Source organism: Nicotiana tabacum, chromosome 13 (assembly GCF_000715075.1).
Source record: "Nicotiana tabacum cultivar K326 chromosome 13, ASM71507v2, whole genome shotgun sequence".
NCBI classification, from domain to species: domain Eukaryota; kingdom Viridiplantae; phylum Streptophyta; class Magnoliopsida; order Solanales; family Solanaceae; genus Nicotiana; species Nicotiana tabacum.
This window is the reverse complement of record NC_134092.1, coordinates 90,931,321-91,075,499: the sequence shown is the minus strand read 5'-3', so window position 1 is coordinate 91,075,499 and position 144,179 is coordinate 90,931,321. Positions and strand designations below refer to the sequence as shown.

Here is a 144,179-nt window from a genome sequence, read left to right as displayed (position 1 = left end):
TTCTTGCAATTGTTTACCATGCTTTAATTGGGTTAATTATTGAAACTAGTGTTTAATCGAAAGAGGAATGTTAGCTTCAAGTGTAATCTTATAATCGGGTGAATTCATAAGAATCAAACGTATTATAGAGTGAATTAACTCAGAAATTGGATCTCGAGTAAGTTATCGTGCACCTATCTAGTCAATTACCCTTGTTTTTCTTATAAATATTTCTTCGTGCTCACTTACTCTTTTTAGTGATCAATTGTTGTTTGCTTGAACTTAAATAGTTAATTGTAGTAACAGATATCCAATCAAGTGTTAATTTTTCTGAATAGTAATCAACTGAAGATTATTCAAACACTGTTTAATTCTAATCCCTGTGGACACGATAATTAATCTATATTATCTTTGATTAGCGATCACAATTTAAGTGTGTGTTTTGCGCTCGTCAGTCGTTTCAATACCAATAAGCCATTTCATAGCCTCCTCATGTATCTATAGTAATTCCAACTGATACATCGACGTTGATTAGATCTTCTGTGAACCCGAAGTTGTTTCTCCTATTTTTCTAACATTGCACCGTAGACCCGATGACAAAATAGAAATTCTCCAAGTACCATTCACACTCAACTCAGTCCCTCACTACCCAACAAACCTAAAAATACTTAGGCATTGCACTTTAATCCCTGAACCCACTAGAACCATTGTTAAGATCACCCACTCTGACCTAGTCCCAAATATGTAACCAAACTCTAGTACTCCGCTATCACATGAACACTTTCAAAGAAGCAACCGGATGAATTCTTTTCTTTGCACATCACATCCACAGGAAGCATAAATTCCGAATCATCCCCAACACTTGCACATGAGTAGATAAGGCAAAATGTAGCCCACATTCCTTAAGTTCTTTGCCCGAATTACCCCTGATATTTTCTTTTCTTAGTCATAACTAATTCACCAATGCACCGATAACCAGAAACTGCATAGGCACACAACCACATGACCCAATCATAGACAGTGGGCTCCCCCACTAAGCTTTACGCTACAACTACGTATATCCAGACCCCACAATGACTTATTCTTCCTAGTTACCATGATCCCACACCGTTGCTCAGCAAAATTTCTCATAAGTTCCTGTTGGACTAATCATAACACATCCCGAATTATCAGCCACAATCACACACTCGACCTCCTAACAGTCGTACTATCTTCTTCAAGTGATCCAAGCTCATATCATAGTACATGCATCCCATGTTGGGCAGAAAGTAGAACTCTTCGTAGGAACCTCATCAAAACCACGCAACCGCTAACCTGCTCACAGGAGATAGCCCACCTGTGTAACCTCATATCGACCTCCTCCAACGTCATTGCTATTGTTACATCCATCATGAAATCAACTAACCTCCATGGGTCCATACTAATCTGCCGGCTGTAAGAATCCCTTTATTCATTAACATCACCCAAATGTCCAACAACGTGTTTGAAACACGAAGCCGTATTTCATCCAAGACAATGATCGAATACTTCACTTTTTCCTACATTCCAATCAAGCCCTTCTCATCACATCCAAAATTCCTAAGCATAGAAAAAAAGTCAGAGATCATCTCTCTCGAACCATCAACACTGGAAATGCTGATTCGATATTGAAGTCACAACACACAACCATCTCTGATAACTTCCTCTTAGGTTCAATCTCAAACACTGTGCCCAGAGGCAAACAAATGAAGACCAACATGCCGATGAGCCTCAATGCATTCAATCAAGGATGGCAACAGCATAATATTAACAAGAATTCCACCAAATTCAAAAATATCAAATCTCGACTGTAGGCAACACCAAAACTGGGTTGAAATGACAGGACACCCCTCAACAAGGCGAAGATAATAGCCCACTCAAATACGCAGGGAGAAACATCCTGCACCACATCTACAGTACCATTACAACTCCTCGATGCCCAATTGATAACAAGCGCTCAACACCGTATAAGAATGAGTAGGAAGGAAATAAAGGCATAAGCTTCAATGGAATCAAATCGCACGATGAGGAATCAAGAAGGGAAGTGCTCCTAACAGCCCTATAGCCTCTCAAAGATAAGTACAGATGTCTCTGTACCGATCTCTAAGACTCTACTAGACTTGATTATGACTCGTGAGACCTAAGTGAACCTAGTGCTCTGATACCAAGTTGTCACGGCCCAAAACCCACTACAGATCGTGATGGTGCCCAACATCACCGTTAGGCAAGCCAACGGTGAACTACCAAATTAATTATTCATTTTATTATTATTTCAAAATCATGAATCTTATTAGACGGAGAGATCAATGCATTAAATATCGTAGATATGTACAATTTAATTAAAATATAAAGTAAAAGTGCGTCAATGTAAAGCAAACCATAAAAAAATTCTAGAACACTCTCAAAACCCGATGTCACAAGTGCATGAGCATCTACTAGGAAGTACAATAACAATACAAATCTGTCTCAAAATGTAAGACAGACAGGATAACATAATTGAATATGAAGGAGACTCTATGTGTTACGGATCGTAACAAGGGATGCAGCTCACCGTAAAGTCCTCGTAATCGCTGCGCCCTTGTACCCAAAAGACCACCAGTAATATATATACTTGCACAATAAGTGCACATGTGTAGCATGAGTACGTAAATCAACGCGTACCCAGTAAGTATCTAGCCTAATCCTGGAGAAGTAGTGACAAAGGGTCAATATTGATACTTACTAGTGGTCCAGTAAATAAAATATAATGAAGTAAACAAGTATGAAACATGGTAAGTAAACAAGGAGCACAAATATAGGCAAATAATACGGTCTACAACTGAACAATGAACACAAATTCTTCAATTATCGGGTACCTCCTCAAATGGAATAAGTAACGGACAATACCAAATCAACGGTCACATCTCAAGTAAAGAAACACATGTGTGCGCAGACTCCTTATCAAGTATTACGCACGATTCTACCGAGGCGAGCGACCCGATCCCATAAGAGTATTTCATAGAACTGCCGAGGCAAACGGCCAGATCCCATAAGAGTATGATGCATAATCCCACTGAGAAGAACGGTCCGATCCCGTAAGAATATGATACATGATACTACCGAGGGGAACGGCCCGATCCCATAAGAGTGTGTTACAATATCCTACCGAGACGAACGACCCGATCCCATAAGAGTGTGTTACAATATCCTGCTGAGGTGAACGACCCGATCCCATAAGAGTGTTGCTGAGGCGTTCAGCCAAATCCCATTAGAATATGAAGCATTTACGGGTCCTTGACCCCACTCACGAATATATATATGAGTTATGGAATTCAAGAGAAACTTTCCGATGAATACTTATAGGGCGGGAGAAAATCCGTAAGAGAAGTACAATTCTACGGCTTATCAAGTAGCTCGTCAAAAATCAAGAATAGCGGGTCCATTTCTCCACGCGAGTGTAGTCTCGGTCATAATAGGAATTAAAGTAATTTAAGAGGCAAGAATAACTCAAATAGTGCAATTAAAGCATGACGTGAATCTAAATCAACCCGGACATAATCAGGAACTCTAGCGTACGCACGGACACTCGTCACCTCGTATGTGCGTAACTCCCACAACATGTAGCATGTAATAAATATGACACCTACGGGGTAATTTCTCCCTCACATGGTTAGACAAGAGACTTACCCCGCTCCGAAGTTTCATAACCGGTTCCAACGCCTCTCTAACACCTCAAACCGATGCACATCGATCCAAAACTAGTCAAACAATGTGCAAACTAATAAAAATATACTCTAATACTAATAATTAATCAATTTATAACAATTCCCAACTCTGCTCGAAAAGTTAGCAAAGTCAACCCCAGGCCCACGTGCCCTGTTTCCAAAATAATTTAAAGATAAGCATTACATATAGTGCCACGAACCCAAATATATAATTTATTCCTAATTCCATGCCCAATTACGTGGTCAAAACTCAAAATTTTTAATTCTAGGGCTCCTACCAAGAATCTCATATTTTCACTTAAATTCTTGAATTTACAAGCCTAAATTCTTATATTTAGCTCATAATGTGTAGAAATCACTTACTCCATAATAGATGATAAAAATGGTTCTCCAAAATCGCTCTAAAGTTGTTTCCCATGGAAGAAATGAATTAAAAATGAGCCAAACCACTGATTTTAAAACAACACTGCCCAGTTCGACCTTCTTCGCGAACGTGGCAAGTCCCTCGCATTCGCGAAGCACTACCAGCCCCAGCTCCCAAACTGTTCTTCGCGAACGCGAGTCAAATCTCGCGAACGCAATGCTTTACCAGGCGAATCTTCGCGAATGCGGTGCACCTTCCGTGAACATGAAGGCTAAAATCTCCATGACCCAGTTCTCCTTCGTGAATGCGTGCCCCCAGTCGCGAACGCAAAGCACAAAAATCCCTCTTCGCGAATGCGATAGCACCTATGCGTTCGCGATGAACAACACCAGAACTAGCATGAGCAGCAGCAAAATATGGAGAAATGATCATCCGAAACCACCCCGGAACTTACCCGAGATCCCCCGGACCCTGTCCAATCTCGCTAACAAGTCCCAATACCTCAACTAAACTTATCCAAAGGCTCGAAATGCGACAAATAGCATCAAAATCATGAATCGGCGATCAAAATTTTTCTTTCAACTTTCAAACATTAAAACTTCGACGAACGCGTCTGAATCATACTTAAACATCCTGGAATGATGTCAAACTTTACGCACAAGTCACAAATCACGATACGAACCTATTCCAAGGCTCGGAACCTCTAACGGACATCGATAACACCAAAGTCCACTTCAAAATCAAACTTAAGAAATTCTTAAACTTTCAAAATGCCAACTTTCCATAATAAGAGCTGAAATGCTCCGGGACCACCCGATACTCAACCCGAACAATATGCCCAAGTCTGGAATCATCGTACGAACCTATTAGACCCTTCAAATCCCGATTCCGTATCGTTTACTCAAAAGTCAAACCTTGGTCAACTCTTCCAACTTAAAGCTTCCGAATTGAGAATTTTCCATCTGTATCAACTCCGAACCTCCCGAAATTCTTATTGGTTCATGCAATAGAAATGTTGCAGAAGAAGATTTTATTCCGAAAAAAAAAAAAAAAAAAGAGGAATGTTGTTTTTAGCTGGAGAGAGGGGTCCCGATATACCAGGTATAAGTATGGAAGATCACTTAAACTTCTGATACCATATTAGAGCTAAGCTTGCAATGATAGTTTGAATGCATTTTTCCGCACTTTATTGCTCTGGTAAAGGTGTATGTATATATACAACAAGGTCCATGAGTCTAAACTTCATGATAAGATTTTGTTAAGATAGTATAAAGCTGATTCTTATATATCCCTATATAACTATACATGCTTTAATAACTCACCTTCCCCCAATTTCTACAACATTTTATTTTTTTTATTTTTCAAGTTTTAAGTTAGTCGTTCTGATCAGAGGCGGAGCCAGAATTTGAATATTATGGGTTTAGAGTTCTAATCTTTTTAAGTTACTAGGTTCTAAATTAATAATTAGTACATATTCAATAAATTTCATAAGATAAATAGATGGTTTGGACCAAAGCTAATGGATTCGTCCGAACCCGTAGCTCATGGGCTAGCTCAGCTATATTGATACAACGTTTGAATATAGGAATTACATACCTATTATTACTAACAAGCATGGGAACATATTGTTGAGGTTTTGTTTTTAAGATGAAATATTCTTAAAATGAGGGTGAATGGGAAATGGAGGGAAAATGAAATTTTGAGTAAAATTTTAAGTTTCCCCCTCTTGACAATGAGACATTGTCCCATATTGGAAGAGGAAGACATTTTTGGTGGGTATATATATAATTGCTCTTTTTGTAACTCTTAAAGAGTTAAGAAGAAAGCAAGCCTCGCGCCGTCGTCGTCGCTCGCTCGGCTCGGCTTCGGATTCGGATTCGGATTTACTCAAATGATCGATTGATTGATTAATTTTTTGGACCAAATTTATTTGTTAATAGTAAATATTAACGTAAGATTATCCGCATTTGTAATGGATATTTTCCAATCCGGACATAAAACCGTTAGGCAATTACTCTCTAGAGGAATTATCACGATTGACTATGTAAAGTCAAGTGATAATGTGTCGGATCCACTTACAAAAGGCCTAACTAGAGAGGTAGTTGAGAAATCATCAAGGGGAATGGGGCTATGGCCGAGAACAAGTCATTGTGGCGGTAACTCTACCTAGAAGACTGGAGATCCCAAGATCTAGGTTCAAGGAGATCAAACAAAGTCATTAATGACGGTTCAACATTGTCAAATAAAATTTTAATCCCTTCTCGTGATGAGACAAAGTTCAGTACCAAGGATAAAGCATTAAGGCTTTTTAATGATTTCTAAATTTCATACGGGGTATATCAAATAGTGTATCTACAGGATGACACGTTTAGGAATCACCTATGTAAGTGTAAAGTGTTAGCCGCTTCAAGGAAAACTTTGTAAGGCCAGTTCTCTACGCACTTATGAAACCAGGCGGTGTTCATGGCTGAAATGAATACAACAATGAGAACCAAAGACGGTTAAGGGTTGATTGTGTGACTTATGGTATACACCAAAGATCGACGGTTCAAAGATATCAAATTTACCGATTGACCGAGTATATCCGACATAAGTTTACTACGGAAAGTTCAAAGGGAAACCTACTTATCCAGATGCGATTAATCCTTACTTGTAAATCACACAGTTTTTCCATGCATACTTCCGTGATATAGCCATTCCCCATTCATGTGGGGGATTGTTGAGGTTTTGTTTTTAAGATGAAATATTCTTAAAATGAGGGTGAATGGGAAATAGAGGGAAAATAAAATTTTGAGTAAAATTTTAAGTTTCCCCCTCTTGACAATGAGACGTTATCCCATATTGGAAGTGGAAGACATTTTTGGTGGGTATATATATAATTGCTCTTCTTGTAGCTCTTAAAGAGTTAAGAAGAAAGCAAGCCTCGCGTCGTCATCGTCGTCGCTCGCTCGGCTCGGCTTCGGCTACGGCTTCGGCTTCGGCTTCGGCTTTGGATTTGGATTTGGATTTGGATTTGGATTTGGATATGGTCAAATGATCGATTGATTGATTAATTTTTTGGACCAAATTTATTTGTTAATAGTAAATATTAACGTAAGATTATCCGCATTTGTAACGGATATTTTCCAATCCGTGTATTGACCATTTGGCAGCCACCTAATGCTCTTCCCACCATGAATGTGCTTGCTCCACAAACATGAAGTGCTTGCTCCACAAACAAGCTAATGCTTGCTCCACCATGGAGGGTGGACGTTTGGTCTTCTTCAACACTGGCTGCTATATATATGTGCAGCAGATGTTGAAGAAAGACACTCAACACACAACACTCAACACACAACACACAATTCGCTCAACAAATTGGCTATACATTGCACTCCTTCCTCTCAGCATTTCCATACGATTTTCTGAGTTTCTACTCCTTCGTCCTGCATTGTTTTTAACTTCAAACAAAGCAACTGTAAGTGTGATTTGCTACCGAACTTTGTGTTCGCTGAAACACTGGGGTTTGAAGTACCGCTACACCAGTGTGTTATTCGTTCTATCCTGGGAGAAAATAATCCATTACCTTGGGTACTAGGAGGGGATTAAATTCCTTAAGGAAACACTGTGAATTCAGTGGGCTCGAATTTATTACTGTTTCATAACGTTAACTTATATTTTGCAGAATTATTATTTACAAATACAGCAATATTGGCGGGGATAACAATTTGACGGGAATAACAATCTTAAGGAATTTCTGTATTGGTGGGGGTGTTTGGCAAAAGTGCAAGTTCCTAAACCCAAAAGGGTAAAGATAGGACCGAAAACCGTTGATTGTGTTTTCATAGGATATGCGACAAATAGTAAAGCATATCGATTTCTGGTTCATAAATCAGAAAATCCCGAAATTCATAATAATACGGTTATAGAATCAGATAATGCTGAGTTCTTTGAAAATATATATCCGTATAAAAAGGAATGTGAGTCGTTTGGTGAAGGATCTAAACGACCTCGGGAAGAAACAAAAGAAAGTACATGTAACTAGGAGGATCCAAGACGCAGTAAACGTCAAAGAACGTCTACTTCATTTGGACCGGATTTTTTGACTTTCTTATTGGAGAATGAGCCTCAAACATTTAAAGAAGCTATGACTTCTTCGGAATCATTGTTTTGGAAAGAGGCAGTCAATAGTGAAATAGAATCCATATTGAACAACCATACATGGGAATTGGTTGATCTTCCTCCTACAAATAAACCTTTGGGTTCTAAATGGATTTTTAAAAGAAAAATCAAAGATGATGGCACTATTGATAAATTCAAGGCAAGGCTCGTAGTCTAAGGGTATAGACAACGAGAAGGTCTAGACTACTTTGATACATACTCTCCAGTTACAAGAATTACGTCCATACGGATGTTAGTAGCATTAGCTGCAGTGTATGGTCTTGAAATTCATCAAATGGATGTTAAGACGGCCTTCTAAAATGGAGAGTTGGAGGAAGAAATTTACATGGAACAACCTGAAGGGTTTGTGGTTCCAGGTATAGAAAAGAAGGTATGTAGACTTGTTAAGTCTCTTTACGGACTAAAACAAGCACCCAAACACTGGCATGCGAAATTTGACCAAACAATGTTGTCAAATGGTTTTAAAATAAATGAATGTGATAAATGTGTGTACATTAAAAATGTTCCAAATCACATAGTCATTGTTTGCCTATATGTGGATGATATGCTGATAATGAGTAATGACATTACCAACATAAATGCTACTAAGCGTATGCTCAATAGCAAGTTTGATATGAAAGACTTGGGAGTTGCTGATTTAATTCTGGGAATTAAGATCCATAAGACTCCTCAAGGTCTGGCATTGTCACAATCTCATTATATTAAGACAGTACTTGAAAAATTCAATCACTTGGGCTTTAAAGTTGCAAAGACTCCAATTGACGTGAATCTTGCATTAGCAAAGAATAAAGGCCAAAGCATATCACAATTGGATTATGCTCGTGTGTTGGGTTGCTTAATGTATATCATGAATTGTACACGACCAGATATAGCTTGTGCTATAAGTAAACTGAGTCGATATACGAGCAATCCAGGCCAATCTCATTGGATGGCAATGAAACGAGTTTTGGGATATTTAGAACATACCCAGAACTTTGAATTGCACTACAGTAATTTCCCTGCAGTGATTGAGGGATACTGTGATGCAAATTGGATCACCGGTTCAACTGATTCTAAGTCCACAAGTGGATATATATTCACTATTGGTGGAGGAGCGGTATCTTGGAAGTCATCCAAACAAACATGTATTGCCCGCTCTACAATGGAGGCTGAATTCATAGCCTTAGATAAAGCCGGTGAAGAAGCTGAATGGCTCCGGAATTTCTTGGAAGACATTCCATTTTGGCCCAAACCGTTGGCACCAATATGCATACATTGTGATAGTCAAGCGGCAATTGGAAGGGCTGGGAGCGTTATGTATAACGGTAAATCTCGTCGTATACGACGAAGACATAAAACCGTTAGGCAATTACTCTCTAGAGGAATTATCACGATTGACTATGTAAAGTCAAGTGATAATGTGTCGGATCCACTTACAAAAGGCCTAACTAGAGAGGTAGTTGAGAAATCATCAAGGGGAATGGGGCTATGGCCGAGAACAAGTCATTGTGGCGGTAACTCTACCTAGAAGACTGGAGATCCCAAGATCTAGGTTCAAGGAGATCAAACAAAGTCATTAATGACGGTTCAACATTGTCAAATAAAATTTTAGTCTGTTCTCGTGATGAGACAATGTTCAGTACCAAGGATAAAGCAATAAGGCTTTTTAATGATTTCTAAATTTGATACGGGGTATATCAAATAGTGTATCTACAGGATGACACGTTTAGGTATCACCTATGTAAGTGTAAAGTGTTAGCCGCTTCAAGGAGAACTTTGTAAGGCCAGTTCTCTACGCACTTATGAAACCAGACGGTGTTCATGGCTGAAACGAACACAACAATGAGAACCAAAGACGGTTAAGGGTTGATTGTGTGACTTATGGTTGTCTAGGTATACACCAAAGATCGACGGTTCAAAGATATCAAATCTACCGATTGATCGAGTATATCCGATTTAAGTTTACTATGGAAAGTTCAAAGGGAAACCTACTTATCCAGATGCGATTAATCCTTACTTGTAAATCACACAGTTTTTCCATGCATACTTCTGTGATATAGCCATTCCCCATTCATGTGGGGGATTGTTGAGGTTTTGTTTTTAAGATGAAATATTCTTAAAATGAGGGTGAATGGGAAATGGAGGGAAAATGAAATTTTGAGTAAAATTTTAAGTTTCCCCCTCTTGACAATGAGACATTGTCCCATATTGGAAGAGGAAGACATTTTTGGTGGGTATATATATAATTGCTCTTCTTGTAGCTCTTAAAAAGTTAAGAAGAAAGCAAGCCTCGCGCCGTCGTCATCATCGCTCGCTCGGCTCGGCTTCGGCTACGGCTACGGCTTCGGCTTCGGCTTCGGCTTTGGATTTGGATTTGGATTTGGATTTGGTCAAATGATCGATTGATTGATTAATTTTTTGGACCAAATTTATTTGTTAATAGTAAATATTAACGTAAGATTATCCGCATTTGTAACGGATATTTTCCAATCCGTGTATTGACCATTTGGCAGCCGCCTAATGCTCTTCCCACCATGAATGTGCTTGCTCCACAAACATGAAGTGCTTGCTCCACAAACAAGCTAATGCTTGCTCCACCATGGAGGGTGGACGTTTGGTCTTCTTCAACACTGGCTGCTATATATATGTGCAGCAGATGTTGAAGAAACACACTCAACACACAACACTCAACACATAACACACAATTCGCTCAACAAATTGGCTATACATTGCACTCCTTCCTCTCAGCATTTCCATACGATTTTCTGAGTTTCTACTCCTTCGTCCTGCATTGTTTTTAACTTCAAACAAAGCAACTGTAAGTGTGATTTGCTACCGAACTTTGTGTTCGCTGAAACACTGGGGTTTGAAGTACCGCTACACCAGTGTGTTATTCGTTCTATCCTGGGAGGAAATAATCCATTACCTTGGGTACTAGGAGGGGATTAAATTCCTTAAGGAAACACTGTGAATTCAGTGGGCTCGAATTTATTACTGTTTCATAACGTTAACTTATATTTTGCAGAATTATTATTTACAAATACAGCAATATTGGCGGGGATAACAATTTGACGGGAATAACAATCTTAAGGAATTTCTGTATTGGTGGGGGTGTTTGGCAAAAGTGCAAGTTCCTAAACCCAAAAGGGTAAAGATAGGACCGAAAACCGTTGATTGTGTTTTCATAGGATATGCGACAAATAGTAAAGCATATCGATTTTTGGTTCATAAATCAGAAAATCCCGACATTTATAATAATACAGTTATAGAATCAGATAATGCTGAGTTCTTTGAAAATATATATCCGTATAAAAAGGAATGTGAGTCGTTTGGTGAAGGATCTAAACGACCTCGGGAAGAAACAAAAGAAAGTACATGTAATCAGGAGAATCCAAGACGTAGTAAACGTCAAAGAACGTCTACTTCATTTGGACCAGATTTTGTGACTTTCTTATTGGAGAATGAGCCTCAAACATTTAAAGAAGCTATGACTTCTTTGGAATCATTGTTTTGGAAAGAGGCAGTCAATAGTGAAATAGAATCCATATTGAACAACCATACATGGGAATTGGTTGATCTTCCTCCTGGAAATAAACCTTTGAGTTCTAAATGGATTTTTAAAAGAAAAATCAAAGATGATGGCACTATTGATAAATTCAAGGCAAGGATCGTAGTCAAAGGGTATAGACAACGAGAAGGTCTAGACTACTTTGATACATACTCTCCAGTTACAAGAATTACGTCCATACGGATGTTAGTAGCATTAGCTGCAGTGTATGGTCTTGAAATTCATCAAATGGATGTTAAGACGGCCTTCTTAAATGGAGAGTTGGAGGAAGAAATTTACATGGAACAACCTAAAGGGTTTGTGGTTCCAGGTAAAGAAAAGAAGGTATGTAGACTTGTTAAGTCTCTTTACGGACTAAAACAAGCACCCAAACAATGGCATGCGAAATTTGACCAAACAATGTTGTCAAATGGTTTTAAAATAAATGAATGTGATAAATGTGTGTACATTAAAAATGTTCCAAATCACATAGTCATTGTTTGTCTATATGTGGATGATATGCTGATAATGAGTAATGACATTGCCAATATAAATGCTACTAAGCGTATGATCAATAGCAAGTTTGATATGAAAGACTTGGGAGTTGCTGATTTAATTCTGGGAATTAAGATCCATAAGACTCCTCAAGGTCTGGCATTGTCACAATCTCATTATATTAAGACAGTACTTGAAAAATTCAATCACTTGGGCATTAAAGTTGCAAAGACTCCAATTGACGTGAATCTTGCATTAGAAAAGAATAAAGGCCAAAGCATATCACAATTGGATTATGCTCGTGTGTTGGGATGCTTAATGTATATCATGAATTGTACACGACCAGATATAGCTTGTGCTACAAGTAAACTGAGCCGATATACGAGCAATCCAGGCCAATCTCATTGGATGGCAATGAAACGAGTTTTGGGATATTTAGAACATACCCAGAACTTTGAATTGCACTACAGTAATTTCCCTGCGGTGATTGAGGGATACTGTGATGCAAATTGGATCACCGGTTCAACTGATTCTAAGTCCACAAGTAGATATGTATTCACTATTGGTGGAGGAGCGGTATCTTGGAAGTCATCTAAACAAACATGTATTGCCCGCTCTACAATGGAGGCTGAATTCATAGCCTTAGATAAAGCCGGTGAAGAAGCTGAATGGCTCCGGAATTTCTTGGAAGACATTCCATTTTGGCCCAAACCGTTGGCACCAATATGCATACATTGTGATAGTCAAGCGGCAATTGGAAGGGCTGGGAGCATTATGTATAACGGTAAAACTCGTCATATACGACGAAGACATAAAACCGTTAGGCAATTACTCTCTAGAGGAATTATCACGATTGACTATGTAAAGTCAAGTGATAATGTGTCGGATCCACTTACAAAAGGCCTAACTAGAGAGGTAGTTGAAAAATCATCAAGGGGAATGGGGCTATGGCCGAGAACAAGTCATTGTGGTGGTAACTCTACCTAGAAGACTGGAGATCCCAAGATCTAGGTTCAAGGAGATCAAACAAAGTCATTAATGACGGTTCAACATTGTCAAATAAAAGTTTAGTCCGTTCTCGTGATGAGACAATGTTCAGTACCAAGGATAAAACATTAAGGCTTTTTAATGATTTCTAAATTTGATACGGGGTATATCAAATAGTGTATCTACAGGATGACACGTTTAGGAATCACCTATGTAAGTGTAAAGTGTTAGCCGCTTCAAGGAGAACTTTGTAAGGCCAGTTCTCTACGCACTTATGAAACCAGGCGGTGTTCATGGCTGAAACGAACACAACAATGAGAACCAAAGACGGTTAAGGGTTGATTGTGTGACTTATGGTTGTCTAGGTATACACCAAAGATCGACGGTTCAAAGATATCAAATCTACCGATTGACCGAGTATATTCGACATAAGTTTACTACGGAAAGTTCAAAGGGAAACCTACTTATCCAAATGCGATTAATCCTTACTTGTAAATCACACAGTTTTTCCATGCATACTTCCGTGATATAGCCGTTCCCCATTCATGTGGGGGATTGTTGAGGTTTTGTTTTTAAGATGAAATATTCTTAAAATGAGGGTGAATGGGAAATGGAGGGAAAATGAAATTTTGAGTAAAATTTTAAGTTTCCCCCTCTTGACAATGAGACATTGTCCCATATTGGAAGAGGAAGACATTTTTGGTGGGTATATATATAATTGCTCTTCTTGTAGCTCTTAAAAAGTTAAGAAGAAAGCAAGCCTCGCGCCGTCGTCATCATCGCTCGCTCGGCTCGGCTTCGGCTACGGCTACGGCTTCGGCTTCGGCTTCGGCTTTGGATTTGGATTTGGATTTGGATTTGGTCAAATGATCGATTGATTGATTAATTTTTTGGACCAAATTTATTTGTTAATAGTAAATATTAACGTAAGATTATCCGCATTTGTAACGGATATTTTCCAATCCGTGTATTGACCATTTGGCAGCCGCCTAATGCTCTTCCCACCATGAATGTGCTTGCTCCACAAACATGAAGTGCTTGCTCCACAAACAAGCTAATGCTTGCTCCACCATGGAGGGTGGACGTTTGGTCTTCTTCAACACTGGCTGCTATATATATGTGCAGCAGATGTTGAAGAAAGACACTCAACACACAACACTCAACACACAACACACAATTCGCTCAACAAATTGGCTATACATTGCACTCCTTCCTCTCAGCATTTCCATATGATTTTCTGAGTTTCTACTCCTTCGTCCTGCATTGTTTTTAACTTCAAACAAAGCAACTGTAAGTGTGATTTGCTACCGAACTTTGTGTTCGCTGAAACACTGGGGTTTGAAGTACCGCTACACCAGTGTGTTATTCGTTCTATCCTGGGAGGAAATAATCCATTACCTTGGGTACTAGGAGGGGATTAAATTCCTTAAGGAAACACTGTGAATTCAGTGGGCTCGAATTTATTACTGTTTCATAACGTTAACTTATATTTTGCAGAATTATTATTTACAAATACAGCAATATTGGCGGGGATAACAATTTGACGGGAATAACAATCTTAAGGAATTTCTGTATTGGTGGGGGTTTTTGGCAAAAGTGCAAGTTCCTAAACCCAAAAGGGTAAAGATAGGACCGAAAACCGTTGATTGTGTTTTCATAGGATATGCGACAAATAGTAAAGCATATCGATTTCTGGTTCATAAATCAGAAAATCCCGACATTCATAATAATACGGTTATAGAATCGGATAATGCTGAGTTCTTTGAAAATATATATCCGTATAAAAAGGAATGTGAGTCGTTTGGTGAAGGATCTAAACGACCTCGGGAAGAAACAAAAGAAAGTACATGTAACCAGGAGGATCCAAGACGTAGTAAACGTCAAAGAACGTCTACTTCATTTGGACCGAATTTTGTGACTTTCTAATTGGAGAATGAGCCTCAAACATTTAAAGAAGCTATGACTTCTTCGGAATCATTGTTTTGGAAAGAGGCAGTCAATAGTGAAATAGAATCCATATTGAACAACCATACATGGGAATTGGTTGATCTTCCTCCTGGAAATAAACCTTTGGGTTCTAAATGGATTTTTAAAAGAAAAATCAAAGATGATGGCACTATTGATAAATTCAAGGCAAGGCTCGTAGTCAAAGGGTATAGACAACGAGAAGGTCTAGACTACTTTGATACATACTCTCCAGTTACAAGAATTACGTCCATACGGATGTTAGTAGCATTAGCTGCAGTGTATGGTGTTGAAATTCATCAAATGGATGTTAAGACGGCCTTCTTAAATGGAGAGTTGGAGGAAATAATTTACATGGAACAACCTGAAGGGTTTGTGGTTCCAGGTAAAGAAAAGAAGGTATGTAGACTTGTTAAGTCTCTTTACGGACTAAAACAAGCACCCAAACAATGGCATGCGAAATTTGACCAAACAATGTTGTCAAATGGTTTTAAAATAAATGAATGTGATAAATGTGTGTACATTAAAAATGTCCCAAATCACATAGTCATTGTTTGCCTATATGTGGATGATATGATGATAATGAGTAATGACATTGCCAACATAAATGCTACTAAGCGTATGCTCAATAGCAAGTTTGATATGAAAGACTTGGGAGTTGCTGATTTAATTCTGGGAATTAAGATCCATAAGACTCCTCAAGGTCTGGCATTGTCACAATCTCATTATATTAAGACAGTACTTGAAAAATTCAATCACTTGGGCTTTAAAGTTGCAAAGACTCCAATTGACGTGAATCTTGCATTAGCAAAGAATAAAGGCCAAAGCATATCACAATTGGATTATGCTTGTGTGTTGGGATGCTTAATGTATATCATGAATTGTACACGACCAGATATAGCTTGTGCTATAAGTAAACTGAGTCGATATACGAGCAATCCAGGCCAATCTCATTGGATGGCAATGAAACGAGTTTTGGGATATTTAGAACATACCCAGAACTTTGAATTGCACTACAGTAATTTCCCTGCGGTGATTGAGGGATACTGTGATGCAAATTGGATCACCGGTTCAACTGATTCTAAGTCTACAAGTGGATATGTATTCACTATTGGTGGAGGAGCGGTATCTTGGAAGTCATCCAAACAAACATGTATTGCCCGCTCTACAATGGAGGCTGAATTCATAGCCTTAGATAAAGCCGGTGAAGAAGCTGAATGGCTCCGGAATTTCTTGGAAGACATTCCATTTTGGCCCAAACCGTTGGAACCAATATGCATACATTGTGATAGTCAAACGGCAATTGGAAGGGCTGGGAGCGTTAAGTATAACGGTAAATCTCATCATATACGACGAAGACATAAAACCGTTAGGCAATTACTCTCTAGAGGAATTATCACGATTGACTATGTAAAGTCAAGTGATAATGTGTCGGATCCACTTACAAAAGGCCTAACTAGAGAGGTAGTTGAGAAATCATCAAGGGGAATGGGCCTATGGCCGAGAACAAGTCATTGTGGCAGTAACTCTACCTAGAAGACTGGAGATCCCAAGATCTAAGTTCAAGGAGATCAAACAAAGTCATTAATGACGGTTCAACATTGTCAAATAAAATTTTAGTCCGTTCTCGTGATGAGACAATGTTCAGTACCAAGGATAAAGCATTAAGGCTTCTTAATGATTTCTAAGTTTGATACGGGGTATATCAAATAGTGTATCTACAGGATGACACTTCAAGGAGAACTTTGTAAGGCCAGTTCTCTACGCACTTATGAAACCAGGCGGTGTTCATGGCTGAAACGAACACAACAATAAGAACCAAAGACGGTTAAGGGTTGATTGTGTGACTTATGGTTGTCTAGGTATACACCAAAGATCGACGGTTCAAAGATATCAAATCTACCGATTGACCGAGTATATCCGACATAAGTTTACTACGGAAAGTTCAAAGGGAAACCTACTTATCCAGATGCGATTAATCCTTACTTGTAAATCACACAGTTTTTCCATGCATACTTCCGTGATATAGCCATTCCCCATTCATGTGGGGGATTGTTGAGGTTTTGTTTTTAAGATGAAATATTCTTAAAATGACGGTGAATGGGAAATGGAGGGAAAATGAAATTTTTAGTAAAATTTTAAGTTTCCCCCTCTTGACAATGAGACATTGTCCCATATTGGAAGAGGAAGACATTTTTGGTGGGTATATATATAATTGTTCTTCTTGTAGCTCTTAAAGAGTTAAGAAGAAAGAAAGCCTCGCGCCGTCGTCATCGTCGCTCGCTCGGCTCGGCTTCGGCTACGGCTACGGCTTCGGCTTCGGCTTCGGCTTCGGCTTTGGATTTTGATTTGTATTTGGATTTGGTCAAATGATTGATTGATTGATTAATTTTTTGGACCAAATTTATTTGTTAATAGTAAATATTAACGTAAGATTATCCGCATTTGTAACGGATATTTTCCAATCCGTGTATTGACCATTTGGCAGCCGCCTAATGCTCTTCCCACCATGAATGTGCTTGCTCCACAAACATGAAGTGCTTGCTCCACAAACAAGCTAATGCTTGCTCCACCATGGAGGGTGGACGTTTGGTCTTCTTCAACACTGGCTGCTATATATATGTGCAGCAGATGTTGAAGAAAGACACTCAACACACAACACTCAACACACAACATACAATTCACTCAACAAATTGGTTATACATTGCACTCCTTCCTCTCAGCATTTCCATATGATTTTCTGAGTTTCTACTCCTTCGTCCTGCATTGTTTTTAACTTCAAACAAAGCAACTGTAAGTGTGATTTGCTACCGAACTTTGTGTTCGCTGAAACACTGGGGTTTGAAGTACCGCTACACCAGTTTGTTATTCGTTCTATCCTGGGAGGAAATAATCCATTACCTTGGGTACTAGGAGAGGATTAAATTCCTTAAGGAAACACTGTGAATTCAGTGGGCTCGAATTTATTACGGTTTCATAACATTAACTTATATTTTGCAGAATTATTATTTACAAATACAGCAATATTGGCGGGGATAACAATTTGACGGGAATAACAATCTTAAGGAATTTCTGTATTGGTGGGGGTGTTTGGCAAAAGTGCAAGTTTCTAAACCCAAAAGGGTAAAGATAGGACCGAAAACCGTTGATTGTGTTTTCATAGGATATGCGACAAATAGTAAAGCATGTCGATTTCTGGTTCATAAATCAGAAAATCCCGACATTCATAATAATACGGTTATAGAATCGGATAATGCTGAGTTCTTTGAAAATATATATCCGTATAAAAAGGAATGTGAGTCGTTTGGTGAAGGATCTAAACGACCTCGGGAAGAAACAAAAGAAAGTACATGTAACCAGGAGGATCCAAGACGTAGTAAACGTCAAAGAACGTATACTTCATTTGGACCGGATTTTGTGACTTTCTTATTGGAGAATGAGATTCAAACATTTAAAGAAGCTATGACTTCTTCGGAATCATTGTTTTGGAAAGAGGCAGTAGAATCCATATTGAACAACCATACATGGGAATTGGTTGATCTTCCTCCTGGAAATAAACCTTTGGGTTCTAAATGGATTTTAAAAGGAAAATCAAAGATGATGGCACTATTGATAAATTCAAGGCAAGGCTCGTAGTCAAAGGGTATAGAGAACGAGAAGGTCTAGACTACTTTGATACATACTCTCCAGTTACAAGAATTACGTCCATACGGATGTTAGTAGCATTAGCTGCAGTATATGGTCTTGAAATTCATCAAATGGATGTTAAGACGGCCTTCTTAAATGGAGAGTTGGAGGAAGAAATTTACATGGAACAACCTGAAGGGTTTGTGGTTCCAGGTAAAGAAAAGAAGGTATGTAGACTTGTTAAGTCTCGTTACGGACTAAAACAAGCACCCAAACAATGGCATGCAAAATTTGACCAAACAATGTTGTCAAATGGTTTTAAAATAAATGAATGTGATAAATGTGTGTACATTAAAAATGTTCCAAATCACATAGTCATTGTTTGCCTATATGTGGATGATATGCTAATAATGAGTAATGACATTGCCAACATAAATGCTACTAAGCGTATGCTCAATAGCAAGTTTGATATGAAAGACTTGGGAGTTGCTGATTTAATTCCGGGAATTAAGATCCATAAGACTCCTCAAGGTCTGGCATTGTCACAATCTCATTATATTAAGACAGTACTTGAAAAATTCAATCACTTGGGCTTTAAAGTTGCAAAGACTCCAATTGACGTGAATCTTGCATTAGCAAAGAATAAAGGCCAAAGCATATCACAATTGGATTATGCTCGTGTGTTGGGATGCTTAAGGTATATCATGAATTGTACACGACTAGATATAGCTTGTGCTATAAGTAAACTGAGTCGATATACGAGCAATCCAGGCCAATCTCATTGGATGGCAATGAAACGAGTTTTGGGATATTTAGAACATACCCAGAACTTTGAATTGCACTACAGTAATTTCCCTGCGGTGATTGAGGGATACTGTGATGCAAATTGGATCACCGGTTCAACTGATTCTAAGTCCACAAGTGGATATGTATTCACTATTGGTGGAGGAGCGGTATGTTGGAAGTCATCCAAACAAACATGTATTGCCCGCTCTACAATGGAGGCTGAATTCATAGCCTTAGATAAAGCTGCTAAAGAAGCTGAATGGCTCCGGAATTTCTTGGAAGACATTCCATTTTGGCCCAAACCGTTGGCACCAATATGCATACATTGTGATAGTCAAGCGACAATTGGAAGGGCTAGGAGCGTTATGTATAACGGTAAATCTCGTCATATACGACGAAGACATAAAACCGTTAGGCAATTACTCTCTAGAGGAATTATCACGATTGACTATGTAAAGTCAAGTGATAATGTGTCGGATCCACTTACAAAAGGCCTAACTAGAGAGGTAGTTGAGAAATCATCAAGGGGAATGGGGCTATGGCCGAGAACAAGTCATTGTGGCGGTAACTCTACCTAGAAGACTGGAGATCCCAAGATCGAGGTTCAAGGAGATCAAACAAAGTCATTAATGACGGTTCAACATTGTCAAATAAAATTTTAGTCTGTTCTCGTGATGAGACAATGTTCAGTACCAAGGATAAAGCATTAAGGCTTTTTAATGATTTCTAAATTTGATACGGGGTATATCAAATAGTGTATCTACAGGATGACATGTTTAGGAATCACCTATGTAAGTGTAAAGTGTTAGCCGCTTCAAGGAGAACTTTGTAAGGCCAGTTCTCTACGCACTTATGAAACCAGGCGGTGTTCATGGCTGAAACGAACACAACAATGAGAACCAAAGACGGTTAAGGGTTGATTGTGTGACTTATGGTTGTCTAGGTATACACCAAAGATCGACGGTTCAAAGATATCAAATCTACCGATTGACCGAGTATATCCGACATAAGTTTATTACGGAAAGTTCAAAGGGAAACCTACTTATCCATATGCGATTAATCCTTATTAGTAAATCACACAGTTTTTCCATGCATACTTCCGTGATATAGCCATTCCCCAGTCATGTGGGGGATTGTTGAGGTTTTGTTTTTAAGATGAAATATTCTTAAAATGAGGGTGAATGGGAAATGGAGGAAAAATGAAATTTTGAGTAAAAGTTTAAGTTTCCCCCTCTTGACAATGAGACATTGTCCCATATTGGAAGAGGAAGACATTTTTGGTGGGTATATATATAATTGCTCTTCTTGTAGCTCTTAAAGAGTTAAGAAGAAAGCAAGCCTCGCGCCGTCGTCATCATCGCTCGCTCGGCTCGGCTTCGGCTTCGGCTTCGGCTTTGGATTTGGATTTGGATTTGGATTTGGTCAAATGATCGATTGATTGATTAATTTTTTGGGCCAAATTTATTTGTTAATAGTAAATATTAACGTAAGATTATCCGCATTTATAACGGATATTTTTCAATCCGTGTATTGACCATTTGGCAGCCGCCTAATGCTCTTCCCACCATGAATGTGCTTGCTCCACAAACATGAAGTGCTTGCTCCACAAACAAGCTAATGCTTGCTCCACCATGGAGGGTGGACGTTTGGTCTTCTTCAACACTGGCTGCTATATATGTGTGAAGCAGATGTTGAAGAAAGACACTCAACACACAACACTCAACACACAACACACAATTCGCTCAACAAATTGGCTATACATTGCACTCCTTCCTCTCAGCATTTCCATACGATTTTCTGAGTTTCTACTCCTTCGTCCTGCATTGTCTTTAACTTCAAACAAAGCAACTGTAAGTGTGATTTGCTACCGAACTTTGTGTTCGCTGAAACACTGGGGTTTGATGTACCGCTACACCAGTTTGTTATTCGTTCTATCCTGGGAGGAAATAATCCATTACCTTGGGTACTAGGAGGGGATTAAATTCCTTAAGGAAACACTGTGAATTCAGTGGGCTCGAATTTATTACTGTTTCATAACGTTAACTTATATTTTGCAGAATTATTATTTACAAATACAGCAATATTGGCGGGGATAACAATTTGACGGGAATAACAATCTTAAGGAATTTCTGTATTGGTGGGGGTGTTTGGCAAAAGTGCAAGTTCCTAAACCCAAAAGGGTAAAGATAGGACCGAAAACCGTTGATTGTGTTTTCATAGGATATGCGACAAATAGTAAAGCATATCGATTTCTGGTTCATAAATCAGAAAATCCCGACATTCATAATAATACGGTTATAGAATCAGATAATGCTGAGTTCTTTGAAAATATATATCCATATAAAAAGGAATGTGAGTCGTTTGGTGAAGGATCTAAACGACCTCGGGAAGAAACAAAAGAAAGTACATGTAACCAGGAGGATCCAAGACGTAGTAAATGTCATAGAACGTCTACTTCATTAGGACCGGATTTTGTGACTTTCTTATTCGTGAATGAGCCTCAAACATTTAAAGAAGCTATGACTTCTTCGGAATCATTGTTTTGGAAAGAGGCAGTCAATAGTGAAATAGAATCCATATTGAACAACCATACATGGGAATTGGTTGATCTTCCTCCTGGAAATAAACCTTTGGGTTCTAAATGGATTTTTAAAAGAAAAATCAAAGATGATGGCACTATTGATAAATTCAAGGCAAGGCTCGTAGTCAAAGGGTATAGACAACGAGAAGGTCTAGACTACTTTGATACATACTCTCCAGTTACAAGAATTACGTCCATACGGATGTTAGTAGCATTAGCTGCAGTGTATGGTCTTGAAATTCATCAAATGGATGTTAAGACGGCCTTCTTAAATGGAGAGTTGGAGGAAAAAATTTACATGGAACAACCTTAAGGGTTTGTGGTTCCAGGTAAAGAAAAGAAGGTATGTAGACTTGTTAAGTCTCTTTACGGACTAAAACAAGCACCCAAACAATGGCATGCGAAATTTGACCAAACAATGTTGTCAAATGGTTGTAAAATAAATGAACGTGATAAATGTGTGTACATTAAAAATGTTCCAAATCACATAGTCATTGTTTGCCTATATGTGGATGATATGCTGATAATGAGTAATGACATTGCCAACATAAATGCTACTAAGCGTATGCTCAATAGCAAGTTTGATATGAAAGACTTGGGAGTTGCTGATTTAATTCTGGGAATTAAGATCCATAAGACTCCTCAAGGTCTGGCATTGTCACAATCTCATTATATTAAGACAGTACTTGAAAAATTCAATCACTTGGGCTTTAAAGTTGCAAAGACTCCAATTGACGTGAATCTTGCATTAGCAAAGAATAAAGGCCAAAGCATATCACAATTGGATTATGCTCGTGTGTTGGGATGCTTAATGTATATCATGAATTGTACACGACCAGATATAGCTTGTTCTATAAGTAACTTGAGTCGATATACGAGCAATCCAGGCCAATCTCATTGGATGGCAATGAAACGAGTTTTGGGATATTTAGAACATACCCAGAACTTTGAATTGCACTACAGTAATTTCCCTACGGTGATTGAGGGTTACTGTGATGCAAATTGGATCACCAGTTCAACTGATTCTAAGTCCACAAGTGGATATGTATTCACTATTGGTGGAGGAGCGGTATCATGGAAGTCATCCAAACAAACATGTATTGCCCGCTCTACAATGGAGGCTGAATTCATAGCCTTAGATAAAGCCGGTGAAGAAGCTGAATGGCTCTGGAATTTCTTGGAAGACATTCCATTTTGGCCCAAACCGTTGGCACCAATATGCATACATTGTGATAGTCAAACGGCAATTGGAAGGGCTGGGAGCGTTATGTATAACGGTAAATCTCGTCATATACGACGAAGACATAAAACCGTTAGGCAATTACTCTCTAGAGGAATTATCACGATTGACTATGTAAAGTCAAGTGATAATGTGTCGGATCCACTTACAAAAGGCCTAACTAGAGAGGTAGTTGAGAAATCATCAAGGGGAATGGGGCTATGGCCGAGAACAAGTCATTGTGGCGGTAACTCTACCTAGAAGACTGGAGATCCCAAGATCTAGGTTCAAGGAGATCAAACAAAGTCATTAATGATGGTTCAACATTGTCAAATAAAATTTTAGTCCGTTCTCGTGATGAGACAATGTTCAGTACCAAGGATAAAGCATTAAGGCTTTTTAATGATTTCTAAATTTGATACGGGGTATATCAAATAGTGTATCTATAGGATGACACGTTTAGGAATCACCTATGTAAGTGTAAAGTGTTAGCCGCTTCAAGGAGAACTTTGTAAGGCCAGTTCTCTACGCACTTATGAAACCAGGCGGTGTTCATGGCCGAAACGAACACAACAATGAGAACCAAAGACGGTTAAGGGTTGATTGTGTGACTTATGGTTGTCTAGGTATACACCAAAGATCGACGGTTCAAAGATATCAAATCTACCGATTGACCGAGTATATCCGACATAAGTTTACTACGGAAAGTTCAAAGGGAAACCTACTTATCCAGATGCGATTAATCCTTACTTGTAAATCACACAGTTTTTCCATGCATACTTCCGTGATATAGCCATTCCCCATTCATGTGGGGGATTGTTGAGGTTTTGTTTTTCAGATGAAATATTCTTAAAATGAGGGTGAATGGAAAATGGAGGAAAAATGAAATTTTGAGTAAAATTTTAAGTTTTCCCCTCTTGACAATGAGACATTGTCCCATATTGGAAAAGGAAGACATTTTTGGTGGGTATATATATAATTGCTCTTCTTGTAGCTCTTAAAGAGTTAAGAAGAAAGCAAGCCTCGCACTGTCGTCGTCGTCGCTCGCTCGGCTCGGCTTCGGCTACGGCTACGGCTTCGGCTTTGGCTTCGGCTTCGGCTTTGGATTTGGATTTGGATTTGGATTTGGATTTGGTCAAATGATCGATTGATTGATTAATTTTTTGGACCAAATTTATTTTTTAATAGTAAATATTAACGTAAGATTATCCGCATTTGTAACGGATATTTTCCAATCCGTGTATTGACCATTTGGCAGCCGCCTAATGCTCTTCCCACCATGAATGTGCTTGCTCCACAAACATGAAGTGCTTGCTCCACAAACAAGCTAATGCTTGCTCCACCATGGAGGGTGGACGTTTGGTCTTCTTCAACGCTGGCTGCTATATATATGTGCAGCAGATGTTGAAGAAAGACACTCAACACATAACACTCAACACACAACACATAATTCGCTCAACAAATTGGCTATACATTGCACTCCTTCCTCTCAGCATTTTCATACGATTTTCTGAGTTTCTACTCCTTCGTCCTGCATTGTTTTTAACTTCAAACAAAGCAACTGTAAGTGTGATTTGCTACCGAACTTTGTGTTCGCTGAAACACTGGGGTTTGAAGTACCGCTACACCAGTGTGTTATTCGTTCTATCCTGGGAGGAAATAATCCATTGCCTTGGGTACTAGGAGGGGATTAAATTCCTAAAGGAAACACTGTAAATTCAGTGGGCTCGAATTTATTACTGTTTCATAACGTTAACTTATATTTTGCAGAATTATTATTTACAAATACAGCAATATTGGCGGGGATAACAATTTGACGGGAATAACAATCTTAAGGAATTTCTGTATTGGTGGGGGTGTTTGGCAAAAGTGCAAGTTCCTAAACCCAAAAGGGTAAATATAGGACCGAAAACCGTTGATTGTGTTTTCATAGGATATGCGACAAATAGTAAAGCATATCGATTTCTGTTTCATAAATCAGAAAATCCCGACATTCATAATAATACGGTTATAGAATCAGATAATGCTGAGTTCTTTGAAAATATATATCCGTATAAAAAGGAATGTGAGTCATTTGGTGAAGGATCTAAACGACCTCGGGAAGAAACAAAAGAAAGTACATGTAACCAGGAGGATCCAAGACGTAGTAAACGTCAAAGAACGCCTACTTCATTTGGACCGGATTTTGTGACTTTCTTATTGGAGAATAAGCCTCAAACATTTAAAGAAGCTATGACTTCTTCGGAATCATTGTTTTGGAAAGAGGCAGTCAATAGTGAAATAGAATCCATATTGAACAACCATACATGGGAATTGGTTGATCTTTCTCCTGGAAATAAACCTTTGGGTTCTAAATGGATTTTTAAGAGAAAAATCAAAGATGATGGCACTATTGATAAATTCAAGGCAAGGCTCGTAGTCAAAGGGTATAGACAACGAGAAGGTCTAGACTACTTTGATACATACTCTCCAGTTACAAGAATTACGTCCATACGGATGTTAGTAGCATTAGCTGCAGTGTATGGTCTTGAAATTCATCAAATGGATGTTAAGACGGCCTTCTTAAATGGAGAGTTAGAGGAAGAAATTTACATGGAACAACCTGAAGGGTTTGTGGTTCCAGGTAAAGAAAAGAAGGTATGTAGACTTGTTAAGTCTCTTTACGGACTAAAACAAGCACCCAAACAATGGCATGCGAAATTTGACCAAACAATGTTGTCAAATGGTTTTAAAATAAATGAATGTGATAAATGTGTGTACATTAAAAATGTTCCAAATCACATAGTCATTGTTTGCCTATATGTGGATGATATGCTGATAATGAGTAATGACATTGCCAACATAAATGCTACTAAGCGTATGCTCAATAGCAAGTTTGATATGAAAGACTTGGGAGTTGCTGATTTAATTCTGGGAATTAAGATCCATAAGACTCCTCAAGGTCTGGCATTGTCACAATCTCATTATATTAAGACAGTACTTGAAAAATTCAATCACTTGGGCTTTAAAGTTGCAAAGACTCCAATTGACGTGAATCTTGCATTAGCAAAGAATAAAGGCCAAAGCATATCACAATTGGATTATGCTCGTGTGTTGGGATGCTTAATGTATATCATGAATTGTACACGACCAGATATAGCTTGTGCTATAAGTAAACTAAGTCGATATACGAGCAATCCAGGCCAATCTCATTGGATGGCAATGAAACGAGTTTTGGGATATTTAGAACATACCCAGAACTTTGAATTGCACTACAGTAATTTCCCTGCGGTGATTGAGGGATACTGTGATGCAAATTGGATCACCGGTTCAACTGATTCTAAGTCCACGAGTGGATATGTATTCACTATTGGTGGAGGAGCGGTATCTTGGAAGTCATCCAAATAAACATGTATTGCCCGCTCTACAATGGAGGCTAAATTCATAGCCTTAGATAAAGCCGGTGAAGAAGCTGAATGGCTCCGGAATTTCTTGGAAGACATTCCATTTTGGCCCATACCGTTGGCACCAATATGCATACATTGTGATAGTCAAGCGGCAATTGGAAGGGCTGGGAGCGTTATGTATAACGGTAAATCTTGTCATATACGACGAAGACATAAAACCGTTAGGCAATTACTCTCTAGAGGAATTATCACGATTGACTATGTAAAGTCAAGTGATAATGTGTCGGATCCACTTACAAAAGGCCTAACTAGAGAGGTAGTTGAGAAATCATCAAGGGGAATGGGGCTATGGCCGAGAACAAGTCATTGTGGTGGTAACTCTACCTAGAAGACTGGAGATCCCAAGATCTAGGTTCAAGGAGATCAAACAAAGTCATTAATGACGGTTCAACATTGTCAAATAAAATTTTAGTCTGTTCTCGTGATGAGACAATGTTCAGTACCAAGGATAAAGCATTAAGGCTTTTTAATGATTTCTAAATTTGATACGGGGTATATCAAATAGTGTATCTACAGGATGACACGTTTAGGAATCACCTATGTAAGTGTAAAGTGTTAGCCGCTTCAAGGAGAACTTTGTAAGGCCAGTTCTCTATGCACTTATGAAACCAGGCGGTGTTCATGGCTGAAACGAACACAACAATGAGAACCAAAGACGGTTAAGGGTTGATTGTGTGACTTATGGTTGTCTAGGTATACACCAAAGATCGACGGTTCAAAGATATCAAATCTACCAATTGACCGAGTATATCCGACATAAGTTTACTACGGAAAGTTCAAAGGGAAACCTACTTATCCAGATGCGATTAATCCTTGCTTGTACATCACACAGTTTTTCCATGCATACTTCCGTGATATAGCCATTCCCCATTCATGTGGGGGATTGTTGAGGTTTTGTTTTTAAGATGAAATATTCTTAAAATGAGGGTGAAAGGGAAATGGAGGGAAAATAAAATTTTGAGTAAAATTTTAAGTTTCCCCTCTTGACAATGAGACATTGTCCCATATTGGAAGAGGAAGACATTTTTGGTGGGTATATATATAATTGCTCTTCTTGTAGCTCTTAAAGAGTTAAGAAGAAAGCAAGCCTCGCGCCGTCGTTGTCGCTCGCTCGCTCGGCTCGGCTTCGGCTACGGCTTCAGCTTCGGCTTCGGCTTTGGATTTGGATTTGGATTTGGATTTGGTCAAATGATCGATTGATTGATTAATTTTTTGGACCAAATTTATTTGTTAATAGTAAATATTAACGTAAGATTATCCGTATTTGTAACGGATATTTTCCAATCCGTGTATTGACCATTTGGCAGCCGCCTAATGCTCTTCCCACCATGAATGTGCTTGCTCCACAAACATGAAGTGCTTGCTCCACAAACAAGCTAATGCTTGCTCTACCATGGAGGGTGGACGTTTGGTCTTCTTCAACACTGGCTGCTATATATATGTGCAGCAGATGTTGAAGAAAGACACTCAACACACAACACTCAACACACAACACACAATTCGCTCAACAAATTGGCTATACATTGCACTCCTTCCTCTCAGCGTTTCCATACGATTTTCTGAGTTTCTACTCCTTCGTCCTGCATTGTTTTTAACTTCAAACAAAGCAACTGTAAGTGTGATTTGCTACCGAACTTTGTGTTCACTGAAACACTGGGGTTTGAAGTACCGCTACACCAGTGTGTTATTCGTTCTATCCTGGGAGGAAATAATCCATTACCTTGGGTACTAGGAGGGGATTAAATTCCTTAAGGAAACACTGTGAATTCAGTGGGCTCAAATTTATTACTGTTTCATAACGTTAACTTATATTTTACAGAATTATTATTTACAAATACAACAATATTGGCGGGGATAACAATTTGACGGGAATAACAATCTTAAGGAATTTAATATTTATTTCTGTATTTGTGTTATTCTTATTATTCTGCAAACTAAAACCTTTATGGTTTTGTGTACTCCCGTTTTGGAGAGTTAAGCCTTCGTGGCGTTTTGTTGGATATTAAAATCGATGTGATTTTTACTCCAGTTTGAAAACGTGTATTAAATGTTTGTTTGTGTCATTCTTTTTCAGAAAAAATGATGACTGAAAGCGAAAACCAAGTTGTTCCGATGGTGACTGCCAACGCATCAACAAGCCGAACACCGGCGTTGGCACCGGCAGAAAAACCCGGAAAATTTTTCGGGATTGATTTCAAGCGCTGGCAGCAGAAGATGTTCTTCTATCTAACTACGTTATGTCTACAGAAGTTCATCAAGGAAGATGTTCCTGATCTGCCAGATAAAACTCCAGAGAATGAACGCTTTCTCGTGATTGAAGCGTGGAAGCATTCTGATTTTTTATGCAAGAATTATATTCTTAGCGGACTGGATGATAATCTGTATAATGTATACAGTAGCATGGAGACGTCAAAAGAATTGTGGAATGCGCTTGAAAAGAAATATAAAACTGAAGATGCCGGGATGAAGAAATTTGTTGCCGCAAAATTTTTGGACTACAAAATGGTAGATAGCAAGTCTGTTATTACCCAAGTCCAGGAATTGCAAGTGATTATTCATGATCTACTTGCTGAAGGTCTTGTCATCAACGAAGCATTCCAAGTAGCAGCAATGATTAAGAAGTTGCCTCCGTTGTGGAAGGACTTCAAAAATTATTTGAAACACAAACGAAAGGAAATGTCCCTTGAAGATTCTCATTGTTCGGTTGAGAATCGAAGAGGACAATAAAGCTGCTGAAAGGAGAGGCCGTGGAAATTCAACAATAATGGGAGCAAATATTGTTGAAGCTAACAAAAAGAGGAAGAAGGCTTCTGGTCCGATATACAACCCAAGCAAGAAGCGGTTCAGTGGAAACTGCTACAACTGTGGGAAAACTGGACACAAGTCTACGGAGTGTCGTGCTACGAAGAAAGACAAGAAAAGAGGTCAAGCAAACATGGTAGTAAACCATGATGATGTTGATAACTTGTGTGCCATGCTTTCTGAATGTAACTTGGTGGGAAATCCTAAACTGTGGTGGTTTGATTCAGGAGCCACTCGCCATGTTTGTGCAGTTAGAGAGGCTTTTGCTACTTATGCTCTTGCTGAACCCGGAGAGACAGTTTATATGGGAAATGCTTCAACAGCAAAAGTTGAAGGATATGGGAAGATATTTCTGAAAATGACTTCTGGCAAGGTCATGACTTTGAACAATGTCCTTCATGTTCCCGAAATGAGAAAGAATTTAGTCTCTACTGGACTTCTTGTTAAGCACGGTTTTAAGTGCGCTTTTGTGTCCAACAAGGTTGTCATTAGTAAGAATGAAATATTTGTCGGAAAAGGTTACCTCACCGAGGGCCTTTTCAATCTAAATGTAATGGTTGTGGAAAATAATAATAATATTTCAGCTTCTTCTTACTTACTTGAGTCAAATGATTTATGGCATGTACGTTTGGGTCATGTCAATTATAAAACCTTGCGGAAAATGATTAACTTGGAAGTACTGCCCAAGTTTGAATGCGAAAAATCAAAATGTCAAACATGTGTGGAATCTAAGTATGTTAAACATCCTTATAAGTCAGTTGAAAGGAATTCAAATCCTTTAGACTTAATTCACACAGATATTTGTGACATGAAGTCAATACCATCTCGCGGTGGAAAGAAGTATTTCATAACTTTTATTGACGATGGTACTCGATATTGCTATGTTTACTTACTGAATAGTAAAGATGAAGCAATAGACGCATTCAGGCAATACAAAAATGAAGTTGAAACGCAACTTAACAAGAAAGTAAAAATGATAAGAAGTGATAGGGGTAGTGAATATGAATCTCCTTTTGAAGAAATATGTTTAGGATATGGAATTATTCATCAAACAACAGCCCCTTACACGCCCCAATCTAATGGGATTGCGGAAAGAAAGAATCGCACATTAAAGGAGATGATGAATGCGTTGTTGATAAGTTCTGGTTTGCCACTGAACTTGTGAAGGGAAGCCATTCTTACGGCTAATCGAATATTAAATCGAGTGCCCCATAGCAAAACACAATCCATTCCATATGAAAAATGGAAAGGAAGGAAGCCCAACTTGAATTACTTTAAAGTGTGGGGGTGTTTGTCAAAAGTGCAAGTTCCTAAACCCAAAAGGGTAAAGATAGGACCGAAAACCGTTGATTGTGTTTTCATAGGATATGCGACAAATAGTAAAGCATAACGATTTCTGGTTCATAAACCAGAAAATCCCGACATTCATAATAATACGGTTATAGAATCAGATAATGCTGAGTTCTTTAAAAATATATATCCGTATAAAAAGGAATGTGAGTCATTTGGTGAAGGATCTAAACGACCTCGGGAAGAAACAAAAGAAAGTACATGTAACCAGAAGGATCCAAGATGTAGTAAACGTCAAAGAACGTCTACTTCATTTGGACCGGATTTTGTGACTTTCTTATTAGACAATGAGCCTCAAACATTTAAAGAAGCTATGACTTCTTCGGAATCATTGTTTTGGAAAGAGGCAGTCAATAGTGAAATAGAATCCATATTGAACAACCATACATGGGAATTGGTTGATCTTCCTCCTGGAAATAAACCTTTGGGTTCTAAATGGATTTTTAAAAGAAAAATCAAAGATGATGGCACTATTGATAAATTCAAGGCAAGGCTCGTAGTCAAAGGGTATAGACAACGAGAAGGTCTAGACTACTTTGATACATACTCTCCAGTTACAAGAATTACGTCCATACGGATGTTAGTAGCATTAGCTGCAGTGTATGGTCTTGAAATTCATCAAATGGATGTTAAGACGGCCTTCTTAAATGGAGAGTTGGAGGAAGAAATTTACATGGAACAACCTGAAGGGTTTGTGGTTCCAGGTAAAGAAAAGAAGGTATGTAGACTTGTTAAGTCTCTTTACGGACTAAAACAAGCACCCAAACAATGGCATGCGAAATTTGACCAAACAATGTTGTCAAATGGTTTTAAAATAAATGAATGTGATAAATGTGTGTACATTAAAAATGTTCCAAATCACATAGTCATTGTTTGCCTATATGTGGATGATATGCTGATAATGAGTAATGACATTGCCAACATAAATGCTACTAAGCGTATGCTCAATAGCAAGTTTGATATGAAAGACTTGGGAGTTGCTGATTTAATTCTGGGAATTAAGATCCATAAGACTCCTCAAGGTCTGGCATTGTCACAATCTCATTATATTAAGACAGTACTTGAAAAATTCAATCACTTGGGCTTTAAAGTTGCAAAGACTCCAATTGACGTGAATCTTGCATTAGCAAAGAATAAAGGCCAAAGCATATCACAATTGGATTATGCTCGTGTGTTGGGATGCTTAATGTATATCATGAATTGTACACGACCAGATATAGCTTGTGCTATAAGTAAACTGAGTCGATATACGAGCAATCCAGGCCAATCTCATTGGATGGCAATGAAACGAGTTTTGGGATATTTAGAACATACCCAGAACTTTGAATTGCACTACAGTAATTTCCCTGCGGTGATTGAGGGATACTGTGATGCAAATTAGATCACCGGTTCAACTGATTCTAAGTCCACAAGTGGATATGTATTCACTATTGGTGGAGGAGCGGTATCTTGGAAGTCATCCAAACAAACATGTATTGCCCGCTCTACAATGGAGGCTGAGTTCATAGCCTTAGATAAAGCCGGTGAAGAAGCTGAATGGCTCCGGAATTTCTTGGAAGATATTCCATTTTGGCCCAAACCGTTGGCACCAATATGCATACACTGTGATAGCCAAGCGGCAATTGGAAGGGCTGGGAGCGTTATATATAACGGTAAATCTCGTCATATACGACGAAGATATAAAACCATTAGGCAATTACTCTCTAGAGGAATTATCACGATTGACTATGTAAAGTCATGTGATAATGTGTTGGATCCACTTAAAAAAGGCCTAACTAGAGAGGTAGTTGAGAAATCATCAAGGGGAATGGGGCTATGGCCGAGAACAAGTCATTGTGGCGGTAACTCTACCTAGATGACTGGAGATCCCAAGATCTAGGTTCAAGGAGATCAAACAAAGTCATTAATGACGGTTCAACATTGTCAAATAAAATTTTAGTCCGTTCTCATGATGAGACAATGTTCAGTACCAAGGATAAAGCATTAAGGCTTTTTAATGATTTCTAAATTTGATACGGGGTATATCAAATAGTGTATCTACAGGATGACACGTTTAGGAATCACCTATGTAAGTGTGAAGTGTTAGCCGCTTCAAGGAGAACTTTGTAAGGCCAGTTCTCTACGCACTTATGAAACCAGGCGGTGTTCATGGCTGAAACGAACACAACAATGAGAACCAAAGACGGTTAAGGGTTGATTTTGTGACTTATGGTTGTCTAAGTATACACCAAAGATCGACGGTTCAAAGATATCAAATCTACCGATTGACCGAGTATTCTGACATAAGTTTACTACGGAATGTTCAAAGGGAAACCTACTTATCCAGATGCGATTAATCCTTACTTGTAAATCACACAGTTTTTCCATGCATACTTCCGTGATATAGCCATTCCCCATTCATGTGGGGGATTGTTGAGGTTTTGTTTTTAAGATGAAATATTCTTAAAATGAGGGTGAATGGGAAATGGAGGAAAAATAAAATTTTGAGTAAAATTTTAAGTTTCCCCCTCTTGACAATGAGACATTGTCCCATATTGGAAAAGGAAGACATTTTTAGTGGGTATATATATAATTGCTCTTCTTGTAGCTCATAAAGAGTTAAGAAGAAAGCAAGCCTCGCGTCGTCGTCGTCGTCGCACGCTCGGCTCGGCTTCGGCTTTGGCTTCGGCTTTAGATTTGGATTTGGATTTGGATTTGGTCAAATGATCGATTGATTGATTAATTTTTTGGACCAAATTTATTTGTTAATAGTAAATATTAATGTAAGATTATTCGCATTTATAGCGGATATTTTCCAATCCGTGTATTGACCATTTGGCAGCCGCCTAATGCTCTTCCCACTATGAATGTGCTTGCTCCACAAACATGAAGTGCTTGCTCCACAAACAAGCTAATGCTTGCTCCACCATGGAGGGTGGACGTTTGGTCTTCTTCAACACTGGCTGCTATATATATGTGCAGCAGATGTTGAAGAAAGACACTCAACACACAACACTCAACACACAACACACAATTCGCTCAACAAATTGGCTATACATTGCACTCCTTTCTCTCAGCATTTTCATACGATTTTCTGAGTTTCTACTCCTTCGTCCTGCATTGTTTTTAACTTCAAACAAAGCAACTGTAAGTGTGATTTGCTACCGAACTTTGTGTTCGCTGAAACACTGGGGTTTGAAGTACCGCTACACCAGTGTGTTATTCGTTCTATCCTGGGAGGAAATAATCCATTACATTGGGTACTAGGAGGGGATTAAATTCCTTAAGGAAACACTGTGAATTCAGTGGGCTCGAATTTATTACTGTTTCATAACGTTAACTTATATTTTGCAGAATTATTATTTACAAATACAGCAATATTGGCGGGGATAACAATTTGACGGGAATAACAATCTTAAGGAATTTCTGTATTGGTGGGGGTGTTTGGCAAAAGTTATTATTCTGCAAACTAAAACCTTTGTGGTTTTGTGTACTCCCGTTTTGGAGAGTTAAGCCTTTGTGGCGTTTTGTTGGATATTAAAATCTACGTGATTTTTACTCCAGTTTGAAAACGTGTATTAAACGTTTGTTTGTGTCATTCTTTTATAGAAAAAATTATGACTGAAAGCGAAAACCAAGCTGTTCCGATGGTGACTGCCAATGCATCAACAAGCCGAACACCGGCGTTGGCACCGGCAGAAAAACCCAAAAAATTTTCCGGGATTGATTTCAAGTGCTGGCAGCAGAAGATGTTCTTCTATCTAACTACGTTATGTCTACAGAAGTTCATCAAGGAAGATGTTCCTGATCTGCCAGATAAAACTCCAGAGAATGAACGCTTTCTCGTGATTGAAGCGTGGAAGCATTCTGATTTTTTATGCAAGAATTATATTCTTAGCGGACTGGATGATAATCTGTATAATGTATACAGTAGCATGGAGACGTCAAAAGAATTGTGGAATGCGCTTGAAAAGAAATATAAAACTGAAGATGCCGGGATGAAGAAATTTGTTGCCGCAAAATTTTGGACTACAAAATAGTAGATAGCAAGTCTGTTATTACCCAAGTCCAGGAATTGCAAGTGATTATTCATGATCTACTTGCTGAAGGTCTTGTCATCAACGAAGCATTCCAAGTAGCAGCAATGATTGAGAAGTTGCCTCCGTTGTGGAAGGACTTCAAAAATTATTTGAAACACAAACGAAAGGAAATGTCCCTTGAAGATCTCATTGTTCGGTTGAGAATCGAAGAGGACAATAAAGCTGCTGAAAGGAGAGGCCATGGAAATTCAACAATAATGGGAGCAAATATTGTTGAAGCTAACAAAAAGAGGAAGAAGGCTTCTGGTCCGAAATACAACCCAAGCAAGAAGCGGTTCAGTGGAAACTGCTACAACTGTGGGAAAACTGGATACAAGTCTACGGAGTGTCGTGCTCCGAAGAAAGACAAGAAAAGAGGTCAAGCAAACATGGTAGTAAACCATGATGATGTTGATAACTCGTGTGCCATGCTTTCTGAATGTAACTTGGTGAGAAATCCTAAACTGTGGTGGTTTGATTCAGGAGCCACTCGCCATGTTTGTGCAGTTAGAGAGGCTTTTGCTACTTATGCTCTTGCTGAACCCGGAGAGACAGTTTATATGGGAAATGCTTCAACAGCAAAAGTTGAACGATATGGGAATATATTTCTGAAAATGACTTCTGGCAAGGTCATGACTTTGAACAATGTCCTTCATGTTCCCGAAATGAGAAAGAATTTAGTCTCTACTGGACTTCTTGTTAAGCACGGCTTTAAGTGCGTTTTTGTGTCCAACAAGGTTATCATTAGTAAGAATGAAATATTTGTAGGAAAAGGTTACCTCACCGAGGGCCTTTTCAATCTAAATGTAATGGTTGTGGAAAATAATAATAATATTTCAGCTTCTTCTTACTTACTTGAGTCAAATAATTTATGGCATGTACGTTTGGGTCATGTCAATTATAAAATCTTGCGGAAAATGATTAACTTAGAAGTACTGCCCAAGTTTGAATGCGAAAAATCAAAATGTCAAACATGTGTGGAATCTAAGTATGTTAAACATCCTTATAAGTCAGTTGAAAGGAATTCAAATCCTTTAGACTTAATTCACACAGATATTTGTGACATGAAGTCAATACCATCTCACGGTGGAAAGAAGTATTTCATAACTTTTATTGACGATGGTACTCGATATTGCTATGTTTACTTACTGAATAGTAAAGATGAAGCAATAGACGCATTCAGGCAATACAAAAATGAAGTTGAAACGCAACTTAACAAGAAAGTAAAAATGATAAGAAGTGATAGGGGTGGTGAATATGAATCTCCTTTTGAAGAAATATGTTTAGAATATGGAATTATTCATCAAACAACAGCCCCTTACACGCCCCAATCTAATGGGATTGCGGAAAGAAAGAATCGCACATTAAAGGAGATGATGAATGCGTTGTTGATAAGTTCTGGTTTGCCACAGAACTTGTGGGGGAAGCCATTCTTACGGCTAATCGAATATTAAATCGAGTGCCCCATAGCAAAACACAATCCATTCCTTATGAACAATGGAAAGGAAGGAAGCCCAACTTGAATTATTTTAAAGTGTGGGGGTGTTTGGCAAAAGTGCAAGTTCCTAAACCCAAAAGGGTAAAGATAGGACCGAAAACCGTTGATTGTGTTTTCATAGGATATGCGACAAATAGTAAAGCATATCGATTTCTGGTTCATAAATCAGAAAATCCTGACATTCATAATAATACGGTTATAGAATCAGATAATGCTGAGTTCTTTGAAAATATATATCCGTATAAAAAGGAATGTGAGTCGTTTGGTGAAGGATCTAAACGACCTCGGGAAGAAACAAAAGAAAGTACATGTAACCAGGAGGATCCAAGACGTAGTTAACGTCAAAGAACGTCTACTTCATTTGGACCGGATTTTGTGACTTTCTTATTGGAGAATGAGCCTCAAACATTTAAAGAAGCTATGACTTCTTCGGAATCATTGTTTTGGAAAGAGGCAGTCAATAGTGAAATAGAATCCATATTGAACAACCATACATGGGAATTGGTTGATCTTCCTCCTGGAAATAAACCTTTGGGTTCTGAATGGATTTTTAAAAGAAAAATCAAAGATGATGGCACTATTGATAAATTCAAGGCAAGGCTCGTAGTCAAAGGGTATAGACAACGAGAAGGTCTAGACTACTTTGATACATACTCTCCAGTTATAAGAATTACGTCCATACGGATGTTAGTAGCATTAGCTGCAGTGTATGGTCTTGATATTCATCAAATGGATGTTAAGACGACCTTCTTAAATGGAGAGTTGGAGGAAGAAATTTACATGGAACAACCTTAAGGGTTTGTGGTTCCAGGTAAAGAAAAGAAGGTATGTAGACTTGTTAAGTCTCTTTACGGACTAAAACAAGCACCCAAACAATGGCATGCGAAATTTGATCAAACAATGTTGTCAAATGGTTTTAAAATAAATGAATGTGATAAATGTGTGTACATTAAAAATGTTCCAAATCTCATAGTCATTGTTTGCCTATATGTGGATGATATGCTGATAATGAGTAATGACATTGCCAACATAAATGCTACTAAGCATATGCTCAATAGCAAGTTTGATATGAAAGACTTGGGAGTTGCTGATTTAATTCTGGGAATTAAGATCCATAAGACTCCTCAAGGTCTGGCATTGTCACAATCTCATTATATTAAGACAGTACTTGAAAAATTCAATCACTTGGGCTTTAAAGTTGCAAAGACTCCAATTGACGTGAATCTTGCATTAGCAAAGAATAAAGGCCAAAGCATATCACAATTGGATTGTGCTCGTGTGTTGGGATGCTTAATGTATATCATGAATTGTACACGACCAGATATAGCTTGTGCTATAAGTAAACTGAATCGATATACGAGCAATCCAGGCCAATCTCATTGGATGGCAATGAAACGAGTTTTGGGATATTTAGAACATACCCAGAACTTTGAATTGCACTACAGTAATTTTCCTGCGGTGATTGAGGGATACTGTGATGCAAATTGGATCACCGGTTCAACTGATTCTAAGTTCACAAGTGGATATGTATTCACTATTGGTGGAGGAGCGGTATCTTGGAAGTCATCCAAACAAACATGTATTGCCCGCTCTACAATGGAGGCTGAATTCATAGCCTTAGATAAAGCCGGTGAAGAAGCTGAATGGCTCCGGAATTTCTTGGAAGACATTCCATTTTGGCCCAAACCGTTGGCACCAATATGCATACATTGTGATAGTCAAGCGGCAATTGGAAGGGCTGGGAGCGTTATGTATAACGGTAAATCTCGTCATATACGACGAAGACATAAAACCGTTAGGCAATTACTCTCTAGAGGAATTATCACGATTGACTATGTAAAGTCAAGTGATAATGTGTCGGATCTACTTACAAAAGGCCTAACTAGAGAGGTAGTTGAGAAATTATCAAGGGGAATGGGGCTATGGCCGAGAACAAGTCATTGTGGCGGTAACTCTACCTAGAAGACTGGAGATCCCAAGATCTAGGTTCAAGGAGATCAAACAAAGTCATTAATGACGGTTCAACATTGTTAAATAAAATTTTAGTCCGTTCTCGTGATGAGACAATGTTCAGTACCAAGGATAAAGCATTAAGGCTTTTTAATGATTTCTAAATTTGATACGGGGTATATCAAATAGTGTATCTACAGGATGACACGTTTAGGAATCACCTATGTAAGCTTAAAGTGTTAGCCGCTTCAAGGAGAACTTTGTAAGGCCAGTTCTCTACGCACTTATGAAACCAGGCGGTGTTCATGGCTGAAACGAACACAACAATGAGAACCAAAGACGGTTAAGGGTTGATTGTGTGACTTATGGTTGTCTAGGTATACACCAAAGATCGACGGTTCAAAGATATCAAATCTACCGATTGACCGAGTATATCCGACATAAGTTTACTATGGAAAGTTCAAAGGGAAACCTACTTATCCAGATACGATTAATCCTTACTTGTAAATCACACAGTTTTTTCATGCATACTTCCGTGATATAGCCATTCCCCATTCATGTGGGGGATTGTTGAGGTTTTGTTTTTAAGATGAAATATTCTTAAAATGAGGGTGAATAGAAAATGGAGAAAAAATAAAATTTTGAGTAAAATTTTAAGTTTCTCCCTCTTGACAATGAGACATTGTCCCATATTGGAAGAGGAAGATATTTTTGGTGGGTATATATATAATTGCTCTTTTTGTAGCTCTTAAAGAGTTAAGAAGAAAGCAAGCCTCGCGCCGTCGTCGTCGTCGCTCGCTCGGCTCGGTTTCGGCTACGGCTTCGGCTTCGGCTTCGGCTTCGGCTTCGGATTTGGATTTGGATTTGGTCAAATGATCGATTGATTGATTAATTTTTTGGATCAAATTTATTTGTTAATAGTAAATATTAACGTAAGATTATCCGCATTTGTAACGGATATTTTTCAATCCGTGTATTGACCATTTGGCAGCCGCCTAATGCTCTTCCCACCATGAATGTGCTTGCTCCACAAACATGAAGTGCTTGCTCCACAAACAAGCTAATGCTTGCTCCACCATGGAGGGTGGACGTTTGGTCTTCTTCAACACTGGCTGCTATATATATGTGCAGCAGATGTTGAAGAAAGACACTCAACACACAACACTCAACACACAACACACAATTCGCTCAACAAATTGGCTATACATTGCACTCCTTCCTCTCAGCATTTCCATACGATTTTCTGAGTTTCTACTCCTTCGTCCTGCATTGTTTTTAACTTCAAACAAAGCAACTGTAAGTGTGATTTGCTACCGAACTTTGTGTTCGCTGAAACACTGGGGTTTGAAGTACCGCTACACCAGTGTGTTATTCGTTCTATCCTGGGAGGAAATAATCTATTACCTTGGGTACTAGGAGGGGATTAAATTCCTTAAGGAAACACTGTGAATTCAGTGGGCTCGAATTTATTATTGTTTCATTACGTTAACTTATATTTTGCAGAATTAATATTTACAAATACAGTAATATTGGCGGGGATAACACATTTATCTAATAACAATCGACCCTAAAAGATCAGGAGATCCTGTAACACTCTTTTCGTTATGCTTTATGTTACTTTTCAAATATTATTTATACTAATTATCTCTCGAAACCTTTTCTTCTAATAGAAACTAAAAATTACCCAAACAAAATAAATTGAAAAAAACTAAAAGCAAATTGAAAGAAGATAAGAGTTGACGAAAATCTTTTGCAAAGAAAAGTTCTCTTTTTTCTTTTTTCACATGTTTCAATACCTTGCTTTATCTTCTTTTGTTTCTTTTTATTTTTTATTTTTATCATGAAATTAATGAAAGAAATGATATAAGTGTTAAGTACTGGTCTACACGATAATATTTGAAATGTTGCATAAACAATGACGCAGAGAATGTTATAGCCTTATAGGAGATCTAGTTATATTAAAATGGCCCAGAAAGTTGGTCATTAACTCTAACGTTGAGCTACCTTAATGATACATATACATTTTTGTTGGCTCTTTCAAAAATATGAAATTGGTTAGGGGAATATATCTAACACAAGATCGATACAAAACTAGAAACTGCAAAATAATTTGCGAGCAACTAGAGTTAATTTGCAACTTGAAAAATATTATAGAGAGTCAGAAATCATCCACCTGCTTGTACCCTCTTCTTAAAATATCAACTTATTTTGTGTTTCCTTTTCGAACTCTAAATATAGATGAATCAAATTCAAAACATTTAAAAAAAAATCATTTCAAAGCAGTAAGATATCTATAGACTTTCTCGCATGTAACTCAATGATCGACATGACTTGGAAAAGAATGTTGAATTGGATGAAAACCTCTATCTGTTTATGTCATGTATGCATATTTTTGTTGAGTCTAATATTTATATTTTTGACGTTTAAAAGCATACCACCTTTAGTCAATAAAAGTAGGAAAATATGAGAATCTTAACACGCCAAGAATTAGGAAACATATTTTGTCTGGCGCAAAAATACCGAGAATATCGAGTCAGAAAAGATCTTATATGTCATAAGATGTACAAACAGCCATGCGATGGTAATCAAATGAAAGTTTCTGCTCCACTACTGTAAAAGAATAATGCCAATCAGTAAAATATATACATCAGAAATTGAAGTGAAAGTTAATAAGAGAAAAATACTTTTACTTGATTAAAGTCGCCGAATAGAATCCACTTTAAAGTACAATTTGCAAAGAAACATTTCTTTTTTAAAAATGGAAAAAGGGGTATCCTCTTTTCTCATTCTTTTTACCTATTTTTCTTTTGTTTATTTCTCCTTACTTTTCAGGTCACCCAGGAGAATGTTCTCTAGATAAGAGTTTGGTTAGGAGAGAAAAGCAAGCTTTAGGTTTTGGTTGGTGAGATTTTTTTTTTTGGGGGGGGGGGGGGTAAAAGTAGAGAGGGTTAAACTGTTAAAGGGGTGTTTGGAAATTGAAATTGATTTGAATCAACCAAAGCCAATTGGTTTCAGGAGATCCCTCACAAGAAAAAGGTGGTCCCAAATATTTTTCCCCTTTCATTTCTTCCAAGAAAGGCCTCTTGCTTTATTTGGTCAAAATGTTGACTTGCATTAATGTTATTCCCTAGTAACCAACCAGAGCAAGAGATGAATAGCATATAGGCACTGTGGAACTAAAGCCCAAGTAGAAGGAAGAGAAGAGCAGTGTCTCTATATATTGTGGTCCATCAACCCAACATTTTCCTTTCTAGTGTCGTCAGATTCCCCTACTCCCTAAAGCTATACAACATCATGATATCTATTCTCCTTTTTGCGTACCCTAAAAACACACTAACTTTCTATTTAGTCCATACATCCCTTGAAATTTGATGAAACCCCGCATATTAACACCCCACCCCACTCGTCCTTTTCTTTAACCCCTCCTTAGTCCTAACTTCTCATTTTTGCTTTCCACAACTTTAAGGTTGAAGGTAAAGAATATTTATTACTTAAATAACTATTTCTTGTTTACTCATCAGAAGTCGTCTTGACTCTTTGACCTTACCTTATAACCTTATCGGCTGATTAAAAACAAACAAAGTATACACACATAAAAGAAATTGAATGGCATCTCTTCTTGATCCAACTTGAAAAATGATCTTCTATATTCATTTACAATTTGAACAGAAAAATTAAAATAATATTTATAAATATCTCTTGTGTTTTACTTATATATTTATGTATTACTACTTTTTAATGATATGTTGCAAAAAATAAAAAGATAATATAACTAAGATGACATTTCTAATAGTCTGTTTACCCTCAAAATCAGATAACAATTGAATTTATACACGGTTTTAAGAATACGTGATACAACTTGATACAAATTAAGAAAATAGATTGGTATTGAAATTGACGATAAAAGAATAAATGCAAATTACACGAATTGAACAACCTTGACCTTCGAGTTCGATCACCCTCGAACCAAGAAATGCTTCAACTGATGTATGAACAGAATAACAAGATAATAAGAATTAGAAATGACAGTATATTGCTTTGTGTTGTGTATTACAATGAGCGTTACAAATGATCAGACCCCTTTATGTACTAGGGAAGTCCTACTCTTGATACAATTCTATACAAGGTGAAAATCTCATGATTTGCTAATTAATCGGCCTCTCATTGATACATGCCGAGATTTTCGTCGTGATCTCCAACCGATCACGGATATTTCGGCCTTCTATTATTTGGCTCAGCAAATTTTCCTCGATCTTGTTAGGTCTCGATCTTGTTCGGTCCCGAGGTCACGAGCTCAACGATGTAACTTCGCACCTTGGTTTGATATAACACGAGATCGAGCTCTAACCTGTCATGTTTCAGTCTTGATTGGTCACACAAGAGACGAACCCGATTTCGACCGTATACAGATAGTCCCCTCATTTTTCGGAGAGAAGATGACGAGAAACGATATGAACTTCCGAATTCCGCTTTGATGGATCATGACGTAAGCGACAAACGGTTACTAAAACGTCCTGTCAATCCAGCTACCAAGGCATTAAATGCTTGTCAGTTGTTTGTCGGCCATTACGGGTTCTGAACCATCATTAGCAGACCATAAATATCCCAACTTTCATTCATTCAACCTTTACGTTCAAAGCTCCTCCTATTCTTGTTCTTCAAAAATCTCTTCACTCTCCAACTTTTGTATCCAGATTTCTTGAACCTTTTGCAAACCACTAAGCGTACCTTCTTAATTTTCTCTTCTTCATCTCTGCTCTAAAATGGAGAAAACTTCTAAGACCGTCTTGCAAAAGGACGTCGCCTCTTCGTCACGACCCCGCCGGCGACGAGGATATGGCGGAACCGTACCCTGAAGAGTTCGTTCCTGTAGGGTGCCCAACCGTTGCTGATTTCAAGGTCGAAAAAACTTCCTCGGTACCGGGTCGATGCGAGCCGGTCTCGAGATATATATATGTACGATCACCGATGATCTCTTCTCTAAGGTCAAAGAGAATTACAACTGGGCCGATAAGCATGTGGTGGTGCCTTTGCCTGAGGAATCAATTACTACCCACGTGGAGGGTTTTTAAGTGTTTACACTTACCCTTTCACGTTGGGTCCCTTAGACCAGGTCATTATCGCCTTCTGCAAGAGGTACGAGGTGACCCTTGGTCAAATTCACCCCTTCTTCTGGAGGATAGTGATTCTTCTCCATTTCTTCGTAAACAAAATCGAGGGGTGTTCGTTCACCCTTGATCATCTTATGCGCATGTACAGTCCCTGACTCTATCGAGGAGGGTTAATCAAACTTGTTCGCCGGGCCAGTAGGGCCCCGTTCTTGAGTATAGATGAGGCTTGGGGCCGAGGCTACATGGGCCGATTCATTCGAATGAGGACTTCAGACTTGATCCCTGCCGAGGACATGCCATTTCCCGAGAAATGGAACATGAAGCGGAAATACAACTTTGCCTTAAAGATTTTATTGATTGCTTCTCCCCTTCTCTCCCTTTTTATCGATGTTTTTGTGGTGCAATTGTGGCTCAGATACCAGATGTCGTTCCTCAACTCAAGGAGTGGGTCGAGGACCTTGTGTCACAAAGGCCATATTCCGAGCATGCATGGATAAAACTGTCGAAGGGTAGGTCGGAGGCCCGTAATCATGGTAAGTTTTCTTTTCTGATTCATTAATATTTGACTTTCTCATTGCATTGTCGAACTCTTATCGGTCCTGTTTTCTTTAGTAGGTCACCCCAAGGATGTTTCCATGAGGCCTCCATCTGGTGATGAGTATGTACCTCTCGAGTCCCCTGCTCCGAGGCAGAGTAATGAGAAGAAAAGAAAAAGGGGCCCGAGATCCCCGAACTCGGAGAAGCAAAAACCAAAGAAGAGGTAGGCGCGCAAACCTAAGGAAAGTACCCAGCGTCCTCTCATCGTACTCAATTCGCCGACTAAGGGATGAGTCTGAAGAAGAAGGAGAAGACAATTCTGAGCTAGTGGCTCGGGTGCGAACTGCTTTGCCTCGAGCCGGGGAAGTTGCTGAGAAGGCATTGGCCGAGACCTCTCAACCGGAACGGGGTGCAGCTGCTTTGCCCCAAGCCAGGAGAGATGAGAGGGAGACCGGGGCTGACACTCCTCGAGCAGAAGAATTGCCCCGAAAGATTTGCTTGGGGCGATTGACCTTATCGGGTCTCCTCAGTTCTCTAATGCCATGATCCGTGAGGCCGGTATGCTAGAAGGTCGTTCTTACGAGGGGCCTCAGGGGGCGACAAATATCCACAACTTCTTGGATGGGTTAGAGTCAACTGCCTCAGAGGACGTCACTGGGCTCGGTGACTTGCTGGTGCCAAAGAAGGTACCATCATCGGGGGCCAGCGGATCTTCTTCGAGCTCAAAGTTGGTAGATCGGTTCCCAGCCCCGAGCATTAACCCTGACCGAAGACGGTCAATAGTTTTCTCTATCCCGGAGGATGCCCGGGTTTTCTTTTCCCGCGTGGGGATTGCTAGCTACCTTCGGTTCTTGGTGATTGAAGAGGATCAGGTCGTGATGGACGCGGTGGAAGCACCCTGCCTATTCAATGAAGCTCAACAAGCTTTGAATCGGGTAACTTCAAGTGTCCCTTTATTATGTATTTTAAGTTAAATAATCCTAACGTTTTTGTTCACACTTGCATGCCTCGGTACTGCACCATGAGGCTTTTCTCCGATACCAGGAGGAGTTAACCCAACACGAGGCCGAGGTTCAGGAGCTTACTAAGAAGAGGGACACTTATAAACTTCTGAGTGAGAGACTTCAGGCCGAGTTAGAAGCGGCTCGGAAGGAGCATATCAAGTGAGCCGAGCAGGTAAATCGAGTACTTGAAGATAGTGATGACGAACTGGACTCAATCGTTAACAATCCGATCCTGTAGGTTCGACAAAGGCTTGAACAAATAGGGCAACTCCAGGCGTAGGTAGACACGATACAAGCTGAGGCCGAGGAGTTCAAGAAAAATATGGATCTCTTAACCTCGGAAAAGGAAGTTGTCCAAGTGCAACGGGCGTCGGTCGAGGCCCAGCTTTGGGATGAAAAAGGGAAAACCTTGGTGCAGGCCAAGAAGATCGAGGAGCTCCAATCTGAGCTAAACTCGGCTGTTTCCCGTCAAGCGAGTCTGGCCAAGGAATTCCAGGCGGTCAAATTAGAGGTGGATGTTGCCGAGACCAAGGCTAATGCTAAAGTGGCCCAATTCAAGGTTGATATCGAAGCGATTTAGGCCCAGGCCAAAAGCATGGTGGAGTATGCAAGGTGGAAATCTCGAAGGGAATCCCTCGAGGGAGTCCATGCTCAGAACTTCGATATACAGGCGGAAATCGAGAACGCCAAAGTAGAAGAAGCGGGGGCCTGGAAGTTAGCTTTTCCCGAGGAAGATTCCGAGAGCTTAACTGAATCTGAAGGCGGGAAAGATCCCTAGGATGAAGACGCTTCCCCCGATGAGGACCAGGCCACTTAGGCCTTTATATGTTTTTATCTTTTGCTTTTTGTAAATTTGTAAGGCCGTTTTGGCCATTGTATATCTCTGTATCGGGCCATTCTCGCCTTTGTAAAAAGATAATATATATATATATATATATAAGGCTTTCTTTCCCTTTCGGCTTTCAAATTTCCCTTTGCTCTGTTACTTGTATTCACGAAGACCGGAATGCCTTAGCATAAAATAACTTAGGTTATGTTTGAAAGTTCAAACTAACCTTGCCTTTACATTGCTCTGTTTTAAGGCGTTTTGGGGGTTCAGTGTTACCGGAAACCTTTTTCCAAAGTAGGTAGCCGAGATTATAGTTTGCCGAGGGTAGCCTTTATAACCGGTTATGAAAAACTTTCTTTTTTGAAGGCCTAGTTTTTGTTACGGGTTTCGGAGCCGTGTTAATATGGTCGTAGCCTTTTAGTTCAGGATCTGTCCATTGGACTTGCTTTCCTAAGCTATCCGGGCTTGCCTAAGATAACAGTCCCCGAGTGGGGTGGTCGTGGCCTTTAAAAGCTGGGGGTTGCCTAATAGGTCCTATGCCCCCGAGGCCCAGTGACTTACGCCGTTCGAGTTTGTTTTCGGACAGTAGTCCCCTAGTGAGGGAGTGATCATTCGTACTCCGATCATAAGCGGCCCTTGAGCTCGTTACCTTTAGGAGATTGGAAGTACAAAATTCTTTAAGGGATGTAAATAGGAAAATTTTAAAATATAAGATGATTGCAAGGAAAGTACTTCTCTTTATTCCTGTGCAAAATAGTTATACATGCGTACATGTTTTATGCCAAGGCTCGAGCAATCTATGTAGGCATGGTTCGTTTGACTGTTTGGCCCGTACAATAAATCCTACCTATCGAGACCCTTCCTTTACGAAGTAATTTCCTCGCTAAAGTTGATATCCGAAAGTAACGCAGTTTTAAGGATAAGTGATATAACTTGATACAAATTAAGAAAACAGATTGGTATTAAAATTGACGATAAAAGAATAAATACAAACCACACAAATTGAACAGCCTTGACCTTCGAGTTCGATCACCCTCGAACCAAGAAATGCTTCAATTGATGTATGAACAGAATAATAAGATGATAAGAATTAGAAATGACAGTATATTGCTTTGTGCTGCTTCTTGTCGATCACCTACAAGTGTTAGTCCGAAATAAAAGGAAGTGAATGGGGTCGTACCTTAGAAGTAATATAGTTTTAGGTGAGTTACATTCCAATTGCTCGGTAGTTGTTCTCCATTCATCATTCCGAGATTATATGATCCTTTCCTGGTGACCTCAGGAATCTGGAACGGTCCTTACCAGTTGGGACCCAACTTCCCATCGTTCGGATTCCGGGTGTTTAGCGTGACCTTCCTTAGTACTAGGTCACCGACATTGAAGTATCGAAGGTTGGCTCTTTGATTGTAATACCTCTCAATTCGTTATTTTTGGGCAGCCAATCGAACAAGGGAGGCTTCACGCCTTTCATCCAATAGCTCCAAGCTCGTATTCATGGCCTCGTCATTTGACTCCTTTATTGCATATCAGAATCTGATACTTGGCTCCCCGACTTCCACCGGTATTAGGGCTTCGGCGCCATAAACAAATGAGAATGGAGTAGCCCCGGTACTGGACTTCGCAGTCATGCGGTTGCCCAAAGGACTTCGGGCAGGATCTCCTACCATTTCCCTTTGGCGTCAGTTAACCTTTTCTTAAGGTTTTGGATTATAGTTTTGTTGGCCGAATCGGCTTGCCCGTTCCGGCTAGGGTGATAAGGTGTCGATAAGATTCTTTTGATCTTATGATCTTCGACGAACTTGGTCACTTTACTGCCGATAAACTATTTCCTGTTGTCACACACAATTTCGGATGACATCCCAAATGAAGTCGATGACTTCCTTCTCCCTAAGTTTCTCGTATGCATGCGCTTCAACCCACTTAGAAAAATAGTCAGTCATAAATAAGATAAATTGAGCCTTACCTGGCGCCCATGGAAGAGGGTCGAATGTCTATTCCCCACTTGATGAATGGCCATGGTGACAAGACCGAGTGCAGTAGTTCCCCGGGTTGGTGAATCATCGGAACATATCTTTGGCATTTGTCACATTTTCAAACGAACTCCTTCACATCTTTTTCCATGTCGATCCAATAACAGCCGGCTCTGATCACCTTTTGAACCAATGATTTGGTGCCTGAATAATTTTCGCAAGTGCCCTCGCGAACTTCCCTCAGAACGTACTCGATATCTCCTGGTCCCAGACATATTGTTAGCTGGCCATCGAACATTCTTCTAAACAAGGTTTCATCCTCGGACAAGCTGAATCGGGCTGCCATTGTGCGCAGCACCCTCGATTCTTTTGGATTTGAGGGAAGTTTCCCCGTCTTCAAATACTCTACGTATTTATTTCTCCAATCCCAGGTTAAGCTTGTGGAGTTTATCTCAGAGTGGCCTTCTTCTACTACCGACCTCATGAGTTGTACCACTGCCCCTCAGTTGAGTTCGACGTCCTCGACCGATGACCCTAAGTTTGCAATGGCATCGGCCTCACTATTTTGATCCCGAGGTACATGTTGCAAAGTCCATTCTTTAAACCGATGTAACATTACATGTAACTTATCTAGGTACTTTGCATTCATTCTTCTCTGACTTCGAACGTTCTGTTAACTTGATTCAACACAAGGAGGGAGTCACGCTTAGCTTCGATTACCTCCGCCCCCAAGCTTTTGGCCAGTTCAAGACCTGCAATCATGGCCTCATATTCGGCCTCATTGTTAGTCAATTTCACAGTTCTAATAGATTGTCTAACTATGTTACCTGTGGGTGGCTTCAATACGATTCCAAGTCCGGACCCCTTTGCGTTCGATGCACCGTCCATAAAGAGGGTCCAGATTCCCGAAGACGTCCCCGGGTTCACCAACAACTCTCTTTCGACCTTGGGTATTAGGGTCGGCATAAAGTCAGCCACAAAATCTGCCAAAATTTGAGATTTAATGGTTGTCCGGATTCGATATTCAATATCGTACCCGCTGATTTCTACGACCCATTTGGCCAATCTTCCGGAGAGTTCAGGTTTATTCATTATATTTCACAGTGGGTAAGTTGTCACAACACATATAGGGTGACATTGCAAGTACGATTTCAGTTTCCTAGAGGCGCTTAGTAAAGTGAACGCCAATTTTTCTAGGTGGGGATATCTAGTTTCGGCCCCATCCAAGGTCCGGCTAACATAATAAATCAGATATTGCATACCTTGTTCTTCTCGAACTAGGACTCCACTTACCGATATCTCCAATACTGCCAAATACAAGTATAGTTGTTCGTCTGCCCTCGGTGTGTGAAGCAGTGGCGGGCTCGATAAATATCTCTTAAGTTCTTCCAATGCCTGTTGGCATTTCGGGGTCCATGTGAAGTTGTTTTTCTTCTTCAGTAACGAGAAAAATTGATGAATCTTATCGGAGGACCTCGAGATGAATCACCCCAGGGCGGTTATGCGCCCGGTTAGCCTTTGCGCGGCCTTCACGTTGTCCACTACCGTAATATCCCTGATAGGTTTGATCTTGTCGGGGTTGATCTCGATTCCTCGGTTGGATACCATGAATCTGAGAAATTTACCTGATCCAACTCCGAACGATTATTTTTCCGAATGCTTTAAATGGTCCTCTGCTAGCAAGGACTTAACTAACGTATCGTCAATGTAAACTTCCATAGATTTCCCTATTTGTTCTTCGAACATCTGATTTACTAGGCGATGGTAAATGGCACCAGCATTTTTTAATCCAAATGGCATTACGTTATAGCACTATGTGCCATACTTAGTGATGAAGGAGGTTTTTTCTGATCATCCTGGTTCATTCATATTTGGTTGTACCTGGAGTAGGCATCTAGAAAACTGAGGATCTCGTGGCCGGTCATGGCATTGATCATGCGATCGATGTTAGGCAAAGGGAAAGAGTCCTTGGTCCATGCCTTCTTTAAGTCCTTGTAATATACACACATTCTCACTTTGTTCCCTTTTTTAGGGACTACTACTACGTTTGCTAGTCATTCCGGGTATTTGACTTCCCATATGGACCTTATTTTAAGGAGTTTAGTTACCTCGTCCTTGATGAAGACATGCTTGATCTCGGACTCGAGTCTCCTCTTCTGCTTCACCAGATGGAATTTCGGGTCCAGGCTCAATTTATGAGTGGTGATCTCCGGTGGGATCCCTGTCATGCCGAGATGGGATCAAGCAAAACAATCCATGTTAGCTATAAGAAATTGAATGAGCTTTTTCCTAAGCTCGGGAGTTAACCCCGTGCCTAGGTATACCTTTTGATCGGGCAGTTGTTCGATTAGTATGACTTGCTCCAGCTCTTCGACCGTTGATTTGGTAGCGTTGGAATCATCAGGGACTATGAAGGATCAGGGAACCCCATAATCATCGTCTTCGTCAGTCCCCTGCTTGTCCAGTTGGGTCGAGGTCGGCATCGGTGATTGCTATTTGGCTTCCTGTTTTGCTTTCGAGTCTGACTCCTCTGTCGATGAGAGTGTTGATATTGGAATTACTTCATCGACGGCAAACATTTCCTTCGCGACGGGCTGCTCCCCGTAGATCGTTTTAATCCCCTCTGGTATTGGAAATTTTAACACCTGGTGAAGGGTCGAGGGCATAGCCCTCATGTTGTGAATTCACGGCCTCCCGAACAGGGCGTTATATCTCATGTCCCCTTTGATCACATAAAACGTGGTCCCCTGGATGGTTCCGACTGCGTTCACCGGTAACATTGTTTCTCCCTTAGTAGTTTCACAAGCCATGTTGAACCCGTTTAGTCACTCGGGCCGCAGGCACGATTTGGTCCTGTAGGCCGAGTTATTCTACGACCCTCGATCGAATGATGTTGGCTGAACTACCTGGATTAATTAACACACGTTTAACTTGAGTTTTATTCTTGAGTACAGATATTACCAGTGCATCATTATGGGGCTGCATGATTCCTTCTGCATCCTCGTTATTGAAAGATAGAGTTTCTTCTGGTATGTAATCTCGAGTCCATTTCTTCCTCATGATTGATACTTTGGTGCGCTTTAACATCGGACCTTGGGGAACATAAACCCCTCCGATGATCATATGAATGACATGTTGAGGTTCTTATTGTTTGTTTTGTTTATTGGAATCCTTATTTCTAAAATGATTCTTGGCTCGGTAACTTAGAAACTTCTGAAGGTGCCCGTTATTGAATAACCGGGCTACTTCTTCTCTCAATTGTTGACAATCTTCTGTTCTGTGGCCATGGGTGCCATGATATTTACACATTTGGTTGGGATCTCTTTGGGATGGATCAATTTGTAAAGATCGAGGCCATTTGGAAATTTTGATGCATCCGATAGCCGATACGATGGCGGCTGCATCAACATTAAAGTTGTATTCTGATAATCCTAGTGCTTCTTTAGATCCGATAGGCCTGTCAAAGTCGTTCTTGCTCATGAGTCCTCGAGAGCTCTGGCCTCGATCACTTCTCCTTTCACTTCGTACATGATTTCTAGATCAGCTGCTCCTATGATCTCCATTGTATGGCTGGTACCGATCTCTGTTCAACCTCGATTCTCTGTCAATGTCACTCTTGATTCTATTAACTGGTCTGATAGGATAAACGGGCCCGGAAGGAGCCCCAAGTTGGTCGTCTTCGACCCTGATCTTCGATTGATATCGATTATGCACGTCGACCTAAGTAACAGTTGTGTATTCTATCAAATTTTGCTTTAACTGTTGCGAAGCCACTGAGCTTTGAATATTGAGTCCTTGGGTGAAAGCTTGAACGACCCAATCATCGGCGACCGGTGGCAGGTCCATTTGTTCCATTTGGAATCGAGACACGAATTCTCTAAGCATTTCGTTGTCCTTCTTCCTTACCTTGAAAAGGTTCGAATTCCTACTTTTAACCTTGATGGCCCCAGCATATGCCTTTACAAAAGAATCTGGAAGCATAGCAAATGAGTCAATAGAATTAGGTGATAAATTGTGGTACCATATCATAGCTCCCTTCGACAGGGTTTCTCCGAATTTCTTTAGCAAGACAGATTCGATCTCGTCATCTTCTAGATCGTTCCCTTTGGTAGCACATGCGTAAGAGGTGACATGCTCATTTGGGTCGGTCGTTCCATTGTATTTAGGAATCTCGGGCATGCGGAACTTCTTGGGAATCAGTTTGGGAGCTGCGCTCGGGGGGTAAGGTTTTTGCAGGAACTTTTTGGAATCCAAACCCTTCAATATTGGCGGTGCCCTCGGAATTTGATCAACCCTGGAGTTGTAAGTTTCCACTTCTTGTCGTTTGCCTCGATCTTCTTTTCCCCCGACTCAATTCATTTTGTCAGTTCTTCGAGCATCTTCATGATTGCAGGATCGGCCCCCGATTCATTCTCGCTATATTTCCTTGAAGCCGATTCAACCCTGTGGACAACTTCCTGGGACGGTTCGGGCTCAATCCTGCTCGGTGGGTGATTTTGGTTTTGGAGCTGGGCTATTGCTGCCTGTTGAGCCTGCAACATTTAGAAGATCACCTGCGGGCTGATCCCGCCCTCTTCGCCGCCATGTGTGCTTTGAGCGACTGATCGAACATCCCTATGGACGTTGCCCTCGGGATCGACGACCAAATTTGCGTTGATGGCTACATGCAAGCTGACGTCGATTGGATCTACAGCCGGAACTCAATCGGGGCCAACCGAAGGTACGTCGCTCCCTGACGCTATGTTATCATTTTCGTCGTGATGACCGAAATCATTATCCACGTGTAGGGGTGCTGACTTGAGAGTTTGACATTTTGGTCCTGGAATCAAAGATACTCCAAAGAACAAGTGTAAAATAGTACTCCCTCGGTTCCAGTTTATGTGAACCTATTTCTTTTTTGGTTTTGGAACCAAAGAACAAGTGTAAAATAGTACTCCCTCGGTTCCAGTTTATTTGAACCTATTTCTTTTTTGGTTAGTTCCAAAACGAATGACTCCTTTCTAAATTTGGTAATAATTTATCTTAAACTTACAATTGTACCCTTAATGAGAAACTTTTATAATCACACAAATACTCAAGGCACCTTTTTGACTTGTTTAGGGCCACAAATTCTAAAAGTCTTCATTTTTTCTTAAACTCCGTGTCCAGTCAAACATGTTCACATAAATTGGAACGAAGGGAGTATGTGTTATGGAAGTTTGTACCAGATAATCACTATTATCCTTAGCCCTACTGTGGGCACCAAACTGTTTACCCAAACAATCGCATAACAATTGAATTTATGCGCATTTTTAAGGATACGTGATACAACTTGATACAAATTAAGAAAACAGATTGGTACTGAAATTGACGATAAAAGAATAAATGCAAACCACTCGAATTAAACAGCCTTGACCTTCGAGTTCAATCACCCTCGAACTAAGAAATGATTCAACTGATGTATGAACAGAATAACAAGATGATAACAATTAGAAATGACAGTATATTGCTTTGTGCTGTGTATTGCAATATGCGTTACAAATGATCAGACCCCCTTTATATAGTAGGGGAGTCCTACTCTTGATACAATTCTATACAAGGTAAAAATCTCATGATTTGCTAATTAATCGACCTCTCCTTGATAAGTGCTAGGATTTCCGCCGTGATCTCCAACCGATCACGGATATTTCGGCCTTCTGTTATTTGTTTCGGCAAATTTTCCTCAAATCTTGTTCAGTCCCGAGCTCAATAATGTAACTTCGCACCTCGGTTCGATATAACTCAAGATCAAGCTTTAACCTGTCATGTTTCAGTCTCGATTGGTCACACAAGAGACGAACCCGGTCGACTCGAGATCGAGCTTTAATACAATATACATACATAGACCCCATACATAGACAAATGCAATATGCATACACCCCTGACTCAATTCCATATATATACACACACCCTGAAACATCATTTGATTGCCCTTCTCCGCCCCAGTATATTCCTCAATCCACGGTATCGCAGAGAAGTTCACATAGAAAACTGAAATAATCTTAAGTGACGTTAATAGTTGAGAGCTCCACACTAAGCAATATAAGCAAGTAGGTACACTGAAGAAGAGCCTGAAGTGTGCGTATGTAAATGATGCTAAAACACATCCGCTTTTCTTCGTTTCTCTTTTGTACACAGATAGTTGTAGAAAAACATACAAATTTAAACTGAAAGAAATTATAAAAGCATTATACTACGTTTGTAATATGTTGCTAGTTAGAGCTAACTAAATACCAAATAATTGTCATATATAGAATGTCGCATAAATTAATGCGATCTCAGTGGACAAATGGAAGAGAAAAAAGAAGAAACTCGTCTAATGAATAGGGGTTTCTTTGTCTTCCTTTTTGTTTTGAATGTGTGAGTAGGGAAAACTGAAGGGGGTTGTAAGGTACTGAAGAAAGTGATAGAAAAGACAGAAATACAGAGAGATAATTGGGCAAGACATAGGTTGTAACTTTCATGATTGTCATTATGTGTATGTTTTCGATGCTTTATTGGAATATGTACAAATTAATTGTTGAGAACATACATACGCATACATACAACACAAAATAAAACACACACAACAGATCCACAAAGTGCTCAGCCATGAGCTTCCCTTCTTGTAGCACGTGAATGTATCAGGCCCCCAAATGGCCCTTGCAACACTCACAACAAACTCCTCAAGATAACTAAAGAATCAAAACCCCAATTTAGAATAAATATGTTTTTACAAATATATATATATATACACTTAAATCTTTCTTCATGACATTATTACTTCCAAATGTATGTTACTTACCATTTTATATGTTCAGATGCAATTTAACTATATATCTTAATGGGTACGTAGTTATCATTTCAATTAAGCAACAAGAAGATTGACAAAAGAAACTATATATACAACACGGAGAAAATCCAAAGAAAATACGGAAAAGGAAAACATAAAGCAAATTAAGAAACCCTAGACAATCGACGCATAAAATGCAAGCTCAAATAGTACCTGTTGGAATTAAGATGTCAAGTTAAGTACCCTTTCCGATGCTTCACCTTCAATATCTTACCCACAAAAAAACAGCTCTTTCTCAACAAAAAAAGAAAGATAAACAAAACAGATATTAGAATTAGGTAGTTAGATTACCATATATATCCGGGATATGCTTGGCTCCTCATACGCCATTCACGGGGACCCAACGGTATTCCGATGAGCTCTGCAAATGGCATACAGGGAGCCAGGCATATGCATATTATGTGAATGTAACCTACATATAAGATAGAAATTACGTTTAAACTTCTTACATATAACTGGTAACTTTTAAAACAGCCCGAATAATTATCTAAGTAAAAGAAAGAAAGCATGGTTGAACTGAAAAATTATCTGCCCGTGATCATTGTCAACAAGAATCAAGAAAATATGAAGAAATATCCAAAGAATTTTAGCTAAGAAGTAAGAAAAAGGAAATGGAGATTTGAGATTGAAAGAAGAGGCAAGCTAAGATGGTTTATATTTTAAGAGAAAAAAAGAGAGATTTGGGTGATCAAACTGAAGTCCTAATCAACTGGATCTTTTAGCCCCACCGAAAAAACATATTTACACGACCATAAGACCAAAAGCTATAGCTGTTTCTTCTACTCTCTTTCTGTTTTCATACATTAATTCATTCAAGTAGAAGGATAGACAAAGGTAGGAGTGATGAAAACAAGCTGTTTAGCACAAAGCAGCAAAATAATCAAAACAGAAAAAGAAGGGCTGTGAAGAAATCAAGAAAGAAGTGTTCTTGTTGTTCTTAATTTGTAGGGTTGCCCTTTTTCTTTTCTTCGAAAGAGAAAAAGCAAAGAAGTTTTTCTGGGGTTGTTTTTGCATCCAAGTCTACTTTACCATCTCTTTACAACACATATAAAGGGAGAATTGGAGGTGTTCTTTTGGGGGGGGGGGGGGTGCGTTAGGGTGGTGGGAAGAAATGGGGATTGGGGGTCATGTTGCTAACCACGCAATTTCCTAAGCTTCAAATCTTTACTCTTTACTCTCTCACTTGCTTTTTTCTGGGTCGTAAAAGCCACGGTTGCTTTTCTCCTCTGTCTGAAGCTCCTTTGTCTTCAAGTGTTTGGACGACATGGATTCCTCTCCACTTCCCTTTCTTTCTCTTCCTTTCCTTCAATAAACTAAAAAGTGAAAAACCCTTTAGAGAAATATTGGAAACAAAGCCATTACCCCCATAATAATAATAATAATAATAATAATAATAATAATAATAATAGTTTTATCATATTTTATTGAAATTCTGTCTCTCCTCTCTCTCACTTCTTCTTTATCTTTATGTCCCTTTGTGTATTCTATACTCTATATTACAACTAATCTTATCATTTATAATATAGTTTTTACCTTTTGGAATATCCTCAGTTTCGTCCTAATAATACCCTTTATACAACTACTTAATCTGTATTTCCCTTCTGTTTAGGAGAGGACAGTACCTAGCTAGGGTGTGACTTCCTAATAATATAATACTAACAATTTTGTAAAACTATGATTTGGCATGACATATAGTGTTAATACTAGTAATTATTTATTATTTTACTTACTACTAGTATATATTGTTGTTGTTTCCATTCAACTAGTGGTAATTAATATGGTTGAGCCTTGTTATGGTTCTTGTTGTTAGAGCGAAGTGACATTCCCTCAAATTATTGTGCATGGCAAGTGATAAAGAGATTGCAGTCATACTCCGTACATCCTTATTTGAACTTCCTTTGATGAATGGTCAATCTCTTATAAGAATCTTTTGCTGTCTACACAAGTTCACCAAAATAAAACTCTAGGGTTGACATCAATAAAACAAGCTAGTAGGTGTATGTACATGTGATTCACTTTTTGTCTACACTGTGTTAGACCTTTGTGTTATATAGACAATAATACACATAAAAAATATAGAGCTTAAATTAATTATTTTGCAAAAATATAATGTTCTTTCCGGCAGGGATGGCAGTGGCACAGGTGCGAAACGGGTTGAAGCTTAACCAGCAAAACTTTTTACATGCTTCATTCCGCCCCGCCCCGCATAGTAACTCTGTCAGTTTTTAACTCGCGCCACCTCGACTCGCATCAACCCGCCCCACCCCGACCTGTATAACTTTTTGTTTCCTTTTCTTTTTCCATCTTGTTATTTAGTAGTGTGAGTTGTTATTGTTTTATATAAATCTTAACAAATCTTTTATCATGAACTACCTTTTAAGATTGGGCTAGATTCGGTATTTTATTTTTTTTACGGATGTTTACCCTCAAAATCGGATAACAATTAAATTTGTAAGTGGTTTTAAGGATACGCGGATTAACTTGATACAAAGCGATAAATTAAGTTACTATTGAACAAACAAAGATAAAATAAATTCAAACCACACGAATTGGATAGTTTCAGCCTTAGTGAAATAGTCACTCTCGAGTCAGGCTCACCACAACCGGTACAGATGAAAAAGAGCAAGAGACAGAGAAAATAATAATATATTACTTTTGAATGCCTATTGCAATGTCCTTCATGAATTATCGCACCCCCTTTATATAGTAAAGGAGTCCTACTTTAGGTATAATTCTATAAAAGGTAAAAAATCTTCTGATTTATTGATTGCTGGTTCCTTATCGATACGTGCCGAGATCCTCGCCGTAATATTCGGCCGATCACGGATATTTCGATTTTCTGTTGGCTATGTTGGATTATCTGACAATGTTCTTCGAAGTCGTTCGAGGCTAGGACCGATTCCGGGACCATGCTCTCGATATTCTCGAGGGCAGGCGTCATGCCCCCGGGTTCTGGCAGGTGGGACTTTGGCTCGATTTCGGTCCCTTGCCGCTATGTCTCGAGCCTGGCTCATCTTGTCGGAGGCCGGGATGCACCATGAGCTCGATTTCACCCGTATACAGATAGTTCCCTCATTTTTCGGAGAGTAAATGACGAGAAACAACATGAGCTTTTGATTCTTACTTTGATACATCATGACAGAAATAACAAAACATCTGAAACGTCTCGTCAGTCAAGTCATAATGGCATTAAATACGTGTTAGTCGCCGGTCGGCCATCCTTGGGCGTGAAATGCCGCTGAACTACTATAAATACCTCCTCCTTTATTCATTTTTACTTTACATCAAACCTTCTACCCTCGTACCTTCAGGATTTCAATACTCTTTAGCACTTTTACCCCAGTTATTCGAGATCCTTTGCAAGAATTTTTACTCATTTTTTTCTCAAGCCAACAAGTCTAATCCTTCAACTTCCTTTCTTTCTTTATTTTTCTCAGATTTTCCTCCATCTTCATTTTCTAAAGAAATGGCAAAGACTTCCAAAATTGTTCCCCAGAAAGAAGCTCATTCTACTTCGCGGCCAGCTACTGAGGACGAGGAGACCGCTCCACGTGCGACCGTCGATGAACCAGTACCCGAACCCTCTTTGAAAATGTTCATCCCCGAGGGATGCTCGGTCAACGTCGATTTCAAGGTTTAAAAGCCTTCCTTCATATAGGGTCGGTGTGAGGATGTCTCGAGATACATCTGCTCGATTACTGAAGAAGCCCTCCCTACAGTCCGAAAAGACTGCAACTGGGCTGATAAAGACATATTGGTCCCCGACCCCGAAGAGGCCATTACCACCTATGTCGAGGGATACCTAAGTGTTTACACTTATCCTTTTACATTGGGCCCTGTAGACCCGGTCATTTTAGATTTCTACAGGAAGTACAACGTGTGCCTAGGCCAGATTCATCCATCACTCTGGAGGATCGTGATCCTCCTCTGATTGTTTTGAACAAAATCGATGGGTGCTCGTTCACCATTGATCATCTACTCTGCTTATACAGTCCCCGAATCTTCCGGGGGGTTGATAAAGCTTGTGCGTCGGGCCAGTAAAGCCCTGTTCTCAAGCATCGATGAGGATCGGGATCGAGGCTGGCAAGGCCGTTTTGTCCGAGTGAGGACTTCAAACTTGATTCTGGTTGAATGCAAACCGTTCCCCGAGAAGTGGAATACGTCACGTAAGTAGAACTTACCTTCGAATGTTGATTTTATACTTACTTCTCTTTTCCTCACCAGTGTTCGTGATGGTGCAGCCGTTGCTCGGGTCCCAAATGTTATCCCTCGATTCAAGGAGTGGGTCGAGGGTATCATTTCACAGATGCCCTACTCCGAGCGCTCGTGGCTCAAACTCTCGAAGAGTCGCTGGGAGGCACGTTCCCATGGTGAGACTTCTTTCCCGAGTAGGTTGTGTTAGGATTTTCTTTTACCATTAAGCCATTACTCCCTTTACTTATTTTTGCAGGCTTATCTAAGGATGTCGAGCTTAGGCCTCCAGTCAGTGGCGAGGAGTTACCTGCCGAGTCCCCTGCTCCGAGACTGGCCGAAGAGAGGAAAAGCAAGAGGGTTTCAAGTTCCTCGAGCTCGGAGAAAAAGAAAACAAGGAGAAGGCTGGTGCGCTAGCTAAAGGAAAATACCAGCTCCCGAACACCAGCTTACGATTTTCTCTATCGCTTGAGGGATGAGTCCGATGGAGAAAAACCTTTCATTCTGGTGGCCCGCGAGCCGTCGTAGCTCGAAGAGCAAGGGGCCTCTGAACCAAAGATTCGTGAGGCCGATCTGCCTCAAGCCATGGATGTCGATGAGGAGACTGGGACCGAGGCTTCCCAGGATGCATGCAGTGCCCCGAAGAAGACACTCAGTGTGATAGACATCACCGAGTCACCCTCGTTTACCAAGTTCATGTTTAATGAGGCCCAAACGGTGAAAGAGCGCCCCAGTAAGGGGGCCCACGGAGCCGACGACCCCCTCCACTGCTTTATTGATGGCGTGGATCTCACCGCCATGGAGGACGTCACTAGATTAGGTGACTTAGAGGTACATAGGAAAAGTCCATCATCGGGGGCAGGCGGGCCTAACTCGAGCCCGAAATGGATCAATCAGTTCCCTGTCCTGAGTGCGGATCCTGGTCGGAAGCGGCCCATTATTATCACCGTTCCAGAGGATGCTCGGGTTCTTTTCATCCCCGTAGCGGTGGCCAGTTACCTCCGGTGCCTGATGACCAAAGAAGACCAGGCCAAAATGAATGAGGTAGGCACGCCCTGCTTGTTCAACGAAGCACAACAGGCTCTGAACCGGGTAACTCCAGATAATTCCTGACGATTTCAATTTTTCCCTTGATACTTGAACTAATTTGTTGACAATTTTAATATCTTTATTCGTATTTGTAGGCCTCGGTGCTTCACTACGAAACTTTCCTCCGATATCGGGATAAGCTGAACCAACTCAAAGCCGAAGTCAAAGAGCTTGCTGAGAAGAGAGACACGTACAAACTTCTCAGCGAGCAACGTGAAGGAGAGGCTAAGAGCCTTTGAGCTGAGTTGGAAGTGGTTCGGAAAGAACATGCCAACCTGGTTGAATAGGTAAAAATCTTTAAAGTTAGTGACAATTAGCTAGACACGGTGACTAATGGTCAAAACTCGCAGGTCTAATAGAAGATTGATCGGATCTACCAACTCCGAGCTGAGATAGATGTAATCAAGGTCGAGACCGAAGAGTGGAGAGGCAAGATTGATCACCTGGCCTTGGAAAAGGAGACTGCCCGGGCGCAATTGACCTCGCCGGAGGCCCAACTTCGAGCGACGAGGGAAAAGGCTGAGGCACGGTCCCAGAAAATTGAGAAGCTCCGGTCTTAGCTAAGCTCGGTTGTTGCCGATCGAGAGACCTTTGCCAATGAGCTTAAAGTGGCCAAGTCGGTGGTTGAAGTAACCAAGCCGATACCAATGAGATGGTGGCCCAGTATAAAGCCGATGTCGAGGCAGCCCAGGATCGCCTGAAAGACATCGTCGAATACATGAAATTGTAGTCCCGAAGGGAGGCCCTCGAGGAAGTTCACGCTCGGGGTTTTGATTTGTCGGTCGAGGTTGAAAATGCTAAGGGGATCGAGGTCGAGGCCAAGAAGTTGGCGTATCCCGAGGACGAAAAAGCCTTTGAGGGTTCGGGCGGATTCGGGGGCGGAGAAGACTCCGATGGTCCCGGTGATGAGGCAGAATTCGGCGAAGACCCAGCCGTTTAAGTGCCTTGTAAATTTTTCTTTTATTTTGCACCTTTGTACTTTTTGTTGACGCCGTTTGGCCTTTGTAAAGATATTCTTATATACATATATATAAGGCTTTTTTCCCTTCGATAGATTTTTAAGCTTGTTTCCTTTCTCTCTTTTCTTTATGATTGTAAAGATATCGAATACCTTAGCAGGTAATAATTAGGTCTTGTTCGAAGGTTGGAACATGCCTTGATCTTGATATTATTTTGCTTAAGACTTGTGGGGGGCTCGGTATAACTGGAAGCTTTCCCCAAAGTACTTAGAATATTTTAGATTACAATTTGTCGAGGGTAGCCTTTTGAACCGGTTTAGAAATTTTGAAGGCCTTATTATTTGGTTACGGGTCTCGGACGTCTCTGAGCCATTCTAAAACGGCTGCAGCCTTTCTAGTTCGGGTGTTGCCTACTGCGATTGTTACCCCAAGTCATCTGGGCTTAACCGAGACAACCGTCCCCGAATGGGGGTGGCCGTAGCCTTTAAAGTTCGGGCACTGGCTAATAAGCTTTGTGCCCCCGGGCTTCGTTATCCCGGGCCATCCGAACCTGCCTTGGGCGGAAGTCCCCGAGTGAGGTGGCCCTTGGGCTCGATGTATTTAGGGGATCAAATATAAGAAATAAAAATTTTCAAGGGACAAAATATTTATCCGCGAGGTAGAAACTTCCTTTCATTTTTGTGCGTAATAAACAAAGTTACACATGTGTTCAAGCTTTGTGTCAGGGCTCGGGAGGTCTATGTGGGCACGGTTCATTTGACTGTTTGGCTCTTATAGTAAATCCTATTGATCGAACCTAGACTATTCGAGCAAAAAGTTTCTTTCCTTACTAAAATCATTACCCGAGGGTGATGCCACCCAGTGTTCGAGGCCGATCATAGAGAAGCCTCGGATACTGTTGATGTGATCCTCGACATCGGTTCACAACCGGTCTTCAATTCTAAGTTAGCATGATCCATTGTTTCCTCGTTAAAAACCTTACCGGAAACCCTATTTGGGACACAATCGGTTCAAGGGAAAAAGAGTGCAACACGTGCTTTCAGGCCTAAACAATTGTATCGTTCTTTGATGGTCACCTACAAATATTAGTCCAAAATGTAAATAAATAAAAGAAATGAATGGGGTCGCATCTTAGAAATAGTATTGTTTCAAGTGAGTGATGTTCCAGTTGTTCGGTATTTGCTCACTGTTCATTGTTCCGAGTTTGTATGATCCTTTTCCAGTGATCTCGATAATTTGATACGGACCCTCCTAGTTTGGCCCAGCTTCCCTTCGTTTGGACTCCAGGTGCTTAATGTGACCTTCCTTAACACTAAGTCTCTGACATTGAAGTGTTGAAGGTTGTCTCTTCGATTGTAATACCTCTTGATCCATTGTTTTTTGGCGGCCAACCGGACGAGGGGGCTTTCGCGCCTTTCATCTAACAGTTCTAGGCACGTACTCATAGTCTCGTTGTTTGATTCTTTCGTCGCATATGAGTTATTTTAAGGATACGCGGATTGACTTGATACAAAGCGATAAATTAAGTTACTATTGAACAAACAAAGATAAAATCAATTCAAACCACACGAGTTGGATAGTTTCAGCCTTAGTGAAATAGTCACTCTCGAGCCGGGTTCACCACGACCGGTACAGATGAAAAAGAGCAAGAGACAGAAAAAATAATAATATATTACTTTTGAGTGCATGTTACAATGTCCTTCATGAATTATGAGACCCTTTTTATATAGAGAGTCCTACTTTAGGTACAATTCTATAAAAGGTAAAAAAATCTTTTGATTTACTAATTGCCGGTTCTTTATCGATACGTGCCAAGATTCTCGTCGTGATATCCGGTCGGTCACGGATATTTCGGCTTTCGGTTGGCTATGCTGGATTGTCTGACAAGGTTCTTCGAAGTCGTTCGAGGCTTGGACCGATTCCGAGACCATGGCCTCGATATTCTCGAGGGCAGGTGTCATGCCCCGGGGTTCTGGCCCGGTGGGACTTATGCTCGATTTCGGTCCCTTGCCACCATGTCTCGAGCCTGGCTCATCTTGTCGGAGGCCGGAATGCACCATGAGCTCGATTTCACCCGTATACAACGGAAAAGAAGAAAAGATATAAGAGAATTTCACATTAAGGTGAAGGAAATTAATGAATCAAAATTTTTAGGCCTTTCAAATTAAACATATTACAGAACTATTCTATTATAACTCTGCTGCATAAAGGTAATTAACAAACCTGTTAGGAATTGTCTATCTCCCAAAAATTTACCTCCTGGTATTAGTTATTTTGCCAAACTATCACGTCTTTTTTTCTCCCTTAAGAGAAGGCCCTTAAATTATAGTACGTCAAATTTTGATTGTTGTAGTAATACATTTTTATTTTCTACGTAATGTAAGTTTACCCCGACGCTCACTAGAAGCGTTTGTAAACTAAAATATGGAAAGAGTTAATTAGATTTTTCTTTTTTTTGGGTCAAATGAAAGAGTTAGACGATTTAATGAAAATATAGAGGCAGCTACTTTTTTATCAACAATTTTGATAGGGTCTCTGTATTTTGGACTCTAGCTGCACATCATGGTGCTCAAGTCCCCTTCCATTTCTTTTCACATGGTTTTCACATTAGCTCAAAAGCAACATTTTCAATCCTTTTTCTTTGGGCGGTTAGAAAGAAAAGGTATTCTTTGCCTTTTGCTTTTGAAATCTTTCCGTCCAAATATTGACGCCTACGATGGCCCTTTAAATCACACAATATTTTAATTTTAAGTTGTAAGATATAAAGCTCGCCATTTTGGTCCCAGACAAAGAATACAAGGAATTAAGGAAACGATCGATAGAGTAGGTATGTTTAAACTGATGAGTGTCATCGACGACTGTTTGTTCCTTTCGAACTAATGAAGCTTAATAAAGTGACAAAAACTTCGATAAAAGAAAAAGACGTGTCCATTTTTTCTTTCCAATTACAGTAACAGAGTAAAATACTTTTGCTTTTATACATAGATTAAGGATGTGTTTGATACCAAGGAAAATATTTTCTAGGAAGTGAGTGATATTTTACTTATTTTTCTATGCTTGACTGGTGAGTGAAAAAAAAATTAAAAATATTTTTCTAGTGTTTAGTTAATGAGTAGAAAATATTTTTTTAAATAATATATAATTTGGGCAAACACTATTTAGTGGGGGTGGGAGGGGATGAAGGATGGAGCACGGGAAGGGGGAGGTGGGTTAGTGGTGTATGGATGGTGGGTGAGGGTGATGTGGGGGTGGGTGGTCAGTGGGGGATGGGATAGGTGGGTCGTGGAGGTAGGAGGTGGGGCGTGGGGCGTGGCCGGGGTTTTGGGGGATAGGGCATGGGGTGGTGGGTGAGAAATGTTAAAAAAGGGTTTTGAAAAATGAGAAAATTAAAAAATAATTTTCTTGAAAATATTCTGTTTCGTACCAAACACACCCTAAATCCACAATTAAATGGTTAATCAGTCTAGGTCATACATAGTTTCTGTACTTTTCTGGGTCAAGTTACGCTATTATTTTTCATGATGGGATATTATATGAATCAGATGTTTTAATTTATGACGTTTCCTAAATTTGTAAGGTGACCAACCATGTTAACGATCCCAATCATGGAGCCATTCCATTTCAATTTTCAATTCTAGTGTGTTAGCATCACGTGTTAAACTTGACATAATATCATCGGAGTTTAAACATAAGTTCAAAAATATGGGAACAGGACACAAATAAGATATCCCAAACAATTAGTAGGTCGCACTAGGAATAACAGATAATTAAGGAAAACGAGGTGAAAGAAAAGAAAGGTTAAAAAAGCGGGTATTATCATTTTTAGTCCGCGTCAAAAATTATTTATATTTGATAGTCGAAAAAGTGTATAAAACTTGTATAATTTTTGTATATAACATATAGAATGTATATATATACAAAAAGTATACAAATTTTATATATTTTTTCTGCTATTATTTTTACAGCGGCTATACAGTATCATTTTAGTTTAAGGATTTAAATTAGAGCACTTATAATGTTATCAGTAAATTTTAATTTGCGAATAGCAATGAATTTTATCTTAATCAGATTATTAATTAATTCTTACAACGAAAAAAATACTGTTTATCTAATAAATAATCAGAGTCATACCATGAAAGTATGGGAAAGGGTGGTTGAAGCGAGAGTGAGGAGGACAGTGTCTATATCCGACAACCAGTTCGGATTCATGTCGGGTCGTTCTACTACGGAAGCTATACACCTTATTAGGAGGTTAGTGGAACGGTACAGGGAGAGGAAGAAGGATCTGCACACGGTGTTTATTGACTTAGAGAAGGCGTACGACAAGGTTCCTAGAAAAGTTCTCTGGAGATGCTTAGAGGCAAAAGACGTGTCGTCTGCCTACATTTGGGCAATTAAAGGCATGTATGATGGGACTAAGACTCGGGTTAGGACTGTAGGAGGCGACTCTGAGCAATTTCCAGTTGTTATGGGTTTACACAAGGTTCTGCGCTCAGCCCGTTCTTATTTTCTCTGGTGATGGACGTGTTAACACACCATATTCAAGGGGAGGTTCCATGGCGTATGTTATTCGCCGATGACATAGTTCCGATTGATGAGTCGCGAATCAGTGTTAACGAGAGGTTGGAGGTGTGGAGACATGCCCTTGAATCTAAGGGTTTCAAGCTGAGCATGACAAAGACGGAATACATGGAGTGTAAGTTCAGCACTGAGCCGAGGGAAGTGGGCATGGAAGTGAGGCTTGAATCATAGGTCATACCAAGTAGTGGCAATTTCAAGTATCTTGGGTCGGTTATTCAGAGGGGAAGGGAGATCGACGAGAATGTCACACACCGTATTGAGGTAGGGTGGATGAAGTGGAGGTTAGCATCTGGAGTCTTGTGTGATAAGAGAGTGCCACCGATACTCAAAGGTAAATTTTACAAAGCGGTGGTTAGACCGGCCATGATGTATGAGGTTGAGTGTTGGCCTGTTAAGAACTCACATATCCAGAAGATGAAAGTAGCAGAAATGAGGATATTGAGGTGGATGTGCAGACACACTAGGATGGATAAGATCAGGAATGAAGATATTCGGGAGAAGGTGGGCGTGGCTCCCATTGATGACAAGATGCGGGAAGCGAGGCTCAGATGGTTCGGACACGTACAAAGGAGAAGCCCAGATGTTCCTATAAGGAGGTGTAAGCGGCTGCCTTTTGAGGGCACGATAAGAGGTAGAGGACGACCTAAGAAGTATTGGGGAGAGGTGATCAGGCAGGACATGGCGATGCTTCAGATTTTCCAGGACATGACTCTTGATAGGAAGGTGTGGAGGTCGAGTATTAGGGTTGTAGGTTAGGAGGCAGTTGAGTCTATCTTACTTCGTACCTTTGTGAGGCTAGTATGGTAGGGTTTTTGCCGATGTCAGCTAGTGGCAATGTTGTGTCTTACTACTCTTTTGTTTTTCATAGTGTCACGTCTATGTACTCTATATCATGTTTGCTTTGCATCTACTTTCTCATTTACATGATGTTATTTTTCCTATGGTTTCTATTGGTGATACTGATATTGTCTTTTTTCGTCTTCTTGAACCGAGGGTCTTTCAAAAATAACATCTCTACTCCCTCGAGGTAGGGGTAGGGTCTGCGTACACACTACCCTCCCCAGACCCTACTAGCGGGATTTCACTGGGTCATTATTGTTGTATCTAATAAATAATCTGATTATATAAATATTTTTTTACAATATCGGTACAAAAAACTTAAACTCATCAGTTTGTATATAACTCAATGGACGTTACGATGGGGATACAAAATCTCCAAAGTATATATAGCCAGCATGTGATGACTCTCTTCCGAATATTTAAATTTAATTGACATACATAACAAACAAAGTATAGATTTCCAAGTAGGAAAAGGAGATCATTTTAGAAGGGCCAGAGAAAATGATAATATAGTGCAAACTGTACTAGTTTTAAACAATCCTATCCACCACCTCTGAGACCATATATATGCATGAAAGCTACTTCTAAGTCTCACATCAGTATCAAAGATAAAGATGCACTTTTTATAAAGCTATAATTGTTTTATATTATATTATATATCTATAAAGAGATGGCCAATTTGAATACGCCAGAAACATAATAATGAAACTTCTTGTTTGTCATTATAAGACTCCAGAGTTACCTCTAGGTTTCTATTCAATTGAATTTTGCTCTGTAACAGTTTTGCTACCTATTCCATTGATTGGATAGGAGTACTATATCATAATTTAAACAACTCTCTTCTAACTCTAAATATTAAACTTCCCCTTTTATTTTCTTTCATGAAACCGTATTCAATTACAATATATCACACAATGGCTTCCCTTGTATTGAAATGACATGACATGATAATGCGTAGTTCGCGCTAGGACCTCACTTCCTCGAGAGCAAGATACCGGCCGGTTAAGATGAATTTATGCGCAAATCTATCATAGATTCCGCATAGATTATCCTCTAAGTTAAATTTTGATTGTCGCATTTTTGAGATAATACAGTAATAAAGTAGGTAATTTAAAAAAAAAAAAGGAATATTCATTTGAAAAACCAAAAAAGTGGTAGCACTAATTAGTGCACTATGTATTATTGCTGCCATTTCTTACGCTCTGTATATCAACTTTAAACTGTAATTAACAATCATTTGGTTTCATTCTGAACTAGTGTCAGCGAAAACTAGTACTCTCTTCAAATGAAATTAAATAAAGCTTGATATGAAAATCAATAAAGGGCAATGACCCTTGTTTTCTTTTTCTTTTTGTAAGCCAGAATGTTAAGGAGAAAACCATATCGACTTCAGAAAATCAAATTGATTTCATCAGTAAAATGTTAACATATATAAATAGTGAAAATGATTATAGTCTGAATATACAGAAAACATCAATTCCTCTAGCAATTATGAATTTCAAACATTAATTATCTTTAACAGCACGTTTCTTTCAATTAAAAGCATTGGTGTACGTCCCATTAGAGGGACCAATAAGATAATTCCATATGCTACAACAGAGCATTCAAAAGAAAGTCAAAGAAGTAAGTGTAATAAGAAAGAGAGATAATGGAACCCAATCAACGCATGCATGCACTCAATATTATTCCAAAATGCAAGTCCAAACTATAAGCAATTGCGAGCACCGGTCAAAAAAGGAGGAATGAAGCTAATGAAAATGATTAACATATAGAGGACAGGAATTTATAACATAGGATGGAATTGTTGCCAACCATAACAAGAATAATTTGTCTTTATCATAGCGAAAGTACTTTTGGGATTGCGTTGACACAATCATGATTGAGTTGAATGGTGGAAAACACTACCAAAGTTTTCCCTTTGATTAAACTTTACGGTGACCCTTTACATACTGATTAGACCATTCTTAAAAATAAAAGTCGTGTCTAACGTTTCTTTTATGAAGTACTAACACGGTAACAAGACAGATCAAAAGTTACTCCCAAGAGTTATTTTCTTACTCTGGATTCAAATGCTGAACTACAAAAAAAGAAAGCTTGTGGCCAAGATGTTGGAATTTGGACTTACATTAATTGGTTATAGTCTTAAAGGATAATGTCATGGTTCAAGTGGTTGATAAATAAAAGGCTTAATATTAAATACTATGTGTGTGGATAAGTGAGGCCCAATAACAATTGACATGTGATGGGTATGTACTCTTTATAAATAGAGGTCAACCCTCATTTCCCTAGCTATTAGAAAACCCTAGCATATTCTGCATCTTGAATGGTCAAGTTCTCCGGGCTGTGAGGGCGCGTAGCTAGTGGATCGTGAAAGTTAGTCGTAGGCTTAATTACCGTTTGTCTTCGTTGCGGAATCCATGAAATTTAACGGTACGCTACCTTAGAATCTAACTCAAGATTATGATTTTATATTTGTATAATTGTGTCTTAATCTTTGTTATGACTGCAATTTAATTATCTTACAGTTGGTATCAGAATCACCATAGTCAGGGATTAAGATCGATTATTATTTTTCTTGAGTTAGAACTGATGAAATTGATCTCGATTGTTGTCATTGACGAATAGATAAAATTAATGCAACAATCTTGTTTTATCTCATGTTTTGGTTTTCCTTAATTATAACTGAAATTAAAAATTATTGAACGATGGATTTGTTGTTTGTTGGGAGAATCACAATGTTCCATTCAAAGATTCTTGATTTATTTGGGAAGAGATTCAATAAAAAAAATAGGTCTCCTTAGTCACCGAACTAGTTCGTTAGGTTGTTGGATTGTTCGGCGGCGGCGGCTCTTTTGTGTTTCCCGCTTGCTATTGGTTCATGTTAGATATATATCGTAGACACTGAAATTTAAGATGACTCTTGAAATATTAGGAGTCTATTAGGGTTACTTGGTAGCTACTCCACCCAAACCCTAATTCATGCCTATAAATAAGGTTACATATGTCCTTCAAAGATGATCTCACCAATCCCATAGTGCACAAAGAGATCACATATACGATCTCGAAATTCCATAAAAATTCATGGAATATTCATTAGAAATCAAAGACATGCCAAATATATCTTGCTCAAATTTCTAGCAACATTTAAGATCCAAATAGAGTGTTGCTATATGCTTCGTGATCATCAAATACATTAAGAAAATGCATATTATCCTACGTTCGAGAAATACGCCGCTAAGGCCCTCGAATTACGGATAACAAATCGGAGGAAAGAATCAAGGGATAAACAGAGTTGTAACCTGCAATGTTTATCATTAAAATCTTTTTCTTTATATTTGTTTGTGATTGCAATTTTTTTTTCTGCACAAATTTATTGCAAACAAATTGGCACGCCCAATAGGACCAATTCTGCCCTTCATCTCTTCCTCCTGCATATCAAAAACTTCAAGTTTCAAGATTATCTGTTGTGATGGTCGTCTATCTTCAAGTCTCGTCTTCATGCTTCAGCAAGCCTACACCTCGACAGACCTTGAAGTTGGGGGCATTTGTAGACACTGAAACTTTAACAGATCAAGATAAATCCTAAATTCAAGACGACTCTTGAAATATTAGGAGTCTATTAGGGTTACTTGGTGGCCACTCCACCCAAACCCTAATTCATGCCTATAAATAAGGCTACATATGTCCTTCAAAGATGATCTCACCAATCCCATAGTGCACAAAGAGATCACATATACGATCTTGAAATTCCATAAAAAAATCATGGAATATTCATTAGAAATCAAAGACATGTCAAATATGTCTTGCTCAAAGTTCTAGCAACATTTAAGATCCAAATAGAGTGTTGCTATATGCTTCTTGATCATCAAATACATCAAGGAGATGCATATCATCCTACGTTCGAGAAATACGCCACTAAGGCCCTCGAATTACGGATAACAAATCGGAGGAAAGCATTAAGGGATCAACAAGTTGTAACCTGCAATATTTATCAATAAAATCTTTTTCTTTATAATTGTTTGTGATTGCAGTTTTATTTTTCTGCACAAATTTATTGCAAACAGTAGTCATCTCAGGTAAGCTTTTCTTTTAGTAATTTTTTACCCAAATCTTCTTCTAATTCTCTTCAGTTTTTCCAAATTCATGGCTGATGTTATTTTTCCAGTTTTACGGGTGAAGTTAGTGGTGGATGTCTTTTTTTCTTCCGGTTCTCTTCGATCTTCCCGATTTCTGATTTATTCTTGGAAGTTAATATGAATTTTCAAGTTGGTAATTTGTTTCATATGTCATCAGCTAAAAATAATTCTCTATTTTTTAACGTCAGATAATGGATTTAAAATTGATATAAGAAATAAATTGAAAGGTTTAAATTATATGGGTATTATTTATCACATGTATTAGCGTGTTCAACTAAGAACTTGTAATTAATAAATAGTGTCACCAAAGTGGTCTATTTATTTGGAGTTACTGAAAGGTTCTTGATATTATATACATGTGAAATCATTTAACACATGAGTTGAGAATTATGATTAATGAGTAGTTTTCACCAAAGTGGCCTATTTATTTGAGTCATTGAAATATTCTCAATGAACCATGTCTAAATTGTCCTTGAAAAGTGTACATTAGTGTTGGAGGTTATTTACCTTTTGATACTAGTGACACTAAATTAATTAATGAGAATAGATATTGTATTCTCCACCTAAAGGAGGATCATAATATCTTGAATTCTCATGTGTATAAAAGAGGATAGTTTTTTATAGAGAAGGTTTTGTGTCTCTTACCTAAAGGAAGGATACAATGTAGGCCTTGTACTCTTGGATGATATTGGACGGGGTTTTGTATCTCTTGCCTAAAGGTGAGGATACAATGAATGCCTTGGACTCCTTGGTCCCTAAAGGGGAGACGGTTGCATCTTCCACCTAAAGGAGGCGGTGCAATAGATGTCTTTGACTCTTTTGATTTATATATTCCTACCCATAATTTTTGTGTTGTTTGCTTATACAACTGTTAACAACATGACTACTCAGTTAAATTTCATTGAAACTCTGACTAGTAGCAACTACAAGAAGTGTAAACGGGATGTTGAAATAATGTTAAGTCTGATGGACCTGGACTTTACATTGACTGAACATAAACCTGCTTAACCTACAACTACTAGCACTGCTGATGAAAAGGCGAAGTATGAAAAATGGATGAAGGCTAACAAATTGAGCTTTATGATCATGAAGAGATCCAATTCTGATCATGTAAAAGGTGCAATTAAGGATAATGGAAATGCAAAAGATTTCTTGAGTGCCATTGGATAGAAATTCCTAGAATCTGATAAAGGTGAGATAGGTAGCCTGATTAATTCTCTGTCTACCATAAAGTATGACCTTGTAGGTAGTGTCCGTGATCATATTATGAAATTGGTTAACATTGCTACCAAGCTGAATAATTTAGGTATGACCATTACCAATGATTTTCTTGTTCATCAATCCCTAAGGTCCCTTCCTGAGTAGTTTAACCAGCTTAAGACAACCTATAATGCACAAAATAATAAATGGAGTGTTGATGAGCTTATTACTGTTTGTGTGGTACAGGAAGGGAGGATCCAAAAGGAAAAGGTTGAGAGCGTAGTGAAAACGTTGTTAGTTCGTCTAGATCAGCTGAATATCCCTCTTATAAAAGAATAGGTGGACCCAAATTTCATAAAACGAAACATGGTCAATCTCATCATCCAGGTGGTAATAATGGTCATACTAATAAGCATGGTATTAACCAAGGTCAGTCTCATAATCCTGTTAGTCCTCAAGCTGTAATTAAAAAATAAATCAAGTGTTGGGATTGCAAACAAGTAGGTCATAAGAAAGCTGGCTGTCATCTGAAAAAGAAACCAGATAATCTTTTGGCTTTTTTTTTTGCTTTGAAAATAGTCTTGTTCATATTCCTTTAAATTCGTGGTGGTTGGATAGTGGTGCAACAGTTCATGTAACCAATGACTTACAGGATCTAGTAAGTAGACGAAAGCCAAAAGAGGATGAAGCCAGTCTTGTTGTGGGCAATGGACTCTAAGCAAAAGTAGAGTCCTTAGGGACATCTATTTTATCTTTTAAAAATAGTTCTAGTATTCGTTTAGAAAATACTATTTTTGTATCGTCTATGAGACGAACATTAGTTTCAGTTTCACTTTTGGACAATGCTGGTTATTCATTTTTACAAAATAATTGTATTATTAAATTTCCTATGATTCACATGTTATTGCTGATGCCTTTTTAAGTGATGGTCTATATCGCTTGAATGTGTTGAATGAAATTTTTTCTGTAATGCATATTGAAAGTATTGCCCATAAAAGATCTGCTATGAGTGAAACGTCTTACCTGTTATGGCATAGGTGTCTTGGTCATATTTCTAAAGAAAGAATTGAATGATTGGTAAAGGAAAATATTTTACCTGTTCTTGATCCAAAAAATTTTGAAACTTGTGTGGACTGTGTTAAGGGTAAACCGACCAAGGTTAAGAGAAAGGGTTCCTCTAGGAGCTCTGAACTCTTAAAAATTATTCATACTGATATAAGTGGACCTTATGTACCTACTTTGACGAATCATAAGTATTTTATCACTTTTATTGATGACTTTTCAAGATATTATTATATATACCTTTTAAAAGAGAAGTCTGAAGTACCTGATAAGTTTAAAATTTACAAGACTAAAGTTAAAAAACAGCTTGAGAAATCCATTAAGATAGTGAGGTCTGACCGTGGTGAGTACTATGGAAAATATGATGAGTCTGGTCAATGTATGGGGCCTTTGCTTTGTTTTTGCAAGAATGTAGAATAATAGTATAATATACCATGCCAAGTACTCCTGAGCAGAATGGTGTGGCTGAGAGAGGAAATCGTACTCTCATGAAAATGGTGAGAAGTATGGTGTCAAATACTAGCCTACCCGAGTCTCTTTGGGGTGAAGCCTTAAAAACAACCACCTATATCCTGAATAGAGTTCCTACAAAATCTGTCTTGAAAACTCCTTTCAAATTGTGGACAACCCAAAAACCTAGCTTGAACCATTTTCATATTTGGGGATATCCAACTGAAGTTCATATTTATTCACCCACATAAAAAAACTGATCCTAAAACTACTAGTTATTTCTTTATAGGCTATCCTGATCACTCTAAAGGTTTTAGGTATCCTGGGCGTGGCACTAGAATCGTTGAGTCTATTAATGCAAAATTTATTGAGCATGATGTTTGTGATTGTGATTGTGATTGTGGGAAGGAAATTGTGTTGAAATAGTAGGAAGTCATTGTCCTTGTACTTGTTATACATAAAAAGATGGTAAACTAATATATTCATGTGGGGGACAATCGAGGGAATAATGACGCAGATCCCATGGTCCCTGAGCAAAATGAACATAATAAACCACTCTCCGTAGGTCACAAAGAGAAAGAAGATCTGCCAACTCTGATGATTTTATCATATATGTGAGTGAAAATCTTAGTGATACTGGAGAGTTGACTGATCCTTTATCATATGCCCAAGCTATTTCCTCTCCATATGTTGATAAATGGCGTGATGCAATTGAAGATGAAATGCGCTCCACGGAACACAATAGAGTGTGGGAGCTAGTTGAATTGCCTGTAGGTTTTAGGCCTATTGGTTGTAAATGGGTGTTTAAAACTAAAAGAGACTCCAAGGAAAATATATATTGTTATAAATCAAGGTTCTTTCTAAGGGTCACACTCAGAAAGAAGGTATTGATTATAAAGAAAAATTTTCTCCTGTTTTATCTAAGGATGCATTTAGATTCGTGATGGCTCATTTGTATTTAGAGTTGCACTAGATGGATGTTAAAACTGCTTTCCTGAATGGGAGTCTGCTTGAAGAAGTTTACATAGTTCAACCTGAAGGGTTTAAAAAAACTGGTAAAGAACATTTAGTGTGAAAGCTTAACAAATCTATATATGGGCTTAAACATGCCTCCAGGTAGTGTTACTTGAAATTTGATGAAATTATTACAAAATTTAAATTTGTGAAAAGTAAGCTTGATGAATGTGTTTATCTCAAAATGTCCATGGTAATTTTATTATTATGGTTATCTATGTTGATGACATTCTGCTTGCCACAAATGATTTGGCCTTGATGAATGAGACCAAACAATTTTTATTCAGGTCTTTTGATATGAAAGATCTAGGTGAAACCTCTTTTGTTCTTGGGATAGAAATTAAAAGAAATGGGTCACGTGGTTTGTTGGGTTTATCTCAATGTTCTTATATTGAGAGTGTTCTTAAAACTTTCAATATGCAAGACTGTAGACATGGTATTGCACCTGTTGTAAAAGGGGACAAACTTAGCAAGGATTAATGTCCGAAAAATGACGTTAAAAAGAGAACTATCAAAGATGTGCCATATGCAAGTGTTGTTGGCTACTTGATGTATATATAGGTTTGTACAAGGCCTGATATATCATTTGCTATTAACATGTTGGGAAGATTTTCTTCTAATCCTAGGTGGGCACATTGGGTGGCTGCAAAGAAAGTGATGAGATATCTACAACGCACAAAGAATGCTTGTGTACAAAAAAGTTGATGATCTGGACCTGTTGGTATATTCAGATTCTGATTTTGCAGATTGTCAAGGCACTATGAAATCAACTTCTAGTATATTCTTATGTTGGTTGGAGGTGTTGTTTCTTGAAAAAGTGAGAAACAAAGTATCACTGCTACATCCACAATGGAAGCTGAGTTTATTGCTTGTTTTGAGACTGTTTCACGTGCTGTATGGATGAAGAATTTTTTTACGAAATTGCAAATTGTGAATTTTATATCTAAGCCGGTGACTATTTTCTGTGACAACAGTGCAGTTGTATTCTTCTCTAAGAATAACAAGAGAACAAGAGTCTCTAAGCATGTTAGCTTTAAATTTCTTAAGGTTAGAGACATGGTAAGAGAATGTGATATATGTATTGAGCATATTAGCACAAAATATATGTTAGCTGATCCTTTGACTAAAGGGCTTATGCCTGTAATGTTTAATGAACATGCTAAAAACATGGGTATTTTAGAGTCTTTTGATGTGCTTTAGTCAGTGGGAGTTACTTTGTAATTACTGACTGAGATATTGCTTTTAATAAATTATATTTTTATGCAAGCTTGTGTTATTTTATATTTGTTATACTTATTGACTAACATAATAATTTATTTATTTTTCCCAATTGGATATTGCATAAACTCATGGTATCTTTGAGTTTTGCTACCTGTTGTCTTGATTATCCCGGGTAAGGCACAAGGGAAACCTCTTGAGGTGATATGATTTTTATGTCACTTGGAGGCTCCCGAGGTGATATGGTTATAATATCAAATCTAAGAGGTGTGGCTCTGTTCACCTTGATTAGAAAGATAACATGCCTAGCTCACATGTTTGTTCCATATTGATGGAAATTCTAGCACATGTGATCATAGAGAGAATTCCTACCTTAAAATGGTCTGATGCCTGCTACGATTCATTATTAGTGTTCTCCGTTGAGACTGGATGGATTTTCATAGGGGTCATTCTATCCTTAGCTATGTGAGTAGTGTGGCCAATATAGAGTCTAAAATCTTTTTTGAAATATTTTTCTCAAAACTCAAAAGTTTTTGAAATTATTTTCTTGTCCTCAATTAACGTTGACGTCCAAGTGGGAGAATGTTGGAATTTGGACTTATGTTAATTGGTTATAGCCTGAAAGGATAGTGACGTGGTCCAAGTGGTAGATAAATAAAAGTCCTAATATTAAATACTATGTGTGTAGATAAGTGAGGCCTAATAACAATTGGCCTGTGATGGGTAGACACTCTTTATAAATAGAGGCCAACCCTCCTTTCCTTAGCTATTAGAAAACTCTGGTGTATTCTGCCTCTTGAATACGTGGTAAAAGGTAGACGTCCCATCGGTCAAGTTCTCCGGGCTGTGAGAGCGTGTAGCTAGTGGATCGTGGAAGTTGGTCTCAAGCTTAATTGTCGTTTGCTGTCACTGCTGAATCCATGGAGTTTAACAGTACGCTTCCTTAGACTAAATCTACGTGCTCAGGTAGTTATCAGGTTTGTTAACCCGATCATTATCTTCAACACTTCCCCTCAAGCTAGTGGGAGGCGAGTTCACTACACCTAGCTTGTCTCGAAAGAACTAGAACTGGTCCGTGCCAAGAGCTTTTGTATGAACATCTACTAATTGATCCTTGGACCTTACAAACTGAGTGATCAATTGTCTTTGAGCTACTTTCTCTCTGAAAAAATGATAATCTAGTTCTACATGCTTAGTTCTAGCATGCATTACTGGATTTGTAGTCATGTATAGAGCACTTAAGTTGTCACAAAATAAGACATGAGCAGTCTTGATATACATTCCAATGTCTTGTAGAATGTAGCTTATCCAGGTAAGTTCAGCTGCAGTTGCTGCCAGTGCTCTATACTCAACTTCAGCACTTGACCTTGTAACAGTGTTTTGCTTCCTTGATGACCAGGAGACACAATTTGCATCAAGGTATATACTATATCTAGTAGTAGACCTCCTTGTTATGGCACATCCTGCCCAGTCTGCATCTGAGAACCCATACAACTTGAAGGAAGAATGTGATTTGATTCTCAATCCATGATCAATGGTTCCTTTGACAAACCTCAATATTTTTTTTACTCCCTGAAGATGCATGTTGTTTGGATTCTGCATGAATTGACTTACAAGATTAACAACATGAGTAATGTCCGGACTAGTAAGTGTAAGGTACTGCAAGCTTCCCACAGTGCTTTTGTAAATTGATGGATCAACTGCTTTGCCAATTGCTTCTTCTAGACCATGCTTCTGAGCTAGTGGAGTATGCACTGTTCTTACATTTGCAATATGCACTTTTATAATAAGATCATTTGCATATTTGCTTTGATTCAAGTGAGTTCCTCTAGGAAAATAGCTTACTTCAATACCCAAGAAGAAACTCAAGGGTCCAAGATCCTTCATAGCAAATTCATGTCCCAGCTTTTGCACTACTTCCCCTTTCTGTCTTGAGTTGCTTCCTGTCATAATTATATCATCTACATATAATAGAAGTAAGATTGTTCCTTATGCATCATGGAGAGTAAATAAGGAAGAATCAACTTTACTACATTTGAAACCAAGATGAATTAAGCATAGGTTAAATCTATCAAACCAAGATTTGGGAGCTTGTTTGAGGCCATAGAGTGCCTTCTTTAAGAGACAAATATGATCGGGATACATTGAATCAGTGAAGCCTGGTGGTTGAGTCATATAAACTACTTCCTGTAGATGATCATGTAGGAAAGTATTCTTAACATCTAGTTGCCTAATGAGCCAATGTAAAGTGACATTAACACAGAGAATAACTCTTATAGTTGTAGTTTTAACTACTGGACTGAAGGTTTCTTCAAAATCAATCCCTTTAAGTTGTGAGTACCCTTTAGCGACTAGCCTTTCTTTGTGTCTTTCTATTGACACATATGGATTCATTTTTGTTTTAAATACCCATTCATATCCTATTACATTCATTGTTGGAGTTCTGGGAAGGCTGCTAATTCTTCTTGCATTGCTTTAAGCCAGTGGGGGGAACTAAGAGATTCTTTTATAGACTTAGGTTATTCTATTTTTGTTTGTACATCAGCTTGTGAGGTATGAGTTATAGGAAGAGAATTAGCTTTGAATCTGGTGACCATTTTATGTTCTTGAGTGGTTTCAGGTTCAACCTGAACCATGTTTTTTAATGGAGTTTCTGTTGGAGGTGCTTCATCCTAGGCATTGAAGAAGTGTGACAAGTCCACTTCTAACTGCAATCCTTTTGGATATGTCACTGTGAACTACATAGATGTTTCATCCGAGTGAGAGGCCTCTGAGTGCAATTCATCAGTGTCTGAGTTTTGCATGACTACGGAAGGCTCAACAACACTGTTTGTGACCTCCACAGCCTCATCATGATCAGACTCAATAGTATTGTTGTGATCAGCAGTTGGAACAGTTGTTTGAGAAGCAACACCATCATTTTGATCAGCAACATCAGTATTTTGTTCACCAGCTTGATCATTTGAAACATCATCAATAACAGCATCAAGATCAGCTCCTAAAACTTCCCCTACAGTAGTAGGATCTGATGAACCAGACTTTGCATGTGATTTTGAGAAAAAATCAAAAAATGTAGCCTTATGACTAGAGTCATTTGTAAAAGTACAAGAGTGGGGGTGAATTGTCGATTTTTTCTTTTTGTATTCTAAGTTATTGACTACTTTACCAATTAGTCAACTGAATATAAGAATAAAATATAAGTAAAGCAGAAATAAAGTACAAGAATAAAAGACACCAGGATTTTTATACTGGTTCGGATTCAATATGAATCCTACGTCCACTTCCCTTGAGTTGCAAGGGTGTTCTCTTTCAGTATTTGAAGTTTCTCGTGTACAATAGAGTTGATGTAGCTTTACACCAACAATTTAGTCACTATGTCACTTCTCTCTTCTTGATACAATGCCTCATCAATGTCTATATCTTTTTATTCTCTCACTAATTATACATCAGATCTAAAGAGAATTACAATGCTTATTTGGAGTAGAATAAAAAGAGTGATAGTGGTTCATTCAAAGTATATCAACTTTAAGACTGGTACAAATGTATATATACTTCGTGAGGTCTTCTTGACACTTGATTGATGTGAATCTTGAGAGATTACAGACCTAAGGGAGATGATCCTTGACAGGAATCGTAGAGTGATTCTTTCTATGAATAAGGTGGAGCTTCCGTTGATTTGCCTTGACTTGTGGCCTTGATAGACTTTTCTTCCGCTAAGCAAATCTTTCTGTTATTTGAGTAATCAAAGTCGGATCCCTTGATTCCGGGATTTACTGGTCTTCCTTTGATGGAGGAGTCTCAGTGCATAGATTCGCAATATTGTTTTCCTTTAATTTGGGACCTTCCTAGAATATCCTCTATCAATCTGCTATCAAATCTGTCACGACCCAAAATCTAACTAGTCGTGATGGTACCTAACCCAACCCGCTAGGTAAGTCAAGTTTCACTTATCCAATTCCAATAACAATTAATAAAGCAATTAAGTAAAGAAATATCTGAATCTGATACATTCCCCAAGGACTGGTAATACAAATTATGAGCTTCTAAGAATAGAGTATACAAAGCTGGTATGAAGTAAATATATCATCTGTTTGAAAAGTACATAAACAGAGTTTTATGAATCTAAGGCTGCCATGAACAAGAGGCAGCTACAACCGGAACGCATGTACATCTTTAGATCCAGCTCCCAATGAACACAACAACATCAACAACCAATATCTGCACGCAAGGTGCAGAAGTATAGTATGAGTACAACCGACCCCATGTACTTAATGAGTAGCAAACTTAACCTTAGGTTAAAAGTAGTGACGAGCTTGTACCAAGGTCGGGTCCACCACCAATTACCAACAACATTTCATAACAACGTAAAGCAAATAATACAAGAAGTAACTCAGAGGTAAAATCCAAATCGTTTACCGAAGTTGCCAAAAATATGAATAAGTTTGAAAATAATAATTTTCTCAAAAATCCTTTCAATAATAATAAATAAGATATTTCATTTTCTTTTCAGATAACCAGTGTAAAACAAATGCATCACTATGCCCATCTGTCAATATGTGTGACAAATCATGAATGACGTTATACCGTACAATATGAGAAAAATACATCTCTATGCCTATATGTCATGTGTGCATGTCAATGCAATGTATCTCAGAGATGAACTCATGTACTCTCACTCTCAGAGTACTCAATCTCACTTTCTCACACATTCCACTCATCATGCTCAATCACTCGGTACTGTATATGGCCAATCCGGCTAGGGAAGATCCATCCTGGAATATACACATTAACTGATCATCAGTCACTCAGTACCGAGTAGGGCTAATCCATCCCGTGGAGAAGATCCATCTCCAGGTATATAATGCTTCGGACAAGATCCATGTCCAGGGAAGATCCATCCCTCAATAATAACAACCGCGCTCACTGGAGGTGTGCAGACTCCGGAGGGGCTCCTAAAGCCCAAGAGCTATAATCCGCACGGACAACTCACGTGCTGCACGGACAACTCACGTGCTGTACGGACAACTCACGTGCTATAGTAACTATATCCTCACAAACAGGCCCCCGACCTCACTCAGTCATAAATCTATCCAGTCTCACTCACAGGCTCACAACGTCATGAAACTAGCCCGACAACAATGATATGATGTATCAATAAATAACAACTGAGACTGAGATATGTTATGAATGCATGAATATGACTGAGTAAAATATCAATGAAATCATTGAAATGACAGCAAGAAACAATCACTATGGGTCCTAGCAGTATCATCATAAAGCCTAAACATGATATCTAGCATGATTGACAACTCAATTACTTTATCACATAGTGAAAACACGGACATCAACAAAGTAGGACCACTATACAGTGCCATGGAAACAACATAGTCCCGATTCACATGGTGCACGCCCACACGCCCGTCACCTAGCATGTGCGTCACCTCAATAACAAATACATAACACGTATAATCAGGGTTCATACCCTCAACTCCAAGATTAGAAGAATTACTTACCTCGAACAAGACGAATCCAATATCGAGCAAGCTAAACAATGCTCCAAAAATCCCATTCTGCGCGTATCAACTCCTGAAAGGCTCGAGTCTAGCTATAATAAATTTGATTCAGTCCACACAATTTATAGGAATTAATTCCATATCAAAATACTAATATTTTTCCCACAAAATCCGAAATTACACTCCAAAAATCGCTCGTGGGGCCCACATCTAGGAATCCGACGAAACTCACAAAATCCGACAACTCATCCAATTACAAGTTCAACAATACTAATTTCACTCAATTCCAACTCCAAATCTATGTTCAAAACTCAAAAATTCATATTATGAAATTTAGGCCAATACCCCCAATTTCCTCTTTATATTCATCAACCAATTGCTAAAATGAAGATAGAGTCATGGAATATAATCACAAGGGAGTTAAGAACACTTACCCCAAGTTGTGTGAAAATATTCCTCTCCAAAATCGCCCAAACCGAGCTCCAAACTCCGAAAATGGTGAAAAATAGCGAAGCCCCGAACTTTGGATTGCATATGCGCCTATCGCAGGTGCGAAAAATCCATCGCACCTGCGACTCAACCTCGCTTCTGCGCCCTTCAGCCTGCTTTTGCGACCATCGCGGGTGAGGGAATGTCTTCGCACCTGCCCAACCCTTCCTTGGTCGCTTTTGCGATTCATTCTGCGCTTGTGCGTGCTCGCACTTGCGGTGCCCACTCCGCAAGTGCGGTTATACCAGTAGCAGCAGCACTTCAGCTGCTTCATCAACTCAAAATCAAGTCCGTTAACCATCCGAAATCAACCCGAGGCCCCTGGGACCTCAACCAAACATACCAACAAATTTTATAACATCATAGGAACTTAGTCAAATCTTCAAATCACCTCCAACAACATCGAAAACATTAATTACACACGGATTCAAGCCTAAGAAATTTTGAAATTCCCAAATTCTACAAACGACGTCAAAACATGTCAAATCACGTCCGATTGACTTCAAGTGTTTCACACAAGTCATATTTTATATTACGGGCCTATTCAAATTTCTAGAATCGAATTCCGACCCCGATATCAAAAAGTCAACTCCCCGGTCAAACTTCCCAAAAATTTAACTTTCGCCATTTCAAGCCTAATACGGACCTCCAAAAAAAATTTCGGACACGTTCCTAAGTCCAAAATCACCATACAGAACTATTGGAATAATCAGAATTCAAATCTGAGGTCGTCTATACATAAGTCTACATCCGATCTATTTTTTTAACTTAAGCTTTCCATTATGAGACTAAGTGTCTATATTCATTCTGAAATCCTTTTGGACCCGAACTAACTAATCTGATAGGTCATAATATAGCTATAAAGTACAAATAGAGCAGTAAATGGGGGAACGGGGCTGTAATACTCAAAATGACCGGCCGGGTCGTTACAAAATCCCTGATTGATTCTTCTTTCAGGTTTTCGCTACTTCTTCCTTTTTCGTCTATAATCTTTGATAGTTTTCCTTTCCTTTGATTCTGGAGTGTTTCTTCAATCATTATCGATTCAATCATTATCCTTCCTTACTTACTTCTGTTGACTTATCTTTTCCTTAATTCTTTTACTTCTTCCTTTCTCGACTTCTTCCATACTTGAATGATAGAGCTTCTTGAGTCCTTCATTTTATCCCTCGTGATCCTGCACCATAGTAATATATTATTTTTCATCATTGAAACTTATATTTACAATCTCTCCCTTTTTGATGATGACAAAATACTATATACAAGCAAATTACTTCCCTATTATAGTTGGTGCTTGTATTGTTGTAGTCGACTTCTAAGTTGACTTCCATGATGTGGTAGTCAACTCCCCCTCAACAGGTGCCGCTATTTGTGATGCGCTTGTAACCTTATATGCTGCAGTCAACTCCCCCTCAACAAGTGCTGCTATTTGACATGCACTATAATTAACCCTTTTCTCCCCCCTTTTGGCATCAGTAGAGGGGGGATATATACATGTATAAAATAAAGTAGATAGAGGCAAGCAATTTAGGCAAATATAGGCAATTATAGACATGCAGAGTTAGCAAAAATAACAAAAACAAAATCTAACGACTGGTTATCCAGTCCAAAACAGCAAAAAAATATTGTCTGAAACATCCACAACTAACGATGCAAGAAATAAGTGAGAGTGTTGCAAATCGCCTCCTTCAGACGATCAAAGATGGCATTTGCTGAAACTGTCACCCCATCAATCATGTCATGTATTTCCTTGAAGGCTTTGACTGCATTTTCTGCTAACTTGAGAATTTTGACCCTTATCTTCGAAATATCGGACCCTGTCTCTTTGGAAATGGCATGAATGTCCCCAACAATTGATTGGGTTGTAACAAGAAGGTCCTTGATGATGGTTAGATTATTGTCAATATCAGTCAATATTTCTACAAGATGAGGATCACTTACACTATGATGGGAACTAGAGGCTTTGACCTTTGAATCAAGCTGAACATTCTTTATTTCTCCCTCCTATTTCTTCACCTAGGAGCCCTTAACACACACATACTCCATACTGGCAAAGACTCTAGAGTTGTAGGATTTGGTGACAGAGACAAAAAGATATTTTGAGATAGAGATGTTGTGGGCTTCCTAAAGATGGGTGATAACCATACCATATGGTAGACTGGTGGGGTCATCAACACTTTCAACCATAAAATTTATGACCCATGAGGACAGTTTGACCTTAAGCTTGGTTACTAGACAATAGACAAGAAAGGTGTCTCATTCAGAGAAAGTGGAGAATGAGCCAGTGCAAGGACAAAGGCTAGTTGCAACAATGTAGGCCAGAACTCGGGTTTCAAAACTAACATCACTGGGACCTAACTGGTTAGAGAGGAAATCAGAGGGACACTCAGCTATACAGCACTTGGCTTGATCAAAAGTAATTTCAAAGTCTTCAAGCCAGGTATTTTTGAAAAGCATGGGAAAACCAGAGCACTTACACTGAAAAATTGAGTCAAACATGACACAATCAAGAACAATGCATTTTTCTAGAACTAGGGATTCTAACTTATCAGGCTTGCTTGAGCAGAGATTGGCATAGAACATCCTCACTAGAGGTTCATAGACTTTAGGAAGGGGTAAAGAGAGGAAATTTGACCATCCCTGGAAAACGAATAGATCCTTTACCTTACAATTGAGGACCTCCATGTCATCAAGATCGCTTACTCTGACGTGGGCAATGGTCTTTTCTTTGAAGGAAACAAAGAAGTCTCTATTTGGAGTATCCCAGAAATTGAGGTCCGACTCTAGAGAACTCGAGAGGTTTACCTTAGATTTCTTGGTGGTAAAAGATTCAGGGGGTCTTCCATGGGTCTTTTTCCAAGAGATATTTTGCCTATTTGGTGAGTGTAGTCAGATGGCTCTACCTGAGAAGAGGCAAACCCTTCAGAGTGGTCGAACCCTAGGTCTAGTTTTTCTGGAGGCTGAGAGGAGGATTTTTCCTTGGAGAGAGTACTTTTTCTGGTGGAGGTAGAGGGATTCTTGGAGTGTTTTGCCATTGAAGAGTTTTTGGAGAAGGGTTTCTGAGCAATAAGAACAATGAAGAAGAGGAAAGGTGATTCAAAGGGTTTAAAAAAGAATGGATTTGACGGTTGAGTACAAGAAAGGAAATGGCGTCAGTTAAAGGACATGATGATCGATTTTCCTTTCTTGAAAATTGCGACTGATGGAAAAACAGAGGGAAATCGGAGGCGCTCAACTAATGTGTACCTACAAAAGAAAGAAAACTAAAAACATTAGTCACACAAGAATTAGAATTAACATAATAGTCCTAATTTCTATGATCAAGCAAAATAATGCCAAGTAATTCTCTTAAAGAGCAGAATCTATCTTCAAGCAACGGCTTAGTAAAAATATCTGCTAGTTGATCAATAGTGCTAACAAATGATAATTCTATATCTCCCTTAATGACATGATCTCTGATGAAATGAGACTTAATATCTATATGCTTTGTCCTAGAATGATGTACATGATTCTTTGAGAGGCATATAATACTAGAATTATCACATAATATTTGAATAGGTTTAAAAGATAATTCATGGGCACCCAGTTGATGAGACATTCACAGTAATTATGCACAACACTGTCCGATGGCAATATACTCCGCCTCAGTTGTGGATAATGCAATTGAGCCTTGTTTCTTACTGTTCCAGGATATTAATGCCTTTTCCAATAATTGACATGTTCCACTGGTGCTTTACCTGTCTTCCTTATCAACTGCAAGATCAACATCTGAAAAACCTTCAAGTTTAAAATTGTTAGATCGTGGGTACCACAATCCATATGAAACGGTTCTGATGAGATAACTTATTATTCTCTTTACTGTTGTCACGTGTGATTTCTTAGGAGCTGACTGAAACCTGGTACATTTATACACACTGAACATAATATCTGGTCGACTAGTTGTTAGATAAAGTAAGGAGCCAATCATACAATGATATTTCGTTTCATCCACTGGATTTCCCTTTTCGTCTTTGTCAAGACTTGTTGATGGGCTCATTGGTGTACCAATTGCTTTAGCACTGCTCATGTCGAACTTTTGAATCAATTCCTTTGTATATTTTTTCTGACATATAAAAGTTCCTTCCTCAGATTGTTGAATTTGAAGTCCAAGGAAAAATGTGAGTTCTCCCATCATGCTCACTTCAAATTCACTTTGCATGATATTAGCAAATTCCTTGCACAAAAGAGGGTTAGCACTTCCAAAAATAATATTAACAACATAGACTTGGATAATGAGATTAACTCATGATGATCTTTTGATAAATAATGTAGTATCTGCTTTACCTCTTGTAAAACTATGATCAAGTAAAAATGAGCTAAGCCTTTCGTACCAGGCTCGAGGAGCTTGTTTGAGTCCATACAGAGCTTTAGTCAACTTGTACACATGGTAAGGAAATTGTGAGTCTTCAAAACCAGGAGGTTGTTTTCATACACCTCCTCATCAATAAAGCCATTTAAGAAGGCACTTTTGACATCCATCTGAAAAAGTCTAAACCCTTTAAAAGATGCATATGCAAGAAGAATCCGTATAGACTCTAATCCCGCTACCGGAGCAAAGGTTTCATCATAGTCGACTCCTTCCTGCTGTGAATAGCCTTGAGCTACTAATCTGGCTTTGTTTCGCACTACTTTTCCATCTTCGTTCAACTTATTTCTGAAAACCCATTTGGTTCCAACTATGGCAACATTTGCAGGCTTAGGTAATAGTTCCCAGACTCGATTCTTATCGAATTGATCGAGTTTCTCCTACATGGCTTGTACCCAGCTGGAGGCTTTTAAGTCTTCCTCAGATTTCTTTGGTTCGATTTGAGAGATTATTGCTACATTTGCCTTCTTCTTAAGATCTCCCCTGGTTTTTATTCCTTCACTCGAATCTCCTATGATAAACTTTTGAGGATGTTCTGGTTCACTTCTCCACTCATTTGGACGCGTTCCAACTACAGGAGTAGTTGACTCCTTCTGTGGTTCAGGTTGATTATTGGCAGGTTCACTAGTCGACTTTGTGATTGTGTCTGTGCTATCAGCCGACTTTTGTGACTTGCTTGTCTATGATTTTTCTTAGTTGATATCTTAATTACCTGCAATAATTCCTTTCTCGGCTGTAGTGTTATTTTTATCAAATATGACATGCACTGATTCTTCTACAAATAAAGTACGTTTATTATAAACTCTAAAAGATCTACTATTAATAGAGTAACCAAGAAAAATACCTTCGTCACTCCTTGGGTCAAATTTTTCAAGGTTGTCCTTACCATTATTGTGGATGAAGCACTTACTGCCAAATGGATGAAAGTAGCCTATATTGGGTCATTTACCTTTCCATAATTCATATGGAGTTTTCTTCAAAATGGGTCTTATAAGACATCTGTTGAGAATGTGACAAGATGTGCTTACTGCTTCTGCCCAAAAGTGATTTGGCAATGAATGTTCTAATATCATTGTTCTAGCCATATCTTGTAGGGTTCGATTTTTCTGCTCAACTACTCCATTCTGTTGAGATGATCTTAGAGCTGAGAAATTAAGGGTATATCCTTGATCATTGCAGAAATATTCAAAAGCTTTGCTTTCAAATTCTCCTCCATGGCCACTTTGGATGGTTGTGATGAGATACCCTTTTTCTCTTTCAACTCTTTTACAGAAAATCTCAAAATTTTTCAAAGATTCATCTTTATGATATAAGAAAATCACCCATGTAAAACATGAGTAGTCATCAATAATGACAAAGCATATCATTTACCTCCAATGCTAGCAGTTCTAATGGGTCCAAATAAGTCCATATGAAGAAATTGTAAAGTCTTGGTCGTAGACACAATTTCTTTATTTTTGAAAGAGTTTCTAGTTTGTTTACCAATCTCACATGTATCACATACATGATTTCTAGAAAACTTGAGTTTGGGAAGGCCAATAACTAAATCATGCTTGGAGAGTTTCTCAATTAGATGTATGCTTGCATGACCAAGTTTCTTATGCCACAAACATGGATCATCAGATATGGATTCTAAACAGATATGACTATCTATATTTTCAATGCCATCAAGAATATAAACATTTTCATACCTTTTCCCTGAAAGTATTATTTTACCTGACTTATCTTCAATGGCACTTCTTGCTTTCTTGAATTTGACTTCGTACCCTGAATCACATAGTTGGCTTATACTCAAGAGATTATAGTTGAGTTCATCTACAAGGTATATTTCGATAATATCACAGTTGTTGTTGAATGGAACTGTGTCGGTACCAACTATTTTTCCTTTTGAATCATCACCAAATTTGACACTTCCTCCATTTATTTTTGTAACTTCTTTGAACAAATTTTTGTCATCCGTCATGTGAATGGAACACGCACTGTCTAAATACCATTTTCCTTTGCGACTCTTTCTATGGTGTTCCTGCAAAATAGAATTATCACCTTCTTTTAGGTACCCAAGATTGCTTTGGGTCCTTGTTGGTTAGTTCTACTGGAATCGGGGCTATTTTTGGGTTTCCAAATCCATCTTGAAACATTAGACTTATGTAATCTATAAAAGGAATATTTATGTCCAACTTTGTTACAGTAATGACACATAGTGGTTGATCCAGTTTTTGATCTACCACTTGTGTTAATACTTGTGGACTCAGTTTTAGCCGGTCCTTTTCCAGTTGACTTGTAAGTCGCCTGCTTAGACTTGACAGTACTGTGACTTGTGAATTTGCGAAGGTCATTCAGTTGCATTTGCAATTCCTCAACCTCATCTTGAAGTACATCTCTTTCAATTTGACATACTTCAACTTTAAGTTCCCAGTCCTTCTTTTCCCTATTGAGTCTTTTCAATTCATTCAACATCTTTTGAGACTCCTTTAGCATAAGATCAAGAATATCCTACAATTCATTACATCTATCATAGTCATAGGATCTTACCTCACTTGTTTCACCTCGTGCCATAAAACAGTTTTCAGTGTCTTCTTTGCTTTCATCATCTGATGTTTCTTCATTAGTCCAACAGCCAGAATATTTGTTCATATCATTTTCCAAAATAGTCATGAAGCATAGGTTTGCTATTTTCTCATGTTTTGAGTTGTCTTCATCACTCCAGCTTTCGAAGGATTTTGTTTTAATCCTCTGGAGACTTTTCTTTTAAGTTCAGGGCATTCAGCTTGAACATGGCATACCTTCCGCATTCAAAGCATTTCCCATAATTTTTCTCTTGTTCATTGTATTGCCTAGTTCGTCTGGATGACATCCTTCCCTTTTTTGTATTTCTATATTTGCTCATCAATCCATTCATGTTTTTTGATACCATGACAATTTCTTCTTCAAGAGCTTCTGGATCATCATTAATATCATCTTCAGGCTCTTCAGTTGGTTTTGAAAGCAACTGTTTTCTTCCTGACTCGTTTTCATGAGATGGGATTTCTCAAATGCTATAAGATCTCCTCGTAGTTCATCGTATGAAAGTTTGTTTAAACCTTGAGATTCAAGTGCAACTACTTTTGTCTGCCATGTGGTAGGCAAACTCCTTAGGATTTTTCAAACTTGATCACCACTTGAGTAAGGTTTACCAAAGGCTTTCAGATCGCCAAAGATTTTGCTAAATCTTGCAAACATTTCCTCAATGGATTCTCCTTCTTTCATCTGGAAAAGTTCATAATCATGAACCAACATGTTTATTTGAGTTTCTTTCACTTTGCTGGTTCCTTCATAAGTAACTTCCAGTTTGTCCCACATTTCTTTGGAGGTATCACATCTTGAAATTTTCTCATGCTCTTCTCCACTTATAGTATTATAGATCAAGTTTCATGCCTTAGCACTAACTTGAACGATAGTCATTTACTCGTCTGTGTATTCATCTATATCTTCAGGATCAACGGGTGGTTGAGCTGTTACTGGCAGTGGATAGTACCCCTTTTGAATGACACATTATACTTTGACATTATAGGATTTTGTATAAAGTTCCATGCGTACTTTCAAGTGGGAGAAATATTGTCCATTGAAGTATAGTGGCCTTACTTGCGATGTCCCTTCTTGAAAGAGTGCTCCAATTGTTACTTGGTTTGACATGATCTTTTCTCACTAGCTGTTAAGCAAAAGATAAAAAGTGTGGGACATGCTCTGATATCAATTGAAAGTACCAGAAGGGGTGAATTGTCGATTTTTTCTTTTTGTATTCTAAGTAGTTGACTAGTTTACCAATTAGTCGACTGAAGATAAGAACAGAATATAAGTAATGCATAAATAAATTACAGGAATTAAAGACACCAAGATTTTTATACCGATTCGAATTCAATATGAATCTTACGTCCAGTCCCCCTGGGTTGCAAAGGTGTTCTCTTTCAGTATTTGAAGTTTCTCGAGTACAATAGAGTTGATATAGCTTTACACCAACAACCTAGTCACTATGTCACTTCTCTCTTCTTGATATAATGCCTTACCAATATTTATCTCTTTTTCTTCTCTCACTAATTATACAGCAGATCTAAAGAGAACTACAACGCTTGTTTAGAGTAGAACAAAAAGAGTGATAGTGGTTCGTTCAAAGTATGTTTGCTTCAAGACTGGTACAGTTGTATATATATTTCGTGAGGTCTTCTTGATACTTGATTGATGTGAATCTTGAGAGATTACAGACCTAAGGGTGTTGATCCTTGAAAGGAATGGTAGAGTGATTCTTTCCAAGAATAAGGTGGAGCTTCTGTTGATTTGCCTTGACTTGTGGCCTTGATAGACTTTTCCTCCGCTAAGTAAATCTTTTTGTTATTTGAGCAATCAAAGTTGAATCCCTTGATTCCGGGCTTTAACGGTATTCCTTTGATGGTGGAATCTCCAGTGCATAGATTCACAATCTTGTTTTCCTTTAATTTGGGACCTTCCTATAATATCCTCTATCAATCTTCTATCAAATCCTTGATTGATTCTTCTTTTAGATTTTCGCTACTTCTTCCTTTTTCGTCTCTAATCTTTGATAGTTTTCCTTTTCTTTGCTTCTGGAGTGTTTCTTCAATCATTATCCTTCCTTACTTGCTTCTATTGACAGATCTTTTCCTTAATTCTTTTACTTCTTCCTTTATCGACTTCTTCCATACTTGAATGATAGAGTTTCTTGAGTCCTAAGTTTTATCCCTCGTGACCCTACACCATAGTAATATGTTATTTTTCATCATTAAAATTTATATTTAACAATTTGATGCACTATCAGTCTTGTTTTCCTACACACAAGGAAGTGTTAGTTCGTCAAAGACAACATGTTTTGATACAAATATCTTCCTTGTGGATGGATGATAATACCTATAACCTTTATGCAAATTGATGTAACCAATGAATGCACATGGATATGGCTTGGGTGAGAACTTGTGTTTTCCTTTTAAGTAAGGGAAACACCTGCATCCAAATACTTTCAAACTGTTGTAATCAGGGTGTGAACCATGTAATTTATGAAATAATATTTTCTTTTTAAGCACAGATGATGGAAACTTATTTATCAAGAATACTGTTGTGAGAAATGCTTCAGTACATAGATATAAAGGTAACTTAACATGTAGCAGTAGTGTCAATCCAGTTTTCACTACATGTCTATACTTCATTTCTGCAATGCCATTTTTCTCAGGAGTGTGAGGATAAGAAATATGTCTTACAATGCCACAATTTTCTAAGTACTTAACAAATTCTGAACTGAAAATTCACCACGTCCATCACATTGAAAGATCTTGATACTCTTTGAATACTGTTTCTCAACCATTTTGTGAAATTTGACAAATGTCTTAAAGAAATCGTATTTTCTTTTTAAAGGATACATCCAAGTATATCTAATGTGATTAGCAAAAAATAAAGCATAATATTTCATATGTTGGGAGGATTCAACAGGAGCAGGACCTCACAAGTCATAGTGAATTTTAAATAAAGGTTCATTCTCAACTTTATTTCTCAACTTGAATGGTAGTTTATAACCTTTTCTTATTTGACAACTAACACAAACTGTAGGAGTTTTATTCTAACATGTGACATTGATACACTTATTATTACTAATATTTCTAAGGACCTAGAATTTGGATGCCCAAGTTTGGCATGCCAAATATCACTAGAGCTCCTTCTTATCTGTGTGCATTCAAAGCAAGTAAGTTGTCCACCTTCAAGGCATATATCTCTCCTCTTTTAGCACCCTTGGTCATCAGTTTCCTTGTCCTCTTATCCTTTACAACAGAAGATACTTCATCAAACTCAATGGAGCAGTAATTATCTCTAGTAATCTTACTCACAAATAATAAGTTCTTTATGAGTTTAGGAACTACTAGAACTTCACCCATCCTTAAACAAAAAATTGTTCATTTTCCAACATATGTGATATCTAGTTCTTGTCCATTTTCTACTATAATTTTATCATTTTTGCTGTAAGGTTTAAGGTTGTATAAGTTACCTGAATTGTTGGTCATGTGAGTACTTGCCCCAAAATTCATATAGTGAGCATTATCTTCACCACTTTGAAGAGTCAAAAAAAGTATAGCAAGAGCCTGTGGCAAATCTTCTGGCGCTTGATAAGAAAAGTCCCACCTGTAGAAGTACTTTATTGCAGTATGATTATTCCTGCCATATATCTGGCAGGCTGATGATCTTGAGTTTTCATGTCCCTTAGCAGTATTTCCAGATCCTTGAGAGTTTTGATTGTTGTTCTGACTAGCAGGCCTGAAACCTCTACGCCTTGAGTTGTAGTTCATGTTACCTCTCTTGTTTGAGAAGTTTCCTCTACCTCTGTTGTTGTATGTTCTTTGTGCTGCAAATGCCATATTATGATTCATTTGTTCTGTATCATCTCCTTCATTCTATCTAATATCAAAGCCTCTTAAAGAAGTGACTAACTGACTTAGAGTTGGATAAGGTTCTTTGCCAAGCATCACAGTCCTAAAGGTTTTATTTTTAGGACCCAAATCTCTAGCAAAATTAATGACCTTGTTATCATCATTTACAGGCTTGTGTATGGCAGCCAAGCCATCACAAATGCCTTTGAATTCCTTTAGATACTCATCAATGGTTCTATTGGCAAGCTTGATGGTTTGAAGTTATTGCTTCAACTAGAATTCCTTGTCCTTTGTTGCCTGAAGATAAGTTTCTTCCAGGCATTCCCACATTTGTTTAGCAATTGTGCATCCCACAATGAGATACATACTCTCTTCTGATATTGTCCTAGATATTCAACTCCTTAACAACACATCTTTTTCAGCCTAGTCATCAGCAGTATCAACCCTTTTATCACTGCTTTTGTCAACTCTTTTGCCACTGTCCTTATCACTACTCTCACTGGTGCCTTCTATATTTATAATTTTTGACTTTCCCTCAATGAGATAGTTCAACCTCATTACTTTAATAAGTTGCATCATTTGTATTCTTTATATCAGATAGTTAGAGGGCTTCAACTTCACGGGACATAACGCAATGAGATGATGAAGGGAGGCTGATGAAAAGGTGTTGGAAGTCATATGAACAAGATTGATATTATGTAGCAAGAACTGAATTTTGGCAGCTGAATTAGCTTCAAAGAAGCTCTGATACCATGTGATTATTATGCCACAGAGACAATGTCAAAAAGGCAATGTATTGATATATTAAGTAGTTACATGAGCCTATGTATTTATACAAGATATTGATCATATATTTTAGGCTATATAACATAGAGTAGAACTGTTTTAGGATGACTAATAAAAGAGTTCTAATTCTAATAAACTAAAGCTAAGTCATCGGGTAGTTATCAGGTTTGTTAACCTAGTCATTATCTTCAACACTCTGATGCGATGAAAGTAACGACATCACCAATTTCATTTGCGATCCAGGTTGTCATGAACGAGAATCAATGATTGCTTCGAGAAGAGTTATTTTACTCGAACATGTTCTATCGAAATAATATTTTTTGGGCAATTAGAGATGTTCTTTCGACTTAATTTAATAGGATCTTACTTGTAAGTATCAAATATTATTTAAATAAAAAGGTGATCATCTCTAATTAATTTTGATTAAATATTATATAAAATTTAAATAAAATTTCATCAAGTATCACTCAAAATCCATCATGATTAAGTGCTTTGTGAATAGTTATTTTACTCAAATTTGTTATATTGAAACAATAGCTTTTAAGATAATTAGAAGTGTTTATCATTCAGTTTGGCCAATATTTACAGGATCTTACTTGTAAGATACAGCAACAATAATAACAACAACAACAACAACAACAACAACAAATCTAGTGTTATCCCACAAAGTAGGGTCTCTGAGGGGAGGGGGGAGGAGGTAGAGTATACGCAGACCTTACCCCTACCTTGTGAAGGTAGAGGATCTTAATTGTAAGATAATTTTAATAAATAGGGTGATCATCTCTAATTAACATTTATTAAAAAATATATTAAATTTAAATAAAACTTTACTAAGTATCGCTCATGCTTCATCCTGATCAAGTGCTTCGAGAATAGAATATTTTACTCGGACATGTTCTATCGAAACAATACCTTTTAGTATAATTAGAGGTGTTCATCGTTCTATTCGACCCAATTTTGCAGAAGCTTACTAGCTTTGTAAGTTTCGCATATAATTAACACAAATAGGGTGATCATCTGGGAAAAAATGTTAAATTGTGGAAAACGGATGTTACCTTTGACTCTCATCCTCTATGATCATAGCATATGTTTGACTCAAAATAGGCTATACGATTTTCATGAGAATCTCCCTGCAAGCCTGCTCATATGACTCATTGAGACCATTGAAGAATTGAAGTAGTCTCTGACGCTGCAAATTTTTAATATAGTCCTTCGATTTGGGACAATCACAACCTGGAGAAGGAACTAGGCATCATACTCTGCCCAAAGCGCTTTCAACTTAGTAGAGTAAGTCGCTATTGAATTAGCACCTTGGGAGATTCTGGTAATTTTCCATGTAGCTGAAATACACGCACACGATTCAAATTATCGAAGCGTTCCATCAGATCCTTCCAGACCAGATGTGCATTTGATGTATATACAATTCCACTAAGTAGGTCTGGTCATACCGTGTTCATAATCCAAGATAAGACAATTGCATTGCAGATTTTCCGATGTTCATGCAATTCGGTCTTAAACTGGTCCTTTGTATACGTATCAGTCAAAACCCTCTTTTCACTTAGGTTGAAGTGTGACTCGCATCGACCTACGCCAAAGTCCATAATTCTCAGATCCTGTCAATTTCACCGGAATTAGAATCAATACAGGAGTATCAGAAGGATGAACATACAATGGATGTGTTTGATCAATTTTTTTCTTCAATTTCATCGTTCACCATTGAAGAAAAACAGAGCAATCATAGTAGAGAAAAAGATGAAGAAGACCAGACATGAGAATCAATTACTAAAATTTCACCACGAGCGTATGACCCAGTCACTCCTCTGCTACCATGTTAGTTTTCTCAATATGGAGCCCAGTCTCTTATTTCATCCATGACGATAGAGAGAAGGATATTTTGGGAGAGAAGAAAATTGTTCTATTGATTATCTCTTAAATGTACAAGTATAATCTCTATTTATAATCAACTCACTAACTGACCAATAACTAACTAACTAACTAACTATTCAACTAATATTGAGCGCTCAACTAACTACTAATTCCAATAATATAATATGTTTTTTAGTATATTTTTTTTGTTTGATTTATCGTCCATTAAAATTTACATTGTTAGCTTTCGCATAATGTCCTATTATTTTGATCCTAACACTATTACTGCATTCATAGCAAATAATTGAGGCACACATCAACTAACCTATAAAATGAGTTTGAAGGAGCTACAAACAAAAAGAAACATTTGACCAATTAAATGATGAGGGTATAAACAAACAAAGAGGCACACATTAAATAACCTATAAAATGAGTTTCTATCCAACTGTAGCCCTAACTAATTAGTACTTAACTAAGACACACTTCTGAAATCTTGTCAATGTAGTTGGACTAATTACAGAACCAGCGATGTCCAACTTGTCCTCAAGCCCAAAAAGCTGGTGGCAGTATGTCATCAGTGACATAAACTAGTAAGTGCGTGTGTGCATGGCAGATATAAAAATTTAAGTACTGGTTTGGCCGAACTCTATAAATTTTGTACAAATAATATATTTATATTAAAAAAATTATTAAATATGTATACATATTAAATTTATTATTTAATTATTAGCATTTGAAATTATCATTCTAAAATTTATAACTCGTAAAGTTGAAATTTCGTTTGCTGCCTTTCTTTATGTATATAGCCCCATGAGATTTCAGAATCTTCAGATGGAGCTAGAGATAGACCTAGCTACTTCTTTCTGCAAATAAGACCAACACTAAAGTCAAAATTTCTCCAGGGATATGTTTATGAGTGCTACATGACATACAAGAAGGTAAAATCAAGAAAAGACATGCTTGAGCAAAAGCATGCACCAGCAAGCTAGGCATGTGTTTGATGAGCAATTGGTTCTTTCCAAAAATAATTAATTAAGATTGAGATTTAGCAATTTATTAGCTAGGGTGCACCCATGTGTCCACTTATAATAGCACAAATAGTTCTCCATGTGAATAAATGATGGAACAACAAGCTATTTTCCCACATGCATTGCATTATAAGTTATACATTGCAATAATTCAAGAGCACTTGTAACTTTTCCATTTTATTTCCAATAATATAAAGCCAATAAGAATGTAGGTTAATAAGGGTGCTGTAATACTCAAAAATTAAATTCCGCTTATTCCATTGTAAAAGCGCTTTTTCGTGCTCTTCCTTTTATTATTGTTTTCGTGATCAATTTTTAAAGTCTTTGCCAGCCAAGGGCATGATCTAGAAAATGCTGCAAAGAAGCTATAGAAGAGGTAACTGGTAGAAGGAAGCGAAAGGGCAGAGAGAAGCAATATTAAAAATGGGAAAGGTTTTTATCGTGTATAGTGTTGGAAGGAACAAGTGTGGGAATCATAGTGTCAGAAACATGTATTGGTTTTGTAGGACTACTGCCCTCCATAACTCCAATCCACTTCATAACCTCCTTGCCACTAACCCCCCAACAACAACAACATTCCACTATAATCCCACTAGTGGGGTCTGGGGAGGGTAGTGTGTACGCAGACCTTACCCCTACCCTGGGGTAGAAAGGCTGTTTCCGATAGACCCTCGGCTCCCTCACCTCCAAGAACTCTCACCTTGCTCTTGGGGTGACTCGAACTCACAACTTCTTGATTGAAAGTGGAGAGTGCTCACCACTAGAGCAACGCACTCTTGTGGGGTGTTTGTAACTTTGTATGTATAATATATTATAGCACTAAATATTATTAATACTAAATATGTATAATATAATATCTTTTGAAGTATAAAAGAAATTAGTGAGCGTTTGGACATAAGAATTGTAAAATTCTAAAATAGGGGGAAAAAGTTTTCAAGTAAAAATGGTATTTGAAATTTAGAGTTGTGTGTTGGACATGAATATAATTTTGGGTTGTTTTTAAAGTTTTGTGAGTGATTTGAGTGGAAATTTTGAAAAACAACATTTTGAAGTTTTTCAAATTCTCGAAAATTTTCCAAATGCATTTTCAAGTGAAAATTAAAAATTTTATGAACAAACGCTAATTTTAAAAAAAAGTGAAAATCTTTTGAAAAAAAAGAAACAATTTCTTATGTCCAAACGAACTCTTAGTCTTTCATTAGCTTTCGATTTAGTTTGCATTTAAAGTCTTAAAATACGAGCTAAGTCTTAAGATACAAGCTTATGCGCTCCATCCGCCGGACTTTCTCTAAGTCCTAGGATTCTCCCTAGTATTCCATTCTCTCCCCCTCTCATCCTTGCAACCGTATGTTAGGTGAGCTTTTGCTCAGGCATTACCCTTCTCTCTCTCTCTGTTGGCCAAACAATATAATGGAAATTTCTTTAATAGTTTGGCTGTGTCCCCTGCAAGTAATCAAATATCATAGATTGGCCCATCTTACCATTTTAATTATGAATTCCTAGGACTAGCTTGATTGAATCCCAACGTTTGGTTACTCTACTAAACGTTTAAACTGTGTTGATTATATGACAGTTTATGAAGATAAGGAGTAGAATATAGGTTGTAGTTACAAGAATGACTTGAACTTCGTTTGGAATAACAATATTGAAAATTGCTTAAATATTGCAAAGATAATAGAAAACTCACTAGCAAAAGAAACTTTAAGCACATAACAATCTCAAACCCAATACAATTTTTCACTATTCCTTAAGGGTCGAAAGTGTGTAAATTGTCGTACAAGAGGAAAAGTTATTCCGTAAGAAATCAAATAAATTCACGATTGAAAAAACATAAAGCACAACGAATACGTGTGGAGAAGTGATACTTGTGGAGAAGTGATACTTCGTACCCTTATTAGAGGCGAAGTCAAGATTTCAAGCTTATGAGTTCGAGATTTTAATCGTTTTAAGTTACTGAGTTCTAAATTAATAATTTATATATAGTCAATGAATTTTTTAAGACAAATATAGAGTTCAAATCAAAGCTATTGGATTCGGCCGAACTCACTCTCGACACTCTAGCTCCGTCCCTGCTTTATCATGCGTTTGTTATTAGTCTTAACCTCTCAGTAAGCAAATGTGTTTAATTTTTTGTTAGTAAAAGATAATAAAAAAATGTAGTAAGTTGAAAACAATTGGGCATAAAATGTCACTTTTTTGCAGTAAATTAAGTATTTGTTTCCCTCACATTCCTATACTTTATATACCCATATGATTGAGTCATTGAATATTCGAAATAGTGTAAAAAAAGTATTTTGGATCATTGTTATTAGACTTGGACCTGTTCTAAAAAAGTCTGCGTATTTTGAATTGTTTAGTGACACAAACAAAGTCGGGAAAAACTTCTAAAATTATTTCAATATTGAATCTTGAATATATAAGAGTCCTGAATAGAATCTATTTACAAAGAAGTAAGGAAATTCAAGTGTGTAATTCGAACAAAGTTTAGCTCTAAGTAAAAATAAGCAACATATATACAATTAATCGCAAGAGAACAAAAAGATGTCCTTCAAGTGATGAGGTTATTTGAAAAAAAACTAAACCTAGAGGAACCTATTCGAGAAATCTTACAAAACTTTCCTTGATCTCACCATAAAACGTATACAATGTAACCATTAGCATCATAGTATTGTTTACGGGTTGTCTTTATGTCTTTGAAGGTCAGCATTCAGCAAATCCCAGCTACAGTCATAACTTGAAATATTTCTTCCAAATGCCTCGAACTGTACACAAAGAACGCGCGCACACAGAGAGAAATGTGCTTTTGCCTGATGATGAGAACAGTAGTGCAAGTCATGTGCCCAGCAGCAACCATGCCATTAATCTTAGTGAAAGTGTCTGTATTTGTATGCATGTGTTTTATTCTTTTTGACTGTCTTATAATAGAAGCATTTTACAATGTCCTCGAATTTAGCAGATATCAGTCACGCATGATTGTGAATGACATTTTCTCTTTCCTTTTCTTTTCTCTCTTTGGTTAACATTGCGCTGCTCCTTTTTTTTTTTTTTAAAAAAAAAAAAAACATATTAGATATGGATAACTAATTCGGATTCACACCGTATTGAACGCTCCCTAATAAATAAAAAATATTCCTAAACTCAAACTCAAAAGCTCTAAATAAGGGTAGAAATTTTTTATTCACCCGGTCATATCCTTGATGGTGTTTTTTTTTTTTTTTTTTTTTTCAAATAGTACTATAGCATAAAGATAGGAATGATGTTAATGTAAAAATATGGGAAATACAAGAAGAAGTCTCGCCGCTTCTATCTTTATGCAAAGTCAGTTCCTTTTCTTTTGTTGTCCCTATAATTGATGCCCTATATATATATATAGAGAAGTACAATCTGCTTTAAACCTTAACTAGTATTATAACCTGCGCGATACGCAGATAATTTGACAAAATATTAATCTTATAAAATTATAATTTAATATATCATATTATTTTAATAAATATTAGTTATATTTTATTATTTATTATAATGTGTAGAAATATAACAAAATCTATACAAACTCAAAGGATACACATCATATAGTGACAAATAAATTGTTTGTTCCTTATTTATTCTTATTGTCAAATTAGCAAGTAGTTAGTACTATACATTTACTAATGTGACTTTTTATTAACTTGTTAATTGGCTTAATATTTTGATACTATATATATTTTCTTACTTTTGAAATATTTTTTTTAACTTATGTTATACTGTTCAAAATCCTTCAATTTTCTAAATTAGTTGATAATTTTTTTTTATGTTATTTATTTATCTTTTATTTTTTAATCAATTCAAAATATAAATATCATAAAATTATCTTTACCCCCCTCTTTTCATACATTCTTTTCTACTGTAATATTTGATTAGTTTTCTCATTTTTGTAGTTTACTGAAAATTTAAATAATGTAATATTTTTACTAAATTATAATTTTTAATTCATCAAAAATATAAAGAGATAAGCATTTTATTGTTTTTATAAAAAAATATAAAAAACCTACCAATAATTTTAATAATTATTAATTTGTGTTTTATATATAATATGCTTATGTTATATATAATATCCTAATAGTATCTTTATATTTTTGTATTTTTATTATGCCTGAGAAATTTAATTAGTATATACATTTTTAAGCTATCGCTTGAATTTTTATTTTTTTTAGTATTCTTCCTTTATAACTATTTGTTTATTATGATTTTAGTTATGTGTATATGTACGACTTTTCTCATCATAATTCTAATTATAAGTGTTATATTTTTATATTTTCCCACAATATATATATATTAGGAAGAAACTACTATCCATTCAATTTGAGTTTTTAGTTTTTTATTTTAAAATAATTTTAAAACTTCAACTTGAAACTGCTCCATAATTTGAATGAGTATTGTTTTTATAAATATTTTTGTTTTTTATTATAAATAATTATAAGATATTTATATTTATTAATTCAAAAAAAGAAAATATAAAAAAAGCTGCCCATTTAAATTATGGAGTATTTTCAAGTTGAAGTTTTAAAATTATTTTAAAATAAAAAAATAAAAATATATCTATAATTAAAAGTAGAAGAAAAACCAATCTCATTAAGCCAAGTGGCATTGTTAAGACAAAATTAACAAAAACATATTTTGAATTTTAAATTTTGAATTAATTGGTTACTCTATTTGAATTAATAAATATAAATATCTTATAATTATCTATAATAAAAAACGAAAAAAAACTAACCATTCAAATTATGGAGTATTTACAAGTTGAATTTTTAAAACATTTTAAAATAAAAAATCTATCTATAATTAAAAGTAGATTAAAAGCAATCTCATTAAGCCAAGTGGGAATTGTTAAGACAAAATAAACTATCTTTCTAACTAAAAAATTATTTTGAATTTTAAATTAATTGGTTACTCTAATTGAATTAATAAATATAAATATCTTATAATTATCTATAAAAGAAATATAAAAGAAACTACCCATTCAAATTATGGAGTATTTACAAGTTGAAGTTTTCAAATTATTTTAAAATAAAAAATAAGATAAAATAAAAAAACTTAAAATTCAAATTGAATGGATTATTATATATATATATATATATATATATATATATATATATATATATATATATATATATATATATATATATATATATATATATATATAGATAGATAGAAAAAAAACTACCCATTCAAATTATGGAGTATTTACAAGTTGAAGATAATCTATCTATAATTAAAAGTAGAAGAAAAAGCAATCTTATTAAGCCAAGTGGCAATGTTAAGACAAAATAAACTACTTTTCTAACTAAAAAATATTTTAAATTTTAAATTTTGAATTAGTTGGTTACTCTATTTGAATTAAAAAATATAAATATCTTATAATTATCTATAATAAAAAATGAAAATATAAAAAAAATTACCCATTCAAATTATGGAGTAGTTTTAAGTTGAAGTTTTAAAATAGCAACTAAAAAGTCATGTACGTTTCTCTCGGCGCACATTTAGTTAGGGTTTACTAACGTGCACCGTTCACGATGACTCATCGGAAACGACGAGGGACGACGACCCTTACCTCACCTAAATCGCAAGTAGTAGTGGCTAGGCAGATAACCCCTGAATCTGGTATTCCATAGAGTCTAACACCTCTATAGCTAACTCAATGGATGACAGGAATGTGGAGTGCACCAATGATTTTGAAAGGGAAACCTTCGACATCGGAATTAGAGAGTCAAACGGAGGAAATTTGAACGGAGAGTGCTCCAATTCTTCTGCAAAAGGCTCCTATGATGCAAGCACAAGAAGTATCTCCGGAATTGGAAGCAAACGCCTCGACGACGGCGAGAAAGCTATCCTTTTCAGTTAAAGGGACAACTGATAAACCTACCAAGGTTGATATCATCAAAGAAAACAGAACTCAGCAAACGGGTATGAAAATTGATTGTTTCCCCCCTGTTTTAAAAGATGGAGTCAAAGTTGCTAGGTTAAACTTAGGAGAGATAGAAGAACAAAGCAAAAAATGGCAATTGGCTTTGATTGGCTATGTCATAGGAGGTAATCCTTCATTTAAGGAGATGCTGAAATATGTTTATGGAGTTTGAAACTTTATCTCTACTCCACAACTATTTTTGCATAGTGATGGTTATTTCATCTTCCGATTTGAGAATGAGGAAGACAAAAACACAATCCTGAAGTATGGACCTTATACGTTCAATTACATACCTCTGATATTGAAGCAATGGGGCTATTGAAGCAATGGGGCCAGGATTTTCTAATGGAGAATGAACCAGCTCAGGTCATCCCTCTGTGGGTCACATTTCCTAATTTGCCAATTCAATATTGGGCGACAGAGAATCTAGGAAGATTGACCAACTGTGTGGGGAAACCTATATGTGCGGATAAGCTAATTTTACAAGGGGCTAGGGTGTCCTATTCTAGGATACTCATTGAAATTGATATCTCCCAATCTTTTCCTGATGAGATACCAATTGAAATTCCTAACAAGGGGGGAAAGAATGAAATATATGGAGTATGAATGGCAACCACTATATTGTCAAGACTGCCTGCAAATTGGCCACCAGATAGGGGCTTGCAAGACAGTGCCTGCAGATCATGCCAATACTGAGAAATAAAAGAAGGCTAGGAAGAAAGGACAGAAGAAGCAGGAATGGAAAGCAAAGCAACCAGCACAACCAACAGAGACTGAACCAGCAGTTGTGATCCCAAAAGTGGTCAACCAAGTCAATCGGCCATCCTCCTCTTCAATTGAGGATGAACAAGGTCAAATCCACTCTAAAGATAGAGGGAAAGCAAAGATGGATCAACTTCAACAACCTTCACAAACTGAGGCTTTGGAAAGGATATTGACTCAAAATAGGTTCAGTGCTCGTAGGATTCAGCGTGAAGTAACCACCAATACAGTGGGAGGGATATAGACTCCAATAAAACAGAACCCCCCATGATTTTCGAATCATGAAACATTATGGGGATGAATAAGCCCTTCAAACAGAAGGAATTTAAATCCTTCCTGCTTACAAATAAAGTGGTTCTAATGGGGTGTCTAGAGACTAAAGTTAGAGTTAAAGGGGTTGAAAGAGTAAAGAAGAAGCTAGGAAAAGAGTGGAAAATTATAACTGATTACATATCAACTCCAAATGGAAGGATTTGGTTATGCTGGAAGCCATCACTTGTAGAGATTAAAATCCTAATGACTAGAGCCGAAATTGTCCATTGTCAAGTTAAGGACAAAGGGTCACAGTTTAGCTGCCATACCACCTTTGTATATGGTTTCAATAATACCATGACTGAACCTTGGATAATATTAGGAAACTTCAATATAATTTTAACAACTAGTGATAGAATTAATGGGGCACCTATACAACAGGTAGAGGTGCAAGACTTCCAGGATTGTGTTGAAAATATAGGGCTTGGTCAAATCTGCAGAAGAGGGTGCCAATATTCCTGGTCTAACAAGTGTGATCTTGAAGATAGAATTTATAGCCTCATAGATTAGGCCTTTGGTAATCAATACTGGTTCAACAAATACAACTCCCTTATGGCATATTATCACCAACCGGGATGCTGTGATCACTCACCAATTCTAATATCTACTGAGGTGGCTAAACATACATTGCCTCGACCATTCAGACTCTTCAATGTCCTGCTAAAACAGGAAGCATTTGCAGCAACCACACTGTCTATTTGGAGACAAAAGGTACCTGGTCACACTATGTATGTAATATGCAAGAAGCTGAAACTTCTTGAAACTGCCGTGACACAAATGAATAGAGAAGTGTCTAAGTTGGACTACAGATTAGAGCAGTTATATGTCAAGCTTTAATTTGTACAAGAGAAGCTAGAAGCTGACCTATATAATCCTCTCCCCATCAAGGAAGAAAAGGAAGTCATATTAACTCTGGAAAAATGGTCAGATATTCATGAAATGGTACTCAGACAAAAATCTAGAGCTACATGGTTAATGCAAGGAGACTCCAATATGAAGTTCTTCTATGCACAACTTAAAGAAAGACAAGCTAGGAATAATATTGCCATTATTTGTGACAGTCAAGGTGTGACACTAACAGATCCTAACAGAGTGCAAAAAGAGTTTATCAAATTTTCCCAAGAGATTCTGGGTACTAGTGCTGCAAAACTACCAAGCATTAATATCAACATTGCAAAGGATGGACCCTGTCTCACTAGAGCACAACAGTTGGAACTTATACAGCCTGTCACTAGTGAGGAGATCACTCAGGTCCTCAAGGAATTACCTAATGATAAAGCCCCGGGAATTGTTTGTTGCTGAATTCTTCAAAGAATATTGGAGCATTGTAGAGGATGATATAAATGTCACAACCCAAAATCTACTATAGGTCGTGATGGCGCCTAACACCGCTGTCAGTCACGCCAACAGTGATTAATCAACTTAATTACTCATTTTACTATTTTCGAAATCATGAATCCTATTGAATAAGTAGTGTAAAATCTAGTAGTCGTAGAAAACCCGTAATTTTATTTTTCAATTTTCATGTAAGGTATAAATTACAAGTTGAAATGATAATAATTACGCAAACTACAATAATGAACACCCAGTAGGTACCCCCAAAATCCGGTGTCACAAGTGTATGAGAATTTACTAAAGAGTACAATAATAATACAATATCTGCCTAGAATATAAATAAGACAGGATAAAATAAATAGTACAATAGAGACTCTATGGACTACAATGCATATCCTGGAATGCACCTCACATGAAGTCTCCTCAACAGCTGCCCTTACGCGCCAAGATGATCATCAAATGAACTTGTCAGATCTTGCACATTTAGTGCAGAAGTGCAGCCGTAAATCAACGCCTACCCAGTAAGTATCTAGCCTAACCCCGAAAAAGTGGTGACGAGGGGTCGACATTAACACTTACTAGTGGTCTAATAAATCAATATGGTAAATCAAAAATAGATAAGAGTACAACAATAGTAGTGAGGTAAATCCGTAACTAACACAATCTTCCAAAATTTCTTTTAACAATATTAAATTTTCAATCTCGTATTCTATCTCAACAGCTCGAAATTATCAACTGCCTATGAAAAACGGATAAGAATTTCCATATAAAATGCAAGGCATCATTGGAAGGAAAATCTCGCAAATATTCGGATTGCTAGCGATATAACGCATGATTATGCCAAGGTTGTACGACCAGATCTCAGAAAGAATATGATACTGCCGAGGCGATCGGCCCGATCCCATCATAACATGTACACTGTCGAGGGTCGAGCGACACGAACCATAGATGCATCTATTATACTACCGAGGCAAACGGTCCACTCCCATGAGAGTGTGGTACATAATCTTGCCGAAGCATTCGACCCGCTCCACAAGAAAGGAAATGAATTATCGAATTACGAGACAAGAGCTTACGATATAATATATGAACACAAGGTAAGTATAACTTTACCGTTTCTCAAATAACTTTCCAACTACTCAAGGTAATAAATCTCAGCCTAATATATAAGTATATACTTCTAAATAAAGTTCAATTATGATTTCAATTAATTAAGCTAGCAGAATGAATTCAAATATTACATGGTAAAGTCCTAAGTCTACCCGGACATAAACATGCTTTAGCTACGTATGGACTCTCGTCACCTCGTGCGTACATAGCACCCACAACTAAAAGCACATAACAATCACATCACTTAGGGGTAGTTTCCCTCTCACAAGGTTAGATAGTAGACTTACCTCGCTTCGAAGTTCCATAACCAGCTTCAATGCCACTCTAACACCTCAAACCGAATGCCCATATATCCAAACAAGTCAAACAATCATGAAAAACCGATAAAAATATACTCCAACATCATAATTAATTTATTTATAACAATTCCCAACTCCGCTCGAAAAGACAATAAAGCCAACCCTTAGGCATAAGTGCCCGGATTCCGAAAATTTTCGAAGATAAACTTTACCCATAACACAAAGAGCTCAAATATATAATTTATTCCTAATTTCATGTCCAAATTTCCTGGTCAAAATCCAAAAATACCAAATTCTAGGTTTTCTATCAAAATCCCAAAATTTCGAGTAATTTCCATAAATTTCCATATTAAAATCCATAGTAATCCACGTATTTAACTCGTAATAGGTGGGCATCACTTACCTGGTGATGGGTGACGAAGAAGCTGCCACAAAATCGCCCCAAACTCGGCTCTCATGGAAGATTTGAGATAAAATGAGCCAAAACCCGGTTTTGCAAACTTATACACTGCCCAATCGATCTTTATCGCGAACGTGTTACTGCCCTCATGTTCGTGAAGCTCAACAAACTCAGTCCTAGAAATGCTTCTTCGCGAATGCGGCATGTCTCTCGCATTCCCGAAGCACAATCTGCTTCAGCCCCCAGTTCCTGTACGCGAAAGCGAGACAGGGCCCACGAACGCGAAGCACTGCCAGCTTGCCCTTCGCGAAAGCTTCTGCCCAATCGCAAATGCATAGAACAAAAGGGCCTAGTCCAAAATTCCTTCTTCGCGAATGCATGAGGCCCTTTGCGTTTGCGAAGAACAACACCAGCACCAACAAACGAGCAACAACAACTTAGCCGAACTTGGTCCGAAACCACCTCGACACACACCCGAGGCCCCCAGGACCCCCGCCCAATCACACCAACCAGTCTTAAAACATGAAGCGAACCTTCTCAAGGTATCAAATCACACCAAACAATATCAAAACCACGAATCGATGATCAAAATCCTTCTTTAATCTTTCAAACTTCCAAACTTCGGCGAACGCGTCCGAATCATATCAAAATATTCCGGAATGACGCCAAACTTTGCATGCAAGTCATAAATTACAATACGAACCTATTCCAAGGCTCGGAACCCCAAATGGATATCGATAATATCAAAATCCACTTCAAACCAAACTTATGAAATTCTTAAGCCTTCAAAATGCTAACTTTCCATAATAAGTGCTGAAATGCTTTCGGACCACCCGATACTCAACTCGAACATACGCCCAAGTCCAAAATCACCATACGAACCTATTGAAACCTTCAAATCTCGATTTTGAGGTCGTTTACTCAAAAGCCAAAGCTTAGTCAATTCTTCCAACTTAAGACTTCTGAAATTAGAATTTTCTTTCCAAGTCAACTCCGAACTTCCCAAAATTCAATTCTGACCACACGTACAAGTCGTAATATATGAAGTGAAGCTACTCAAGGCCTCAAACCGCTGAACGACGTGCTAAAACTAGAAACGACCGGTTGGGTCATTACAATAACACATGCAGTAGTGCAATTTTTTGAAACTAGCAGGCTATTCAAAGAAACCAATAGTTCTACAATCACATTGATTCCAAAAGTAGCCAATCCTACATTTGTGAAGGAATTCCGACCAATTCCCTGCTGGACAACCCTTTACAAGATAATAGCAAAAGTACTTACTATTAGAATCAAACTGGTGGTGGACTACTTGGTTGGATCATCACAATTTGCTTTCATAGCAGTAAGAAATATCTTAGACAATGTCATAGTGGCACATGAACTTGTCAAAGGATATTCCTATTAAGGTTTATCTCCAAGATGTCTGGTGAAAGTGGATATAAGGAAATCATATGATTTTATAGAATGGGGATTTTTAAAAGCAATTCTGGTGCAGTTTGGTTTTTCAGGAAAGTTAGTTAACTTAATCATGGAATGTGTTTTCACATTGAACTATTCTATTCTGATCAATGGGGGCCTTACTTCTAAGTTCAAGTCAAAGAAAGGACTAACACAAGGCGACCCAATGCCCCCTTACTTGTTTGTGCTGGCAATGGAATATCTGAACAGATCATTGAAGCAATTGAGGCACAAACCTAACTTTAATTACCACCCTAGATGTGGTAAGCTAAAGTTAATGCACATTTATTTTGCGGATAATTTGTTAATGTGTTGTAGGGCAGATGAAATTTCTATAAGATTGATGCTTCAAGCATTCAATCACTTCTCTGATGCATCAGGACTTAAAGCCAATCAAGAAAAGAGTTCCTTGTATATAACTGGAGTCTCTCAAGCACTGAAAGAGTAGATTTTGTCTGAGACACAGTTCTCATTAGGGGAGATCCCATTCAAATACCTTGGGGTACCTTTATCCTCTCGAAAAATCAATATGCAACAATGTCTTCCACTGGTAGAGAGAATGACTGCCAGAATCAAGTGTTGCACAACAAATCATACAGTGATAGAGTGCAATTGATTAAGAGTATTCTATTTGAAATGCAAACTTACTGGGCTCAGGTATTCCTACTGCCAAAAAAAGTGATGCAATTGTTCACTAGTGTTTGTAGAACTTTCTTATGGGCTGGGAATGATCAAGCATCTAGAAGAGCATTAATGGCTTGGGAAAAACTGTGTATGCCAAAATCTGGTGGGGATCTAAACATAATTGATTTCTTCACATGGAATAGGGCAGCCATATGTAAATTGGTTTGGGCGGTAGCCTCAAGAAAAGACACCTTTTGGGTCAAGTGGATCCACAACTTCTATATAAAAGGCAAAGAACTGAGTAGTATGAAGACTCCACAACAAGATTGCTGGATTGTAAGGAAGAAGATTGATGCTAGACAGTGGTTGCTAGGTGGTGACCCTCTACATGAATTGCAAAAATTTGTCCAAGGAGGGAAGTTTAGTGTCACGACAAAAAAATTACCTAGTCGTGATGGCACCTAACACGACCCCTTAGGTAAGCCAAATACATTCAAAAAACTCAAATCAAGTAATAAGAGACAATGGATTAAATAGTTAAACTTTCTATCCAAATTCCAAGGACTAGTAGTACAAATCATGAGCTTCTAGGACTTAGAATTTACAGAAGCTGGTATGAATAAATACATCATCTGTTTGAAGTTCACATAAATAGATTTGCAAAATCTAAAGCTACCAAGCACAAATGGCAGCTATAATTAGGACGCAAGTACATCTTCAATGTCAGCTCTCGCCATACACAGCGACTCCAGCTCCAAAATCTGCACGCAAGGAGCAGAAGTGTAGTATGAGTACAACCGACCCCATGTACCCATTAAGTATATTGTCTAACCTCGTTGAAGTAGTGATGAGGATTTTTAGTTAAAAGATACTCACGGTCATAACCCGTGCAATAGACTAGCAATAAAAATAGTTCTAGAACATAACGGATAAGAGTACAAGAAAACAACTATGCGAGGTAGTAAATGATTACTAGAAGAAATCATAGTGATAAATTCATAACTTTTATGGTGTGAGAATTGTACTCAAGATTTCAAATCAAATGACACGGCAACACCCTTCGTACATTTATCTCATCCTCACCAAATATATAAATGCGGGTCAAATCAATTGGCACGGCAGCACCATTCGTGCATTTATCTCTTTCTCACCGAGCATACGTATAATAGTACCAACCAGGTGAAAGAAATGCCAATAACAATAACGATAAAGTGGGAGACATACATGAAGCAATAACGAGCAAGACAGATCATATGGACAACGGTAATAGACTAGGTAGAAGGCACATACGTAATGACAACAATTATGAAAGAAGAATATAAATTTCACTAACTAGCATAGTAGAAGGCCTAGGTGTAGATATAACAAACAAGAGGGAAAGCATGATCTTTATGAGCTAACAACTAGAAGGCATGAATAACTAACACCCATCGTGCATTTATCTCATCCTCACCAAATATATGAATATGGGTCAACCGGCAGCACCCTTCGTGCATTTATCTCTTCCTCACCGAGCATACGTATAACAGTACTAACCGGGTGAAATAAATGCCAATAATAATAACGATAAAATGGGAGACACACAGGAAGCAATAACGAGCAACCCAGATCATATGGATAACAGTAACAGACTCAGTAGAAGGCACATAAGTAATAACAACAATTAGGAAAGAAGATATTCACTGACTAGCATGGTAGAAAGTCTAGGTGTAGATATAACAAACAAGAGGGAAAGCATGATCTTTATGAGCTAACAAGTAGAAGGTATGAATAACTAACATAATAGAAAGCTTATATGAAAGTTCAACAAATAAGGAACGACATGGATGTAGATATATCAACAAGAAGGAAAATATGATATTTGCAAGTGAAACAGATAGAAGGCATAGGCAACACAACAACAATTAAGATAGAGGACAAAGATAGAACAACAACGACAAGTCATCTAGAAAATATAGGTACAATAGTAACAACTCAAGGTAAAGGCATGGACGTATACACAAGGAAAAGATACCACAACAAAATACATGTCCCTCGTCCTCGCCTGCATGGAAACACCCTTCGTGCTATGAACACATGATAATATAAATGAAATCGCACGGCATCACCCTTCGTGCTTGTACTCTCATCCTCATATCATATTGTAAATGAGATCATGATAATGTAAGTGAAATGGCACGACATCACCCTTAATGCTTTTACTTTCATCCTCACATGATAATGTAAATAAAATGGCACGGCATCACCCTTCGTGCTTTTACTCTCATCTGCACATGATAATGTAAATGAAATGGCATGACATCACCCTTTGTGCTTTACACTCTTACTCACATAATAATGTATAATGACACGCAATCACCCTTCGTGCTTTGCACTCTTCCTCACCAAGCATGTGTATATCAATGAAAAGCAAGGTAAAAAGCATGTATAACATCAAGGAGAGTGTTTAAGAGAATATTCCCAATTGAACATCAATCACACCTTTCAAGCCAATAACAATTCAATAATCCTCAAGTACTTTATTGTTCAAGTATTTCAACAAGTCTCAAAAATGATCTTCAACTCAAGTATAGAACCCAATATCTCAAGATTAACCGTCATAGCGATGTATTAGTTATTAAGCATAATGATGACCGAATTAAACACATCAATAGTTTAACAAAAATTCGTCAAATTTTAATCAAGTTATAACAAGCAAAAACTTGGTTTCTAGCATTTAATTTCATATTCTTAGTAATCTAGAAGTTAAGTAAGACATGAAATAAGAAGGTCACGCAATTATACAAGGCACAATTAATCATATAATTTACCCCCGAGCATGATTAACCCTGGCACATGCAGATACGCTCGTTACCTCATATATTTTCATTACCCCCGCATGTAGCAAACAATAGCAATTAGTAGGAAAAATTCTTCCAACAAAGTTAGGCAAGACAGTTACCTCAAACAAGCCAAATTGATACACTAGAAGCGCCATCCCGCTCAAATAATCCTCCGAACGGCTTGCAATTAGCCAAAAGCAACTCAAAATCGTCAAATAATGCCACAGGAATCAAACCCAACCGATAAAGGTCGAATCTTTATACATTTACTTAAAGTCAACCAAACAATCAAACCCGCACCCGCACTTTGGAACCCGACAAAACTCAAAAAATCCGACAACCCATTCAATTATGAGTCTAACCATACTAATTTCACTCAAATCCGACTCGAAATCGATGTTCAAAACCCAAAAATTTACTTTAAGAAAGTTTAGAAAAAAAAACCCCAATTTCTCTTTAAAAATCATAATACAAATGCCAAAATTGAAGATAGATTCATGAAATATAATCAAAACCAAGTAGACAACACTTACCCCATGCGGTGAAAATCACATCCAAAATCGCCTAAATACGAGTTTGGGTTCAAAATATGAAAGAATGAGCTAAATTCCCAAAATTCCAACTCTTAACCCAGCTGCATATGTCGCATTTGCGACCAAAAGTTCGTAATTGCGGACTATTCACAATTGCGAAGTTCGCAATTTGCGACCAAATGTTCGCAATTGAGACCAGATATTCGCAAATGCGGTAGTTCGCAAATGCGGTAGTTCGCAATTGCAGTAAAAAGTTCGCAATTGCGAACTACCAGTACCGGCAAATCAAAACTTCACCGAAATGATCCGAAACCACCCTGAAACTCGTCCGGAACCTTCCGGACACAAAATATATATGTATTTCAATCATAAAACACGCTACATACCTGCTCGCACCCTCAAAACACCGAAAAGAGGTCGTCTTGTCCCGATATTGACCATGGTCAAACTCTAAATTTCTTAACTTAACTAGTCTCTCAATCAAAGATTTAAACTACACTCGAGCCCCACGGGACCCCGTCAAATCATACCAACAAGTTCCAAAATATAACACGGACCTACCCGAGGCGTCAAATCTCACATAGCAATATTAAAACCATGAATCGCACCTCAAATCAAAATTTATGAACTTTTGAACTTTCAACTTCCAAAACTCGTGCCGAACCATATCAAATGAATTCGGAATGACCTCAAATTTTGCACACAAGTTCCAAATGATAGAACGAATCTATTCCAACTCCTGGAACCATAATCCATACCCAGTAACATCAAAGTCAACTCCTGGTCAAACTTATGAATATTCCAAACTTTTAAATTTCCAACTTTCGCCAAATAGTGCTGAGATCTTCTAGAAACATCCAAATAAAATTACGAGCATACCCCCAAGTCCAAAATCACCATCCGGACCTACTGGAACCATCAAAACTCCGGTCCGAGGCCAAATACACAAAAGTCAAATTTAGTCAATTCTTCCAACTTAAAGCTTCTAACATGAGATTCATTCCTCCAAATCCATCCTGAGGCACCTGAAAATCAAAATTGACGATTCACACAAGTCATAATACATCATATGAAGATACTTAAGACTTCAAATAGCTGAACAGAATGCAAATGCTCAAAACGACTGGTTGGGTCGTTACATCCTCCCCCACTTAAACATATATTCGTCCTCGAACGTGCCTAGAGTTATTTCAAAAGCCATAAAATCGCCGGTGTAATCGTACCCTGCACATATCCGGGGGTGATCCCACGTCACCATATCCCATATAGGTCTGATAACATAATATGCCTGGAATTTCTTAATCCAACCTAGACCATAAGTCTTAAAACCCAATTTCCAACATCCGGAATTTTCTATAAGATCAGAATCTCGCATCTACACGTTGTATAAGTCTGAACAAGCTGTATCAAACCATATCCATAACCCAAGATGTAATCACGTGATATGCCACATCACTCAGATACTCACAACAATAACTGCTGACCACCAAAGCTGCCCAAAAGCAAATTCGGTACCGGCAATAGACCTCATATCAAATAAAACCTCATTCAAAACCTTTGTACACTGCCGATGATGAAAGAAGCACGCATAATCTCTTAACCACTCATCTGATCAATAATCCAAGAAGCTTACTCGTCCGACCAAGGCCATTGCCCAAATCCTTAGCGGAGATATGGTATCATTCTTCCAAACATTCCTTATCCCAATACGATAATGCAAATCTCAGGTCTAGAAACCTCATCTCAGCCAATACAAGCAGCCTAATCGACAAGTCTCACCAAACCCAAATGGAGCCCCACACAACACGGTTCCATACACAAAGCAAGTAATGATTCAGACATGACAAATAATAGTAAGAAAGTTAAATAAGAAGGCTACTAAGCAAGTTAAGCAGGCAGGGTAATTTTAACATTTTCCTATGAACTATTTTCAACAAGGTGAAAGCAAAATACACGAAATAAGCATAAGAAGTTACATCACATCACATTACTATTGCGGAGCGCAACCCAATCCAATCATATCAATCCACTTAGTGGTACCCATCGAGCCATAATGCTCGGGCTCACAGATCACATGTGCATCATATCAAGCATAATAGAGTGCACAAAATATAACTGTGGGAAGATGATTAGGCACAAACAATACTGAGAAAGACAAGCACAACTATGGTGCAATAAGCAAGTCAAAATCAAGAGGGCCACCTCACCCATAACGCCATAAGGCCTAAACGGATTTACAATATGCGTGCGAACAATCATGTAACCTTCACCACCCGTCATAGCATAATAAAGAAACACATAACATTGACCAAGGCGCGAATAACATTCATCACGCCCGATGATATACATGTGGTAATAGCTGTGCAAGAGCAAGCAAATCTGCTCCGATACAGAATACACATTCTCATTAAGCTAAAAAATAATCCCCAAACCAAATTTCGATCATCCCCAAAGCGAGTAATTAACCTTCCAAAGTCCATATCAACCTTTCCATAAGACTTACCATCAATCATCCAATCCCCAACACTTCTTCACAACTCGCAATCAAGGAATAGTCTGCCAACAAGAACATCCAGTCTCGGAACCTCATGAATACCAGAATCTTCATATCTGATCTCAACACCGCTACTCAAATAGCTGATACATCACTCATACTCCATCATCTTACAGAAAATACCCACAAGTAAAAACACAATGCACCTACTAACATACACACTCTCCTCCGACGATATCAATTAGTACCCACATCCTCTTAAACATCTAAAATCGTCTGTGTCATCAAGAATTCATATCCTTCCCTTTAAAACCAAACTGCAACCTTGTACTTGCAACTTTCAACCCCACGCGGCGCATCGCCTCTAACATGCTAACTCGTGATACTACGAAATCTCATAGCCAACTCTGACCATAAGAAAATTGAACACCTCATCAATCGAGAACCTTTCATTTAACTCAATTCAGGAGAACAAGACCACACGCAATATAGCTTCTATACCTGTAGAAAACATCAACTCTGGCCGTGGCCATAACCATGATGATATATTCGGAACGCATTAACTCATAATCAAGTCATCAGAACTGATCGCCTCTAACTCAACCGAGTCACCCAGACTCCCAACCCGAACGTAACTCAATCCGATATGCTCACTCTGAAGGAACCTTCTGGGAATCTGAAGCTGTTTCTTACATCGCTCCAATATTTCTATGTAGAATCATTCTTGACTAGAAATACCGCAGATCCGATTACCATTCGCTACCGATCTCAAGCGTTACCCATACAGAAATTCAGAAGTCTTTAATGCTACATATGATCTGGAACTCGTCAGAACCTTCTCGATAACCACTCACCTTACTCTGATCTTCAATACACAACTAATACGCACTGAGCAACCTGCACTTCACCAGCACATGACTATTTTAGAGAAACAACCAAGCAACCCTCAGCTCGAAAACTGACACAATGCATGATCCTACAATCCTATTGTCATTAGCAGACTCCCCCACTTAGCCCGAAGCCATAGAACACATCATCGGTAATCCAAAGTACTATATCTTTCATAGCTGCCCCGATTCTATGTGGCTATTTAGCTGAATACTTCAAAAAGGTATGCAATACTGGTCATAGAACACTCCGAATACTCTGCCAAGCGCTTACCTATCCTTGCAATAGTCAAGCAAACTTCGCCAAATGCTTTGAAATGATAATATATGCATTCTACTGAATGGAAGCCTCATACGAAAACACACGATCTAACTCATCACACAGGAGATAACCTAGCGGTTGTACTCGAATTGACACCTTACCATGAACCCACCTTAATCACAAAAACTAGGCCACCAGCCAGTTTTCTCAAGTCCGTGCTTACCAACCAAATATAAGAACCCGCCTCGTACCACAGATGAACGATTGAAAGATCTATCACTGCATCCGCTCCCAAGACCACACAATACATCACGATGATAATCAAGCATCCATAGTCCTTCGTAATCCATCCGCAACATCACCAACCATCGGTGCATAGTGAATACCGACTGCGCAACATCGCATATGAACGAATAGAAAGAATCAAAATTGTTGGTTTCAAGCTGAAACAAGACCGCACAATAAGGAAAGAAAGAAGGGAAATTTTCCTAAATGCATTGTAGCCTCTCGAAGATAGGTATGGACGTCATCATACCGATCTGCAAGACTCTACTAGACACTTGCTCATGATTCATAGAACCTACGAACCTAGTGCTCTGATACCAACTTGTCACGACCCAAAATCTACCTAGTCGTGATGGCAACTAACCCGACCCGTTAGGTAAGCCAAATACGTTCAAAGAACTCAAATCAAGTAATAAGAGACAATGGATGAAATAGTTAAACTTTCTATACAAATTCCAAGGACTGATAGTACAAATCATGAGCTTCTAATACTTAGAATTTACAGAAGCTGGTATGAACAAATACATCATCTATTTGAAGTTCACATAAACAGATTTACAAAATCTAAAGCTACCAAGGACAAGTGGAAGCATAATTGGAATGCAGGTACATCTTCAATGTCAGCTCCCTCTTACACATCGACTCCAGCTCCAAAATCTGCACGCAAGGTGCAGAAGTGTAGTATGAGTACAACCGACCCCATGTACCCAGTAAGTATATTGTCTAACCTCGTTGAAGTAGTGACAAGGATTTTTAGTTAAAATATACTTACTGTCATAACCTATGCAGTAGACTAGCAATAGAAACAGTTCTAGAACATAACAGATAAGAGTATAAGAAAACAACTATGCGAGGCAGTAAATGATTACTAGAATAAATCACGGTGGTAAATTCATAACTTTTATGGTGTGAGAATTGTACTCAATATTTTAAATCAAATGGCACGGCAACACCCTTCGTGCATTTATCTCATCCTCACCAAATATATGAATGTGGGTCAAATCAATTGGAACGGAAGCACCCTTCGTGCATTTATCTTTTCCTCACCGAGAATATATATAACAATACCAACCAAGTGAAAGAAATGCCAATAACAATAACGATAAAGTGGGAGACACACAGGAAGAAATAACGAGCAACACAAATCATATGGACAATAGTAACAGACTAGGTAGAAGGCATAAAAGTAATGACAATAATTAGGAAAGAAGAATATAAATTTCACTAACTAGCATGGTAGAAGACCTAGATGTAGATATAATAAACAAGAGGGAAAGCATGATCTTTTTGAGTTAACAACTAGAAGGCATGAATAACTAACAAGATAAAAAGCTTATACGAAAGTGCAACAAATGAGGAACGACATGGATGTAGATATAACAACAAGAAGAAAAACATGATATTTGCAAGTTAAATAGATAGAATGCATGGGCAACACAGCAACAATTAAGATAGAGGACAAAGACAGAACAACAACGACAAATCACATAAAAAGCATAGGTACAACAGTAACAACTCAAGGTAAATATATGAACGTATACATAAGGAAAAGATATCACAATATAATGTATGTCCCTCTTTCTCACCTGCACGAAAACACCCTTCGTTCCATGAACACATGATAATATAAAAATATGATAATATAAATAAAATGGCATGGCGTCACCCTTCGTACTTTTACTCTCATCCTCACATCATAATGTAAATGAGATCATGATAATGTAAGTGAAATGGCATAGTATCACCCTTCGTGCTTTTACTTTCATCCTCACATGATAATATAAATAAAATGGCATGACATTAGCCTTCGTGCTTTTACTCTCGTCTGCACATGATAATATAAATAAAATGATACGGTATCACCCTTCGTGCTTTACACTCTTTCTCACATGATAATGTATATGCAATGGCACGATATCACCCTTCGTGCTTTACACTCTTCCTCACCAAACATATGCATATCAATGACAATCAAGGTAGGAATCATGTATAACATCAAGGAGAGTGTTTAATCGAATATTCCCAATTGAACATCAATCACAAATTTCAAGCCAATAACAATTCAATAATACTCAAGTACTTTATTATTCAAGTATTTCAACAAGTCTCACAAATGATCATCAAATCAATTATAGAACCCAATATCTCAAGAATAACGGTCGTAGTGATGTATTAGTGGTTAAGCATAATGATGACTGAATTAAACACATCAATAGTTTCTCAAATATCCGTCAAATTTTAATAAAGTTATAATAACTTAAATCTTGGTTTCTAGTATTTAATTTCATATTCTTAGTAATCTAGAAGTCAAGTAAGACATGCAACAAGAAGGTCACGTAGTTCTACAAGGCATAATTAATCGTATAATTTACCCCCGAGCATGATTAACCCTAGCACATGTATATACACTCATCACCTAATATATGCATCATCCCCGCATGTAGCAAATAGTAGCAATTAGTAGGAATAATTTCCCCAACAAAGTTAGGCAAAGCACTTGCCTCAAACAAGCCAAATCGTTACACTAGAAGCGCTATCCCGCTCAAATCATCCCCCAAACGGCTCGCAACTAGACAAAAGAAACTCCAAATCGTCAAATAATACCATAGGAATCAAATCCAATCGATAAAGGTTGAATCTTTATACATTTACTCAAAGTCAACCAAAAAGTCAAACCCAGGCCCGCACCTCGGAACCCGACAAAATTCACAAAATTTGACAACCCATTCAATTACGAGTCCAACCATACTAATTTCACTCAATTCCGACTCTGAATCAATGTTGAGAACCCAAAAATCCACTTTAGGAAAGTTTAGACAAAAACCCTCAATTTCTCTTTAAAAATCATAATCCTAATACCAAAATCGAAGATAGATTCATGATATAATCAAAACCAAGTAGAGAATACTTACCCTAATCCTTGTGGTAAAAATTGCCTCCAAAATCACCCAAATACAAGTCTAGGGTTCAAAATATGAAATAATGAGCTAAATTCCCGAAATTCCAACTCTTAACCTAGCTGCAAATGTCACATTTACAACCAAAAGTTCGCAATTGCGGACTGTTCGCAATTGCGACCATATGTTCGCAATTGAAGAGTTCGTAATTGAGACCAAATGTTTACAATTGCGACCAAGGTTCGCAATTGCGACCAAATGTTCTCAAATGCGGTATTTCGCAATTGCAACAGAAAGTTCGCAATTGCGAAGTACCAACACCAGCAAATTCAAACTTCACTGGAATAATCCGAAACTCATTCGGAATCCCCCAGACACAAATCTTATATGTATTTCAATCATAAAATATGCTACGGACCTGTTCGCACCCTCAAAACACCATAAAGAGGCTATCTTGACCCTATATTGACTATGGTCAAACTCCAATTTTTTTTAACTTAACTAGTCTCTCAACCAATGATCTAAAATACACCCGATCACCTCGAGACCCTGTCAAATCATAACAACAAGTCCCAAAATGTAACACGGACCTAGTCGAGGTGTCAAATCTCACATAGCAACATTAAAACCACGAATCATACCTCAAATCAAACTTTATAAAATTTTGAACTTTCAACTTTTAAAACTTGTGCCGAACCATATCAAATAAACTCGGAATGACCTCAAATTTTGCACATAAGTTCCAAATAACCTCAAATTTTGCACACAAGTTCCAAATGACATAACGAACATATTCCAACTCCCGGAACCACTATCCGAACCCAGTAATATCAAAGTCAACTCTCGGTCAAACTTATGAACATTCCAAACTTTCAAATTTCCAACTTTCACCAAATAGTGTTGAAACCTTCTAGAAACATCCAAATGAAAATACGAGCATGCCCTATGTCCAAAATTACCATCTGGACCTACCGGAACCATCAAAACTCGGTCCGAGGCCAAATACACAAAAGTCAAACTTGGTCAATTCTTCCAACTTAAAGCTTCTGACATGAGATTCATTCCTCCAAATCCATTTTGAGGCACCTGAAAACCAAAATTGACGATTCGCACAAGTCATAATACATTATATGAAGCTACTTAAGACTTCAAACAGATGAACGGAATGCAAATGCTCAAAACTATCGGTTGAGTCGTTACATTTAGTATCAAGAAAGCATACCTATCTCTCACCCCGCAGTACCAAAAAGTTGAATGGAAAGGTGTGACCATGAAGCCAATGCTACGACGACATCAGGTCATTGTTTGGCTTGCAGTACAACAAAGATTAGCTACAGCTAATCGATTGGAAAGATGAAAGATATATGTTCCTAAGGAAATACTCCATAATTTGAATGGGTAGTTTTTTATTTATTTTATATATTTCCGTTTTTTATTATAGATAATCATAAGATATTTATATTTATTGATTCAAATAGAGTAGCCAATTAATTGAAAGTTTAAAATTCAAAAAATAAAAATTAGCTAGAAAGGTAGGTTATTTTGTCTTAACAATGCCACTTGGCTTAATGAGATTGCTTTTTCTTCTACTTTTAATTTAGTTATATGTATATGTATGACTTTTCTCCCTGGACCCCGCGTATAGTGGGAGCTCAGTGCATCGGGCTGCCTTTTTATTTTTTTAGTTTTTTACTTTTTATATTTTAAAATAATTTTAAAATTTCAACTTGAAAGTACTCCATAATTTGAATGGATAGTTGTTTTTTTATATTTTCATTTTTTATTATAGATAATTATAAGATATTTATATTTATTAATTCAAATAGTGTAACCAATTAATTCAAAATTTAAAATTCAAAGTGTATTTTAGAAATAGAAAAGTAGTTTATTTTATTTTGACAATACCACTTAGCTTTTTGTGGTTATGCCACTTGGCTTAATGAGATTGCTTTTTCTTTTACTTTTAATTATAGAGAGATAGATTCTACTAGATTTTCCGTAGTTCTATTGCATGCCAACACTTTCTCACCCTGTTCCGGATTATTTTTGAGTAAAATTATTTTGATTTAATTTTAGCTTTTTGAAAATATTACTCTTTTTATTTTATTTTATGTGATACTATTTTCTTTAGTATTTCCTTAAAACAATGTGATTTTTTTTATAGTAAAGTATAATCTAATTATAAATAAACTTCCCATTTTTCTCTTAATATCATGATTTTCTAGACACAAGAATTTTATAACATGTTTAAGACCAAAAGTTTTAAAAAAATTCTTTCTTTATTAAACTTTGTATCTAATCAAATAGTTTCACATAAAATAGAAAAAACGGATATAAAACTTGAAAATTATTTTAGACTCATGTTGCCGTCTAAATCAAGACTTTGCTTATTTTATTTTATACGGCACTATTTTCTTATTAATCCGTTTTAGAAAGAATAACACATTTCTAAGTTTGAAAATACGATTGGCCATATTTCACGATGATTGAATTGCCAAGAGGTTAAGTATGAACATCAGAACCCGAGAGACTTGACTCAGAAGATGATTATTCCCGAGTGAACATGAGAGCTTGTCCCTATGGACTTTGTGGTAGGTTTACCACATACATTGAAGTAAGTTTGATGCAGGGTTATTATTGGCAAGTTTACTAAACTTACACACTTTAATTTATTCCTATATAGACTACTTATAACTCTTCGGAGAAGCTTGTACAGATTTATATCTGAGAGATAGTTTGTGACCCAAGAATTTGTGAAGGTTATTCTAGTCATTTAGCAGCAAAAAATAATGACAATATACAAGAAATGAGTGAAGAAGTTGGCAAATTCCTCATGCCATATGTGTCGGTGGCATATGTTAAATTTCAATCTGAATTCATTTTATTGGACATCAATTTAGTAGATAATAGCTTTGAGATGTGGATAGAATGGCATAATTGGGTCAAAACCCACCATACTAGACCATTAATGAAAGGCCTTTAAGGTTGTCTTTAAAAAAAAGTTTTAGGTGAAGACAATGGGCCAAGCCCACACGTTTTGGTTGTCAAACATATCAAATAAGCTAAGGGAGTAGAACAAGACTAATCTATTAGTACGTGTCATTCAATATTATGCATAGATTTAAGCCATTGGAGACTTCTTAGTGGACTTTAACATTTAAAGAGAGTTGAAGGTTAGCAAGTGAGACTTTAACTTCTTGAATGCTTGTTTTTTCAACGTCATGATTTAGAAACTCGCATGAACTCTTTCAAATGTCTAGCATGCTGAGGAGCGAGCACGTACTAGGACATGTATACAATATTTTAGCTTATACTCCCACCGTTTCAATTTAGATGAGATAGTTTGACTTGGCACAAAGTTCAATTAAAAAAGAAGACTTTTAAAACTTAAGAGGCAAAAGCTTTGTGGGGCCATGACATTTGTGTGACTATAAAAATTTCTCATTAAGGGTAAAGTGGATAAAATAAAAAGTTTAAAGTTAAATTATTTTCAAATATAAAAATGTGTCATTTTTTTTGAAACAAACTAATAAAGAAAATGTGTCATTTAAATTGAAACATAGGAAATATATTATATTTTGAGGTGTTTCACTCTCTTAGTTGAATTATAAAGCATGATATATATCTTTTACGATAAATTGCGCAACACATGCTAGTTTTTACTGTTTAGGAATCATGTTTGTTATGTGTAGCATTACTTATTATGTCGAGACTCAGTATGACTTTTTCTAATCTATTATATTGTTATTGCACTATTTGTTGTGTATGTATTTGCTTGATAAGTTGAGATGGTGCTAGCATCATACCGATTATGGTCTGCACCTTGTACCACACTGTCTGATTGCCACCATAATGGTCTGCTACCAATTACCACACCGATGGTTGGACACAATATGAGTTATGGTTGTCTATGAACAGTTTTTCACTTTTTTGAAACGCATAGTTCAACACATGTAAGAATGTATCCTATAGACAGGTTGTTGATATGCATAGATAATACTATAAGTTATTGTTAGCTGTGAACGATCTACTAAAACGCATGGTTCAGCACAGGTAAGAGTGTATCCTATGGACGAGCTGTTACGCATAGGTAACACTTTTATTGTTTGCTATGGATGTTATACTCAAATGCATAGTTCAACATAAGAATTTAAGAGGTATCCTATGGATCGGCTATTAATACGCATAGGTAACAACACTATTAGTTATTGTTGGCTATGAACGGTCTACTGAAACTCAAGTTCAATATAGGTAAGGTGTATTCTATGGAAGGGTTGTTGATACGCATAGGTAACATTATGAGATTAAACTTATGAGTTGTTACATGTATATTTATTGTTTTTAATTTATACATTTATTACTGCTATGATATATGTTATACCTTGTTCACAATATGCAGTGACTTGTTGTATGGGATATGATGGAGGGGTGAATAAATGATTTTTTTGGGCCTTGTCTTACCTTTGTTGTTATTTTTGCATCATGTAGATCCTATCTCTAATACAGTAGCAGGACCTTTCTAATCTTGTTCAAAGGCTTCCCAAGGTTTGTAAAGGGGAGCTGTCTTTGTACGGTCGAAATCGATGGCAGGTTATGAACATGACAACCAAAGACTGAAGATCGACCCCGAGTCCCGCCGAGCTAGAAATCGGGGTCATAACGCTTGCCTTCGAGAACATTAACTCTGTAATCCCGGAGTCGACTTTAGCCCCGATCGAGCTCGAAGAAACATTGTTAGCATAACCAACAGAAGACCGAGATATCCGTGACCGGTCGGATATTACGGCGGGAATCTCGGCACGTATCAATAAAGAACCGGCAATCAGCAAATCAAGAGATTTTTTACCTTTTATAGAATTGTACCTAAAGTAGGACTCCTCTACTATATAAAGGGAGGTCTGATAATTCATTGAACACGTTGTAACACGCATCTCAAAGAAATATTTCATTATTATTCTTTAAACTCTTGTTTTTCTGTATCCTGACACCGATCGAAGCGCACCTGGGTCGAGGGTGATTAACCTTCCAAAGCTAAGACTGTATAATTCGTGTGGTTTGCATTTACTTTTTTATTATTTATTTCAATTGCAATCTGATTTATCATTTTTGTGTCAAGTTAATCCATGTATCCTTAAAACCACTTACAAATTCAATTGTTATCCTATTTTGAGGACAAACAATTTGTCGCCCACCGTGGGCTAAGGATAATAGTGGTTATTTGATACAAATCTCCATAACACACACTACTTTATACTTGTTCTTTGAAGTGTCTCTAATTTCAGATTAAAACTCAAAATGTCGAACTCTCAATCAGCACCCCTATATGTTGACAACGAGTCTGGCCATCACGGTGAAAATAACAACATAGTGCCCTGTGATGAGGTACCGCCCGTTGATCCCATCGAAATTCCTACTGCGGGCCCGATTGACGCTAATTCACATGTGGCTATCGACGCAAACCTGCCTACCGACCCCGAGAATAACGTCCAGAGTGGAGCCCGATCGGCAACTCAAAACACACAAAATATTGGAGGAGACGGGATCAGTTTACGGGCGATCTTAGAAATGCTGCAGGCTCAACAGGCGGCGATAGCTCAGTTACAGAATCAAAGCCGTGCACCGAGCAGGGTTGAACCCGATCCATCCCGGGAAGTCACCCGCATGGGTGAACCGGTCGTAGAAAGGTCAAATGAACATGAATTGGGGGCTAACCCCGAGATCATAAAGATACTCGAAGAGCAGACAAAACGGATAGAATCAGGGGAGAAGAAAATCGAAGCTAATGACAAAAAGGTGGAAGCCTACAATTCCAGGGCAGACCAAATCCCAGGAGCACCGCCAATATTGAAAGGCCTGGATTCCAAAAAGTTCCTGCAAAAACCTTTTTCTCCGAGAGCGACTCCGAAGCCGATCCCTAAGAAATTCCGCATGCCCGAGATTGCTAAGTATAATGGAATGACCGACCCAAATGAGCATTTAACCTCTTACACATGTGCCATCAAAGGGAACGACTTGGAGGATGATGAGATCGAGTTTGTCCAGTTGAAGAAGTTTGGATAGACCTTGTCAAAAGGGGCTATAATATGGTATCACAACTTACCTCCTAATTCTATTGATTCATTTGCTATGCTTGCAGATTCTTTCGTGAAATCACACGCCGGGGCCATCAAGGTCGAGACCAGGAAATCAGACCTTTTCAAAGTAAAACATAAGGATAACGAGATACTCAGAGAGTTCGTGTCCCGGTTTCAAATGGAACGAATGGACCTGCCACTTGTCGCTGTTGATTGGGTCATTCAGGCTTTCACCCAAGGGCTCAATGTTCGAAGCTCGGCGGCTTCTCAACAGTTAAAACAAAACCTGATAGAATATTCGGCCATTACTTGGGCCGACATGCATAACCGATATCAATCGAAGATCAGAGTGGAAGATGATCAATTCAGGGCTCCTTCGGGGTCTGTTTATCTCATCAGAACCATCGACAGAGTCAAGAGAGACATTGATCGTTGACCGAGACCAAACAAAGATCAGTATCAGCCGTATAATGGAGACCGAAGAAGTAGTAGGTCCGGGCGAAACTCTATGAGAAACTAAAGGAGAAGTGACTGAGGTCAGAGCAGTCGGGGACTCATGAGCAAAAACAGCTTCGATAGGGCCATCAGGCCTAAAGAATCACTGAGGTTATCGGAATACAACTTTAATGTCAATGCTACCAGCAGTGTATCAGCTATCAGACGCATCAAAGATACCAAATGGCCTCGACTTCTACAATCCGATCCAACCCAAATGGATCCTAACTAGATATGTAAAGATCACGGCACTCACGGTCACAAAACAAAGGATTGCCGACAGTTGAGAGAGGAAGTAGCCCGACTATTCAACAGCGGGAATCTTCGAGAATTCTTGAGCAACCGAGCCAAGAATCATTTCAAGAATAGGGATTCTAACAAACATACCGAACAAGAAGAACCTCAATACGTCATTAACATGATCATTGGTGGGGTCGATATCCCTCAGGGGTCGATGTTGAAATGCACCAACGTGTCCATCATGAGGAGAAAAGAACTCGAGATTACATACCGGAGGGAACCTTGTCTTTCAACGACGAGGACGCGGAAGGGATCGTGCAGCCCCGCAATGATGCATTGGTAATATCTATACTCGTAAATAAAATTCAAGTTAAACGTGTGTTAATTGATCCAGGTAGCTCGGTCAACATCATCCGATCGAGGGTCATGGAGCAGCTTGGTCTACAAGATCAAATCGTTCCTGCAGTCCGAGTTCTAAACGGATTCAATATGGCATGTGAATCCACTAAGGGTGAGATAACATTACCGGTGAACACCGCCGGGACCATCCAGGAAGTGAAGGTTTATGTAATCGAAGGAGACATGAGGTACAACGCTTTGTTCAGAAGGGCATGGATCCACAAAATGAGGGCAGTACCCTCAACTCTACACCAAGTGTTAAAATTCCCAATACCACGCAGAATTAAAACAATCTATGGAGAACAGCCAGCCGCAAAGGAGATGTTTGCGGTCGAAGAGGCAATTTCGATATCCGCACTTGCAACAACAAAGGGGCCGAGTTCGGTCACAAAGCCAGAAACTAAATAGCAATTACGGACACCAGATCCGACCCAACCGGAGAAACAAAAGACTGATGCAGACTATGATTATGGGGTACCCAGGTCTTTCATAGTCCCCGATGATTTCGACGCTCCAAATCAACGGTCGAAGAACTGGAGCAAATCACACTAATCAAACATCTGCCCAAATGAAACGTATACCTGGGCACGGGGTTAAATCCCGAGCTCAAGAAAAATCTTATTCAATTTCTTATAGCTAACATGGATTGTTTCTCTTGGTCCCATCTTGACATGACAAGGATTCCACCGGAAATCACCACTCATAAGCTAAGCCTGGACCTGAAGTCCCATCCGATGAAGCAGAAGAGGAGACCCCCAGTCCGAGATCAAACATGCTTTCATCAAGGACGAGGTATCTAAACTCCTTAAAACAGGTTCCATTCGGAAGGTTAAATATCCGGATTGGTTAGCGAATGTAGTGGTAGTCCCTAAAAAGGGAATAAATTAAGAATTTATGTAGAGTATAAGGATGTGAATAAGGCATGTCCTAAGGACTCTTTCCCTTTGCCCAACATCGATCGCATGATCGATGCCACGGCCGGCCACGAGATCCTCAGTTTTCTTGATGCCTACTCCGGGTACAACCAAATACGGATGGACCCGAGTGATCAGGAAAAAACCTCCTTCATCATTAAATACGGCACCTACTGTTATAACGTGATGCCATTTGGGTTAAAAACACCAGTGCCACTTACCAACGCCTAGTAAATCGGATGTTCGAGGAACAAATAGGAAAATCAATGGAGGTTTATATTAATGATATGTTGGTTAAGTCCCTGCGAGCAGATGACCATTTAAAACATTTGCAGGAAACCTTCAGCATATTGAAGAAATACAATAAGAAGCTGAACCCAGAGAAATGTGCGTTTGGAGTTGGGTCAGGTAAATTCCTCGGATTCATGGTATCCAACCGGGGAATCGAGATCAACCCCGACAAGATCAAAGCCATCAAAAATATCACGGTTGTGGACAATGTGAATGCTGTGCAAAGATTAATCGGGCGCATAGCCACCCTGGGGCGATTCATCTCGAGGTCCTCCGACAAGATCCACCGGTTCTTCACACAATTGAAGAAGAAGAATAACTTCTCATGGACCCCATAGTGCCAACGGGCCTTGAAGGAACTCAAGCGGTATCTATCGAGCCCACCGCTGCTCCACACACCGAACACAGACGAATAATTATACTTGTACTTGGCAGTATCAGAGATAGCGGTAAGTGGAGTCTAGGTCCGGAAAGAGCAAGGTACGCAATTTCCAATTTACTATGTTAGCAGGACCCTAGGTGAGGCCGAAACTAGGTATTCTCACCTAGAAAAGCTGGCGCTCGCTTTGCTAAGTGCCTCTAGAGAGCTAAAACCATACTTCCAGTGTCACCCCATATGTATCGTGACTACTTACCCATTGAGGAATGTTCTGCATAAGCCCGAGCTCTCGAGCCAGTTGGCCAAATAGGTCGTGGAAATCAGTGGGCATGATATTAAATATCGACACTAGACCGCCATAAAGTCTCAAATGTTGGCAGACTTTGTGGCCGACTTTTCGCCGGCCGTAATACCCGAGGTCAAAAGAGAGTTATTAATTAACTCAGGAACCTCCTCGGGGATCTCGACCCTCTTTACGGACGGTGCCTCGAATGCAAAAGGGTTCGGACTTGGCGTTGTATTGAAGCCACCAACAAGCAATGTAGTTAGACAATCTTTTAGGACTGTGAAATTGACTAACAATGAGGCCGAATATAAGGCCATGATTGAAAGTCTCGAACTAGCCAAAAGCTTGGGGGCAAAGGTAATTGAAGCCAAGTGCAACTCCCTCCTTGTGGTGAACCAAGTTAATAGGACGTTCGAGGTTAGAGAAGAATGGATGCAAAGGTACATGGATATATTGCAGGGAACATTACATCGACTCAAAAAATTGACTTTGCAACACGTACTTCGGGATCAAAATAGTGAGGCGGATGCCCTCGCTAACCTAGGGTCATCGATTGAGGATGACGAGTTCAACTCGGGAGCAGTCGTACAACTTATGAGATCGGTAGTGGAAGAAGGTCATGCCGAGATTAACTTAATGAGCCTAACTTGTGATTGGAGAAATAAATATATAGAATACTTGAAGACCGAAAAACTGCCGTTGGATTGAAAGGAATCGAGGGCCCTACGTAAAAAAGCAGCCCAGTTTAGCCTATCCGAAGACGGAACCCTGTTCAGAAGAACATTCAATGGCCCACTCGCGATATGTCTAGGACCAGGGGACACCGAGTATGTTTTGAGGGAAATCCACGAAGGCACCCGAGGAAATCATTCAGGCGCCGAATCATTGGTTTGAAAAGTAATTAGAGCCGGCTACTACTAGATCGATATGGAAAAGGATGCGAAGGAGTTCGTACGAAAATATGATGAATGTAAAAGACACGCTCTGATGATTCATCAGCCCGGGGAACTGCTGCATTCGTTTTTGTCACTATGGCCGTTCATGAAGTGGGGAATGAATATCATTGGCCCCCTTCCGTGGGCACCCGATAAGGCTCAATTTATATTATTTATGACTGACTATTTTTCTAAGTGGGTGGAAGCCCAGTTATACAAAAAGATCAGGGAGAAGGAAGTCATCGATTTCATTTGGGACCACATTCGGAATGCCGACCGAGATCATGTGTGACAATGGGAAACAATTCATTGGCAGCAAAGTTATCAAGTTTCTCGAAGATCAAAAGGATCCTATCAACACTCTACCACCCTGGTGGGAACGGACAAGCAAAATTGACCAAAAAAACATACTCCAAAACCTCAAGAAGAGACTGACCGACGCCAAAGGAAAATAGAAGGAAATCCTATCCGAAATCTTATGGGCATACCGTATGACCTCGAAGTCCAGTACCGGGGCCACCCTCAACGAGGCTATCAACACGAGCATAGATCTAATAGATGAAAGGCACGAAGCAGCCCTTGTCCGGTTGGCTGTCCAAAAACAGCGGATCGAGAGATATTACAACGGGAGGGACAACCTTCGACACTTCATTGTCGGGGACTTAGTGTTAAGGAAGGTCACACTAAACACCTGGAACCCAAACGAAGGAAAGTTCGGGCCGAACTGGGAAGGACCTTATCAAATTATTGAGATCACTGGTAAAGGATCGTACAAGCTCGAAACAATGAACGGTGAGCAACTACCGAACAACTGGAACATAACTCACTTGAAGAGATACTACTGTTAAGGTGCGATCCCATTCATTTACTTTTATTTATTTACATTACGAACTAACACTTGCAGGCAATCATCAAAGAACGATACAATCTGTAAGCCTGAAAGCACGCGTTGCACTCTTTCCCCCTTGAACCGGTTTTGTCCCAAATGAATTTTCCGGTAAGGGTTTTAACGAGGCAAAAGTAAACCGTGCTAACTTAGAATTGAAGGCTGGTTAAGAACCGGTACCACGACAACAGTATTCGAGACCTCTCTATGCTCGGCCCCTAACACTGGGGGGCATCACCCTTGAATAACGACTTTAACAAGGAAGGAAACTTTATGGTTGAATGGTCTCGGATCGATCTATAGGATTTACTGTAAGGGCCAAACAGTCAAATGAACAGGGCCCACATAGACTGCTCGATCCCTAGCCCAAAACTTGTACACATGTGTAACTATTACGCACAAGAATAAAAAGAAGTTTCTACCTTGCGGATAAATATCTTGCCCCTTAAGAATTTCTCTTTTTTCTTTTTTCTCTTAAGGAATTTCCTATATCCGATCTCTTAAAGGTATCGAGCCCAAGGGCTGCCTTTATCTGGGTTCAAAGGATCACTCCCAATTGGGGATTGCCATCCAAAAATAAATTCGGAGGGCTCGGGCTGAGAAATCCCGGGGGCACAAGACCTATTAGGCAACGCCCGAACCTTAAAGGCTACGGCCATCCCTATATAAAGACTGTTATCTGAGGCAAGCCTGGATAATTCGGGGTAACAAGCCCAATGAAAAACACCCAAACTAAAGGCTATGGCCATATTAAAATGGCTCGGAGATGTTCGAGACCCGTAACAAAAAACAAGGCCTTCAAAATTTCATAACCAGTTCTAAAGGCTACCTTTGACAAACTATAATCTAAAAAATCATAAGTACTTTGGGGGAAACAATTTTCTAGTCATACCGAACCCCCACGATGCCTTAAACAAAATAATGTCTAAGGCAATGCCTGTTCGAACCTCCAAACATGACCTAACTATTTTATGCTAAGGCATTTCGATCTTTGCAAACATAAAGAATAAAGCAAAGGAAAGCAAAATTCTTAAACTGTCAAAGGAAAAAACAAGCCTTGTATAAGTCTTTACAAAGTCCAAATGGCCTTAACAAAAATACAAAAGTACCCAAGTATAAAAAAAAACAAAAATTTCTACAAAGGCGTCTAAATAGCCTAGTCTTCTCCAACCCCGGGTCCATCGTAACCCTCGGAGTCTTCTTCTTCTTCTTCTTCTACTACTTCTTCTTCGGTGTAGGCAAATACCTTCGCCTCGGCCTCTAGCCCCTTAGCGGTTTCGATCTCGGCCGATAGATCGAAACCCTGAGCATGAATCTCCTCGAGGGCCTCTCTTCACGACTGTCGCTTCTCATTATCAACAATGTCCTTCAAGCGGTCCTGGGCCGCCTCGGCATCAGCCTTATATTGGTCCACCATCTCGTCGGCGTCGGCTTTAACCACCGTGGCCACTGACTTGTTTGTTTCAAGTTCCTTGGCTATAATTTTTTGTTTAGAGGCAGCCGAACTTAGCCGAGACTGGAGCTCTTCAACCTTTTTGGCATGCACCTCGACCTTTTCCTTTGCTGTTTGAAGCTGGACCTCGGCTGAAGTCAGTTGCCCCCAAGTAGCCTCTTTTTTAGAGGCCAGACGATCCACTCGGCCCCTCCATCCATTGGTCTCGGCCTTGATATCATCCATCTCAGCTTGCAGTTGATCGATTTGATCGATTTTTTGTTAGACCTGCAGATTCTGACAGTTACTAACCGAGCTTAGCTCTTCGTCACTAACGTCAAATATTTTTACCTGCTTGGCCAAGCCGGCATGCTCCTTTCGAGCTACCTCCAGCTCAGCTCAGAGGCTCTCAACCTCCCCCTCGCGTTGCTCACTGAGAAGTTTGTACATATATCTCTTGTCAGTAAGCTTTTTGGCTTCAGCCTCGAGGAGACTCAGATCTTCTCGATATCGGAGGAAGGTCTCGTGGTGAAGCACCGAGGCCTTCTAATATAAGAAAAAATATTAAGATCATTAAGTAACTAAAGCTGGAAAATGAAAAGGTTTGGTAGCACCTTACCCGATTCAATGCCTGCTGTGCTTCGTTGAACAAGCATGAAAATTCCACCTCGTTCATCTTTGACTGGTCTTCTTCAATCACCAGTCACCAGAGGTAACTAGCTACCCCAACAGGCACGGAAAGGACCCGGGCATCCTCCGAAACAGAGATAATGATCGACCACTTCTGACCGGGATTGGCACTCGGGGTAGGGAATCGGTTGACGAATCTCGGGCTCGAGCTAGACCCACCTGTCCCCGAGGGTGGACTTCTTCTTGCTCCTTCTAAACACCAGATCCGGTGATATCCTCCATGGCAATAGATTCCATGCCATCAAAAATGCTTTGGAGGGGATTGTTCGCTCCTTGGACCCCCTCATTTGAATGCTCCTTCATCACTTGAGCTTCACCGATCATTAAGTCTGTGAACGAAGGCGATCCCGTTATATCGATGACACCGGGTGGAGAAGAACCGACGTCTTGAGGGTTCTCGACCCTCACTGATGCATTGACCTCTTGAGTTTTGGAGGGATTGGCCTCTATCGTCCCCCCTTCGGTTGATGCCCATTCTTCAGGGACCGATGGCTCCTGGGCCACTAAAATTTCCTCTTCTTCAGACTCATCCCTGAGACGGTTGAGGGAGTCCGAATCAAGTATTTGAGAGCTGGAGGTTTGTTTTGGCTTGTAGATAAGCCTCCTCTTTGGTTTTTTTTTCTCCGAGCTCAGAGAACACAGAGCCTCTTTTCTCTTCTTCTCTTCACCCTATTTCGGAGCAGGGGACTCAATGGGGAAATTGTCACTACCAGATGGGGGCCTTATTTGGAAATCCTTGGGTAAATCTGCAAAATGAAATAAAACAAGCAAGGACTTAATCATGCAAAGGGGAAACCAAATATCACTTATGAAAGAGATCTCACCGTGCGAACGGGCCTCCCATTGGCCCTTTGAAAGCTCACGCCATAAGTTCTCGGAATAAGGCCTTTGCGATATGATGCCCTCGACCCACTCCTTGAGTAGAGGAACTGCGTTCGGGAGCCGAGCAATAACTGCACCATCATAGAACACCGATAAGAAGGAAGAAAATGGCTATAAATAAAACCTTGGAAGCAAAATTATATACTTACGTTTCATGTTCCACTTCTCAGGGAACGACATGTACTCGGCCGCGATATAGCCCGAGGTCCTCATTCAGATGAAACGGCCTAGCAAACCTCGATCCTTATCTTCATCGATACTCGAGAATGCAACTTTACTGGCCCGACGGGCGAGCTTGATTAGTCCCCCCCCCCCTTGTAGAGTCGGGGATTGTATAAGCGCATAAGGTGGTCGATCGTGAAAGGTCACCCTTCAATCTTGCTTATAAAGAAATGGAAGAGGATTATGATCCTACAGAAACAAGGGTGAATTTGACTGAGGGTTACCTCGTATCTTTTGCAAAAGTCGACGATAACCGGGTCCAAGGGGCCCAACATGAAGGGATAAGTGTAAACACTTAAAACTCCCTCGACGTGGGTGGTGATGTCTTCGTCAGGTTCGGGAACCACCCCATATTCGTCAGCCCAGTTACAATCCTTCTTGACTTCGGAGAGAATATCCTCGGTGATTGAGAAGATATACCTCGAGACCTCTTCACACCGTCCTGGTACGGATGAGGGCTTTTCGACTTTAAAATCAGTATTGACCGGGCATCCCCCAGGATGAACATTTTTAGAGGAGGTTCCGGTGCTGGTTCCTCGACAACAATACGTGAAGCGGTCTCTTTGGTAGCCGGCCGCGAGGTAGAAGGAGTTTCTTTTTGGGGAACGGTTTTGGAAGTTTTTTCCATTTCTTTATAGAGAGGAAATAAGGAAAAAAGGAAGTTAAAAGAGTACACTGGTGGTTTGATAAAAATTCGAGTAAGAGTTCTTATAAAAGATCTCAAAGTAACCAAAATATAAGTGCTTGGAAGTATAGAAATTTCTTAGGAATGAGGGCAGAAGGTTTGAATGAATAAATGAGGGGGTATTTATAGTTTTCCAGAGATGGTTCACATCTAGCAGTGGCCGACCAGCAACTGACAAGCATTTAATGCCATTAAGACTTGACTGATGAGATGTTTCGATTGTTTTGTCATTTCTGTCATGTGATATCGAAGAAAGAACCGGAAGCTCATGTCATTTCTCATCGTCTACTCTCCAAACAATGAGGGGACTATCTATGTACGGTTGAAATCGAGCTCGCCTTCGACATGGCAGGTTATGAACATGACAATCAAAGACTAAAGATCGACCCCGAGTCCCGCCGAGCTAGAACCCGGGGTCATAACGCGTGCCTTCGAGAACATTGAGTCCGTAATCTCGGAGTCGACCTTAGCCCGGATCGAGCTCGAAGAAACATTGTTAGCATAACCAACAGAAGACCGAGATATCCATCACCGGTCGGATATTATGGCGGAAATCTCGGCACGTATCAATAAGGAACTGACAATCAGCAAATCAAAAGATTTTTTACCTTTTATAGAATTGTACCTAAGATAGGAATCCTCTACTATACAAAGGGGGGTATGATAATTCATTGAACACGTTGTAACATACATCTCAAAGAAATATTTCATTATTAATTTTTAAACTCTTGTTCTTCTATATCCTGACACCGATCGAAGTGTACCTGGGTCGAGGGTGATTAACCTTCCAAAGCTAAGACTGTTCAATTCGTGTGGTTTGAATTTACTTTTCCATTATTTATTTCAATTGCAATATGATTTATTATTTTTGTGTCAAATTAATCCATGTATCCTTAAAACCACTTACAAATTCAATTGTTATCCGATTTTGAGGGTAACCACTGTCCATAGTTGGTTCGCAGAGCTGCTTCAACTTCATTCTTATGTTTACTTTCCATTTTAGACTATGTCTCTAGGCTTTTGTACTCAGTTACTTTATCGATGCTTCGTGATAGTATATTATGTGTTTGGGGCTATTTTGGTTATATTTTATTTAGACTTCCACTATGATCAGATATTTGATTTTATCTTTGATATGGATCATTTTGAGATAGCTCTTGCGCTATTATTTATTTAGCATTAATAATTCACTTGGGGTAGTGGATCGTTGGGTGTCATGTCATAGCCCTCGGTTGTGAATCGTAACAAACTTAGTATCAGAACCTTATGTTTAAAGTCTTGTGATTTATGGATAAATATCCAGGTAAAGTCTTTCTTACGAGTATGTTGCATGCCATACTTAAAAATTGGAGGCTGCAGAGGCATTTTAGGAAATCTTTCCTTCTTTCATTCTTATCTTGTGTAATAACCCGACCCATCATTTTACTTTCTAGATCCCTGTTCCCCTAAATAAGACTCCTCGTATGTGCTTTTACTGTTTTATGACTCTCATGGATGGTTAGTTCGGGTTTGGAAGGGTTCGAGTTGAAATCATAACACTTAGTTCCTTGTTGTTAGCTTTAAAGGGGTCACGTTTGACCTGGGTCAACATTTCTATTAAACTATCTCAAAACTGGGATTTGACGGTCCCAACAGGTTTGTATGATGATTTTGGACTTGGGCGTGTGTTTGGATCGGGGTTTGGGTAAACCGGGAGCGTTTCAGCGCCTAAAGTTGAAAGTTGGTTTATTGAAGGTTTTAAAGTTCTTTAAAATTTGGTTTGGAGTAGGTTTTAGTGTTATCGAGGTATATTTGGAATTTAGAGCCCGGAAATAGTTCTGTATGGTGATTTAAGACTTGCACATAAAATTTGGTATCATTCCGAGTAGTTTAAGAATGATTTGGCCCGTTCGGAGCAAATTAGAAGAACTTGAAGTTCATAAGTTGATTCGATTTGGTTTGGAGTGTGATTCTTAGTTTTGTTGTTGTTTTTCGTATTTCGTGAGGTTGAGCAGGTCCGCTTTATGATTTTAAACTTGTTGGTATGATTGGGCGGGGCCACGGGTCCCCCGGATGCCAGTCGGACGAGGCACAGAACTCGGTTGGAGTTGGAATGAATAGTTGAAGCAACAAAGCTTCTGATGCAATCGCACCTGCGAGAAACTAGCTGCAGGTGCGAGCTCGTAGAAGCAAGACAACGATCACAGAAGTGAGGCGGAGTGGACTGCCTAGTGATCGCAGAAGCGAGGAAAGAGGCCACATATGCGAAGGCGCAGATGCGAGGAAGGGACCGCAGAAGCGAACTGGTGCACAGGTGCAGCGCCCGTGCCGCAGAAGTAGGCTCGCAAGAGCGAGACTTTGCCCGTAGAAGCAGGAAGGCAAGACCTGGGCATGGTCCGCATTTGCAAGGCTTTGTCCGCAGAAGCAGAGCTGCAGATGCGACCATTGCTCCGCAGAAGAAGAAGTTGCTGGGCAGTGGGGTCCATTTATTACGGGACTTAGGACATTTTTGGTTCATTTATTTCACTTCTTGGGCGATTTTAGAGCTTCTTAGAGAGGGATTTCCACCTAGCTATTGAAGGTAAGTAATTCCTACCAATGTAAGCTAAATACATAGATTATGGGTAGCTTTTAATATGTAAAATTGTGAGAATTTTGGGTTTAGTGAAAAACCTAGATTTTGATAAAAATGGGATTTAACCACAAAAATGGTTATGGAATTGGGTGAAAATTATATATTTGAGTTCATGAGGTAATGGGTAACAATTATCTTTGAATATTTTCGGAATCCGGGCACGTGGGCCCCGGGATAAATTTTAGGAATCTTCCTATTGGGGTTGGGTAATCACTCTAATAGTTTAGATTATGAACTTTTGAATATGTATTGATTAATTTATACAATATTTGACTAGTTTCGGATTATTCGGCACCGAGTTGAGGCTTTAGAGTGAATTTGAGGCCAGAAAGTGAGTTTTGAGACAAGGTAAGTGTCTTTCCTAACCTTGTAAGAGAGAATTTACCTCATAGGTAATTTAAATTACTATTTGCTTCTAATTGTGGGGGCTACGTACACACGAGGTGACGAAAGTCCATGCGTAGCTACTAATTATGCTTATGTACGGGTAGTTAAGGACCCAAATCATGAAATACTTGTAATATTTGCACCCTATTTGTAATTAAAGTTCCTAAATATATTGGAACTTGATAGAGGAATTGTAAAAGACTGACTTCCACTTACTTGAGTTTTGAGGGGTTACTTGACCGTTAATAGAAATTGTGCTTCTTTGTGAGTTAGCCTTGTAATAGCCTTTAAATAGGATGTTTATAAACTATCCTCTCTTCTTGTGGAGCGGGCGGAATGCCTCCGCAGTAGAATAGATACATCTATAGTTCATGCCGCTCGACCCTCGGTAGTGTACACATTATTCTGGATCGGGCCGTATAACCTCGGCATACATCGTGCGTAATAATACTCGGAGCCTAATTATACTTGATATTATTTTTTGGCTTGAGAGGCTGTAATTATTAATGACGGAATTTGACCTGGAATGTTTTATTAGTGAAAGGATATTGTATTTACTGCTTGTTATTGAGTTATTATTAATGATTATATAACCCATGCTTATTTAGAGTTTATGTATTTTATTGTTAGCCCATAATAAGTGTCGAAGTCGACCCCTCGTCACTACTTCTTCGAGGTTAGACTAAATACTTACTGGGTACATGTTGTTTATGTACTCACGCTACACTTCTGCACTAATCGTGCAAGATCTGAGGTAGGTGCATCTGGCGTTCATATCGGCGCGCACCCCTATTACCCCGAGACCTAGTGGTGAGTTGCTTCCTGAGCCGTTCTGCAGCACCTAGAGTCTCTCTTTTGTATCTATTTTCTGTCTACTTTTATTTCAGACAGTCGTTAGAGTTTTGTATATTCTAGTAGTTTCTCATACACTTGTGACACCAGGTCTTGGCACACATACTAGTAGACTTTATGGTTTTGGAGTATTTATGTCACTATATTTGCCCGCTCAGTTGCCTTCATTTTATTTAATTTAATTTTGTACTCCTTAATCTCTTAATAAATGGAATTTAATTACTTGGAAACTTATTAAAATAGTAGTCACATATTTAATTCACCGTTGGCTTGCCTAGCGGTGACGTTGGGCGTCATCACGGCCTATATGAGAAATTGGGTCTTGACAACATGGTATCAGAGCACTACGTTCACATAGGTCTCACAAGTTATGAGCAGGCCTAATAGAGTCTTGCGAATCGGTGCAGAGATGTTCGTACTTATTTTCAAGAGGCTATAGGGTGTTAGGAAACCACTCTTTCTTCATCTCCTATCATGCAGTTGATGTTGTGCTAAGTATATTTCTGTTATTCTCTCACACATGGAGAGAACGCGCGCAGCGGAGGTACCCGATCATGGAGGAGCTGCTCCCCCAGTTGCTAGAGGCCGATGCAGAGGCCGAGGGAGGGCTCCAGCCCGTGGTAGAGGACGAGGACATCCCAGAGTTACCCAGTTGGGCCACCAGTGGATCCAGTAGAGGATCCTATTATTGAGGAGCAGGGCGAGGTGCCTGCAGAAGAGCCAACTCCAGTGGATTTCATGTCCGCACCGGGATTCCAGGAGGTCATGAGCCGTATGCTGCGGTTCATGGACTCTACAACTCAGGCTAGTTTATTTCCAGCGGAGCCAACCGCATCTCAGGCGGGACGGGAGCACAGACCCCGACCGCTCAGGCTCCAGGGCATGCAACTACTGTATATCAGACCCCGAGCGCACTACCCATGGGCGGAGTCCATCCAGTTGCAGCAGCTATACCTGAGCCCAAACCAGTTGCGTCCGCCAAGCCGCAGAAGCTATTGGACAGATGAACCAGGATACATCCTTCTTTTTTTGGAGTTGAGCGACATGAGGACCCCCAGGACTTTATTGATCGGTGCAGGGACAAACTGCACAACATGAGGATATTGGGTGTCCCAAGGGGTGGACTTTACCACCTTTCAGCTGGAGGGAAGGGCCCGACGATAGTGGCAATCTTATCTTCTCGGTAGACCAATAGGTTCTCCTCCCATGACTTGGGACCAGTTCACACGTATCTTCCTCGACAGATATATTCCACCCTCTCAGAGGGAAGAGTTGAGGTTTCAGTTTGAGCAGCTTTAGCAGGGCCAAATTTCGGTGACCAACTATGAGGCGAGATTCTCTGAGTTGTCTCGCCATGCACTTATGATACTTCATACCGATGTAAAGAGAGTGCAGAGGTTTGTTGCAGGTTTGCACTCTGGTATTCATGCTACAATGGCCCGAGAGGTACAGATGGGTACTTTGTACGAGCTAGTTATGGAGATAGCTCGAAGGATCAAGGGTGTTTGTTAGCGGAGCCAAGAGCAGGCGACAATGGATAAGCAGGTTCGATATTCAAGAGGGTTCAGTGGTGCTCTGGCTGGGGGCAAAGGTCAGTTTTTGAGGGGTTAGTCTAGAAGGCCCACATATCCAGCACCGCCTCCTCCTCGGGATGTTCTAGTGTGGCCCTATTTTAGTGCCATGCCAGAGAGTTCCTATCGCCCACCAGCTATTTAGGGTTCCTCCAGTGGGTGTTCAGGCCACCAGGGTCAGACTTTAGGTTAGCAGTCTACCGTACCGAGGGGTTGTTTCGAGTGCGGGGATCTTAGTCATGTGAGGAGGTTCTGCCCCAAGTTTCGGGGCAAGGCAGTGCAGTAGGGTCAGAAACCTATGATTGCAGCACCAGTTGCCACACCAGCCGTCCGGCCGCCCAGAGGCGGAGTGTAGGTGGGTAGGGGCCATCCTAGAGGTGGAGGCCAGCCAGGTGGCACTCCAACCAGATTCTATGCCTTTCCAGCCAGACCAGATGCAGTAGCCTCAGATGCCGTTATCACAGGTATTATTCCTGTCTGCGGTAGGGATGCTTCAGTACTATTTGATCCAGGGTCTACATATTCATATGCTTCATCTCTGTTTGCTCATTTCTTGGGTGTTCCTCGTGAGTCCTTGGGTATTCCTGTTTATGTGTCAACTCTAGTGGGTGATTCTGTTGTTGTAGATCGGGTCTATCGGTCGTGTATCATGACTTTCTGTGGTTATGAGACTAGAGCGAATCTTCTATTTCTTGATATGACCGACTTTGAGGTAATCCTGGTCATGGATTGGTTGCCCCCATATCACGCCATCCTTTATTGCCATGCCAATATTGTTACCTTGGCGATGCCAGAGCTTCCTAGATTGGAGTGGAAGGGTTCATCTTTTAGTGCATCTAGTCGGGTTATCTCTTTTTTGAAGGCTCGACACATGGTCGAGAAGGGTTTTTTGGCTTATTTAGCTTACGTTCGGGATACTACTATAAATACTCCGGCGATTGATTCAGTGCCCGTGGTACGGGAGTTCTCCGATGTGTTTCCTTCTGATCTTCCAAGCATGCCACTAGATCGTGATATCGATTTCTGTATTGATTTGGCTCCAGGTACCCAGCCTATCTCTATCCCACCGTACCGCATGGCTCCGAAAGAGTTGAAAGAGTTGAAGGAACATCTTGAGGAGTTTCTAGCAAAGGGGTTCGTCAGACCGAGTGTATCGCCTTGGGGCACACCAGTGTTATTCGTATAGAAGAAAGACGGGACTATGCAGATGTGCATTGATTACTGCCAGTTGAATAAGGTTACCATTAAGAACAAGTACCCATTACTAAGTATTGATGATTTGTTTGACCAATTACAGGGTGCCAGGGTGTTCTCTAAGATTGACTTGAGAACGGGGTACATTAGTTGAAGATTCATGATTCGGATGTTCCGAAGACGGCTTTTCGGACTAGATATGGCCACTACGAGTTTCTAGTGATGTCCTTCGGGTTGACTAACGCCACGTCGGCATTTATGTATTTGATGAATCGGGTGTTCAGGCCATATATTGACTCATTTGTCATTGTCTTCATTGATGACATTTTGATCTACTCGCGTAGCATGGAGGAGCACGGACAACATTTGAGAGTAGTGTTTCAGACCTTGCGGGGAAAGAAACTATATGCTAAGTTCTCCAAGTGTGAGTTTTGGTTGGATTCCGTAGCATTCTTGGGGCATGTCGTATCAGGCGAGGGTATTAAGGTAGATCTCAAGAATAACGAGGTAGTTCCGAGTTGGCCTCGTCCTACCACAACGACCGAGATCAAGAGCTTCTTGGGGTTCGTAGGTTATTATCGTCGGTTTGTGGAGGGCTTTTCATCTATTGCAGCACCTCTGACTAGATTGACCTAGAAGGGTGCTCCGTTCCGATGGTCCGATGATTGTGAGGCGAGCTTTCAAAAGCTCAAGACCGCATTGACTTCAGCACCGGTATTAGTGTTGCCTTCCGATTTAGGGATGTATACTGTGTATTGCGATGCTTCACGCGTTAGTTTGGGTTGTGTGTTGATGCAGGAGGGGCGAGTTATTGCATATGCTTCACGTCATCTGAAGCCCCACGAGAAGAATTACCCCGTACATGATTTGGAGTTGGCTGCGATAGTTCATGCTCTTAAGATCTGGAAGTATTATTTTTATGGGGTGTCCTGTGAGGTTTACACCAATCATCATAGCTTGCAGCATTTGTTCAAGCATAGGCATTTTAATTTGAGACAGCGTAGGTGGCTTGAGTTACTAAAATATTATGATATTACCATCCTTTATCATCCAGGCAAGGCGAATGTTGTGGTTGTGGATGCCTTGAGCAAAAAGGCGGAGAGTATGGGTAGTTTGGCATTCATTTCAGCATAAGAGAGGCCATTAGCTTTGGACATTCAGTCCTTGGATAATAAACCTGTGAGGTTGGATATTTAAGAGCCCAGCCGAGTTCTTGCATGCGTCGTTGCTTCACTCTTCGAGCAGATCAATGCCCACCAGTACGACGATCCGCACTTATAGGTTCTTAGAGAGACGATACTACAGGGTGGTTCCAAGAAGGCTACTGCCGGTGAGGATGGTGTTCTGCAACTCTAGGGTCATCTATGTGTTCCTAATGTTGATGGATTGAGGGAAAAGATTCTAGAGGAGGCACACACTTCTCGGTATTCTATTCATCCAGGTGCTACAAAGATGTATCGCGACCTAAGACAGCATTATTGGTGGCGGCGGATGAAGAAGTACATAGTTGAATATGTAGCGAGGTGCCTTAATTGCCGGTAGGTTAAGTACGTGCATCAGAGGCCAGGTGGCCTACTCCAGCAGATGGTTATACCTGAGTGGAAATGAGAGCGCATTAATATGGGTTTCGTATTTGGGTTGCCGTGGACCTTGCGGAAGTTTGATGCAGTTTGGGCCATTGTCGACAGGTTGACCAAGTTGGCACACTTCATTCCGGTGGTGACCATGCATTTTTTAGAGAGATTGGCCCAGATTTACATTCAGGAGATTGTTCGGTTGCATGGTGTGCCTGTCTCCATTATATCAGATAGGGGACCTCAGTTTACTTCTCATTTCTGGAGGGAAGTATAGAGTGAGTTGGGGACCTGGGTAGAGCTCAGCACGACCTTTCATCGCAGACCGATGGGCAGTCAGAGCGGACACTTCAGATCTTGGAGGATATGCTCAGAGCATGTGTGATTAATTTTGGAGGGCAGTGGGATCGATTCTTGCCTTTGGCCAAGTTTGCTTACAACAACAATTATCAGTCTGGCATCGACATGGCTCCATTTGAGGCTTTATATAGTCGGTGATGTCGTTCGCCCTTCGGATGGTTTGAGACTGACAAACCTAAATTATATGGTACCGATTTGGTGAAGGATGCCTTGGAAAAGGTAAAGTTGATTCAGGAGCGACATCGCACAACATAGTCCATACAGAAGAGCTATGCAGATCAAAAGGTACGTGATTTATCATTCATGGTGAGGGAGAAGGTTCTCTTGAAAGTTTCGCCGATGAAGGGAATCATGAGGTTCGGGAAGAAGGGCAAGTTGAGCCCAAGGTTTATATGACCATTTGAGGTGTTGATACGAGTTGGGGAGGTTGCTTATGAGCTTGCCGTGCCTCCCAGTCTATCGGGAGTTCATCCAGTTTTCCACGTTTCTATGCTCCAGAAGTATCATTCTGACAGGTTGCATGTGTTAGACTACAACATGGTTGAGTTAGATAAAAGCCTAGGTTATGAGGAGGAGCTAGTTGCCATTGTTGACAGCCAGGTTTGCCAGTTGAGGTCCAAGAATATTTCTACGGTAAAGGTTCAGTGGAAGGGTCAACTAGTCGAGGAGGCAACTTGGGAGACCGAGGAGGACATGCGAAGCAGATACCCACACTTATTCGGCATTCCAGGTACGATTCTAGACCCGTTAGAGGGCGAATATTTGTTTAAGAGGTGGAGAATATAACGACCTGACCGGTTGTTTTTCTTTCTAGATCCCTGTTTCCCTAAATAAGACTCTTCATACATGCTTTTACTGTTTTATGACTCACGGGGATGGTTAATTCGGGTTTGGAAGGGTTTGAGTTGAAATCGGAACACTTAGTTCCTTGTTATTGGCTTTAAAGGGGTCAAATTTGACTTGGGTCAACATTTCTAGTAAATGACCTCAAAATCGGGATTTGACGGTCTCAATAGGTTCGTATGATAATTTTGGACTTGGGCGTGTGTTCGGATCGAGTTTTGGGTGACCCGAGAGCGTTTCGGCGCCTAAAGTTGAAAGTTGGTTTATTGAAGGTTTTAAAGTTCTTTAAATTTGGATTGGAATAGGTTTTGGTGTTATCGAGGTCCGTTCGAGATTCTGAGCCTGGGAATAGTTCCTTATGGTGATTTAAGACTTGCACGCAAAGTTTGGTATCATTCCGAGTAGTTTAAGTATGATTCGGCGCGTTCGGAGCAAATTGGAAGAACTTGAAGTTCATAAGTTGATTCAATTTGGTTTGGAGTGTGACTCTTAGTTTTGTTGTTGTTTTTCGTGTTTCGTGAGGTCGAGCAGGTTCGTTTTTTGATTTCAAACTTGTTGGTATGTTTGGGCGGGCCACGGGGACCTCGGGGGCCCCGGATTCCAGTCGGACGAGGCACATAACTCGTTTGGACTTGGAATGAATAGTTGAAGCAGCAGAGCTTCTGGTGCAATCACTCCTGCGAGAAACTTGCCGCAAGTGCGAGCTCGTAGAAGCGAGCCAACGATCGTAGAAGCAAGGCAGAGTGGACTACCTAGTGGTCATAGAAGCAAGGAAAGGGGCCGCATCTGCGAAGGCGCAGATGCGAGGAAGAGACCGCAAAAGAGAACTGGTGAACAGGTACGACACCCGTGACACAGAAGTGGGCTCGCAGGAGCGAGAATTTGACCGTGGAAGCAGGAAGGGAAGACTTGGGCATGGTCCACATCTGCGAGGCTTTGTCCGCAGAAGCGGAGCCACAGATGCGGCCATTGCTCCGCAGAAGCAGAAGTCGTTGGGCAGTGGGGTCCATTTATTACAGGACTTAGGCCATTTTTGGTTCATTTATTTCACTTCTTGGGAGATTTTGGAGCTTCTTAGAGAGGGATTTCCACATAGCTATTAAAGGTAAGTAATTCCTACTCAATGTAAGTTAAATACATAGATTATGGGTAGATTGTAACATGTAAAATTATGAGAATTTTGGGTTTAGATGAAAAATCTAGGTTTTGATAAAAATGAGATTTAACCACGAAAATGGTTATGAAATTGGGTGAAAATTATATATTTGAGTTCGTGAGGTTATGGATAACAATTATGTTCAAACATTTCATGAATCCGAGCACGTGGGACCGAGGATAAATTTTGGGATTCTTCCAATTGGGGTTGGGTAATCACTCTAATAGTTAGATTATGAATTTGTGAACATGTATTGATTAATTTATACAACATTTGACTAGTTTCGAATTGTTCGACACCAAGTTGAGGTTTTAGTGTGAATTTGTGGCCGGAAAGCGAGCTTTGAGAC

General features: G+C 38.8%; 1 long non-coding RNA gene across 1 annotated transcript; it reads right to left on the bottom strand.

The window, feature by feature from the left end:
- Positions 1-53,435: 53,435 nt before the first annotated feature.
- On the bottom strand, positions 53,436-56,191 carry LOC107775610 (uncharacterized). Its single transcript, XR_001645784.2, has 2 exons — positions 54,971-56,191; positions 53,436-53,745 (listed from the first exon to the last, which is right to left on the bottom strand). It is a non-coding gene; the product is annotated as an uncharacterized LOC107775610 (long non-coding RNA).
- Positions 56,192-144,179: the final 87,988 nt, after the last annotated feature.